At 40.1% G+C, this 119,576-nt stretch overlaps 1 protein-coding gene across 1 annotated transcript; it reads right to left on the bottom strand.

The window, feature by feature from the left end:
* Nucleotides 1-514: 514 nt before the first annotated feature.
* On the bottom strand, nt 515-94,057 carry MED27 (mediator complex subunit 27). Its single transcript, XM_082775647.1, has 8 exons — nt 93,836-94,057; nt 91,102-91,246; nt 59,646-59,776; nt 30,049-30,142; nt 19,238-19,345; nt 12,210-12,251; nt 3,577-3,654; nt 515-1,023 (listed from the first exon to the last, which is right to left on the bottom strand). Exons 1-8 carry the CDS (start codon nt 94,039-94,041, stop codon nt 889-891), a joined length of 939 nt encoding a protein of 312 aa, XP_082631773.1. The 5' UTR covers nt 94,042-94,057; the 3' UTR covers nt 515-888.
* Nucleotides 94,058-119,576: the final 25,519 nt, after the last annotated feature.

Here is a 119,576-nt window from a genome sequence, read left to right as displayed (position 1 = left end):
AGATGAACACTTCCACCCATTCCAAGTGGAACGACGGCTGGGTGGGCTCTTACCCTTCAGTGGCACGTTGCATGCAAGTTTTAAATCATTTAGGAAACATGTCATACATATCTGTGCTGAAGGGCTGAGTTATTTTCCTACTTTCAGTTCTAAAACAGGACAAATGAATTATACACAGTGTCACTGCTCATCACACATTTCTAACCACTTAATACATGCAAATTTTGTTAACATTTTTCCTTACAATTTTAGTAAAGGGAAACATCTGTTCCCCCCCGCCTCAGAAAGTACATTGCATCTTCCAAGCTGCCACATGCCTTTGAAATTCCATGTTTAATCAACACCATCATCTCATCCAGAAAAAGACCAGCACAGATAAGCAGCCTTGCAACAACAACAAAACCCTATCATATCAGCATTCCTGTTTTAATGTTTCCAGTTTGTCTTCAGCTTTAAAAACTTCACACCAGACCCAAGGATTCTGCTAATCAAATAATGAAATAAATAGCACAAGTTCTGGAATACAAAATTTATTTCAAGCTTACAAAAGATTTCAACATCGTAAATTCTGTTTCAAAACACGAACTGTACATGGATATTTTCCTTAACATTTAGGATAAAGATCATTACTATCAGATCTCCACAGATTCATTTCAGCTGAGAAGCATCAAGAAATCACATATAGATCTTTACCATCTTCTCCAAAATACATCAGACTCACATCTGCCTTGCCGTGCAAGGACTTTTAAATAGTAAAATGTATTAGTGCAACCCCAGTATTTAGTACAGGATGAAAGGGCCAGAAATAGAACCAGCAATTAAACCAGCAGCTCTCTTTCCAGCCATGACATAGTTCTCTCCCCACATGCCAACTGCTGGGCTGTGCTACTATTGCCTGCAAGTGTCATGAAAGGCTTCAAGTGTTCGGAAATCCCTCCACGTGGGCGGCAGGCCATCCTGCAGAAACTTCCCGCAGCGCTGGCATGGAGCCTGGAACAGCTTTATGTAACTTCTTAACCAGGTCTAAAAGGAAAAAGGGAGAGAAATTAAGAAAACTGGATGTGGACATTCCCCTATGTCATCATTCTTGTCAAGCAGTGATCCCAAGGACAGAGAAAGTGTTTTGGCAAGGCCCCAGTGAGGTACACAGTGATTTTATAAACAGAAATATGCAGAAGAGTACAAGGTCACCATATAGCTGAATTCTCACTTATTAAATATTTTGCCTTTTTAGTCACTTAAGCAAATTTGCTAACAGCAATTCACACACTCTGAGCAGGAGGTTTTTGCAGCTAGAGTATCTTTGCAGAAGGCAAATGTTCTCCTGCTCCTCATATTTCTACTGGAATTTAATTGTTCTTGATGGGTACCTTCTTCAACTGAATATTGGTTTGTCTCTTCCTATGAGCATCTATCACACCCCCACTGCAAACGTTCTGCAACAGTCTGAACTCTTAATAGCTGAAGATACAAGCACTTTCACAGCAAGCTAACTAACTTCCTCCCTAATGCAATTTTAAGATCAATACTCACTGGTCATAAAAATACTCAATGATTTTAAATCTGATTATGCTGATATATATATATATATATATATTCAGTGATATAAATATATACACAGAAAAAGGCAACTGCTGAACTACAAACAGCAAGTACAGGTGTTCTAGGTAAAGCTCTTGCCTCTCAAGTGTTTTTTCCCATTGTCATACATAACAATAAGCATTACATAACTCAATTCCAAACTCAAGGAGATACGCAACTAAAAAATACCTAGACCAGCAGATTTATACTGTGAAGGATGCACATGAATCTTGTCATTTAAAGTCCTATTGAATTACATCGATAAGAGAAAATTGTTCCCTGAAGAAGAGGTCAGCTGAGTTTATTGAAACAAATCCTTCCATCTTCATCAGAGCCTTCTCTATAGCAACCAAACCTTTGGCCGTCAATAACTCTCCTCCAGAAGAACTGGGTCTTCCATGGGTTTAGCAGTAAATATGGGGACAAGGGCAACAGAACACTACAAGTAAATTGCTGTTATTTACTTCAGCTTGGATGGACTCTGCTTGCACAACAGAGATATTGAATTTTCTGAACTGCGACACAAAAATAGGTAAATGAAGTTGAATTGTGCGCTTAAGACATCTGTTGAAAGAAAAAAAAAAATTCTTCTCCATTGCCATTGGAAAATCAGGGCTTCACTACATCCTGTCATGTGGATTGCTCAACTGACAGCTGAAAGGACTAATTTATTGACACTTTGGTTGTACATCTGGTTTTGCTTTGTTAAAATTTTTAGTACTGTTTTATCAAATCAATAAGGCAGGCTCATGGCTTAAACAAACGTGCTACCCATTCTATTAAACATTAATTTTCAGACACATGTTGGAACATGAATTTGACCAGTAAGAGTTGTTTTCACCTTTCAAAACCCATTTTAAGATGCACTCTAAGAGAAAAGACTTTCGTGATCTCTCATCTTCGTGGCCTTTTTATTAAATAAACAAAGAAACAAGCACAGCAGGTAAGCGAATCTGACCTGAAATCACACATTGGAAATGAAAGACATAAAAGAACCGATGCTATCTTACACACCTACAGATTGTGAATGGCAAAATTAGATGTTTGTTTTTACAAAGTCTCAATTACATTGCTCCAAGTGAAGGGGTAATGCAATAGCTGAACTAAAAAGTCTGAAGAGCAGAAAAAGTCTCTCCTCAAAGCCTCCTTTGCAGTGGAGACTGCAGTGGAGAGAACAGCAACAGCGTTCATTGCCAAAATTCTGAAGGAATTCCAAATCATAAACCCTTGTTCTCACCCTCTAACAGGACTGCTTGTACACAAGTTTATTTCACAAATAAAAACCTAAATACAAGCAGAATTAAAGTGATAAACTTAAAACTGCATGTGAAAGTAGAGTAGTTTTCATTAATTTTATTCAGTAAGGAAAGAGCGGAGTACCTCAGTGAGCATTTCCTCAATTCCAAAAACCACCTGCTGCAGCACCGAGCAAGTCCCTCGCAATTCCTTATGAAACTAGGTTTGGGCTGAAGGTGGATGCAGCAAAATGGTCTCTTCCTGATGACATTCCTGCCCCTGCCTCCCCACAAGCCATACTGGCACACTGACAAGCAGGCTGGCTCAGCTGGAGTACACTAAACGGGAGTTTGCTCTTATTGAGGAGCTTGCATTGAAGCTGACTTCTCACATCCAGAAATCGACTCCTCGCACAGCAAGAGCAGTGTGAAAGAGCTGGTCCATAACAAAGAGTTTGGCTGAGAAGGATTTTTTCTGCTATCTTTAGAGATGACCCAGAGTAGCTTTGTAAATAGGAACCACTTAGCAAATACTGAGAGCTATGATAAGAATATCTGTATAAAGCTCAACCTTCACAATTACCCCATGGTATTGAGATTTTCCATCCTTGTCCAGGTATGAGATAAAGAATTACAGTCAATCTCTACTGTCTAGCTTACTTAAACAGGTGAAATTATAAATGCATCACAACTGCCTCGTGCCATTCACTGCCAGCAAGCTGCAGCCTGTTTGGTAGTATGTTTCTTCAACCACACTTACCATGAAAGACCTGACTACCACGTCGGGCATCTGAGGCAGCTGGTAGTGCAGCAGAGCAGTGGTCGCGTGATCCGTCACCTGTACCAGACAAAAGGAGAAGAGGCCTTATTTATTCTGCATTGCTGACAAATTAAGTGCTAATGTGAAGAAAAAGCAGCATAAATTCCATGGGGAGGCAGCAAACCAGGGACTGACTACGTGACTGTGAAGACATTCTTAGAGTAATTTTGGATAGCTTTCTCCAGCTAGCTTCCATTCCTGCAGCCAACTTCATACAAGAATCAGCTAAAGCAATCTAGATAACTAACTTCATATGCACACAGCAAGATCAGAACACCTGTGGAAATTCAAAAACATGACAAAACCTAATAGTGTCTCTATTGCTGTTAAAAGGACAGACTTGTCAAGAAGAGAACCTGTTCCATGTTAAAAGCATCTATTCATCTAACTTACAAATGCCTATAGCATAAGAGCAGAACCTATACCTTTGTGATTGAAATCCCACGTATTCTGTGAAATCATAAACAAGCAAAGTCACTAAACACACAGTATCAGTGGAAAGCACTTTGCTTTTCTATGTTCTCATTTTTCACTTCAACAATATTGCTTCAACATATGTTGAACTGCTCAACAAAACAACAACAAAAAAATGACAATAATGAAGCTAAATTAGATAGTTCTGGCAGAGGTCAAGACTTCCGAAAAAAAAAAAAAAAGTTTTGGGGTTGGACTTCTTTATTGGAGGGGAAAAAAAAAAGGAAAAGAGAAGAGAAAAAAAGAAAAGGATGAGGAAAACAAAGTAAAATAACCTCACTTGAAACTGCATTTTAATGAAAGAGTGAGGATACTCCTCTTCAATTTCATGAGAACACTTGAAAGATTTAAATCTTGTAGTTCTATTTCAGGTTGCTTACGCTGAACAAATAGGAATCGAGCTCTCATTTCCTCTGAAAACAGGAATCAATTAATATGATTATGGCTCATAACTACTTGCATTAGTAAAAGATTCCTGATAGAAAGCTTTTTAATCTACCAGACAGAGCCGTAACAAGACCTTACATCTGGGAATTACAGCTAGACAGAATACAAATAAAATGTAAATTTGTAACTACAATAATAATTAAAAAAAAATAATCAGTAGAACTAACCAATTGTTCAATAGTTTGGTTTTTCCTTTTTTTTTTTTTTTTTTTTTTTAAATCACTACCATTTACTAATGATTCTGAAGGGGGGCAGTTTCTGAACAGCTCTGATATAAATTCACCAGCAGTGCCCCGCCTGCCAGCTGTACTTTTAGAGCTTCCCAAAATATTATCACACTCAACAGCTTGCTTCTTCACAGAAGTTACCAGCTTCAGGCAGAAATTATTGGCAAAATTCTTTGGGCTGCACCTACAAAGATCTCAGACAACACGACCCCAGTAGCTCTTTCTCATGTCGTAACTTGTAAATCTATTTATGGTCCTCATCAGTAATTAATAAAGAGACGAGGTGTTCTTCTCAGGTGTTGTCGTTCTATTTTCCAGGGCACATCTGCATAGTACAGTAAATTCTGAGTAAGAAAGTGTGAATTGAAATTACATTTGCTGTTCCCAAGTAACTCCACTTGTTCCTAATTTGTATTTAGTCTAATTCAGCAAAGCGAATTGTGCTGAAGCGCTGAAAATTTCATTGTAGAGAGGCTCACGCATGAATCTATTCAGGGAGGTGAATCTGTAAAAGATATATTCCTGAAAATCCCCATACAGACAGCCTCTAACCATACAAACTTCCTCCGCGGAACACGAGATGAACACAGTCTATCCTGCAGTTTTAAGTTACACTGCAATTTTAGAAACAGATTCTGCTCCCCAGCATTCACACACACGCCTCACTCCTAAGGCAGCTCCAGCAAGTGCAAGGACAGCTGATTCTGGCATTTGCAAGGTAAAACTTCTGGGAAAACGTTCACAAAATGGACCTCAACCTGCTGAAGCTCTTTATATGCCAAACACACACACACACACAAACCCAGAAATAACACGATTAACTACATTAATAGTACAGCGTAACACAAACCAGTCATTTCTTTCAAACATCTCAAGTCCTACTAGTTATGTGATTTTTTTTTTCTTTTAAGATGCTGTTTTTATAGGATAACACCAGACATGTCAAAGAATAGAAAGTTCTGAGGATATTTATGAGCAGCCGCTCTCCTTCTGCTCTATTTCTACTTCTAACAAACTGTATTTTTTTTCCCCTGAACAACAAAGTTGTTTTCTCTTGGCATTGAAGATGTGGAAAGTTGCTAAAAAAATACTGTTATTAACAAATTTAAACGGAATGGCCACTTTGGCAATGTTGCACATATGCTGCTCCCATTGTAATGTAAAGCTAATGAGATTCCACAGGGAGATAAAAGCCACACCAGCATTGCTAGAACACTAATCATGTTTTCTGAACAAAAAGGAGGGATTTCTACCATAAGCAACTGCTTATACAGTGCTTCTGAAACGGATCAAAGTGGGTGTCAAATCTGAGGAAGAGGAGTAGGGAAACGAACCCCCCCCAGTGAAAGCAGCACACAACGTGATGGCAAAGAGAAGAGAAAAGACAAAACTGGACAGTGCTTGGCAGGGAAGGAAGAATTAAAACCTCTGTCCCCCAAGATTACAGAGATGATGAGAGAAAGCATAAATCATCCAACATTTTTTTTTTAAATAATAAAATAATTCTTAAAAAAAAAAAAATCGATCCTGAGTTCTAGTAATGACAATATGATTTCACACCAAAGCAAAGCAAAACAAACTGCATACGCGCCAGCTCAGTTAAGGGACACATTTTTTCTTCCAGCCAAGCTGGAATCACAAACGAATTTATTCTGGGTGTAGGATGACATCTTGTGCATTTCAGGACTTTATTTTATTAACCTCACTTTCATTGCTATATCCTACCTACTGCTATCTAAACTATCAGTCACTTTTTAATTCTACCTCTCTCTATAGAGGAGCATATTCAGAAAAGTACAAATTGATTAGGATAGCTGTTGCTCTGGACCTTGAAATAGATTTTCAAGTGATGCTGCAGAAAAACTCAATATCTCACAATTCATATATTGAAAAGCACCTGACATTTTTGCTAAAAGAAAAAAAAAAAGAAAAAAGGCAATATACTGAAGCCACAATTTTGCTAAATAAAATAGCTGTTGCTTAACTAAGCATGCTCCCGCTCTCAGATAGAGGAAAAAACTTCATTTACAAGAAAAAAAAAATTTGGTCTTCACCTCTAAACAAACCTAAGCTGTTTTGGGCTGTATGAAGTGGTTCTGCTTTAGCGAGGCACAGTCTTGCTTTCAGTTGGAACAAGGAATTGTTCTTTCCTAATAGTCAGGAGATATTTTTCTCATTTTTGTTACCAAGCCGATTAGAATCGTGCATTCCTTAAGCCCATCTCTACTCCCTCATCTAGAGGGAATACAAAGCAGGCTGATACCCAATCTTATTGTGACTTTGTTCAAATGCCATCTTCCCTGCTCGCCCCCCCTGCACTTGCTGCGAGATGCTCCCCGTGGAGGTGGCGGTGGTGAAGCCGCGTGCTCCTGCCCTGCTCGTGCAGCCGGCTGCTGGGCTTGCTCGCTCCCCAGGTTATAAATAGCTCGGGAGAGCAGCACACAGCAGTGGGCAGCAAGCGAAATCCCCATTATTTGTCTCAACCGAGCCCACGCCAGACGTTTCTATAGCATTTCCCTGCCCGCTTGCTAGCGGAGCTGTGCTGCAACGAGCTGTCCAAAAATGGCATTATTGGGCCTTGACAAATGCTGTTAGTCATACATCTCCAACGGGGAAAATTCATTCAAGAATATCCTACAATTCACAGGCTGGGAAAGCTGAACAAGTGCTTCCTCTAATTGCCTTAAGAGGCACAAAATCAAGGACCTGGGGTACGGCATTTCTCCTCCGTAGATTAGGCAAGTTCCACAGACGTATGAAGCTAGAGCTGGCCGAAAAACTAAAACAGAAAAGTAAGAATCACATCATCACATGGCTAAACTAAAGAAGCTGTCTCTGTTCTAATACTTTCTCATTGCTATTGGCTCTGCTTTTGCAAGAGGAGGTGCAAAACTTCCTCTAAGAGGCACAACTTTCCTCGCAACTTACTTATTGGTTTATTTCCTCCAGTACCGCATTGAGGACTCAATCTAATATAAAGGGATTCTCTAAATCCCCAGAAAGTTTTTTTTTAATTTTTTTTGTAAACCCTGCAAGGTTCGTGACCTTAACGTCAGCCTATGGCAATGAGTTTTAGGGGATAATCAGAGCACTAAAAGAATAAAAAAACATACTATTTTATTACTGTTTAGACCTTTTATACTGTGGAAAACTGCACAAGTGCCTTTGTTCATTTCCAAGGATTCCCATTATTCAATCTTCTCTCCAGGAACACGTTTTAGTCTCTCTGGAGGGAATCAGGAGAGCACAAAACCCACTCAGTGCCTCGGAGGCACTCTGGAAGGATGATAAATGGTCCCTCCACAAACGAGCACTGACGAACGCCACAAAAATCCTTTACACACCTTTCCCCGCTCCTAATTCAGTAAAACACTACCAGGCTTTTCTGAAGCATTGGATTTCTTAGCTGTTTTCAGAGCTCCCAGTGTTTAAGTTTTTATTTTGCTTGTTCTGCTTATTTGGACTGGAGCAGAGATGATTTTTTTCCACCTAAGCAGGTCTTTGAACAAAGCCAAACTGCTACCATGCGAAGGAGCAGTCCCGCAGGTGACCCTGGACCAGCCCATCTCCTCTCCTTGAGCAGACGTATCAATAGCCCGATAGCTGTCTCATGCATGCATTCATCCCGCATGTGATTTTATTCTGAGATTATTGACAAGAATACATCTTCATACATTACAATACTTATATGCCCTTGCAGTGGTGGAAATTGTGCTCTGAGTTTGGGATTGCACGTCTCACAAAGAGCTGGGGAGGCACAAAACTGCTCAAAGTTTAGGTTAAAACGTGACTCGGGAAGAGGAGTGTCAGTCCAAACAGAGAGCAGTCGGTGGCACGCTAAAAATGAGAAACCACTTAGGTGAAATTAAGAAAGGGACTCGAGATCAGCAAGAAACAGACGTATGTATATGACTCAAGCAGCCCAACTGATCGTACTGCATAGCAAGAAACACTGTGCTGCTCTTCCTGAGCAGCTTGACAAACGGAACAATTCATGTTTGACTCCGTTTCCCCAGTTACACAGCTTTGATCCATTCAGAGCAGTTCCACTATTCTACATTTATTTTTTTTTTGAATGCAAATTCACAAGTAGTGCACCTTTCTCCACAATCTATATATATATATTTAAGCTTTCTGCACAGTGACTGGAATCGTGCAGTCCTCACACACATTTTTCCTCCCACTAAGATTTAAGCCCCCAAATACTTCCCGATTTCCTATTTGTTCCTCCTCTTGTGCCAGTGGACCAAGACACGCAAGGTGCTAAAATAAGGAGGTTTAAGATGAAAACAGTTGCTATTCCTGCAGAGTTTAAATGTCAGACAAACATGGCAGTCTGAAAACCTTTTCATTGCTCCTTGTGCTTTTGCCCTTTCAGCCTCCCCTCTCTTATTTCTCAGCTCCATTCTCTGAATCTAACCCTGCTGGTGGATTCAATAGCTACGAAGCTTACTCACCCCGCGACCAGACTCAAGAAGACTCCAGGGAACGCGGAAAATGACCGTATGCTAACAGTAATGGGCCCTCTGGGAGCTGTCCCCCATCAAATTATACACACCCGGGTATCCTGACTAATAAGGAGCGAGAGAAAAGGCTTGCTGACACAGCCAACGTTTGCAAACAAAAGTCAGGACAAATTTAGCATCGTTTGACAGGGTTGGATTGAAGATCAGAGGTCTCTAGTCCTTAACCTAGAAAGTCATCCTGCAGCCCTGGGAGATTTTGACAGGCTCGCAGCTACCACAGACAGGTATCTTGTGAGCTCCAGATGTTGTTGCATTATCATTGAAGACAGAGTTTGAGAACTTGGTGTGGCTTTTAAAGAGAAACGTCCCTGCCCTTCAGAGTGATGATTGATTTTGCAGCATTTAAAGGCGGCAGAGCTGAAAGGGCTGCCCGGGCTCCTCGGTGGCAAGAGCAACTCATCCATATCCTTCCTTCTGGGCACAGTGCTCACACGTAGTGTTATCCACAAAGCCGTACTGCTGACTGGCACCAGAAAAACAGCTCAGGAATGTTCAGCTATACTCTGATACAGCTACTGATGATTTTTAGTGGCATGAAAACATTTGTTCTGAAGATCCGTCAGTACTACAATGCTAACAGAATGTAAGAGTTTCTCTGTTTTAACCATTTCCTCTATTTTGCTACGGCTAAACTGCTACTCCAGGGCTGTATAAATGGACACAAGTGCCGCTTCAGAGGATAAAGAGAAAATCAAACGAAACCCAACACCACAGAGAGGAACTTACTATGCTGGACCACGGCGTTTTCTGTTTGAAAACTTGTCTTCAGCCCTAGCTTTAACTTATTTAACTATCAGCTCAATAGTGCCGAATCTATTGATTAGAAAGTACCATCACCTTGCATTTTTATCCCATTTTTCATGCGAGGATCTGAGAGCACAGTGCAACTAATTCAGCACTAGCTCCTGTGAAGTCAGCAAGTATTACCCCAACTGAAGGGATGCAGAAATCCGATCCGAAGAGAGGTGAAGTTGCCCAAGGTAACACAATGACAGAGCCGGGAACACAAGCTGTAAAAGCACAGGCAGCTCCTGCACCTGTTAAAGGCAACCTTTTCTCCTGCAGTTTCTTTTCTTTTGTTTTTTTTTTTTTCAGGGGGGTGATGGAAATATTAATGTATTTGGTATTATTTAGCAAGAGAGAATTGGAAAACAGGAACTTGTACTCAGGTCACCTTATTTTAGAGAATTAAGAACAGAACAGCCACTTATTTTATATACTTAGAGATGTGTACACAGACCATAATTAAAATGCATCTTCGCTTGATATATTTTTAAGTTGCCATCCAAAGCATTTTATTGAAATTAGTGTTTTAAATACAACTAGAGAATAAATTCATATGTATCCAAAAAGCAGCCATACAGGCAGCAGTAACAGAAGCATTTCACATTTTCTCATTGACCTCTCTCAGTTTTGATCTGAAGACCCTTGCCTGAAGCCGAAGAAGAAATTACTCTATGTACTTATGCTCCCTGAGTCCTTAACTTGGGCTCATAAGCAAACCTGTACATTTACTCTACACTTATTTTTTGTATGGACAAAGTTATGCAATCAAAACCTTCAAGATTTATTATCACTTATCTCAAATCCAAGTTATTCAAAACTAAAACATCCAGGAAGACAATCTTAAACCCAAATGAAACTATAACCTAAAACACACATGGGGAAATTGAGATGATGCACTTAATTACAGAGTCTTAAATTTATTCTATTGCAAAAATTACTTAAAAGCATACTGATAAACAATTTACTAAGATTTACGCTGTTTTACTTCCCTCTGGATTACCCTACTTGACAAAATATTTTTGAGGAAAAAAAAAAAAAAAAAAAAAGAATATTTAATCCACTAATCTCTGGAGTAAAGAATCAACTACAGCAAAATTCTGCTTTAATGCTAGGCAGAGAGGAAGAGCAACCACCTTCCCCAAAAGCTGTCCTTTGATCTCTAGCACGCTAATACCATAGGTCAAACATCTTCACTTCTGACTGAATCTGAAGTCTTGGGAGAAAGATGCACAAATGCAGTCAATATACCATACTTTTGACCCCTGCTTTTATGCCCTTTAGAGTCCCTGACCCATATTTGTTACATAAACTACAAAAGTAGATGAAAGGAAGCCAGCGTGCTGACTGGAGACTCAGGAGCCTTGAACTGTGGCTTGAAGGTAAGGAAATTGGAATTTAACCCCGGATCAATCTGAACTTACAGCATTCTGACAAGAGGCCTTCAAAGAGAAATCTTCTCCTACCTGCCTGGAAAATAGCAAGATACAGATCTATCCAAAAAACATCTTTGCCTTCTTAGTAGTTTCATATTTATTGCTCCTACTCTCAGTCTTTCCTAACTAAAGAGAATGCCGTTCCATAAAGTAAGTCATTCCTTTTGCTTAAACCATCATGAGAAGAGAAATAGCCAAAACAGCACAGTGTAAACAATTTACAAACTTGTTTTGGAATGTGAATTTACAAATTTATTAAAATCAAGTCCCCGGGAGAGAGGGGTAACTACAGAGAATGAAAGCAAAAAAATAAAATTCAAAACAACCCGATCCTCCCACTCCACAAAAGATTTAAAATGAAAAAGAGTACTTGAAAAATTCACCTGAAATTTTCAAGTTACAGAAGTAAAGTCTCCAACTTCCTATTCCAAGCCACGGGCTGAATTGTGATGGGAAATAAATCCAAAGGAAACAACAGCAGAAGTGGTCTCCTTGTTTCCTGCTTGCCGTTTTCCATGATTACCGATTACAGTCTCTTATTTGCAAGTTATGATAAGAGTTATAGAACAAACGACAACGGAATAAATTCTGAATTCTTTTCCATAAGGCCCTAGATATTTAAAATAAACTCCACCTGCCTTCTATATGCATTATATAGAGAGAGGTGACGAGGGACTTACCTTCTGAAAAACCTGATAGTTGGATTTGGACCATATGTCAAGCTATAATAGGAGAAAAAGAAAAAGAGTTACATATTACCACATGCAATTACTGAGGAAAAAATATTTAAGTAGCTGTTCAAATTCAAAGAGAGGGCAAGGAGAGTTATGGAGCCTTATTTCTCGGTTCACTAGTTTGACCCATCATCTTTACCTGTTGCAATCTGAGAAATAATTACAAGATTTCATTTGTTTTGCAACAAAAAAAATGAACACAGTTCACCACAGTTTCATTAAAAAAAAATCTCTATATACACAAGACCTGATGAATTACTGTGCTCTCTTTAAAAACAGCAAAATCTTCATCTGTCTGGGGCCGTGGCTAATCTATGCAAATAATCATCAGTTTCAGTTTGTTTCTAAAATGAGGGCATTTTTATCAAGTTGATGCTTGTCTTGTGTCTGAATAAGTGATTCAGTTACAAATGACACAAAGAACATTTAGCTGCATTAAACCAAAGCACCGGTCTACTGGGGCTAAATAAAACATCCCTTAGGAAACCGCATTTACATTTGCAGACAAAAATCACACTAACAGAGATTTAAGACTGCAAATAACTGCACACATCCATGGCTTAAATGCGTGCTCAACTGCATATGAACTCAAAGAACAAAATTGTAATAAATGTTATTGACCCCAGAAACCAGAAGGTAAGGCTGCTCTTGTTAAACAACCAAAGGGATCACACTTTACAAAAATTCAGCTGATGTGCTAGTGCTCTTTTAGCCCAGCCTTGTGGAGGATCTTGTACGCTGTCAAAGAAAAGCAGGGGGAGGAAACAAGAATTTCCTTCAATCCCTGACTTGCAAATCACTTTTGTCTGCAGATTCCACTATACTCAACATTTTCGTGTGCACAAAACTTCCCCCAGGAAAGGTGTTTGCTACAGCATTAACCTTAGGAACCTTAACCTAGATGAAAGAAAAATTGAGTTCATTTATGAAGCAGGTACAGCTCCTCTAGTACTGGATTATGCTGTTTGACACATGCTTTCCCACAAGGGGAACATTCGTATCTCCCTCTCATGGTCAGCCACTTGGAAGAATACAAACCAGAAATAATAAATTTGTTTGAAGATGCACAAGAGGTCCAAATATTACGTGCAAAAAGTACAACCACATAAACCTGACAAAGCTGACCAAAAATTAATTTGTTCTTTTACCATTCATGATTGGGAAATAAATCTTTGTAGTGTGGTGATCTAGAACACTCATCTTTAAAAAATAAAAAATAAAGTCCAAGAACAGTACCACTAAGAGAGAGGCATGGAAAATGACAGGCTTCATTCGTTGCTGCTGGGTTACTTCCAAAGCACAGAAAAACCCCTCTGGACCACACGACATGTTCCCAGTTGCAAATTCATCTTTAATCATTGAGAAATACACACATGTAGTGGTTCTAGCTTTCTTGGAGAAACACACTTAAATAGATATGTAAAACCTGCATTTACAATTAATGGAATGACAGAATAACATATTACATTTCCATCTGCTGTATTTAAATTTTTGTATTTAAATTTGTATTAAATATAAATAAGAGAAATCAAGCTAACTGTAAAACTCTGAGAATAAATAGGGTATGGTATGTTCCGCTAAGTTTACACCTTAAAAGAAATTGATTTAAAAGAAGAGACACTTTGTTGGACTCATCTCCTTTACAATAAAGTGCAGCTAATTATTTTAATTCCAATTTTTGACAGTGAGCATAAGTGCTAGCTGAAATTACGACTCTTCTAAAAGGCACAAAGGTTAGAGCCTGAAATGAAGGAAATGAGTGAAATACACTAGAGGGAGAAGGATGGTGAACCCAAGTAATTAATTCACACAGCTAAAAAGGTTGAGAACGCTAGAAGATCCCACTCCTTTAAGAGTACCAGTGTTACGTGGCTCCCTTCTGAATACTGGTACAGAAGTGACTCTTGAGTCCCCAGACCTCAGTCTGGACAGGAGGTAATGTTAAAGACTTTAAACATCACTTCGGTGTAGATGTTTCATGGCTTAGTACCACTGACCTTGCCGTGAGACAAAAGGCAGCTGATGTCTCGATGCCTTTTCCAGGCTAGCTGAAGACAAAAGTACCCTAAGGCATGTACCTTCAGCACTCTGCATTTACTTTACATTTACTGCCTCTTAAGGTGGGTTCAAGAACCTGCCTGAATACCAACACCACTCATACTCTGGGTCCCACAGCCAGGACTTGGACCCGAGCTTGATTTACAGTTGTAATGCACCTGTGCCTATAGGGAAGGCAGCATCTCGTTTCCCTATTACAAAAATCTACATTTGCAAACAAAAAAAAATAACGCAGATATTTTTTAAACTGTTTTCATGTAATTTCAGGCTTGCTTTAACTGCAGACAGAGTTGCTATAATTGGAATGTATATATGGTTTTGCTAATCTCTAGTGATCAAACCAAGTGTGTGATCCTCTCCAGTTAGACTCAAGACCAAAAAAAAAGGAAAAAAAAAGAAAAAGGCCACTTCAGATGCTGCATTAAGATGAGCCCAACAGGTTCTGAATGTTCATTAGTTGACAAGGAGATTGAAAAGCTGAGAAAGTAATGAATAGGCATGAGTAATGAATAGTTCTTATAGGCATGATGTTATCCAAGTTTAAAGAAAGAAAAAAAAGAGCCACAAGCCCTCTCCCCAAACCACATGCAGACATCCTAAATGACTGCCCACCTTTTCCCCTGAAACAGAGGATTAAGGCAGAGGCGGATTAAAGAATGCATCGTTACAGGTCTATTATTCTTCAACTTTTCACTTTCAATCAAGACACACATTTGTAACTAAAAAACTGCTGAAAGCACAATTTCAGGGCATCCTCTGCATGTGAATTAAACTGGGGCTTTCTTTCCCAGCGCCCCACTCTCCCCACCCACCCCCAGCATAAGTAACAAGAGGCCATTTTCTGAAGGTCGTCTGAACGATTTCAAAGGCGATAACAAATCAGAATGTTCCCTGCATCTAATATCAAACAGGTCCGGTGCCAACACTTATTAGAGAAATCGGATTCAGCCCCCCCTTCACCCAAACACACACACATCCAGCTTTGAAGTGGAAAGAATGTGGGGATCAGAAATTACCCGAGAGACAGCTCTGGCTGTCTTTGAAGCTTTCCTTTGATACTACTATTTCTTTTCCTCTCTTACGCTAGGAGGCTAAAAGCTGCCTTTTCTTATTGATATGGGGTAATTAATGAAGCCATAGCATTAACATAACCCAAGTTCCTTAACGTGATAATTCAACAGAGACACTTCTGTTTCTTCAATCTAACGGATGCAAAAATAGGAATTTGGCTAGACAGTGAAGTTAGGTACTCACTCCGAATACACCCCGTCACGGTGGTTCTTGGGATAGGGATCCAAAGAAAAGCAGGGAATTATCATGCCAAAAAAAATCCCAATGCATTTTTCTTTTTATTGGCAGATGAGGGATACTAACAGATCAGCTGACGATCCGCCTGCTGTGCAAGAGTGAGCCGCATAGCTTCATTTATTCAGGAATCAGGACTTCAGTAATTAATTACTATCCACGGTTAAATTCCATGGCACAATGAGTATGTCAAAGTTTGAAATTAAGGGTGGCACAGTGCCACTGCTGAAGCTACAGGGCTAATTAAAATGCATCAGTATGTGGTGGATGCAACGGGTTAGTAGGGTAAGCAAGGAAGCCTGCAGAACAGTCAGCGTGCAGAGCCGACTACATGACAGAGGCTGCCAGATCTCACCTATTGTTTTTGCAAAGTGTCACCAAAATTGTCTAAGTTATGCAGCTGGCAACCTGGCAAAGACATATTCTGCAGGGTTTGTGAATAATTCACGAGAGAAGTATATGAAGCACTTAAGAAACACCCTGATGCTTTGTCTGTATAAGCAGAGCTTGAAAATAAAATACCAGAATACAGTATCTTGTTTTACTCGTTGCAAGCTTAACACTGCCTTTTATTTTTTCACCTTTGTTTTAAAAATTATGTAAATCTGAAAGAGAGAGTAACCAATTTAACTAGACTTCAGTACTGCAGAAACCGTGTGAAGCCTCCACATAAGCACCTGTCAGCACAGACAGCACAACACACGAGTACAGCACAACCTAAAGCACCCTGGATAATGCAACGTCAGCTTCCTGCGCAGCCGCTAGCTGTGCCTCAGGATGCCACCATGAACAGTTCCCCAACTACCAGAAGCTCCCACGTTTTAATTCAATTTGCCTACCTAATGCACCAGAGGCCATCAATATCTCTGCTATTTGGACTCCTCTTTCCCCTTCTCTTCCCAGTAAAGCGAAATTAGCTAAAATGGCTGTAATTTCAGAGATAAATGATGACCTCCCTAGCTCACAAGCACACAGATGGCCTCTTCTGTGCTTCGCAGCGCTTTTCTCACTTCTTGTTTGTGATCATTGCGTCTCCCAGTGATGGCCATTTCTTCTTTGGTTGAATATTGCTGAATATACAGCACTGCCCTAAGCCCTGCTTCACTCTGAGAAATCCTCCCAGTGAATTTCACCCTTCTTACCTAATGGACCTTTGGACTTGTGGACTTAGGCGGATTACTCAAAAGACCATCATTAAGTTGAGTGTAGAGAAGTACAATGATGCTAGGACTTACTCCAGTGTCCCTTCTTCAACGTGGCTTACAGGAAAGACTGGAGATTCAGAATTGCCATATTGTATGATGCCTCCTAGTTAATCTCATTTCTGCTGTTTACAACTATTAAATGCTCCCTAGCAATACATAAGCAAACCCCCAAATCAGCAATTAGTGTATAACTGCTCCCAGGAAAAACAATCCTCTCCTATTGTGATGCTGACAGCTCTCTGTATTTTTATTATTTAAAGCAGATACTTGCTGATCTCCTTTTTCATATCCTTCTGTCTCTCTCTCTCAATGCTACTGCTTCCTCCCCAACATCAGGCTGGGAACAGAGAAGCTAGAGTAGTGTGGTGAAGCCTCACAGGAGTACTTTCCCAGCAGCATCTGTTGTGACAGAGAAGGAATTGGAATGGACTATGTTTGCAATTGACTGTAATCGCTCATTCCCAGCAGGCACAATAAAGTAAAGCGAATCATTGCAAGAGCACAATCTTATTCTTATACTCCAATTACCAGTGTAGTTAATTAGCGGAAAAAAGGGAGCCCACTGTTTGTCAATATGTGTTCCAGTTGGCAAAACTAGCAAGCTACGCATTTATTCACTCTTCCAAGCCAAATTTACTCATGATTTAAGTGGCTGCAGCTCCAGATCTACTTAAGTCAGAAGAAATGTTCCTATTTATACCTAAAATGCAGACCTTCAGGTTTGCTAAAGCCTTGAGACGGCCCAGTGGAATAGCAAACTGCCACTGAACAGACACAGCTTCACTCAGCCTCTGGGGAGCAGTCACGTAGCCTAGCGTTGGACACTGAAAGCTGAATCGGTAGAAAACAGCCTCTCTGCAGCCTGGCTTAAAGCAAGAAAACAAGCCAGATGTTAGCACGGATGCTCAGGAGAAGCTAAGTGCTCCCCGGTGACAACAGACAAAGGTTAGTGCCCTGTGCCCAAAGTTAGCCTTGGTGAGCACTGCTCTCGAATGACGGCAGAGAAAAGGTGTACAGCTCTCCTGAGAGTTAACCTTGAGCTGAACAGAAGCCTAACGCCAGATGCTGAGTTTTGCAAAGGAACTCTTTTACTCAGCTTTTCAGCATATATAGCATTATTATATTTCAAGAGAGCTTCGAAGGAAACTGGATTCATCAGAGAAAAGGAGCACATCCAAATGAAATGTGACACGGGAATCCATCAAGCACTGTCAGTGCTTTTTAGGCAGACTATCATTTCACTTCTGAACAGAACTTTGGGTAGAGGGGCTGGTGCTGTAACTCTGCATTTCTATGCTAATGCACAGGGAGTGTGCTGCAACTGCTGCTGCAAAACGGTATTTAAACCTGTATATTTGAATAATGCAAATCAAAACCAGGCAATTTTTATTTTACTACTTCCTAGGTCAATCCCCTGCCCTTCGAGTGAGGATCTCTCATCTGGGAAACACAGCTGTGCTATATTCTTCAGTAGATCAGCTCCTGGCCTTTTCTGGGGAACAGAGATTCAGACTCAGAGCTGCTGAACTCTGGGTCAGTACATAACGTGCGTCTGTGTGCTAAAACACAGTTATCACTTCTGAAAGGAAAAAAAGTCTCACCTCATTATAACATGGCCTATGGGTGCCAAGTACTCATCTTGATATAATGAACTTTGTATTTTAATAGGCTTCATAATCAGAAAAGAAAGCTCCAGAGAGAAAATGTGCAACATGGAGGCGTTTAGTACTGTTACTGGCAAAGAAGCGTCCTGGCGGATGTCTCCGTAAGAGACTATTCCACCCTGAAAAGAGAAACAAACTGAGCTGAAGGCCGTCAGGTCCCATTAACATCTTCTGATGCGCTAAAGAGAGCCATATGGAGCGTGTGCAGTCGGAAGAAATTTGTGGGTTCAAGCAGGGCGAATTGTTCATGAAACAAAACACTTGTGGAAACAGGCAACGCTTGCTTTTAACAGCTGCTGCTCAAGATGAGCTATTACTGACAAGCAAACTGAGGACTACCTACCAATGATTCTCATAGCTGAGCTTATCAACTTGAACATAAAGCTAGCCCAAGATTTCCCAATGGCTCTCAAAAGAGGATTCTGAACCTTGGGCTATTGATGTGTTGGTACACTGGAAAAATGTTTTCTCAGTAGACACTATTAATGAGGCAACTGGGGTCTAAGGTGATATATTAGAAATTCAAGCAAGGGCATCAGAGCTTAGAAAAAAGTCAGACATTTGGGTATGAAAAAATCCAAGCAGAGCATGATAAATTTAAACCTGAGCACTTTGCAAAACATCCGCAAAGTCTTTTGACAGTTTTATGTTTCTAGCACACTTGTGATGGGTTTCCTTTTCTCTGTCATTTAAATACCAAGTAAAAATAAAATTTAACGTTGCTGGACGTACAATAACCTACCTTGCCATCTTCGGTGTAGACGTTTTCATTGTAGCCTTTTACTATTGTCCGGTCAATGAAGAGGCTCCGCATCACCACTATCACTTTTAGCACTTTTCCTAAGGTAACCTGTCAAGAACAAGAGAAGGACAAAAACAAGCTGAAGGAGAGCTAATGGTGTCTGACTTCACAAGACCATCAAGTTAACAGCTTAAGTTGATGCAATTTCGGTTTTCAATATTTTATAGACAGAACAAAATAAAAGATCTAAAAACACTGTGCACATTATGAGGAAGAGAGACGATAAAGTGCAGAACAAACATTCATTTGCAACCAAAAATGTATGAATTCACAGAATTCCCTTGTGTAGACATGACACTGCCAAGAAACTCTCTCCATTTTATTAACAACACAACTCAATAACTTGTCAAAAACAATGAGAAAATGTGATTAGTTTCAATGTATTTTATATTCTCCAATGTAAGTCCATTTAGAAAAAAACAAGTTTGAAAGAAGAATCAGACTCTCCTAATGCTAGCTTTTAAAGGAATGCCACTAGCTAAATGTAAAACACTTTAGGTCTGATAAAAATGTAAAATTAGTTCCCAGAAAACTGAGTGGGACGGGGGCAATTGCAGCTACAATAGTAAAAATCTTACATTTTCAAAGGTTTAATTTTCTTCTGCAGAAGTGGCAAAATGCAAAGAATAAAGCTAGTATCATGGAAAACATGTGATCTGTCAGTATATAACAGAAATAAGCCTGAATTATAGTATTGACAAAAATACAATAATGAAGGCATTTTAATCTAAAAATCAATTTACAATTCAAAGATGAACCTGTACTTCAATATTGTTAAGATGTGTCTAATAAGAATTTTGTCTTTGTGTTTTGCTACACAGACATTATTACAGAGTTTTCACTTACCCTCAAAAGCACAAAACTAAGATCAGAAAAATATTTAAGCTTATTTTAATGTTTCCCATCTAGCACTGGCCCGTTTTCTACTGTCCATGTTCAATTTTTTCATCCAGTTTACATTAACACATGAGGTAACAATCATCTTTTTCCTGCTAACCTCAGCAGACAAATCCACGCCCCAAGAAATCACTCAATCTGCATCTTTATCGATTTGTCGCGTGTTTTTCCCTTTTAATTTCTGCTAATGACTCCTACCTCCTGCCTTCAACAGGAGTAACCTCAACCCGATGCTGACTACATCTAACGAGCAAATCAGCTCTGACGTGCCGAGGTGCTTTTCCCCAAAGCAAGAGGATGGGAAATTTGGTACAAAGACCCCAGGAGCAAGCGGAGGCAGGGGAAACGGTGCTAGGAAGGGGGTGAGAACACAGGACTTTGCAGAACAGCTACCCAAGCCACTGTAAATATTGCTTTTCCACCTTGATGAACTATATAGCAGGACAGGGTTACAGATCCTGAAAAGAAAAGCTGACATCCCTTTGGTACGGGATGTGGAGAAAGCAGCTCCAGGGCAGAAGACTAAGCAACAGGCAAAAACGAGCTGACAGAAACAGACAGGACATGGAAAGGAGAAAGGGAAAAGAAGTCAGCGTCAGACTTCAAGAAGACAGGCTGCTAGGCATGATTTTGCAAGAACATGAAGAAGAAAAGCAGGTCAGAAGAACTGGTAAATTTTTGAAGAAAGATGTTACAGGCTGAAGTAGGGTAACTGGCACCAAGGCCTGAGCTAAGCCGACAGCATGGAGAGTTTACTCTGATCCCTTTCTTCTTGCAGATTGGGATTTTACGAACACGTAGGAACTACCTGTGGTTCTCAGGAAACCCTATCATGCTATCAAGTGCTGTGAAGTTAGATCTAAATGTAGAATCTTGCTGGGATACTCTGCAATAAGACCTAGCTGGCCTGCAAGTCAAGGAAAGGAGCAGAGTTATTTCGGCACCTACCACTGCATCAACTAAGTTAAAAATACAAAGTCATGACCCAGATGTGCCTGATCTATAATGCTGATCATCTGCCGGAATCAGAAAGACAGTTTTGTTATAACGGCGTGATTAATTAGGTGTAGGATGAGGAAATGGTGACACTTTGAAAAAAAGTTGTCAGCACATTTAGAGTTAACTTTTTTTTTTCCCCTACCTTAGTAAGCCTGGCAGCTCTCTAGGATATATCCCTACTGAGAGAACTGACTCTGGGCAATCATACACAGTAAAATTAAAAGGAGAAAAAAAAAAAAAAGACATTTTAAACAAAAAAAGGAATTTTCTTAATGAGGAGCAAAAAGGCAGTCCTAAAAAATCCAGACCCAGCTTTATATGTAATATTTTCTATTTTCATTGCCTTCACACACTTCAGTGGATGCTCATTTTTTTCCTCTTCCCTTACGTTTTGCATTTATGATATCTCACATTGCTGCCAGGCAGGGAAAAAAAAATATTGGATGAAGTTGCTCTGAAGCCTGTGTGGGATGTTCCTGAAAATCCTCAGCATTAGTAGTCACACGTAACAAACCGAAGAGTCCCATGCTTGGCACTCCAGCTTGCTTGAATATACTTACTGCTGGCCTCAAACCTCCCCAACAAGACTTACCTGCACAAATCCTTTCCAAATGCTCCTGTATTAGCTCATTGCCTTTTTACATGTCATCTGTTTCCACATCTTCCTGTGATTCCCTTTTGGGAAGTGTCACAGGTACCCAGCTCCCAGCTCCCAGCCATCACACAGCAATGAGAGGTCCAATTCTGCAAATGGTCTGCGACAACTGGGGATCCCCCAACTTGTTTGAATGGCAAATAAGCAGGGTTACATTGCCTTCCCCTGTCCCTCACATCTGGAAGGAGCAGTGTGAAACCATTCTTCGATGTCCACTTAAGATGTGGGCTCCCTGAGGAAGGCACCGGATTGGAATCACTACTTACACAATGGTTTGTGCTACGGGGTCCTGCGCTGGGAGTAGGGGCACCCAGACATCGTGGTAATACAAACAACAGAATACTTTGCAACTTCAACCAGGTCAGCACCAGGCTGTGTGAATGAGCTCTGGTATTAGCAGACCTAATTAGCATTGAATTAGCAGTCTGGTATTGAAATAAAAAACCTCTCTGTTTTACGTTGCTGCCATGTCGGCATGGGGGTTGTACAGATTTTATAGTGGCTGGGAGATGAAGACTTTCAGACAAACGTTGCAGGACTGTATCAAAAGGAGTATTAGTACGTGAGTTAAGTCTGCCAGAAAAAGCAATTTTGAAAAAGCAAGCATCACTCAGAGAAATTAGAGTTCATCAATTTAACAGCACTGAAAGAACGAGGCAAGTAGTACAGAGAACGAACACTGGCACTGGCCTGGAGGATGCAGTCAGACATTGAAGCCAAAAGGATGCTCCACAGCTTTCCTCTGGGTAAAGCACGTTCTGTGCCTACAGTAAACGAGGTACCTTTTGTCTTTTCCTCTGATAATCGAGGCTCATAACTGTTTTGAGGACTCAACACTTTTGTTCATCTCGAACCATCTTTTACACATCACGTTTTCCAGCAAACAATTTTCTTTCAGTGCCTGCTGAACACGGCTAACCACAGTCTGTGTTCCAAAGAGATCTACGTATGGAATATAATTTACACCTTCAGTCATACAACTGTGTCCCTATGGATCACCTGAAAGAAGGCAATAAAAAACTAATGGCTCTGATAAAAAAGTAATCGGATAGTTTGACTCTGAGCTCCCGTAGCGCAGGTCTCTGCTTCTGGGGGTCAAGGCTCACCCGACTGATCCCTTCTTAATGGGCACTAAAATGCCCCTGCACTTCCACAGATACCAACTGCAAGGAGCTTCTTTCATTATACAGAAAAGATACCTTTCAATTGTGACAAAAAGGCAACAATTTCCTTTCTAAGCCAACTTTTCCCCATTAAATTTCAACTTCTCCTGTCGATACCCTGTTAAGACAGCACTTGGCTTTTTAATATTTCGCCTGTAGGATATATGCCAACATGTCCTTGATGTAGAAAATTTTAATTCAAATCAATACGTGTACAAGGTCACTTTAAAATTCAATTAATATGAATGAAAAAATATGCCCCACAGTTCTGTGAGCTGAAAACGGAACAGTTGCAAGTTAAATACCTCTGTAGCTTCTGTTTTGGTCTGCGTAATAACAATGCACATCTGACTTGCTTTTAACTCAAGTGTACTAAATTCAGACAGTTAAGTTATTCATAATGCCCCTGCTTCCTAAAACAGCAGGCTCCAGAAGAAGGTAGGACAGGCATCTGATTGAAATCTGCAATATTATGCAGCTTTTCTGACAAAAATATATAAAATAAAAATCCTGAAATATCCCAGTTTTAAAAATATTTTGTCTATCACCAAGATAACTCTCAAAGAGCATATGACAGGCAGTGCATGCCAAGGATGGGGGAGGGAACCAGAATCATCAGGGAAAATGCTTTAGATAATTTCTGGTAAGACTGCTAAAAAAGTTCCCAGTTAACATCACTTACTGACTGGAAAAGCAGCGAGCACCTTTCCAAATAAGTCAGTACCGGGGCCAAAATTAATTTACAAAATGAAAAGCATCAGAATTTATTTACCCTGCCAGAATTCTGCCTGGAGGAAATAGCTTGAAACAGCCCCCCCTTAATTTTGCCCTCTCATTGAAACTGATAGCAAATGAAAAGCGCTTTTATAACCGATTTTAAAAATGCATTAACATTCTTCCTTCCGATTTATTTAAGTTTGCTATTAGGAGAAAGCGTGCTAACACCACCGAGCTCCAACACTTGTGGCAAAAGGTTCCCACAGCTCCAGATTTCCTCTCGGCATCCCAGGGAATTTGCTGCTGATCTGAGCTGCAGATGCTCTGCATTGCAGAGCTAAAAAAGAAAACATGATTTTCAGTTAACATGGGTACCTCCCTGCTAGTAGGAAAAGGAGGATGACTTTGTACGTAGCTTTTTTTTTTTTTTTTTTTTTCACCTTAGCAAACAAGGCAACATCGAACCAGGGATATAACCAAGCTGTACATGTTACTAGCAGAAGGCCAGACACCTGCTCCTTGTGATACCGTCAGCCATAAGCTTTTCCTCCCACTTCTACATTTATCTTACTAATCACTAGAATGGTTGGAGATCCTATTTATATAGACTGAAAAATAAGGTTTTGTATTAAAAGAAAAAAATAATTAAAATCCACCATCCGGGTCTTCAACTAGTTTGTTGGTTTTTTCCCCGTGTCTCATCTGCTGCTGGTGTGAATGCTGCGCCTTCCCTCACATGCTCATTATTCTTTAATGATGCCTATTTGTAAATAGCAAGATAAGATGCAATTAAGCCATTAGAGTCTAAATAAACAAACATACTAATTAGGTTCTTTACAAGGATTTTTTAAATTATTTTTTATTTTTTATGTTAGGGCTGGAATTTACCTTTCATTAATCTAACCTAATTGCAAGAGTGCACGATAAAACGTCAGCATAAATGAAGGACTTGAAATGATTTTGGCATACCAAGGATGAGCTGGTGATCCTCTCCCTCAGTACCATGGCACATTCTGCTGATAAAGCGAACAAACTGCATTGTTCAAAGGTTAAATGCTGGATTTTGCCAATGGCCAGCCACGCTTATGGATCAGTCACACTAATCCAGCACCGCTATGGATGGCAAAACGGATTCTGCCTCTTCTTGTGCTCTGTGTGACAGCACAGCAGGAATTTTACAGGGATTTTACAGAATATAAAACTGTAAGAACACCAACACAGACCCACGAATTGTTGGGGCTGGTCGGCAACCCTGGTGTGCATTAAACCTGTGGGAGAGAGCAAAGCTGAGGACATTGCTGTCTGGTCTTTCTCTACTTTTTCCTACTTTTGTTCACTTTCCCATCCAAAAAAAACCATTCCCCATTTTCCTGGTTCTTGCACTGGACAAGTGGAAAACTATTTATAGCTTGATTCCCACCCCCTGCTCACATTGAAGACTTTCTTCCTCCACATACATGACCTCAAATGCTGTTTTAAAATGCTTGCTAAATGCTGGTCCTCAATCTTAAAGAAACAAACTGTGGAGCTACAGCAGTCCCAACAGTCTCCCTACCGGTTCAGAAGAGATTCCTCAAGACCCAGTTACATAAAGCATCCTTGAACATCCCAGCAGCTTTGTTAAAACCTAGCTAGCGTCTCCAAGAGAGTAAATCCCTAAATGAAGACTCACCACATGTGCCTGAAATGAGGTGCCTAATCCAGCAGAAGTGGCTACATTCCCATCATAAACCTGCCTACCTTTCATCCCCGCTAGCATTAAGCATGCAGGATATCCATGATTTCTGGAGTTACCAATTCCCCAGTGCCAACAGCCTCTGGTGCCCTGCAGGGACGAGACATCTGACTTCCAGAAGTAACACTCTACTGGAAACCCCTGGAGATTTAACCACTAACACGTGAGAAGTTTGCTGTCATCACTAATTGGAATGCAGATGTCACAAAGGTCAGTTTAATTAGAAAACGATACTAACCACAGTCATCTTACAACTTGTAACTTCAGGTCACCAGAGGGATGCACAGGCACCAGCCCACTAGGAGCAGATGCTCCACATGCATCCGAATGCTGCCTCCAAGAAAGAAACGGAGGAGCTCTGCAAGTCCTAAGGCAATACTAGCTTCCTAATGAACCACCGCAACGATAAAGGGAAACGCTTACACTGCTGAGCAGTTTGGTGAAAAGAGCGAGTGTGTGTCTTAGGAACAGCGTTAATTGTTCCTAGTCGAGTATGACATTAATACTAATTTCATATCAATTAGCATTCTTCTTCCCCCTGGTTTTTCAGCTTCTTGACCAAGAATCAGCTTGGTGGCCCTTTTTATTGGGCAAATAGTAAGTTTCAGAATCCATTTTCCCAGAGAAAATCATCCTGACTTTATGTAAAACACTCATAAACAAATTTCAGACAGAAGAAATTATTCAGATTTAGCGAACAGATGTCAAGCCTATTTGCAATTAATACAGCCCACTTCCATACAATCAGACTGTTTAAAATGCTTGCAACAAGGCTTGAAAGTTGAAATGCAAATGTGTCTGGTTTTACCAAGAATTAATAAAATTTGTAGAAGAACGTTTCATATTTTTATAGGAAAGATCTAAAAATCTAGGCATCTGTACAATTGTATGAATAGAATTTATCATCGGAAAGTTTTCAAGATAACATGAAAACAAGAACTCGTGATTTCTGAAATGAGCTTTGGTTTGGCAGAAACAGTTTTTCAAGTTGAGTTAGTTACACATATCATTATGCTTTAGAAACAGCTTAAAATATAGAAAACTATTCATTATTTGTAAAAATATTTACCCAATGTTCCTAACTTGTACAGCACTGCTTTCATATAGCTTTACAAACACTGGGGAGACAGAGGATACTTAAAGACCAAGACAAGAGAATAAGTTTCTGTGTCCGACTTGCTAGCTACGTGACCCTAAAGAAGTCATATCTGTCATTGAAAAAATAGGGCTAATATTTGCTGTTCTGTAAAATATGTAAAATATGTCAAACAAATGAATTGTATTCAGAAATTGGTAGCTTCACACTGAAAAAGTATTCTAAAATTCGGTAGCAGAAACAAGGTATGTGAAACAATCATACATTATCTTACTAGAAAAAATAAGGTATTATCTAAGAATACACCTATACAACTAACCATTTAATACAAGCAAAAATCAAGGTATTTTTAGGTATTTTTCATTAATTAAAATCGATTTATGTTTACTTAACATATGAAATGAGGTTCATCTACTTATATAGATCCTGGCATTTGACCAACAAAATCTCACAAAAACCTTAAGGAGTCCTCAGTTCCCTCTGCTGCTGCTGGAAATTAATTTTGCATAACACTTATTAAAGCTGATATAATTCCATGTTTAGTCTTTTTTATGCATAGTGTGATTAAAAGATAAATTGAAAAATCACTAGTGAAGATTGGGATTAAACAGCACCTTGAAATGATAAACTGCTTTTAAAATCAGTTGAGGATTTCACACAGCTCTGAAAGATTTCAATTATTTATGTGTTTGGTCTGTGTAGCATAAATCCAGACTAATGAGGTACAATTGCTGTGTATAAATCTAAAACATAAAAAACTCCTTATTGTCTGGAGAAAACAGTAATCTCAAAGGACTAGGAGGCAGCAACCTTTCAAGGCACAGCATTTGCGCTGCTGGGAATAGTTTTTTCTTTTTTTTTTTTTTTTCTTTTTTCTTTGCTTAAAGTTCTCAGCTAATGTGAAGCTGCACCCTGTCTAGGGAGAGCCCAGCTTAATACAAAGGTTACTAGCCATAAGACTTAGACCAGCAGCTCACACCACTGATAATTATTCCTCTTGAAACACTGGATGAATCGAAGACTCTTAAAGTCACAGCTCTACAGATAAGGACATAAATTGATTTCCATGTGTACATAAAGTTGTACCTCAATCAGTTTGGGGCTGAAACTTTCCTTATTAGATCTTTTTTTCCTAAAGATAATTTGTTTGGCAATGCCTCCAGTTATTCTTAAGTTGCAAAGAATCTCAAAAGCACACCGTTCTTCCTCCCCACCTCCTTCCAATAATTTGCACATTCTTAAAATATGCACGCTGTTTACCACGCCTTTGACAATGACTACATGTGTTTCTCATAAACTGAATGACTGCATTTAAAGACATCTTGGCATAACAAATAGATAACCTCTACATCCAAGATCTTTACAAGCAATGGCAGGTATGATATGAACAGTCCAAGAATGAAACTGGTTGAGATCACAGAGTTACTTAATTAACTCTGAGCAAACACTACGGTTGTGAAATACTCTTCAACAAAACAAGCATTATCTGAATCCTTTGGTGTTGTGGTAAACCGCTCTGCTGTAAGGGAGTAACTCCAAATCTAACTTGGGATGAGTTCAGAGTGAGAAATCACAAGTACTGAAGAAACCTCCCTTCTTCTGGGGGAGGTACTCTTCACACTGCCCATCCTGCAGCACCTTTCGCTGAATGATTTGTGGCTGAAAACAGCAAAAGCTTTTGTAGCAGTCAGGGCCAGATGGAAAGAGCCATATTGGCAGCATCAACTGAGACAGATGGGAGAGAGGGAAAACCTGCCTAAAAGAAAAAACGATAAACCCATCACACAATCACATGCAAAAATACTTTAAAAACAGTCTTTCTGATCTCTGATCCAAGGAAAATATGCATGCCACTGGTTCAACACAGGGCTGCTGTCTTGTAGCAACAATAGTGTCCTTGATTTAGATACCAACTGTAACATGGAATTCAGCAAGTCATTACTGATTGCAAATGGTGCTTCTTTCACAGCACCCTTCCAACACACCTTGTTCCTAACCAGTTATATCCAAGAAGATTTACATAATTTCCTAATCGTGCCCAAATCTTGAGAAGTATCACATATTTTCTGACCTCAAAAAGCCATCAGAATTGGAAGGCACTCGCTAGGTGCAAAGAGGAACCTGAGAAAATGCAAATGGTTTCCAAGCAAGGAAGTAAAAACCAAGCATCTTTCTACAGTGAAATAGTTAAATATAAAGTCAGCTTAGCAGCAAATGCAAAAGCTTCCACGACTTAGAGCTTCTTAAGACTGCACTGATGAATTCAATTCTTTTATGGAATATGTTGTTCCACTTGGTGAATCCAACAATTGCAGATTAAATGTTTTAATTCCAGTGGAAGCCAGCTGTTTGTTTTAACCTCTGACTCAGTTAATCTCTTGCAAATTTTGGGCTGTTCAAAGAAAGTTAATAATGGAATGTTAGAGAGTTGATTAATAAGAACAACAAAACCACAGTTATACTTACTATAGAAAAGTGAACAAAAACCTTGAAAAATACAGGCAACATCTAAAAATAATAGGGCATTCAAATTAACAAACTCTATAAATAGTATAAAATCTATTGACTCAACAAATCCGTTTTGGCAGAATATCTGAGTTTTAGATTCATGTTACCATTTAATTGGAAACAAGAACTATACTTACATACACATTATACCCAAGCCTTCTGTAATAGCCTGGATGAAAAAAGGAAAATGTAAGAGGAAGTGCCATGAAAAATCTGAGATGGAAAAGACTGATTTGGTCCCAATTCTTAACAGGGATATAGAATATTTTCTATTTTTATTTAAAAGTTTGCAAAAGATGAGACTTCTGCCTGTCATCTTACTAGAGGAGAATCAGCTTCTAACTGCCATGCTATTAAGACCTCAACAGACTCTACTTCTGTGATGATGTCCTAGAGTAAAGAACTTTAAAGACTCCTTTCTAGCTATAAGCACAACAGCTGCCCATGAAAATTGATGTGAACAATAGGCTCTTCTGGAATGAAATCTTGCTTGGTCAGGCAGAAATAAGTCGAATGTATTGGACTTGTTTATCTATAATCCGGCCTTTACTGCTCATTTACTTCAAAGGCAAATTCTTGACTTCATCATAAAACAGAAATTCACTGAACCAAGATCAATTTGAACAAATTTAAATCATATTGGTTTCCTTTTTCTTTCTCTTCCTCCCACTTTTTTTCTTCTTAATTATCATGATTAAGACAGTCATTGTCAAGACTGCTGAAAAACACAGCACATATTTGAGTTTGCGTTCGTATTTCTACAATCATATTTAACAATAAAATGTAATAGATCTGATGTTTAAATGCAAAATTCTTTTTGTCATCTATTTGCCTAAGAGAAAAGAAAAGTCTTATGCTGCTGGCACAAATGAAGAACAGTGTTTTTCTGGGAAAAAAATAATCTTTAATAACCTGCATTTTAGAAACACTAATTAAATCCCTTAAGAAATCCATTTTAAGAGATTAAATGATCCAACTTACCAGAAGCATTGCAGAGGTCCCATTTGGCCGGGATAGCTGGATAGTCATTTCAGGGAACATCCTATCAATGCGATTGATCACATCATCGACGTATCTACCAAACAAAGCAACACAACATAATTAACACGCACAAGCTCCTGGGCACAGACCCACAGATTATTACTCCTTTTTAATAATGTCCACAGGACTTCAAATTATTTCTCTTTGATACATATGTATTTTTTTAAAAAGCAATTAAAAGACTTACTGATAAAAGGAAGCACACCAGAGCCCGATGTTGTTTTGAAAATTAATTACTCTGCCTTTAAAAACATGTGTTTGCTTGATTTTTGTCCAAATCTGTCAGCCTTAAATTCCTGCTATCATATTCCTATACTTTTGCTTCAGGGGGGCGTCAGAGGATACATTATCAATATTAATCTTTCAGCATAGAAATTCATAGGTTATTACCTCCTTACCCCCTCCTTGAGTCTTCTAACTATTCTTAGTGGTTTGTTTCCTGAATCTTTCCAATTACAGTTTATTATTACAATTCATTTTCCAATTCACTTATACAGCACTGGTGACTGAAATTGGCTGGCACGTTCTGGGGGTGACCACATGCAGGGGCACGATGACATCCCTTCTGCAGGGCATAAACCCTCTGCCTCTGTTCGGGCAGGCCCGGCCTAGTGCCCACAAATCTGCCTTGGGTACCCGGTGCTGCGAGCAGACCCCACACCCACTGACGGTGAAAGCTTCCTTGCAGACTCCTCATTTCCCAGGCCACAGCATCTCATCTCATGTGCACGTCTCATGTCCTTTAGCCATTCCTTTGGACATGTTGAAATGCATACTACCTGCCTCAGCAAAGTTTACCACACAGTCAATACCGTGCTGTAAGCTGATCTGTCCTCCTTTACCACTTCCAGTTCCCCTTGCCCTTGCATCGCCTACATGATGTATCAGGGATGTTTCTCTGCTTCCTCTTTGGCCACTAATAGAAACACTCAAGAGTGCAGGGCTGAGTGCTGCTCTCTGCCACCTTCAGAGACTGTCCCACATTTCCAGACAGGTGAGGGAACAACGTGCCATCCTCTGGAAACCAGCATGGGAGTCAGAACTGAGAACCAAAACGTGAAGCAGCAAACGGCAGGGACAGGAGGAGGCACCCACGAGGCCTACCGAGATGTCAGCTCTTTACAAAATGATCTCCGAGAGGCTGCAGACCCTGCAGTGCTCGATCCAGTACTGACCATGAGAGCTGCCCACCACAGACCAGACAAAAACACCTCTACAGAGAAGGGAAACGGCCCTGACAGCTCCACTGTAAAGCAGCTGTAATGTGACATGGGAAGAGCTGGAGCGGGGCTCTGTCAGTACATGGGAGAAGGGAAGATGGCAAAATACATACAAAATGAAATACTGTATGAGGAAAAAACAAGGTATCTTGCCTGACCTTAGATACAGATGAACTACGAGCATAGGTGGATGCTGCACATACATATTCAAACAAAAATACACAGCATTTTAAACAGCGTGAGTCTGGATATTTAAATATGTGTTTTTGTTTAAAAGAAAAGTATTTCTGCAAAACATTCTTAAACTGAGCCAAATATCCTTTACTATGCAACAGGTGAGTCTGCAAATGTTTGGAACAGAACACCTGGCAGTATTTGTCAGGGAAACTCCCTATGGGATTTTTTCCCCATCAAAGTTACAGGACACCAAGATCAAGGGTTTGTAGATGAGCTTACTCACAGGAGTCACTGAAGGATAAAACCCAACAAGAAACTGCCATTCTGAAACCTGAAAAGTTCTTACACCTTTTCAAAACAGGGAGATGCCACACTTCCCAGCTCTGTAAGAGATCGGTCAGGAGGGGCACTACTGACACTAACATCTTGTGTATTTACCAACTCTGCCGCTTGATCACAGAACAGTGAATGCATTTATTTACAAACTACTTTCATGCTAGCTCACATATGTGTTCTGATAAAAGACTTTGGAAAATTAGTTGCCCTAGTTAAATCCACAATAAAACTGAAAAATCTAATTATTTCCCTTTAACCTGCTTAGATGAAGGCAAAAAATCTTGAATTGTTGCTCTTCAAAGTTACTCAGGTCTGATGTTAGTTCCTGGGGAAAAAAAAAAGTCCCCTGTCCCCCCAAGCCCCTCAGTCAGGTGCTACCATCTGTTTATCTGTTTGTTATTTTGCAAGGGATTAAAAATCACCACCAAGAAAATACATATATGTATATATATAAATATACATACACACATGTATAATGTATCAGTCAAGAAAGTCATACATACACAGCTGGTAAAATCAGTCCATTTTTAAAATATAACAAAAGAGTGGAATTAGTTACGCCAATTTTGCATAAAAACCTTAATCCGCCTTTCCAGTTGTGCAGAAAAAAGTTTCCCTGTTCATTTGAATGACTCATTAACAGCTTGCTTGCTAGTAAGCCTTCAAAATATCCATAAGCCAAGAACTGCCATAGCATGGTGAAAGAGGAGGCATGTAAATGCTTCAGAATGAATAATCTACACATCATCAGCACACACCTATTTTTAAACATTACTGAATCCCATACTTTTTTTTTTTTTAATGCACTATGAGAGTTTATGCTACTTTGTAAATGCAATTACTGCAGGCTTAGCAAATAAATTAAGCTAGCACTTGTGTGTGAATAGAGATGAGTGACTGAGAAGCAGGCAAAAAGAAATACTGCATTTCTTAATTAGTATATGGTTAGAAATGTGCCTCATAGCCTGGGACAGTCTAACTCAAATTACTGCATAATTTACATTTTCTAATTTTCTGAGGTTAGGGTGATAATAAGTTAAACACAAAGAAAATACAAAAAGTTGTACATCATAAAACAAGGGCTCTTTGCACGCTGACAAAGACGATACACATTAAGGAAGAAAAATTCAAGTAATTTTAAATTGTATAAACAGTTGGATTTGGGCATTTAATCTGCTTGCGTCTTTTTGAAAAAAAAACAAACAGTGGACATGCACATTTATCCTTTGAAAATGTGATCCAGGCTGGTTGGAGGTAAGCAATTCTTCAACTCTTAGACCTGATTATTTTTAAATGTAAAACTTCTCTTGACTGCGTGCATTAAAACTTGACTCAAACTCAACAATCATCTTGTGCTACCTGAGCAGCAGAAGAAAAAGCCATCATTTTTCTTTCAGAAATGAGTGGTGTAAGGCAGAACAGGGAATTAATTCCATGCTTGTGAAAAGTCCTAACTAAAATCAGGCATAAAGCTAACCACTTGTGGAAAACCTAGAAGATCTAGAAATCTTCTGAAGACTGCTGTTTGTGTTAATTCCATGTTAAGGTTTTCCAAAAGCTGGTTAGTAACATACTTTGCATTTAGAAGCCTGTTAATTTTGTAATACTCTTCATAGGTCAGTTGACACCCTCCCCTAAACCCCAACCCTCCAAAAAAAAAAAAAAAACCACAAGCAAACAACCAAAAAAAAAAAAAGACATCAGGGCTTCCTGAGGACTCATCAGAACAGAAGGATTCTTCAGAGGTTCACATAAAATTACTAAATTAGCCTGACTACATGACGGCCTCAAATATAAAATGACAAACAACCTAATCTAAAGCAAAATTCTTCTAGAGAGATGCCCTTCAGAGAGGACATCTGGTAAAACATCTTGTGAAAGGATGGGTATGATAAGTCAGATGCAGCACAGCAACATAGCAGCATAGCTGGTGACGATCTTAGGGAAAACTGAAGAACATATGACAAAGACAAGATAAAGAGCACTCCTGAGGCTGTCTGGAAAAAGGGTCAGAGAAAAAGCTGCTGTCTGGAACTTATTTTGCAGAGCTGAAATACATTAATTTCGTGCCAAAATAAGCAAGTCGCAATTTACACATCTCAATCCAGTATGTTACAGCTCAAAAATACAATGGCTCCTATTTATGTTATAGGATTTCTTATATAGTATCAGGAAGCATACCACTTAAGGATGGAGAAAAGTGTCGTTTTACTTCTGCAGTAAGCACCTTTAACTTTTAATGTATTTACCGTGTCTCATTTTTCTCCTGCTTCAATAGATGCTGGTTGGAATGAGCATTTCAAGACACAGAAATAGTAACACAAAGCAGGGGAAAGCCAATGGAAATAAATTTGCTGTAATATTAGGCATATATGCATCTGAAGAAAAAAAAAAACACGCGGAACTCTTAGAATTAAAAATGAACTGAAATTATAAGGCAATAATTTCCTCTTCTGCCCTCAAACAAGCATTGTTCCACCTACAAAGGATTGAAAAGAGAGTCTGGAGAGACAATGGAGAGACAAACCCCTTCCCACAGCTTCTCTGTCATGCAAAGGATGCTCCAACAGGTCTGAAGACAGACTGCAAAAGACCATGTGCAGGAGTTCATGCATTCAATTACAGCATAGTATTTTAATTCTTTATAGACCCAATTTCATCTTGCTTATTCCTTGAGGCCTCAAAAAACCTAACTTTAAGACCCTCGGTTAGTCCCATTCTATTCAAAAGAGCTTCAAGCAACTTGAGCAGTAACTGAGCCCTAATCCAGATGGCGACACAGCCCAGTCCGTAAGGAACAGCAGACAAGACCAATGAGACTTCCGATCATTAAATCGTATCAAATACTAAACCAATTTTGTTAATGTAATTTTACAAGTCAGAGGGAGGATTTTTAAAGAAGCTTTAATAGCTGCCTTGTAACAACTTCCCTCTCCCATTTTTTCATCCTTCTCTCCCTCATGCCACAGATTCATGACTTTTAAAGAGGTTTCAAAATTATATTTTTGACAGAAAATCTTTATTTTAAAAATGATAAATAGTAACACTCGGGGGTATGCATCCGAATGTGCAACAGAACCTGTCCAGTAAGATCAGACATAACATCAGATGCTCTCTAAGGCTGTCAAAGCTACAAATCGTTATTTTCATTTTCATGTAGTAGGATACTGTTTGGTACAAACGTGCTACGGTAACACTGCAAAAGTCAAATCTAACAATCTACTTCACAAACACCAGAAAGACTAGAATTAATTCAAAATGCTGTACTCCAAATGCATTTGTTTTTGTTACGAACATGCAGACAAACAACACTATCATAAAGCAACAGAGATACTCTGAAAATTTCTCAGCAGTTTTGCCAATAAGGACGCATATGAACCCTTTAGTCCATATTACAAGAATAATGCCTGGAAAAACTGGAAGAAACTTTGGAAGCCAGCTATAAAATACCGACTAAAATGGAGTAATTAGTTATGCAAAACGCTAAGCAAGATGTTTCATACAGAAACATCAGGCTGACAACACAGAAATAATTCAGGAACCATCTTTGTAGATAAACACTCTTTGATTCCCTCCTAGAACTTCCGTAAGACAATAATACGAAAAACTAATTCATTATAAATACCTTTCAGTTCTATACTGGACAGATGGCTTAGTTCTCTAATGTGACCTCCTTCTCTCTTCTTTTTATTTTTTTCTTTATTTTCATTTTTACTGGATTAGATCCAGTGATCCAACGTTAGCGTGACGTTTAGCAGCTTCGGCAAGATTTAAATAGCATTTATCCCACACAGTGTTTCACTTGCATGCTGTTCATTTTTTTTTCCACTCAACAGTACAGTTAAAAAATTAGAAATATAGGTATTAATAATTTTTGGAGGAGGTCTTCCAGAAAAAAGAAAATTTTGTTAAATTATTTTAGATAGAGATAGAAACAGACAGATGTTTGTAATACTTTGGAGCTTAATCTTTCCTTATACAGTCAGTGAAAACCCACACATGAAATGAAGAGATGCTCCAATTCTGTTGAATCTGTGATTCATGGTATTCTGGACAGCAAAAGGGGAAACTCTCCACACATTCTCTCTCTTACTAGCACAGTATTTACTTGCTCCCAGATTCTGGGGAGGGCTTTTAGTTACTATTTTCATCACAGCTAATAGCTTCTTTTTATATAACTGATTTTTCAGAAATATGGGCTGGTGCTGCAAGCTTTTGCTAGTGTATGTAGTGTTCACTAATAAAGACTTTGGTGCAAAGAGCCTGCTTCCACTCCGCTACGACCAATGGCACAACTATTTTTTTCAGAACTAGGCTGAATAATCAACTGAAAGCTTTTAACAGTGGCAGGATTTTAAATATCCGAGGTTTTATAGAGAGAATAAATAGCTTTCAGAAAATCTGATTAGAGAAATATTATATTTTAAAACATACTGTCACAGTTCTAGCGTGATTTATTAACCACAGAATTAAAGTTTTAATTTGATTCAGCTACCTGCTGAGCCAATCTCTGCAGGTAGCAAATTCAAGTTGATGGAAGGCTTTTGAGCAGCATCAATTAACAATAGTTATTAAAACAGTGACCTCTGCCAGCTTTTGTGAAATGACACTTCCTGCTTGGATAGGCAATGAAGAGCATGAAAAGAAATTCAACAACTCTCACGCTGAGAAAGCACCTTCAAGTCTCAAGACATTAGATTAGACAGCTGTCACAAGCTGTAATATCTGTACATCAAACTTGGAAGTCTCTGCTTCTTTCCCCAAATTCCACAGTTTTGTCGATTTGTTGTTATTTCGGGCCATTGCTCTTCTGTATAGAACCTCTTTAAAAATGCTCGTGTTTCCTGACCTCAGTACTAAAGTCATTTGCCTGTTTTGACCAACTTCTCCCCCAGCTATAAACTTCCTTGCCAGGCTGTCTTGTCTTACAGCCGTACCACTGCCCTCCTGACCTTTCTGAACAAACTGCTGCAGTGGTTTCCTCTTTCTTCTCTCATCCAAATTCAAAGTTTCTGTTGGTGGAAGACTTCAGCCAGGCTCCTCACAACAGCTCATGGTGCTTCCTTCTGTTCCTTTGTCATCTGCGCACTAACTCATTCTTCCGCTTCTCCTTTAATGCCTCCGTTCCTGCTGTGAAATCTTTATTCATGATACGCCGTAAAGCAAAAATATTACCTTATTCAACTAACAAACTTCGAAGTACCACGAGGTAGACTGAGGGCAGAAGAGGCAAACTTGGAACTCAAGTTGCATACAGCTCCTCAGGCTGGGGGCTACAACATACAGCAAGCACGAGGGAGTTCTGGCACCGGAACGTCTTGGTAGTGTGACTCCACGGGTGTGGGAAGAAGCAAGCCAGAATGTGCGGATTGGAAGGAGCAAATTTGCTAAGATATCCTGGACCACAATTCATCCCCAGCCCAGCATGGAGAAGTGAGACAACATGCATCTGAAATCTGAAAGATTCAGCTCCAAACCCCAGAGAAGGCAGCTTTCCACTTATTCCAGCAAGATAGTTTGTTTTCCACTTTGCTAGCAGTCTTATTTTGGTCATAAAGGAATTACGTTTCATTATTGAGTGGATGCAAAAGATTAACTTCTGTGCCTAAATAGTCTAAAAGTGTTTACATATAAACACAGGGTGGTCTGCTTCAAAAGCATATGCACGTATAGCTGTACCAAACACTTAGCCATCTGCACTTCTCACTCACAAAAGGCCAAACTGGTACAGCACTTAAGAACGCATGCTGAGTAGTTTGGACAGTTCTCTAGAAGCCAAGACAGAGTGTTTAAGGGTTGGACTCACAAAGGCATTCAGAAACCTGAGGCTGTGATTCAACAACCTTCAGTCTTCAGCACCAATAGTGACATAAGGCACTGACACATCCCAGCCCCCTCAGTTGTGCTGGGAGAGCTGGATCAGAGAGCTGATCTGGCTTAAAAAATAGATAAAATAAAATAAATGTATTAAACGTAAACCAGTTTCATGATTCAACTCACTATGTGGCTGTGCACACCGTGTGCCAGCACAATCCCTGCAAGGACCAAACCTCATGGGACAGGAATGCTGTGCATTGGTGTCATTCTATTACAGCAATGAAATATTGTTTTACGGTAAAATGCGTTATTTATACTACATTGTTTATTCAACAAACACAGTTCTGCATTCTTCAGTACCACTGTGAATCCACTGATAGGTGACATGGTGCAAACACGTAAGGAACTTCCTCAAAGGTATGAGTTGACAGTGATACTACAAATGCACACGAGTTCTCATGCTGAATGCTTATGAAATGCAAACCTGCCCTTACATCAGTCTCCAGACATCTACATGCTTAATAAGAAAAAGTGTGTTTTCAGATTGCGGTAATCAGTGCATAGTTTGTTTTTTTTGTTTGTTTTTTTTTTTTTTTTAAGACAGAGCAAAAAGACTTCTCTTCGCAACATCAAATTCCAGTATACCATCTTAAATAGCATAACTTTAATTTGGAAAGCTTCAAGTTACAAATCGAGACCTTGCAGTCAAATTCCCATAGACATTTCTCTACGCAGTTAAAATAGCTTTCTTGGTGCTTATATGGAACATTCTTCAAAATGCCTTAAATTCACAGTAGTAATCATGAGATGAATATGGATATTACAATGTGTGAATGCTGGTTAACAAAATAAGCATGCATCTACTTTACAGTCATCATCAGAATCTTGTCTGAGCTTGTTACTAGACCGTATGCTTTATGAAAAACATCATTAACTCCTTTATATGTACCTCTAGAGGAAAAACAGCCCTCCCTAACTATGCAACATCAGTAATAATAGAATTGCAGAAGCAATACTTCACAGCATACATATATTGTTTTTATTTCCACTTGTTTGAGAAACTAGATGTTGCTCAACAACCAACACTAAATGCCAACAACAGTAATTTTCAGAGGCCTGGATTAGAATCAGGATCGCTATATAAGCATTTATCTACAAAAATGGTTCTTATGTTATTTCTAACTTGTTAAGCAATTTGTGCCCCACCTAATAAGCTAAATTTGAGCATGCACACGCAAGTTTCCATACAGTAAAGCCATGCCAAATGTCCTCAGGAGAAATTCAGAGAAACGACCCTTCCTGCACTGGCATGTCAATCAGACAGTGAGGGAGAGAGAAACACGAGTAGGTTGAGACATGCTGATGTAAAACCAGTAAACACCAGGCAGTGCTTTGACAAAATCTTCAAAGTAATGCATCATGTTCAGTCCTGTTCAGGACTGCTCAGGATCCTAAACAAAGTAAATGGGGCTCCCTGCAGATGGCAAAGGTCCAGTTGTTTGGGCTGTGTGATGGGATCCTGATATTCTATGCTGTCATTCCTCTTCCAAAGCTGGAATTCAGAGTTTTATAACACATTATTTTCAGCTCTGCTATTGAAGAATTATTTCAACAGCAATTTCTTCGCACTTTTCGTGCTTTATTTCTCCCTCAACAGAGTAGAAATCACAGTACTTACCTCCTTTTATTTAAGGCAACAGATAATGCATGATACCTATTATGTATTCTATACATATCAAAACTAGTGAGATTTTACTTTTGGGTTGAGAGATTGGTGAATAAGAAACATGATATGTTTTACAAAATTAGACCTTTTTTTTTGCCCTGTATTTGACCATACACGAGCACTACTGGAAGAAGGAGATCTTACTGATCATTTGTTAGGTGCACCCAGTCCCAGAACTTACCGAAGGCAACAAAGATTGCACAGGGTAAGAGGAAGGGAAGATCAAGGATATAAACCTCCGGGAAATGTCTAACAGTATCAAAACATGATCAAAAGCACTCTCCTTTCCTAAGACAGGTTTTGTTTATATCACTTTAGTTACCAAAGCCCTGACATTTTCTGCTTTAAACGAAGTATCCCCTACTTAAATCCCATTCTGACCTTATGCAGGCAGTACCACGTGGTTTTAAAACAGGCTTTACATTCAGAATGGCTCAGTGCTCTGAAAATCTGTCTCGGTAGAATTTCTCTTCCTTACCATATGTTTTTCTTTTAGTTTTGGCTAAAAACAGAGCCATTTATTGTCTCTGCCTTGTCAGCATCTAATGCAGGCAGCAGCACGTGTATCAGAGCTTCAGCCTTCATTTATGAATGCATGTAGGGTGGGCTGTGTGGTTATCCACCCCACCATACCTAACGTATGTTTCATGACTTGATAGAAGCTATCAGAACAAAGATATTCAGCTTTTTCATAGAAAAGTTTTATTCTAGTGCTATTACCTTAAAAACTGTACTGGACTCTAGCTGTATCGTGGAAGCAGATTTCTAAAGCTTGTAAACGTGCTAACATCTACGGATACGAAGATGAACAGAAGTGCCTGAAGGAGCATATTCGTCAAGAGGAAAAGCACAACACCCCCCCCCCCCCAAAAAAAAAAAAAAAAAAACACCAAAAACGTTACAGACATGAAGGCATTAAAAATATGGCTTCTGCAATCTCACTGAAGTCGTGACACACTGCATTGCTAGTTCCTGTAGGATTATATAATTCCTACAGAACAGGGTTTGGGAATACATAATGGGAGCACCAGGAAGCAAAGACTCAAATTTGAGGGCTCACCAACAGACTCCAGACACAGCAGACTGTCCACTTCAAGATCTTTGCGCTTTATTAAAATGATACACTATGGCAAAAAAAAAAAAAAAAAAAAAGCCAAATCCTAATAGCACTATTTCTAAGAGTACTTAGGATACTTGATATCAGCCTTTGAGGACACTTGAGATTCTTCTCTAATTACACAGGCAATTGAAGGTGAAAAATAAACAATAAGAAATCACACTACACATCAGAATAATGAATCACAAATGGCACTGCAACATGCAGTGTGATGTTACTTAGATTATCAGTAACTCAGATTCCATTTTCATGATGACTTCTCAAAAACTAGTAAACAATTTTGAAGAATGCATTATCGATAGGCAGCCACAAACCATTCAGTCATATTAACTGTACCCAACAACTTTGTCTGAGCCTGTGAGGCCATGAAGTCTCCCATTTTTTAAAAGGTCACACACAGACATATTTGTGTCTCACATACACAACACCTCACATACTTAACTGTTTATACTTATTCAAACAAACAAAAATTTTAAAAAAAGTCAAAAAAGCAACAACAGGAAAAAGCCTTGGGAGGTGAAAGGTACAAACAGAAAACCTGTTGCTTCTTCAAATGCCAAGCTAAATATGAGAAGTCCTTGAATACAGAGGCATTAAAAGCTTTAAAAAAAATACCCATGTTTGGTGGCTCATAAACAGTTCTCCATCAGCTGTGTTGATCAGCATTACAAATGCTTGCACACAAATCCAAGGACGCTAACCCCTTGTCTTATTTCCTGCAAATAAACTTGATGAGCGAGCCCTTCCCCAAGCACTTCGGAGTGCAGGATTTTTCAAATTTCAATCTCATGTCAGCACGCTCAGTCTGAGACAGCAAGAATAATTACAGACAGCACAGAGGCACTTCCATTATTGTAAGACGCTGAGTTTTTCTGAAGGCAGGGAACTGAGCATGTTAAAAACGAGCTGGGATGCTCGGCGCACCTGAACTAACACAGCCTCCGAAGCCAAGCAGAGCAGCTGAGTCCCCATCTTCAGCTTGTTTGTTAACATTACCCTCACCCAAACTTTGGACAGCCCAAATCATTTAAGGGGCAGAATGTTACCTGTTACAGCCATAAAACAGCATCTCCAGCAGTGCTCGCCATGAAGCCACAGTCAACCAGACTCACAGCCACCTTTGGAAACCAAGGACCAAATGGATGCACAACTGCAACCCTCTCATTCCTGCCTGTTGGGAACTGACCGCTCATCTGTTTCCCAAATATCATCACCTTCCACCTTTTACAAACACAACAGACAGCCAAACTCCAACTGATTTTCTATAGAGGGGTTAAAAAAAAAAAAAAAGATTAAATACTATAACAAACGATGACTTGTGCAACACAGTGCAATCAATTTATCAAAAACCTTTACCAAAAACCTCTTTTAAGTTTTATGATCATATACTTTTTAAGTTTTCTTAAGGCATTTTCATAATTAATCCTGATTTTTCACTTCAGGATTATGCTTTGACCAAGTATTTCAATCTTCCTCCAGTACTACAGAGATGAAAAATCTCTTAAAACTCAGAGGTTTATCCAAAGTCTCCTTCAAGGTCATCTCTGCACCCCTCTAGCACAAAAGCTGCATATAACAAGTACAATTAGGTATTTATTAATTCAAGACTCTCTTGTACAAACATTTGGAGGAGAGAAGCCCTTCAAAACATTGTTTTCCAGAAGACATGCCTCTCATCACCTTTTCCTCTGTGACTTTTTAAACAAGCTGTTCTCATTCCACAGCAAGTTTCCTTCAGTTGGGATTTTTACAGGGGACATGGAAATGAATTGCATCGCTTCCACTGAAAGTCAGCGGGGTGGAGGATTAATTCCCTTAAGTACTCTGGAAAACGAAATTCTCTTTCAACTCCACCACCACCAGCACAAGTAAACAATGGAGTCTGCTAAAGGAAAGTGCTTATCGTGCCAGTAACCCTTGGGCTTGCCAAACGCAGTCCAGACACCTCAGCGAAGCGACTCTCCAGAATTTCACTGCACCTTCTTGGCTACCTTCCCACTCTTGTAATCAGGTTCTCTCTCATCTGATGTTATTTCCCCTCACACACAAGGATCAGTGTGCAACCACAGCGGAGATCAGAAAGGATTTATGTTCGCTGTGGCTTTTTAAATGCTGGAGTCTGTGCTCTGCCTGTGCTGCTCCACTGTGCTCACCAGGCAGGGCAGAGCTTGAAGTACTTCGTGGGGCTGAAGTCCAGATGGAAGCCAAAAATTACTATGGGAAGCAAACACTGCTCTATTCACAAGTATGTTCTTTTACCTGCACCTCTTTACCTCACCTGCACAGCTTAAAGAGGAAAACACAACCCAGCTTTCCCGCCCAAAACTTCTGAGGTAAAAGAACTCCTTTAGGACGGTTCTCTCCAGTGCTAGCAGGGAGACATTTTCAGCCCATTAAAAAAAATAAATATACCTATTTATGTAAGTATACTAAGAGAGAAAACTGCCTAAGTAAAAAAATAAGGAATGACAATCTCCTTAAGAAAATAAAAACACGAGTATTAAAATTGCTTAGCTTCAAGAACATGGAGCTTGAAAGAGTGTAATATGTAAGGAACATCAAGGTGCTTACCACAGCAAAGAAATTCTGAGATGCTACATAGTTTTTTTTACAGTAAATAGGTAGTGATTACAAAAAAAAAGAGCAGTCTCTGTGCATTGAGGGTCCCTATTAAACAGGCTGCCCACCGTGATGTGAGTGACTGGCCCAACGCGAGCCGGTGCTGGCCAGGATCCCGGCCGGCCCCACGCCAGGCCGCAGGCTGCCAAGTGGCATTTCTGAAGTTGTGCCGCAGAAGGGCCAATAAAGGATTTTGGGCAGGCTCGGAAGACAATACGAGCCTGATCAACCTTTTCTAATCAGCAGCCAAAGCGTCTCGCTTGCCTGTCAATGACAGTGTCTCTCAGCAGGGAGTGGTTTATTATTCTAATACGATGCTCCAGTAAAGAGGGGGTCAGCCATGAATCGCTACCATGAGAAGATTTAATTAGATTTTTACACTGACTAACGACACTTCCTGCACACAGACAAAATTTTAAATATGGAGATAAATGATAATGTATTTTAAGGCAAGGTTACGTTTTGTTTTCTTGTGTTTTAAACATAGTGTTTCTGTTTTGCCTTTTCTGGAGATGGCTGTTCAAATGATACAGTTGTGCTGTCAAGTTTGCATGTTTATTGTGAAAAAAAGTTCAATAATTTAATTATAAACTCCCTAGGCAAATCTTCTAGAGTAGTCCACCTAACAGAGAGCTCTATATTTTCCTACGAAAAGTCTTAAGATGCCACAAACAAAAAGAACACCCAATTAAAAACAAACTGCTTCATCACACAGCAAAAGCTACATAGTAGTTTAATATTAAAGACAGGCATAACATATATCAATATATTACTTTACTGTGGTGTTTTATATATTATTTATATTATTTAATATATATACACTGCATAAAGAAGCCAGTGCAGCTCAGTTATATTAATAAATACAGCTGAAAACTATCTGTATTAGCAGGCAGAACTTCCAGTAAGAGCAACCTGCTATTTTCTGAAAACTGGAGGAAAGCTGAAGACAACCATGTGGGCCAGGGTTGTTATTGCTATTTCAATCATTAGGAAACCATTATCTCAAATTCATGCTGCTACCAGAACACAAGTTCACCTAGTAACATGGCAGCAAATTACAAGATTAATTAGCTAACATGTAGCTACTGAGAGTCAACCAGTTGAAGCTGATGCCCTGCAGAAGCAGATGAAATATTACCAAATGGCATCTATCACCTCAAAGATCGTCCTGCAGTTAGGTTTCTGAACATCAGTAAATTTGCAGATGTTTCATATAGCTCTCCATTCATATCCAATTGGCAAATCACTACTCACTGAACTGATATGTTTCTGTATTTGGCATTTGTTTAAACATTTAATTATTCTTCATTTTTTGCCTACTTACAATCACGTTTTCTGTAAATTCCAAATACAAAAAAAAACTACTGATCTAATAAATCAATCACGTTCTTAATAGCACTTCATAGTTGTTTTGTTGTTGTTGTTGTTTTTGTTTTTTTTTTTTTAAGAAAAAAATATACAATGTAATGCAATCAATGGCTTACATAACTACTTGGCAAAAGACACAATGAGACAAACATTGCACAACATCTCTGAAAAGGAAGCATGAAGATGGGAAAGCTGAAAAAGAAAGCTTGACTGAAAACAAGTCAAATGTAGTTATAGTTACATCCTCAGCTGCGCTACTCAAAGGTTTGCTGCTTTGACTGTCTGTCTGCAACCCATCCCATTATACAGAAAATAGGCTTCTTTGTAAACTGCTGCTAGTAAGAAGCACATAATAGCAAAAGACGGAAAATAAGGGCAAACAAAACAGAGTGCTCATTTTACTCTTTCCAAGGGCTTAAAAAAATCCGTAAAACATTAACTGTACTTTCAATGCGTGTGTATATTGCACAGTATCACAAGGCAGCAAAGGAGCACGTTCCATCCTCGCATGCCACACTGCATCAGTGCTAACTGACAGCTCTCGAGAGGCTCTATACTCAAATCAGAGCTAAAGTTTTCCCAATATATCCTGTCCTTCACATTCAGGAGATGGAAATGAAATACTTACTTAGGATTTGAAAGCGAAGGAAGTCAACTGTTTGGACAGGCTGTGTGAGAGAGAGAACCTCTTTATTGAAATGCTTTGAACCAACCAACCAGAACAAGTTAAGATATGAGCAAACATTTCAAACAACCTGAAAACTAAAAACCATCCTACAACCAGCTTCTCTTAAAGTAGCTTATTTACATCAGCATTTTAAGACGTGGAAACGAACTTCAGCAGAAGTGTCTGAGAGATCTGCAAAATGTAGATCTTTAAGATACAGCATACACTGACACTTCAGCAAAACAATTAACAGCAAAAGCAAACAGTAGCTCAGTTGTGTTAGAGCTTACTGGTGGAGAATGATGCCTAAAGCATGATAAAAATTAAGTGGGTATATAAACAGATGATTCAAACATGGTACTGTACCAGCAGAAAGATGCAGAAACACAGGTATTCCTGTGAAATGAGATGAGAAAAACAGGTATTACACCACAGAGGCTTCACTATTGGAATTTCTATCTCCATCGATGCGTTAAAATAACAATAATAAAAAAAAAAAAAACAAAAAACAAAAAACAACAACACACACAGGGAAGACAGCAGTTGTAGAACAACAAAAAGAAATTAGTAGCAGCAGGTAGTATTTTAGCTGTACTAGCAAAAATTATAATTGATTTTCTGTCTGCACTGTTGAAGCTGCTATCTGTGCACTGAAAATAAATTTTCATTTTCAAAGCATAATCACATGTTAAAATAGTCCTACCTGGCATTTTCTGTCAACAAGCTCATTTTACAGGTGCCATACAAAACCCACCATTGTTGTGACACATCAAGAAATTAGTTTCACTTTCTCAGAAATACCTAAGACTAGATAGCATTAGATTTGCTAACCAACTATTATGCTGTAAAAAATAAAAAAATAAAAAAATGTGTTGAAGTAGCCTTTTGTCTAAATGAAGAAAAATTTTTGAAGTAGAGAGGATCATGCAAGCGTGCAACCTGGTGGCTGATCTGGTCCAGCCACTCCAGACCAATCTCTACCTGGAAATCAAGCTGCAACCAAGAGCTGGGAACATGGAGCACCCACTGCCACAGCCAACATTTTCACTGCCATCAACTGGACTAGAAAATGCAATAGGTAGAGGGTTAACAGATGTGGTACCTGAATAATCACTGCACATGAGAACAGAGGAAATGCAAGCTGGGATTCTGCTCAGCGCAGGCAGTGGAAGGATCACACTTCAGGAAATGAAACACCAGACCAATGATTACCAAACAGGCATTATTTCCTAAACTTTCAAATATGCTGGTTATTTGCTAACGACACAGCTCACTGACATTTGTCTAACCAGCCTAATGCCCTCTTTTCTTTTTTAAACTAAAAAGCAGAGAATGTTCAAACTACCTTTATTATAAACTGCAACAAGAAGTACTAATAGCTGTAACTGTGATTCTTCAAACTCTGAGACTGCCATGTAGCTGATGAGCCCCAAATTCAGATCCACATTTGATTTGTACTTCAGTCCTTCACAAAGGGCTCTTTTCATAAGACCTGTCTACAAGGCACATACAGATTTGTCATGAGCAAAAGCATCATCTGTCAAAATACAAAAGCCAAAATGAAATAGAAGGATCTGCATGTAAAAGACAAGTAGAAAAGCCGGGTTTTGGCTTGAGGGGAGCTCAGTTTTATAGTTCTATTTTGGACAGAACTGTTAAACTTTGACTTAAAATACATCAAAACAGTAAGGTATTTTTTTTGCAACTTCTGGAGCGTATTTGATTTTAACACCAAACATTAAATGTAACAATCAGCAAAAGAGCACAACAATTTTGAGATTCAAGACGTCTAGGGAGCTTGACACAGACTGACAGGCTCCAGCCAGGCTTGCTGTGTAATTATTTCATGTGTCTGCACTTTGTCTTCCATCACTGAAATGAACACCTAAAGGCAAGAACACAAAAGATACAGAATAATACATCACCATCCATTTATCAAAATGAATACTGACAGTGGATAGTGAGAGCTTCCTATTGGGTCTCACAGGTAGGAATGATACAGCCATTCATTCTTCTCATGTCACTCCTGGACTTTTTTTGTTTAAAAAAAATTAACTGGGCTTGAACAACTGATAATAAGACAAAATTCCAGACTCCTGACCTATGTGAAAGTATCTGCCTTACAGTTAATGCTTTCTCTTATCCCAGCTTTGTACAAGTATTACTCGAGTAGCTCTCAGCCCTCGCACACAATTCCCAGCTGATGCAATTCATACAGCTCAAGTGGGGAAACCGAGGCACACAGCAACTCAACAAAATAGCAATTTGCTCTGCAATAACTTAGTCAGGGAACTCTGAATCTTTAAGTGCTTTTAAACATAGGTTGGTGAAAATGAAAAGGCCGATCTCTATTCCACAATTATATTTTGTGAGGGATGGAAACAAAGTACCATGGGCAGTAATGGAGCATGATGATCATACATAGAATGTAAACTTTATTTTGTTTCATTTGAGGTATGCAGACAAACACTGCAAAAGTTAAATGACTGATTCACTATTTTATCATGATCTCTGCACCAATGTATTACCTTCCTTCCCAAAATAAGATTTGTATAATCTTATCATACAAATAAATGAAGCCACAGAAAAAAAAAAAAAGAAGTCAGAACAGTCTGTTAATGTTAATAAGGTCTCCCTCATCCAGCATTTTACTCCCCATGCAAAAATCAGAATCAGGGAAATCAGCTAGAATACTGAGGCAAATGTATTTATGTCCACTTAGAAATGTACGTTACACTATCACAATTGTTTTCAAAATGACATACACATACTAGTGAATAATATTAATGAAGTTATTACAAAAACAGTGCTAAGATTTTATTAGGTGAAAATCTATAGAGCAAAGACAAAGAGCTCTGCAAAAATAAACTGTTAGGAATGCAAGCAACAGTAGAGCAACTTCTAAATGAAACCAAATAACTTCACCTAGTGAAATTTCAAATAGTTGCATTTTATTTTTTCATACTGGCAATTGGGACGAGCAAATACTTGTACCAAAATTCTTAAAATCATTAGAAATGAAGATAATGTTTAGAGGAAAACTCTGAAGTGATCAGCTAGAACCTGCTCCCCAAGCCTTTTTCATTTAACCCATCCATAGGGTTCCTTGTAAACACATGAATACCCAGCCAATGCCCTGAAGTGAAATAAAAAAGTAATAACAGTTATTTTTAACATCAAGTAAAGAAAGCACAGCAAAGCAGTTCTCCTACTGTGTATCCTTTCCAGTTAGGGCATTTCCCTGTCTTGCTCCAACTCCGACCGGGTCAGTTGGCCAGCACGAACACAGCCGCCCCGAGGCAGCGCTGCCGTGCCCATGACGCACGCAGTGGTCCACAGGGATGGGAACAGCCACTTCAGTCCCCACATAATTCCCACTTTAGCCCCCCAGTAAATCCCCTTCTGCAGTTTATTGCTTATGAAACCTCTCCCTTTTTATTGAGTTATTATCAAAGATACAGATGACTCTCTAATTGTCTTTATTTTTAGGTAAGATTTGTCAAAGTTTTCTTACTGTGAGCCATCCAGAGCTTCCTTCTTAACATCACTTTTCACATTTGAAAGTACTTTTATTCCTGTCACAGTACGGCTGTTTAGCTTTTCCCTTAAATAGCTAAAGGTTACTTGGAATCGCATGGAAGTGCAGAAATGACATCATTAATAAATACATTCACAACGCATCGTATTACACAACGTTATGCAATAACGCTGGTTTTGCTAAAGCATCAAAATACAGAGACCTTCTCCCCCACCTTATTAGGGCTCTGCTCTTTTTGCTTGTCATCTCTGACAATGGAGTACACAAGCAGTGAATATGGAAACACTTGCTGTAATGCATTTCTGACTTTGGCAGGCAGCAGGTTTAATTTATTCTTTTCAGATTGATCGCCTGCCGCAGCAAAGCAGCCGCTAGTCCCCCTCCACACTGAACAGTCGAGCTAAAAAAGAGGGGGTTAAAGCAATCATATGATAAAAGTCACAGCTTTAGCAACAGCTTTGATATCATTATTAAGTTCATAAAATTTCCTCTTATCTAGCTTGTTCTTCACTAATTAGCCCAACCACTAGTAGCCTGTTCCTTTTTTTTTTTTTTTTTTTGTTTTTTGACATAGAAACAAGCACTTAAACTAGTATTTGTAGCCTTTAATTACACATTAAAATCTTCATCCTTAACTTTCCTTTTTCTGAAGGTACAGGGATTCCCTACAGTGCAATACTGGTGTTCTGCTCTAAAAGCTGCAAGGGCACCTTCTAACGGCTGGGGCTGCGGAACAACTTTTAATTAATTGCCACCGTTTAATGGCACAATTCTCACCCAAACATTACCTCTAAGGCAAGCATACATCAAAGAGTCAGAACTTTGCTGTTTTACAACAGAACTGCAATTCTCAGTAACTCTAATGTTCACTAAGGGCTACGCACTGCTTTGGATCCGTGAACATCCTGGAAAATGAACGCGCAGAGCTAAGATGGTGCACGGCCCCCAGATTCCAGTGAGATATGGCTTTTTCATCTCCCAGCTGTGAAGTGCTCCAGCTAATCTTTGGCAAAGTAGATGGGAATTATTTCAAATCGCTGGGCTCAGTCACACAAGGCTGTGCATCACACCCAGAGCAATCCTATTTGCGGGATTAGTTTGTGGAGTATGACACCAAAACATGAACAACAATCAGCTCAAGGCCTCTTTTAGCTAATGCCTCCAAGAAAGACGTGTTCATGGAGCTATTCGCTACAAGGACACACAAGCCAAGGCTATCAGGCCAGAACAGCTCACAGCAAACTGGTAAGAGAAGCTCTTTATGCTGTAAAGAAATGATGAAATCTTAATTACCTGCACTCTTTCCACAGTGGTTGATTAGAATCCTTGCTGAAAAGCAAATGGATAGTACAGATTTTCCTTGTGTTAAAACACACTGCAAAATTTTACACCGCTAATGAAAACCTCGGTAATTTACTGGGGCTGAAGCAACATCCACGACCTCTGTCTCTTGTACTGGCACGAATAGAAATTATTATCCTGTTAATGAATATCGCAAGGAACATTTGGTTTTAGTCAAATTCTTTTATTTGGACAATCTGTGTTGATCAATGCCTGCTGGTTTTTCGTAATTACTTTGTAAGAAAATACGCAGCTGTATAGCACTAATCAGAATGAAATGAATTTCTGCATATGACTACAGCCAAAAAAAAAAAAAAAAAAAAAAAGAAAAAAGGCTGTTGATCAGGTATAACAAAATAAAAAGGATTATTACAAACCCCCCTGCTGTCGGATATATCTACATATTAGGAGATTAGATCAAGATTAAAGTTTTTTGAAGGGATCATATTTCTGAAGTTGCATAGAACACCGAGCTATTGACTCAGTAGGTACCAAGAAGACACAAGAATGACCGCTGATAAAAAACAAAAACCTCTGCATGAAGTCCTGTCGTACCTGAGCACCAGCCTGGGGAGCCTACTCAGCTGTTTGCTGGACCTCTGGCAGCACTGGGGAGCTTCCCCAGCAGTCACTCCATGGCCCATCTGCTGCACAAGTGGCCAAGCTGGGCAGCGCCTCCTTCATGGAGCACGTCCTGGGACCCAACTTGGGGCCCAAATAAACCTAAACGCCAATCCCCTATATATTCCACTGTCAGAGGGTTTTTCCCATGGACTGAATGTTGGTTTAGTAACGTTGGATCGCATTTATAGAGCAAGAGAACATCAGATTTAGATTGCATTACAATACGCCGTACAAACACTTAGAAGTCTGAGATGCACGAGTGTGCTCTGAGTCCCAGCAGATACCTGCTGTAGGATCGAGCACTACAGTACACTTACCTCCTTTTTTTCCCCTCAGATTTCAGATGCTAATTAAATCTGTGCTGGTCCACTACTGAAAACTGCTCCTTACTGGAAAAGCCACATACATCCTTAACGAAGCACAAAAAAGGACAAACAACTGACCTTAAGACCCCACAGAGCAAACAGGGAAGGAATGAAAAATAAAGCTGTATCATCTTCCTTCCTTCCTTCCGTGTCTCTGCTACCTTAACACATGGCAAAGCACATTCATGGTTTCAAAGCTAAACACGACAGATAACCCTAGTGACAGCAGGGATTACAAAGAAGAGAAAGCAAATTAACAACTCTATTTACCTCTTACACCAAAATCGAAAGTTCACTTGGACTACCCTTTTCTTCCTTTTTTGGAGTGCAGCTCAGTAAAGTATCTTTGGCTACAAGCAATAAGATGACTGATCAATGTAAAAGCCCCAGTAAGCTATCAGATTTGACCTTACTGGAGTTGTCCAACACAATCCTTCATAACCTAAGCAATACTTTTGTGTTTTTTTCTTCCCAGTTAAATTATACTGAGTGCTGAGCAGTAAATACCACATAACTGAAAGTGACAGAGTGCTATTACATTTAATAGCAGAGTGCTTTTTTCTCCAGTATTTAAATAAAATGCACAAAACGAAAGACAACACGGCTTTGGCAGGCTCATCACCCCTCTCTGTCTGGGAACAGCAGGCTGCTGAGCTCTGCGAACCAGTCCTCACTGCTGTTGACACGGATATTTAGGAAAAAAACTTCTGAAAAGCTTCGACTCATCTTTGAGCTAACCAGTCCTTATCACTTGGATGTCTTATACCACATCTGAAAACCAGAATTATCAGCTTGACACCTATACACACAGCTGTTCTCTAGGTAAAACTCAGTTCAATACAATTTAATGATGTGTTATGACCTAGGAATTTTCACTCATAATCTGTTATACAATACAGGCTCAATCATGGCAGTTGCTTCCCCAGCTCTGGGATCTGAACGTCCCACCTACTGAATCTGAGAAGAACCTGATCAGAACCTGTTAAAAATTGCCATTTAGTTTAAGGGTAACTTAAATCACAATTTCTAATACTGTGGTGGCAACATACATTACAATAATCCTGACAATAATTCTGAATACAAATTTAATACTTACTGAATTTGACAAAACCAGAATTACCCAAAGGTTTTGCTCTAACTAAAATGAAGGTGTACTAGTTCCTTAGAAGATCCTGTCCCATTTCCCTAAAACAATCTGTCTCAAATCAATTGTTGTCATCTCTGTTTGGTACGCAGAGGAGAAATGTGAAAAAAAAATCAAAACAAAACATGGCTGTATTTTAAAATAACTTGAAACTATCGTATTTTCAATAGCTGCTGAAATTCATTATGATCTGAATTTCTCAGCACTTATCTTCCTGTAACAAAGCTGTCAAAATAGTGCTTTCCTGTTTGCTTGTTACGCCTTATAATATTCTACATGGTTTGAAAACAATCACTTAGGGACTTTGCTGTTCTCTGAAGCAGTGTTGTAGGTGGCAGTTTGAGCAAGTTCATGCTATTCGGTAGTTCTCCGTTGAAGAAACTTAATGCTATATAAGCACTATCTGCACTTTGAATGACTGGACATGAACGCATAACCTGCAAGAGCATCATCACATCCTGTCTCTCCAGCACTATATTTAAAAAAGAATGGACACTAGGTCCCCCCCGCCTGCAAGCAATGGCATGGCTTTGAGAATTTGTAATGGATTTTCATCTAGCTAATATAGCTCACAAAAACACCCACAGAATGAGCACAATCCTTTACAGCAGAGGTCACCAAGGACTAACACTTCACCTAGCTAGATTAGTTGTGGTAGTGAAATATCAATATCTAGGGGGGACAAAAGCACCAGTATTTTGCATTTTCTGTCCAAAATTAAGGAAATCATTAAAAAATACTTAACAAACACTGTCAAGGTACAACAGAAACTTACATGCATGCAGAGGAAAAAAAGACAAAGAACTGATTGGTTAGAAGTCTTTAAGAGGCAGTAAGATTTATTTAACAAGTTGATGAAGTACGATACAGAAAGTTTTAGAGAGACTTTGTATTTATTCTGACCAAGTGAAATATTGGAGGCTCTGTTAACAAGAAGTCCTGCAAGATGTGCAAGTGAACTCTGAACACACTAAATCAGTATAAGATTAAATGCAATCTCACTGCATGACAGTATGCTGCAACTCACACTAAAACAGCCTCACAAAACCTGTACAGAACAGGCATTCATCAAATTACCAAAAAGAAAACAATACAAATGTGATCTAAATTGTTCACAAGATACCGAATGCTAAAATTCATGTTTGATCTACATAGTACATGGCTACAAAGTAATTAAACCTATTCATGTAAATACTATTGTCTACATGATAAGGAACTAATTTTTAATCTTTTTCCCTCATATAAAAAGGGAGTAATTTGCAGAGCAAAAGGGTCACACATTGTAGCAACATGTTCTTTTACAGTTCCTGTTGCACTGTCTTGCTAAAAGTCAAGCTAACGGAATAGCAGGAGAAACTTAAACATGAACAGGGATATTAAGTGAGCTCCAAGTATTCGAAGTTATTGGAAACTGATCTCCTCCTTATTAATACAATTCCCCATCATGTACAAAAAGATATCTCCATGTTCCAGAATGCAAACAGAGTTTTAATCTTTAATTATATTCTCAACCTCAACTCTTCTGGAGAGAAGTAGGGATGTGGGCCCGAGGATTATTTCTTTATTACATTATCATCTCGGTGGTATTTAATGAATATTGATACTTAATACGGCTTTGCCAGTAGGGGGAAAGAAGAATTTTAGAACTGCACAAAGAACTTCTGATGACTTTTCTCAAAAAAGGAAAAAAGGCAGCCACACATTTTGCTCTTTCACTCTCGAATACTTTTAAGAACAGGCCCACATGTTAAGATTCCAGCTCCCACTGCCCAATGAGATTGCTGTACCAACATTTGCATGTTAAACAACCCCATTTCCCACAGCTTACATACTGGTGTCATGCTTAACTGGTGCTTCAGACTCCTGGTTTCAGAGTATGAATTCCAGGCTGGGATTTCAGACCTCTAACACAGCAAGGTCAGACAAGATAAATGTAATTTAAACATGCGGTCTTAAAAACAGACTTTAAACATATGGTCTTAAGAACAACAATGACGACAAGCATCTCTTGGCTTAAGCAAGCTCTGCCATTATCCGTAGTGTGATCTGCCTCTTTCATAATGAAATTCCTGAACCTAGGAAGTAATTAGATGCTGTTTATAAAACAAAGTACTGCAAAAAACCTTTTCCTTCAAAAATTCTTGGCAAAGGGCTCATCTGGATTTTTCTTAATGTAGAAATGATAATTTACACAAGTTGAGTTCCAAATAATTTATTTTGGCACATCTAATGACTGAGTATATAGTTCATATACATATACACAAATACCTTGCAGTTAACCGTTTAAGTCAGGCATTTCTTTGACTACTACATTACTATTTTTAGTTACATATCTTCCTCAAGACTCACCTGATGTGTCTTGAAGAAGGCTCTTAACAAATAAAACAGATTCTTGTAATGACACTTGTATGGCAGAATTATTGAATCTGATAGGGCATTGATAGTATGAAAAATCAACGCTTCTGACAATGCTAGTATTGAACCAAGCTACAATAAACAGAGCTTGGTGTATTTGCAAGTTTATTTTCTACATCCAGATGAACACGTATCTGCTGAGCCTGTAAATAAGCTCCTAAAGGAGACTGCTCACTGAAGAGCATCTTCTGGTAAAGTAGCTCCAAAGCAAGTATGAACTTCTTTTGAATATACCCATCTTCTCTAGAAAAAGAAAGGGAATGGAAGCCATCAAAAGATGATGGCATGGGTACAATAAATTGTGGAAGCAATCTTGACAGAAGATTTCTTATTAATCCAGCCACTTACACAACCAGAAAGATGGAAGAAGTCAGTGCTTAAGACTCTGCATTCTGTGGATACATGATGTGGGAACAGAATTTTGTTATATGGCACCTCGAGACTATACAAAACTGGTATTACACCACTAAAAAACCAGCCCTCCTGAGTCCCTACCCAGCACTCTATCCTCAAGTCCTTATTCCCTTCTAAAAGAAAAATTATCTTCATGGCTTTTTGTTGCTCATTTATCTACAACAGCATTATGGGCAGCATGTCTTTTTTTTTTTTTAAAAAAAAAAAGGAAAAGTAATTTTGTTGGTCTGCTTCTAGCAATACAGTTTAAATTCACAAAGATTTTTACTCAATCTATTAAAATGTTTTCACTGTCAAGTTAGGAAATCCATCAGAGCACACGAGATTTACAAGACAAGTTGAAATGTCCTAAAACAAAAAATTGGACTCATTTTTACTCAAGCCTCTCTATCCACTGAGCTTGAAGTTGTCAAACAAGCAGCAGACTTGCAATTGTTTATTGTTTATAGTGTCCTTATTTCTGCAAAACTACAAATGTCACAACAAATGACCCTAGAAGGCACCATAAAGGGCAAGAGTCTCAGTACTTATAGTGGTGAGCAAGTTCTTCTTCTGGCAATTTCCTTCCAGGCAGGGAAGGCAGATGATTAATTTGGGAACACCGAGAATACCCCATGCCACAGAGCTATCAGAGTGCCAGGGTTTTCAGCTGAGACCCCTAAAAATTCCCATTAATACTAACTGACTCTCCTGTGTGTGTGTGCCAACAAATACAACTGCAAGAGCACAAAGCCAACGTCCTGCGCTTCCTCTTTTCTCTCCTCCTCCTCACCTCGCAGTGGTTTGCTGCTGTCATTTCTCAGCAGCACGGTGCCACAGCCGAGCCTGCCAGGCTCTCAGCAGGGTGGCAGCTGGCAGGGACACGTGCTGGCAGGGACCTGTGTGGGCTCGCTGCTCCTGGCCCTCCTGGAATGCTTAGGGCACAGTGCTCAGCTCCTGCAGGGCTCGGGGAGCCGACATCACCAGCAGGAATTTGCTTTTCAGACACTTGCTGTAGAATAATACAAGATTAATTACCCGCATCAATGAATATATTTCAAGGGGGATAAAAACAAACAAACAAATAAAATAAACCTAAGAATCTTTTTTTTTTTTTAATAAATAAAATAAAGCAAACCCATTCCACCCCCAGCTCAGACCCCCCAAAAATAAGCCATGCTGGCTTCCCGAAGTGTTGCATGTATACGCTTCCCTAGTCACTTGGAAGGAGCTGACAGCTTTCAGCACTTCAGCACACGCTGCTCCGCGATTCTGTACCAGAAGGAAGGAAGCAGCAGCCAGATGAGAAGCATGTGAGGGAACGCATCTATTAGCAAGTACAGGGAGATGTCTTGTTAATAGAAGACAGAAGGAGGGACAAAGCAAGAAGAGAAAGCAGCCAGCAGTTAGTCACTTTCTCATACAGATACACTTGGCTAGAAACGCGATACACAGCAAGCCAGTATTCTGCACTTTCAGAGCCAGTGGAAACCAATACTGAAAAGCAAACAGGAGCACCAAAAGGCCTCTTTTCAAAACTGAGATGCAGCAAAATCAGGTGAGAGATGCCACCTGATGTGCTAAGCTGCCTGTTTCAATCCAGCACCCTCAGAAGCCCTCAGATTACAAAAACAGTGAGAAAATGGAAATTTTACTGAGAGCAGTCACATAGGACAGAGACCTTCCATTTTAAAAAGTATCTTATTCAAAATTGCTGCTGCTGTTACAGATATCTACTAGTGATAACGTAGAGCTTCTCACTCCCAAACCAGAGTATATCAAAAGATAGCCTAAGACTGACATGGGACAAACGAGCAGGACTACTGAGCATCAGTTTGGCCACTAGCAAAACCCCTTCTCTAGCTCCTTCTGCAAGCAGAAGGTAGGAAGAAATTGCTTAGCATGTAAGACAGGCTGAAGTTTTTTTATTTTATACACATTTTCTTAATAGGTATTTTGCAGAGGAAAGGAGAAAAAAAAAAAAAGATCAAGGAGAAAAACCAAGGCCTCAAGTGAATAATGAGTTGAAACAAGACAAAAATCAAGTTTTGCATCCCGACTCTTCCAAGACATACCACTTGGCAATAGTCAGCATGGGGGATAAAACTCAAGTCTCACCATAACAACGGAGACCAAAGATAGGGTTAGCAAGATAACTGCTCAGATTGCACCACCATTTAGGATACAGCAGGTATGAATACCAATAGCAAAAGTTACCTACACAGTTTCTTCAAGAAACAGGAAAATAAATAAAAACTTCAGTAGCGTGCTCTCTGATGTGACTAAAATAAAGCCATTAGATATCAAAGCATACGTATCCAGAATCAGCATCGAAATAAAGAGGTTTTTGAAGATACTTTGTCCAAATCATTGTTACCTCCTGAGCAAGAGTGTTTCCTGCATTTCTTTACTGACTGAAAAGGATTACTGCAGTGCTGCTATTTCCTCCAATCCTAAAATGACGTCTTGGTACATAGCCAGTTTTCTCTACTTATGTTTAAGAAAAGCTCTAGGTAATATAGTTGTTCTGAACAACATTTAATATATGCTTGACTCATAGCACATTGTTACTCAGCCTGAAGACTTGTCACTGAACTTTATTTTATTAGCATAAATCAAAGCAAAAAGTGACAAAAAATAGTTACCCCTTTCCTGCCTAATCAATAAAGCTTTAAAAAATAAAATAAAATTCCTGAATTGCCATGGGAAAATTTGCATTGAAGTCAGAAAAGTCCACCTTTTTCCCTAAGATGCCCTTTCAAGGAGATACGTAGTTCTGTACCTGAATGTTTTCTTCCTTTGCATTTTAAAGAGAATGAATAAAAGAATATCAGAGAATTATTCATCATTATTTGCATGAAACTATAGCAAAATCAAGATGTTAAAATCCCATTTGCCATACCTTTTTTTTTTTCCAGAACACTTTTTCATAAGTCTATTTTCATAAGTCTTTTCATAATCTGCCTCTGCCTTGTGTTAGAGACATGGTATTGAGCTCAACAGCTATATGATTTGACTTAATATAACTATTTTTCTCTTTTAGGACACACAGTGATAGCAAATAAGAACAAAAACAGAAAGGTCAAAGAAGTCAGAGAACAAGAAACCAGGGATAGATAAAGGGCTCAGCTCAGTACAAACATATTTTCACTGTGAATAATGCTGGAAATGGTGATAATATACTAAAATATAATTCAAAGACTAGCCAAATTTTAGTTACTGTGTTCAAATTTAATTCTATCTCCAAATTGCAGATAAAGGCAGCATTGAATGAAAAGCAAAAATCACCTGCAGATAAAAAGACGTACAATACTTTTAAATTTGTATACCGCACACCCCACCTTAAGATTTATGCAGCTGAAACTCTTCAGTGTTTTTTTGTTGTTGTTTGTTCATGACATAGAATATACAGGTACAGACTTTTATGTGCAAAAGTGTAAGCCAGCTCTTTCTCACTCATTATTAGTACCGCTACTAATTGGGGAAGCCATGATAAATATGGTTTTATTTTAAGGCCTCTGAATAAAGCCCGTGACAACTGGTATCACAGTGCTCTAGTTTGCAGACTTCAATCAGAGAAATTTTAACCTCAAAACTCGACACCCCAATAAAGAAAACAATTATTGAACCAAAGTTTGTCACAATCCCCCACTGTTCTTTCACAAACGTAACAGAAAAAGCATCTGTTTTGCAAACCTGTGGTTCTGCTACAGCTGCCCTTCTAACCTTTCCTGTTCCATTGATGTACCAGTAAAGCGACAGAACATTTTATGGATTCCTGAATTAGCAACCCTTTAAAGTTAATATACAAGGGGAGAGTTCTGTTTACTGGGATCTGTTATCATTTCATATAAAGAAAAGAAAATCTACCCTCCTTTTGATTCCTTCATCAACTTCGCCCTGTGGACTCCAGTGACAACAAGGACTTTCATCATTATGACCAAGTTTTTAGTAGCACAGTGTTTAGACATCAGTGACTCCTGTTCTGTGAAAAAACACGCAGCTTCCACACACTACAAATATGCTCAGTACGATGAATAATTGCTTAGCACTTCATTTTCTACATAATAATAATTTTCTTATATGCAACTAAATATTTCAAGCAGTTTATTAATTTTTTAAGTTTAGTTGTGGACAGCTCTGTGTTTTTGGCATCAGTACACAGACCGCCTAAAGTGTTGATACTCTATGTCCTCAAACAGTTTCTAAGTGTCCTCATAATTGCTTGTCACCTGTAAAAGAGGTTTAGATCCAATGCAAAATTAACATATGGTGAACAGATGGACTCAGAACAGACATTTGTCAAGAAAGTACTCACACCAAAGACTTTTTGGCTTCAGCCTTTTAGGACCTTCAGAAAAGTGCTACTTGAAGCTCCAAGTCATACTAATCAAGGGAACATCATTCCTCAATGACAATCTCGTGTTGTAAAAACTTATATGCCCTGTTATGAAGAAGAATCCTTGCAACTTTTCTGTTATCAAAGTGCCTCCGAAAGTAGAAGAAACAAAATATTGCTTCCATAGGGTACCCCACCCACCCAACAGGAAACAAAAATGCAAGCACAATGTTTTCATTATTATGGATTTTTTAATAAAAATGATTACAGTAAAAAGTCAAAAATAACCCCACCCCACCATGCAAGCTCTTCAAAATAGTCCATTACTTACTGAGGGGGTAAGACGAGAGTCGTTGGCTGGGCTTTGGGTCTGCGTTTTGCAGATACTCCCATCTGGTTGGCTGACCGCTTCAAAGACTGCTGATTCAAAAGGCCAGATGCTAGCCCTGCATGGTACTGCAACTGGATAATAATAAAAAAAAAAAAAAAAAAAAAAAAAGAAAAATATTAAAATATACACCAATGCAGCACTCTGTGTCAGACCTCTACAACCTGCACCACTTTATTAAAATTACAGCCGGCAAGCTTATGTATGCTATTTCATGTATTGCTTGGATAGAAGATGACATGAAGAAAAGCATATAAAAACAGCCTGTTGTAAAATAGATATTACAAGGAAATTATGCCACAGGGAAAATAAGGCGATGAATCAAAGACTTTATCAAGTCCTAACTCTCCTGAAGCTTGGACTTGCTTTTAAACGTTAAGACAGCTCCTCCTCTCAAGGGATCAAGCATCCAAACTATCTAAAGGAAGGTAAGAGGAAGAAAGGTTTGACCCTTTCACTGTATAAACATTTTTTAAAAATAACATTCTTTTTTTTTTTCTTCAACAAAAATACGCAACATTCACAAAGAAGTTTCTGCCCTCTAAAGCAAAACCTGGCCTTTGAAATACCTACTCACACATTTCACTAGCATCGCAGAAGAAAGATTCACATTCAGTAGCTTTCTCCTCTAACCTTTTATTTTAATTGCCAATAAAAAAAACAAATTTATGAAGGACATACGTGAATTTACAAGTTTTGGAGCACATTCTCACTGCTTAGATCTAAAAACAGCCAAAACGCTGCGTCTGTCCTGCAACCAGCTTCAAGTGCAACAAGTTTCAAGTTCACCTCTGCACGCTTTCAGCTCCCCGTTTGGAGCAGGAAGGTGGGCGCAGAAGCTCACGATGCAGTGTCAGACAAATGCAGTCCCTTCTATCACCCCACAGATTTGTTCTGAAGAAGGTGACCTGTTTAACAGTACTAACACCGATCCCATGATCCTCGTTAGATAGGAAACTGGGACTTACAAACGTTCAGAAAACGAAGTGGTCTTGGGCAAAGCTGTTCTGGGGGGTACTGACCGAAAATGAAGGAAACAGCTTGGTAAAGCCATCTACCTGAAAACAGGGATTAAAATGAGCGAAGCTATCCAGTGAGTCAATCTGTCCTAAAAAACAATGTTTAGGGCAACCCAAAGGCTTCCTTTCTACCAGTCCCCTGGCTTAGATGGCTGCTTTGCTATGTGATCTCAGCCGTGGCAGGGCACGAGGATGCACAGCGTGGCTAACGGGAAGAGAACGGCACTCAGCCGCCGAGGGGAGGGCTGGTTTATTGCCCCAACAGCTCATCTTACGCCAATGAATTTTGCTTGAATTTGTTTTTCTCCTACAGATTTCTGGAACGCAGAAAATCAATGAGAGCAATGGACAGCACACGTTTGAAAGGCGATGTTTCAAAGTGTCAAGGGCTTAGTTTTCAATCTTCACCACCGGAATGTGCAGCGAGAGCAATACGCGGGGAGATAAAGGGAAAGACAGCTCTGGCAGAAGGCCCCTCTGACTCCAGCATTGTGCCCTTCCCTTTATTTCTTGCATCTCGTTACAGCAGTGCTCCTTCAGCCATCTCGTGCTGGTGACACCACCCCGTTACGTCCTCTGCTCAGAACGACATTGACAGGTACTCCAAGCAAATAACATCGTGTGGTCACTCGCTCAAAGACAGACGTAATCACAGGTGCTAATCATAGATGAATTTTAAATGTAACCTTTGGAAAACATTTCCTAACCTCCTGGCTAGCCTGACATTTCGCGGTCAGGCACGAGAAAAATAGGAATTAAAAATAAATATATTCTAAAAAACAATCCTGTCCTTGAAGGCTGACTCCTAGTGATTAAGCCATTTTTATTAATTATAAGTATCTATACATAATCTACCTCTGCTTCCAAGAATGCAGATCCGACTGTCAAAATCTATAAGGGCCCATTAAATATTTACCGAACCAGCCTTATAATGGGAGAAAAGGTCAAAGTTAATAAAACTGACAGGCAGCTTCTGTCCAGCTTGATTTATACATTATTAAAGCATCACAAGCTGTACTGCACTGAACACACTCCTTTTTGGGGGCAGAAGGGTGTTAACTGAAAAGACTGGGAAATTCTTTATTAATCGTTTGTTCTGATGAGCAGAAACAAGGCTGAAAGTAGTGCCAAAGCAGCACTGGTAGCATCAAAAACCTCACCAGGAGACTCAATGGTACATGAAATGAAAGTCCCATTCTGTGCATTTTTCCTCCTGCAAAATAAACACCCTTTTCTGCCAGCATTGCCCACGACAGTAAATCTTAGCTAAAATCATAACGGTCCCCTCAAAATATTTGCTTACAGACAAGAGAATGCTATTTCCAAACAAACTATCTTTGCTCAGGGAACCCACACAAAACGTACTGTCAGAAGATATTATGGGTACCAAAAAGCTCATGTGGATACAAGGGAAGCCAAGATGAGCTCAAACCCTTTGAGGTTACCCAACACCTGCTTTTGACTTTTCCAACCTCAATGATTCTATGACTACTTTGCCCATTTAAACCATCAGACTGGTAAACAGCAATAGCTTTATCCATAAAATAGCTAAATATACACTGAACTCCGGTACTGGTGCAGCACTAGGTGTAGGTGTATTGTCAATTGTTTCTTTATCAGCCACTGAAGAAGCCCCAGCATTCAGAGGCAGGCATCCACATCCTTCAGCCCGGGGGAATTCCAAGTGGTTTACACAACGCTGAACTCTTTACTTCCTTATGAAATACTCCTCTAAAATTTCACCAAGATTGATCCTTTTTTTCCCCCCAATACATGCAGATGAAGCATAAAATCTATTTCAGAAGACTAAGAAATAAAACAACAACAAAAAAATCAATTTATATCTGTTAGCAGCTAAGATATACACCAGTGCCAACTTGTACAGTTTCATGATAGCTGATATTTTTCTTTCAACCGTGGTTTCAGGGATGTGTGAATTCCACATTTTAAAAATCAAAAGAGACTCTCATTCTTAACAACATCAAAAAACTACTGAAAATAATACTTTAATATATACAAAAGCTTTACCTGAAGGTAAATAAAACAGAACTTGGATTATTTTTCATTATTTTTGAGATTCACACTTTTTTTCTTAAATGGCAACATGGCCTATATTTTCAGAAAGAAAACATTGCCACTAATGTTTTACAGGTGCCATAAGTCACATTTTCACAGTGTCTGAGTATATGAAAACTCCATTCGTATATTAATGGTGCTCGATCTTCCTCACAAAGTCAAATATATCATAACAAAGCACTCAGGAGACACTTTTCTCGCAGTTGAAATGCTAGGAGGGCAATTTCTTCGTTCACGTAACATGTCTTTGGCTTTAACATGAACTACTTTAAAAAAAAAAAAAAAAAAGCTTATTAGAGAATTACAGACTGGGTTTACTTCCAAAAGTGTATTTTTCAAAAGTTAATCGCATAGGATCTTCTACCTATTCTATCCTGGTGATTTTTTCCTTACCAGAATCAAGGCCATTCACCCCCTAAAACCACCAAAACAAAGAAGAACGTCCTCCTTCCCCCAGAAGATCCCACTACCTTGCACAGATCATCTTTACAGTCTGGAGTAGACGGAATTCTGCTAAGCCTACCTGCCAAGGGGCTGAAACCACAACACATTTGGGTCCCTTCATTCAACGTATACGTTCATCATCTGGACAGATTATTACCCTACAGTGTATGTCATGAAGCTACATACATGTACACAGTGCTAACTCAAAGCTTTTTAAATTAAAGCTTCATTATTAGAATTATGCTTGGTCTAAAGGTCTTTTGCTTACATAATTTATGGGTTGGAGATTTTGCCTGCACTGACTGCTGACCAAACAAGTCATTACACTCCACTTACTTACAAGGCCACGTAAAGCTGCAGAAATTAGGGCGTGGGTTGGGGAAATAATCACTTGGAGCATTTACAATTGATCATCTCAATTCTCAGTTGCACATTAAATTTACATATTACCATTATTCAAAGCTTTTTAAGCACCAGTTGGTTTGCTTAAAAAAAGTGAAATCAGAAGGATGACTTTTGTTTGTGATCACAGCACCCCGCAGTGACATGTTTTCCAAAGATCCTTATCTAAATATGTACAGACCACACATGTAAACAGAAAGGCATTTTCTCAAATATAAGTAATATTAAAAAGAAATTATTTGCACTTGGAGAAATGGAATTTTACAGAAGTGGCCGACATACTGATTCATCATGGAATTTTCTGAGCTCACTGCAATACTGCCAAATGCATGCACATTTGCTTCCTTTTAAGTTGCACAGTTCTTTGCCCCCCATCATTATATTATTTCTCCCTCGTGGCTAACGAGGGATTTGTCTATCACGATAAAACTCTGGTGGTTCTTTTGAAAAGAGCAATAAGCAAGCAAGCAGGACACTCCCACAGTTTCATCTCTGCAAACTAAAGTAGGCAAGTGAGAAATTACACTACCCTAATTGATATTTTTTAAGCTTGTCTCAGATAATGAGGCTGGTTTGGAAATTCTTTTTTTTCCAAACAATGTTTGATCATTTTTGGATGGCTGAATTCTTAACTTGGCCAGAACAGCATCAATAAACCAAAAGAACAGAGTCTCCAATTTATTTACGCGTTGCTTTTCCTCTTGTTGAACTGGGCTGCAGGCTTTTCAATTAATAGGAAAGCTAGACATTGTGCTTTTGCTGTAGTTTACAACTTAATTAGGATACTTTGTTCTATTTCATTATTTTTTAAAACATTTATTCCCCCAAACGCTTTCTAGTTTACACGATTATTTTAACAAATACCGATCATCCATGATGGGAACAAAGGCTACCCCCATTTTGTGCTTTCTTATATCCCTATACAGAAGTTATTCCCTCTTTTCCTGAATTCCCTGATCCAACTAAACTGTGAAACTAATGAGCTCGCACTTCTGTTAAAAGCCTCTTGCATGCAACTGCTCTTATTTGCATTGCAGGGAGATGCACGGTGCCAATGCCTCCTCTGGCCGGTAACGCAGCAGACGTGGAGCATTCTGTGGACATCTACCTACCTACACGTGCCCCTGCACGAGCAAGCTTGCTTCCCCCTTAGGTCTCTCCACCTGAGGCTCCGGAATTGAAAAAGAAGTTGTGACATGCATATACATGATGCAATAGTAGGAAAAGCATCAATACGTTTCCTCATTTTAATGCCTTGTCTTCCCTGTAACTTTTATTTCATTGTCTTTGGATTCATACTTTTGCTAACAGCACTGTTTTAATTAGTGTCAGATTTCAGCCTTAAACTGTGTTCATCCCATACTGTTCTTCCAAAAACATTGAAGTTCTGCTGATGAATGACTGCATCAATGTTCCCTCATTCCAATACTGCTTGCAAGTCTTTGGCTTTTTACCATGCCGAGAGCGCAAATTTGGCACTTCCTTCAAGAAATTGGTCAAAACTTCAGCATCTGCATCCTTGCTGCCAATAAAATCAGCTGCACTGTTCCAAGTCTCTGCAAAAGCCACTCCTCCTCCTCAGGTTTGATTTTTTTAAGAAGTGTTTTGGAATACATTTAATACCTACACCAGTGACATATTCGTGCTTTTTGAATAACGTCAACACAAAAGGACACTGCACAGCCAAAGGCTCTGAGGTTCAAAGGGATTTTGTATTTAAAATGGATACTGTCAGAGTAATCATAATTTAGGGCTACATACAACATTTACCTCTTCAGAAGAATTATTTTAAGCTTAAGATGCTTATAAACAAGTACAGGTGTTCTGAAGGCTTTGAAAATAACTATTTCCTGAAATGTAACTACATGGAAATAAACTGGCATTTCACTGGATATGTAACTACAACCCAGACATGTAAGAGCATCACAGAAAGCAGAATAAAATTATTCTACTGCATTCTGCCTGTAAATGACGATAAAAACTCATGCATCATCAAACAGTACTTGCAGGTAGCCCCGAGTTCAAGGACAGTACCTGGTACAGTGGTGGTCAAAGCCACTAGTAAGGACATGGTGTCACTCTGTATGGCACACACCTACTCACACCTGTGTGTTCACTTCATGGATTTCACTGAAGTCTAAAGACCCAAGAAGTGCACTTGACCAATATTCAACAGAAAACCTAAATTCTTCTTTGACAACATGACTATCTTTGCATAAGGCAAATAATCTGCAGCAGGCAAAAGCCAACATTAAAACTCGGGACTGAACAAGGACACGATTTGTATCTTTCCCAGTGCTGCTGTGATCCCTTACAAAACCACCAGAACTCTGGACTGAAGACACTGCTCTGATGCTAAACTTATTATCTTCTAAAGCCCCAGACTAAATCTTTGGTGTCAGGGGCTCAGGTGGCAGCTATGTCAGTATACAGCTTATGCAAATCCAACCAGCCCAAAGTGCGCAACGAGGCAAAGGGAAGGAAGACAGTCCAAGAACACAAGAGGGACATCTGTTAGTAGATGGAGCAAGGCAGCAGAAATGACCCTACACTAGCACCACTCATGTGTTCTCACCTAATACATTGAATTTAATTATTTTAACTTCTGCTAAGTGCCTTTCCTTAGCTTTGGTCACTCGCACAATAATTAAGATGCACAATTTATTTAAGTCTTGCAAACCCCCATACTGAGTATCCTACAGCTGTCAGCCTAGCCACTGTTTGTTCTTCCAGCAGGCTGAAACCTGGCTTCATGCAGTCTCTCGTGGCCTTCCTGAGGAAGTTGTGCTCGAAGAGCTGAACTCCAGCTTATAGTTCATCCTGACACAGGTATGCCACAGGCAGATGGATGCGCTCTGCAAAGCTGCACCAGATGTTACCGCTCACTTCTACAGCGGATTATCACACTTCCACAGCAGCAGAAGGGGTTGTGTGAATACTCTTTAAGCTGTTCTGGCTGAACTTGCCAAAGCAGGAGGTAATTCTTGCTTAAATGGTTACTTTTGCTAATACATAAAAGTAGAAAAGGAGAGAAGAAAAAAGCTGCCTCTCCTCTTGATTTTTTTTACTCAGTTTTCTCATTCATACTTAGCACGCCAAACACGAACCTGTCTTTCTTTACATCTTGTAGGCATCACGACGCAACGTTGCTGGGAAAGCCAATTTCCTGCCAGCTAGCAAGGACAACTAATAAAAGTTTTAAGCAACAGTTAAGATTTAGAACAGCGCATGCAGCCTATTTCCCTATATGAACACTTCAGCAATAGCTTCAGAGTATTTGTGACCAGTTTAACTTATACTCCTTTCAAGGCAGCATAAGCTAACCCACAGAAAGCATTCAGACAAAAGAACAACCAGTCCAGGTCAGTTATATGCAATTAAAGATAACTGAGATTCCCACCCCATCCTACTAACACCACGGATTTTCACACAGGCAAACCTCACAATCACCATAGGCAGGTGCAAGCCTTGGGTCTGCTGCATTCCAGAAGATCAATGTTGAAAAGAAATGGCACATTTTGCCCCTTTATAGCATCACACACAACCCAGAATGGACACATCTAGAATCTTCCTGGAGATGACCACAACTAAGGCACTCACAAGCAGACTGTTGAAATGTAATGGCCAACAATCTGAAACTGTTTTGGTTTTGCCGTGGAGTAATTAAAATGAGTTTTTCTGTCCTTACTCCATTTTTGAACACAGAAAACTGAACAACACAGATTTGAATCCTGGTTTTCAACCTTACATTGACTTCTGTCTGGGTGATGCAGCAATTCCAGTGATCACCAGCAGCAGAGTGCTCCTCCTCCTGGAGAGTCTGACTGAAAGTCTTCTCCAGCTAAAACAGTATCACCATCAGCTAGTACTTGTAACCTTCCTTTAATTCTTCACAGTAGCCATTTGTGGCTTACAATATGGACTTTCAGGAATTTTATCTGAAATAAAACACCAGACTTGAGCAAAATTAACATTCTGCATTTAATTAAACACTGACACAAGAAGCTGGATAACCATAAACCTGCAGTCCTCATCATTTGTACACATGGTAAGGAAATCTTACTCCTTAGCACTAGGCATCAAAATAGATTTTACTACATCAATTTGTGCAATGTGCTATTAAAAATATTGAAATATGACCAAACTTTTTTTTTTAAAAAAAAATCAAACTCCCCATCTTCAGTGATTTTTGAATGTCTCTACTTTTAGATGATCAGACTGTACTACATGTAAAATTCCACTTTTGAAAAATCAGTTTAAAAGAAATTCCAAGCTGAGCATTGAAAAACTAGGTGCTTAGAAAAATCTCAGTCAAATTACTTCTTTAGACTTCAAAGAGTTAAGTTATGGTTTTAGGACTGAAAACAGAAACTATCAGGTTTGATTGATAAAAGTGTAGCTTTTAACTAAGACTGAAAAAACTGAAGACTGGCAACATTTTCTCCAGAATAATATGCTTCCTCTGCTTTTTTTTTTGCACAGTGCACATAAATCAAAGAAATGTTAAAGAGGCTCATACATCACTGGCTGGCATTTCTAAACTATTTACAAAATCTGTAATAGTCAAGAGGATGGAATATATAGAAGTGTGACCAGAAAAGTTACTGAAAGAAAAAAGGCGGTTCTTCTACCCTAGCAGGGTTAATTAAGGTTGGAAATGACTCCTGATGGCAGAATTCAAAATACAAAACCAAACCAATCCTGATAACGCAGGGTTACACGAAGCAAACAAGACCATAGGTTAGCCAAAACGGGGAGAAAGTGGATTTGAATAACGTGCTTGTTCCACAATTAAGCACAGGGTTCTGAAAATAGATAAAGCAAATGATCCATAATGCTTGAAGTACATGCAAAGGCAGGGCTGACTTTGCAGCAGCAGAAAGAGCCCCAAAAATATCAATAACTCTAGTGCTTAGCTGCGGATCCATCCAATTTTCACACCCTGACATCTGAGCATACAACAGACTTATACAGATGAGGTTTTCCTCAACAACTTTTACAAATGAGAATCTCATCTCCTCTTCTGAAAGGAAAGGCATGGATTATGGAAAGTTTATCTGTCCATCTGTTGAAGATGTCACACTCTGACTAGAGAGTGCAAAAAGCAGAGAGTTGTTTTACAACCAAATCCAAAACTTACTGCAGTCTGAACTAGTGTAAAAGCCATATGCTTTGCAAAAACACCTCTTTTGCTACACTTTTTTTTTTTTTTTCCCCAAACCGCAGCACAAAGAGTAACAGTTCAAAAGCTGCTGTAATCTTTATTTCTGAAAATAGATCACACTCTCATCTTCCACACTCGGGTAAGCTAAGGGACCAGAAATCAGAAAAACAAGGAAATACTACAGTGTGCAATGCAAACTAAAGGAGACAAGCTCCAGTGCAGAAGTTACCCACAGTTTGCAGGTACAGCAGCAGCTTGGAAAGCCCCGGAATGGGAACAGGATGGATGATGCACTGAGCAGAAACATTTGGTGGAATGCAACAGAAAGTGGTTTTACAGTTTTCTCTGTCAGCGTAGAAGATTTCAGTAGGAGTATTTCAGATGAAGCTCGTGGAACCTCACAAAGATCTTTAGGATTAAAACAAATGGAATACACTTTGTATTATTTTCATGGGAGCTTATAATGATATTGTAATTAACTCAATCATACCACAAGATTAATAGCCTTTAAAATGCTCCTAGTCATTCATTACAGGCCTAATTAAAACTCTCTTGGTGCTGAGCCAGCAAGAAATATAAAACCACTTGCTAACTACCCCTACATAAGTATACATGGTATTATCTATTATCTCTAGCATGCTATTTGTTTCCATGTTTATTGTTCAGTGAGCGGTTTTTCTTTTTAAAAAGAAGTAAAATATATCAAAGACAGCAATAAAAACGGTCAGGACACCACTTCAGTGGAGGCTTCAACACCTGCAACAGCATACCAGCTCACTACAGCTAACCAGTTTATTTCTAGTTTCACTGCAATAGTTCAGGGCTTCTACAATAGCAGATGCCTTTCCTCCCACACATCAATTAATTTGCAAATGCACTCAGGTTGTAGAAATAATGAAGTGCCGAATGCTTTTCTATTGGCAAGTGTTGCTGTCAGGAGGTGGATGCTGTAGGCGAGGTGCTAAAATGCGCTGCTGCTATATGCATGCCAAAGGAAAGACATGCCACACGAAACTTGGTTGACAGCTAACAGGGCATGTCAATTATTTTATTTACCCCTCTCTCTCGCTGGCACCAAAAGGAAGAAACCCCCTCCAGAAAGGTTTTTATTGTATTTATCTAGGCATTTACAGCACACCCTTTATAGTGGGATCTGAGCTTTTGTGCTGACCCAAGAAACGTTTCATATTTAAAGGCTAACATACAGGAAGAGAGAAGTGATTTTTCATGCATTGTTATATATGCTAAGAACGTTACATTCAAAATCATTAAGGTTACAAATGAAGCATTCAATAACTAGGAAATGCTTAACTTGATATCGCCCATACAATCCAAATCAGTCTGCTTCTGGTGAGGATTCAGACTGATGACACATTTTTTTCCAAAGGACCTCAAGTTACCACTGCCTGCAGGATTGCATGGGTGAAACAGGCAGTTATTCAGCACCCGTTTTCATGCACAAAATGTTATTTACAGTATTCCTCACAGTGCCCACACTTATCTTCTCAGATGTCTTCTGTATGTTTTCCTGCTTTATCTTATTTTATAAATATTGTTAAATTTGCCTTCAGAATTCTTACTCCACTCACACTGGGAGTAAAGTGGTGTAGGGTTCCTACAGACAACAGCAGCGGGCAGGTGCTCAGCAATTCTTTCTTCAAAGCAGCCCAAAGAGTCTTTATGTTGGGTCGTGAGCAAGACTGGAATCTTTACATCCCTTCTGCCACTTGAAATAAAGGAGTGATCAGGAGCATTTCACCATTACTTTATGTCTCAGCTAGCCATTAATCAGCATTGAAGCAGATCTTGCTACCTATACACTGAAAATATGTTAAAAATTTGTAAAGTCCAGAATCTCAGTTAAGTTCTATGCTTTGGAGGACAGCATGTTCTCATGGATACTGACCCTTCACGTTTTAAGTCCTCAAATCAGAAGGCATATAGTTAGTGAGCCCAGCAGGGACAAGAATGAACTGCACTACGGGTCAGATCCTGGACAGTTGGAGTCGACTCTGGCACAAGTTTCCGAGGAAATATTAAGTCAATCCAAAAGAACCTTTGTGAACATTTAGTCTTGCTTCTTACCTAACTTAAGCTACTTCTGTCTTTAGAATTTAGCTAACATAGCTAGAAAAAAAGATGTGCTCACCACTGAAGTCCTCCAAGGAAGGCAAAACTCGTACTATCTCTCTCCAGTGCTTCATTACCATGAGCGTTTACACCAAGCACCTCATCACTGCAGTCTGAATAAACTTCCATTTTCAAATATGAAACAAATATATATCAAATATATACATTCAAATATATATCACATTTCCTTGCTAAAATGAAGAAGCCTGTTACCTCCATCCCGATCCTGTAAAGATGCTGGTACAAAACAAGCGACTCATCCGTTACCTTTTCTTTTGTGAGAGGTATAAATTGAACTTGTTTGATCATACAGAGAGAGCACATGAACCCAAATGCTTTTAATCAGTTCTCATGTCTCTCAACCAGAGAGCACAGATTTAACAGGCACCTGAACAAATGGTAACCAAATAGTTGTACAATTAAAATAAGGCTTAAAACCATTTTCAAGGTTTAAAAACTGAAAGTGTTATTAGAAAAGGTACTAACAGGTAAGAAAATTTATTGTTAAAAATAGATGATTTTCTGCTTTTAAAATATGCAATTTTCAGGCTGACCTTGTCGCCTTTAAATTTTTATAGCATCTTCAGTTCCAATTTAAGATTTTCATACTCTGTAGGCAAGGCTTCTTATGTTGTATATTAAATTCAAGACACCTCCTTGGCATGATCTGCAATATTAATAATATAACAGTACCAATTTCAGGAACAGCAATGTAGCATCAACACATGCATACCTACATGAATGGAAATTTAACCGTGTGCATCATGGAAATCTTTCATACATCACAGAAAAAAAGCAGGCCTGAGATAGCTCAAAGATAATTTGAGATTTCCGCTTTTGCCATACAAACGCCTGACCTTGTCATGCTTCACAAGGTAACACCAATGTATCTGATGCAAGAAAGCATATGCTTCTCTTTACTGGATGCAAAATAGGAAAAGAGGAGGGAGAGACGATGATACTCGGGGCCAACCCCAAGTTTCTGAAGAGCAGACTCGCAGCTGCTACTATTCAGCACAAGCGCCCCCCCTCCAAGCCCTAGGATATGCACAGAACTAATTGCCACGGGAGAATTGAAACGTTGCACTTTGGAAACAATAAACACTACAAATTCCTTGTTTAGCTAGGAATTTGCACTGGTGTTATCAAAAGAGCTTTAACTTGGAGACTGAGCCGTTTTGAAGTTGCTGTGGGACTGAGTTAAAACCACAGGAAAAGCTAAATGATTAATTTTTATGGATTTCAAAAGAGTTTGGCATACATTTGACTCTTCACGCCTCAGCTGTCCTGCAGGCACTCTTCAATAACACCATTACCCCTTACCTGTCAACCACCTAACCCGCAGACATTTCAGCTCCATCTATATCTGGACATACCTTCTTTCTGTATCCTCCTGCTAATCACTAAGCAAATCTCCAAGGGTCACAAAACAACAGCTCCTCCGCACCCCTGTTTAAGGCAGCAAGCAAACAGCCCTCTCGCTGCTCTGTGGGCTTCATTATTAATGAAATAAAAATTGCAAACATTAATGTATTGCTTCAGGCGACCATCGTAAAAAAAAGGAATAGAAATTTAGCATGGCTGGCCACGGTGGCTTACTTGGAGTATTTACTGGAAGGTAAATTAGGGGTGCTAATGACCGCAGTACTATACACTAAATAATAAGATGGGATTGGAATAGGTAATCTTCTATACACCTTCACCTGTCTGAGCCTTGCGTTTCCTCCATCAAACCGTACGACCAACTTCTGTGATCATTTCAACTACTGCTCCCTTTTCTACTGAAGGCACAACTGCCTACAAGCTGTGATGGTATCTTGCTCAGAACAAGCAGACATCGCTGGTCTTTTTCTCATTTTTATGATTTTTTTTCCCCCATTACCGGTGTGGAGGGGAGGGGGTGAAATCGAGATTAAAAAAATTATTTGAATTACTTGGTCTCTTGACAAAAGCCTGACCCCTGCAGAAGGGCAGCAGCCCTGTGCCCCACTCCCATACCTCGTGCACTGACTCAAACAGCAGCAGCAGCTCAGGAGGTGTCGGATGCTCCAGGGACCCAAAGGTCTCGCAGCTGTCAGGCACTGGATCCGAAACACAAAGAGGGAAGAAATGTCCTCCTTGCTGTTCAATTCATTGTGTGGTTTATTATCAGAACTGGCCCTCTATCCTGGGATGGAAAGCTCTGAAGCATCCCGCTGGTTTAGGAGACTTGGCAGAAGCAAAAATCCCACTTTCTGATTTTTGTTAAACAAAAAAAAACAAACAAAACAACAAAAAGTCCACAGGATGTTTTAACATGTTTCTATTAGTCTCGCTACAAAGACTTTTGTAAATGAGGACACTACCTACATACCTCCCAAAGTTTATTTTATCACGGCCAATGATTTAGGGATACAAACAATGAACAATTCATTCAACTGCAGGTTTATGCCTGAGGCACTAAAAAAAAATAAATAAAAGAGCAAGTAAAACTTATAAATGATGCTGAAAGAGCCAAAGACTCGCTCCTGGCACACTAAGCAAGCGGGAACAATCAAAAGGCATGGAGCAGTTAGTAATTTATACTACTGAGCCTAATGCTTGGACAGTAAGGGAAACAGATGGCTCTGCAATATGGAGATGGCTCAGGGAAAGCAATCGGCACCAGGACACTGCAAGAACGTAGCAGCAATGGTTTGTCTGGTTGTGGCAACAGCCACAGCAAACGGAACCGCATCATTTCTGGGCATAAAAAAAAAAAAAGAAAAAAAAAAAAGCAAGTAAAACAGAACAGAACTTCTCACTTCAGCAAGCTTGTATTCCTTGGTTTAATTCATGTTTTTTTTTTTTTGACTAAGTTGCACAGCTCTGGGCAAGTAAAGGAGCACAAACTGCCCGGCACTAGCAGCCTGCCTCTTCCTGTCCCGTCCTTCCCAGTAATCCTGCATCACACAGCACGGCCGGGAACGTCAGCTATTCAGTTCTACTTTTAGCTCTGCTTTAAATAAAAGTGTGCTGAGTGAGAGCTGCATAATGAAGGCTCAAAACCATGGAGATGGTACAGACTGCGATGGGGCAGCATTACCAGCGGGTGGGGGCTGTATCTTTTGGCTTTCCTTCTGGAAAACTTATTAAATTGGGCAGAACAAGACCAACATTTGGCAAGGGACGTTTGCAACTGCAGGCTGGAGCAGATGAGCAGCCAGCTGATTTCACGAAAAGTCCCACTTCAGACCTGGGGACATGCAGCACACGTATACACCAAGATCAGGAAAGGATTTGGTGAGTTAACTCAGTTCAGTTTTCTTAAAGTATTACATTTCAAAGCCATCGTGCCTAAGAGATGCACTGGTCGTGGAAGGACTTCTATGAAGCTAAAAGTTTAGCCTGTGACTTTTCAGAAAGACCAAAGCACTTTGTGCTCTGACCACAGGAATCTCTTACAACCTGCCTGCAGTGAAGTCAGAGGATAAAAGTGTAACAATGGGGGGCCCTGAGCAGCCATAAAGCCAGCGGGGTTAATTTCTATCAGAGGAGAAAGGTAAGTCGTCAATAAGAGAAGTACTTTCCTCACTAAACTTCCCATGGCTCAGGAATGGGATCACAGGTACCGTTTCCGCAGTACCGTTACCTCTCCGTGTTCTCCAAAATCTGAACTTTTCCTGTGCGGCTGCGACAACTTTTAGAAGACAACTTCCAAGATAAATCCTGTTGCAGATGAGAAAAGCCAGCAAGTGAATACACCGATGTGACACAGAGAGTAACAGACAGACAACTGGGGACAAGCGGAGTTTAAAAAAACGCAGAATAAATGGGCTGCAGCATTTCCAAAGCCCAGTGACAGGGCAGAGCTCTGCAACAAGTCAGCGCTCGAACACAGCTGACAGCCCCTCTCTTTAGTTCGTACAGGCATGAAGGCACAACTTTGTTATTGCACTCAGTAAACAACCAAGCACTACCGCTCCCTAAAGCGGTAATCAAGACAGGCATTACAATAAACTCATTTTAGGGAATATGCTTTCAGAATGCATTTCTTTACTTCTGGATTTAAGCCTGATTGTACGTCGTGGAACAAGAATTGGAACAAAACCTGCAAAATAATTACCAGCGAGTATATTCACGGTGTTTGCCTTCCATGACAGCTGCCACCAGTATTGCTCCTCTCAAGAAAACAAATGATTAAGATTGATTAAATACCTACTTTCCCTAAATACTCTTGACAATACAGAGATTTTTCTTTCCTTTTTCCAATAGGCATTTTATGTCAGCAACTTATGGATCCTGTATTAAAATGTTTTCATTCACAACAGCAATCTGCTGTTAGGACAACCGAACTCAAGACAGAGCCCTGTGATTTGAAGGGAAAGCAATAGGAGGAAAAAAACAAAGCCAGCACTGCAGTGTAACATCCCTGCTGGGGCAGGGAGGGGGCTTTTTTTTTTAAAAAAGAAAAAAAAAAACAAAACTTGGAAACTTCTTTTCACACAGAAACAATTGCTTATAACCTGACGCTTCCCTGAAATCTGGAAGCTTCGTGACCATACGATATATTCCTGGTTTTAAGCTCTTTGAAGAGCCCTCATGTGTTGTTCTCATCTATTGATCAGGAGGACATGCAACTGCAGGCGCGAAAACAACAATCACAGCTCCAGCAGTCTACGCACACCTCTTCTGTGCTTTAAAAAATTCATTGCCTAGGTATCCTCTTATTGAGGACAGACACCACCAAGGGTTAAGAAATAAACAGATTTAAGCAACTCACGAGAAAACAAAACCCAAGCCAGTCAGTCAAGGCACTGCTTGACTTCATCAGCTACTGGGAGAGTCACAGAGGATTTGCTGCTACTCTGATTTGATCATGCAAGCCTCCGAAAATTTTGCCTGGTCCATTACTTATTTAGAAAATATTCTTTCCGTATTTACCACAAGCGTAGCGAACATGAGACATTAGCTTCCCTGATCTCACGTTGTGGCTGACAAAGCAAAACGTACACCCAAGTTAGAAGGCCATCAGAGCACTGCAAGCCTCAGAAAGAGGCCACCCTCAACAAATGCACAATAAATGTCTTCTCAGTCCACTCAAGCACATTCCTCAACTAGCGCTGTCTGTCAGTGTCTTTTAAAAGCAGGATGCTTACAGAAAAGCTCCAAACCCTCAATTTCTATGCATTTGGGAATTAGCGCATTTTGCAAGTTAGCACATAGGAAAATGCACTAAGGACAGTGCTTTGGGAGGTAATTTGGACTCCTGGAGTCTTGCTACCAATAACATCTGTATAATGTAACTTACACATTCCCTACAGCAGGCATGTTTGGGAAGTAACTCTAAGGGTCATCCTTCTGTGTACTGTTAACCCTACAAAGCCCTTGCTATGGCGTGACCACTGGCACACTATGATCAAATACACGCAAACCACACCAGAGCAGCACAAAGTTACTTGGCAGTTTGCTTGAAGGTTAGCTAAAGCATTTGCAACGCAGCAGCCTCCAGTGCAGGAGCAGTTCCCTGCCATTTAAGTCAATTCCATGTTAAACACTTTTTCTCTTCTGTTGCTGTGAAAGACCCAGACAGAAGAACAGTAAAGTTATCCGTATGAAACCGGAACATAACAAAATTGTCACGAAGGAAAAGTCTCTAAGAATCATAAACATGTTCTGGTTTATCAGCTTAAACTAAAACTCCTTTTTTCTCCACCAATCCCTTTGCCATTCCAGGATTCCTTTTGCTTTGTTATAGGAAAAATGAACTACACCCAAGCCCCTGGATGCCCTGTGTCCCTGCCTCTAGATCACGCAGTGTGCTGTGGCAAGCAGCTGGCTCATTCAGGTTGTTGCAAAAATTATCAAGGAATTTATTCACATCTGCACGCAGATACGGTTGTCTACTACATGGAAATGTGATTTTGAAACACCACGTTTACAAAACTGCTTTGTCTCTATGAACTACAGAACACCAAGCTGTCACATAAAACACTAGTGATGAGATTTTCTTTTGATTCCCCACTATCAAAGGTGTCCACCCCGTCAGAGGGCTGTGCAGCGTCTCCCTTCCATCTGTGCCACGCTCTGAAGGGACAATGCCTTCTCTTGGATGCGTTAACTCTGGCAACTGAGCAACATCTGACACGCCAGCTCTGCTGCAGATCTCCCCACAGAAAAAGAGATTCGTCTCCTCCATCTCTGTAGGCTGTAGGGGTGTCCTTCCACCCGCCTCGCATCCCCCAGAGGGAAGGTGTTGGCTTGGAGGACGTCCATCTGCCCAGCTCCCTCCTCGACAGGAACAAGCAGGCACATTGACTCGCGCCCTTTATGTATCGATGCTCCAGCTGAGTAAATTAAGATGTACAGGGGAAAAGCAAAGAGCATCAGATGAGGGTATACAACCCAGAAAAGCGTAGTAGCAATTTTATATCTTCTTCAATCTTGCCAAAATGTGATTACAGTTGACCTTTAAATCTAGGGGATCAACCAATCAATTCTGCTGGAACAACCCTGTACGTGTGATCTAAGAGCATATCCATACTTAAAAAAAGAAACTTTCAATGGCTGCCTGGCACAGTCGTTTTATTTTGCTGTAAAAGTTACTAAGATTTGTCTCAATTGATTTTACTTGCAAGAAAAACACAACATCAGAACTGCAGCATCAGCAGACACTAAAGGTCTCAGCTTCTCGCAGGATGAATGCGATATCAATAGTTATTAGGATGTATTCATACAAGGTACTCAAGAGGGATGGAGAGAAGATGCTAGTAATCTCACTTAATCCTAACACAACCCCAAGTCAGGTTCCTTGGACTGTGGGAAAAAAAAGATTCAGGGAAAATGATAAACGCTCCGCAGTATTTGCCAGGCAAAACATTGAATTTGGAAGCGAACACATATTTAACAGCTCTTTAAGTAGTAAAGCTTTTGTGTCATGTTCGATGTCAGGTTTTATTTCAGCTGATAAAATGTGCCTTAACAAATAACCCTGGAGAGGTTTCAGGATGGTATTAGCCCATAGCGGGCTCAGAAGCAGGATCAGCACTGCCAGCAATCCCGCTCGTCGCACGCCGCCTCGCTCAGGTTTCTCCAAGTACTCCTGCAGCACGGTCACTGTATAGGTGGGAAGACAAAGACATGCAGAACGGAATGAGTTGTGAAATTCAACCAGCAAGCTAAGGAGAGAGGAAAGAGGACGTTCAACTCCCAAGTCCTTCCCGTGCCATTAGGAACCTGGCAACCCTGCTACTCTTGAAGCCTTCCCCTTCCCTTCAGAAATGTTTTGAGATGTCCATGCACAGCACCATCACACGCTTGTGTTCACACAGTCAACCAGACAGCAAACTCTTTTCTGCAGCAAGTTACTATCTTCACACCACACTACACGCTAGGGTTTCCAAAAGACCCAGGAAATTGGAAAGGAATTTTACCTTTTGCTTCTCAGGCACAAGAGAGCTTAGAGATGGGATCAGCTCTGTGATCTGTGAAATTCCCACAAACAGCTCGGGAAGATGCACCCAGCAATGCAGCTGACGACCCCCCACCAAAAAAAAATGATGGCACTGAGCAAACTGAAAATGCTACATTGAAAATTCTGAAAATACGAGATCTGACTCCGGAGTAAAACTGAACCATGCGGCAAGCCAGAAAACTCGCTAAGTCTGAGTGCAGAGACAACTGCAGAGAAAACTCTAAATAGAACCCAACCGAAAGCATATGGGCAAGGCAGGGAACATGGGAATAAAAATCGCACTAATGGGAAAACACACAGGGATGTTTTCTTCTTAAAAGTCACGTAGGAAGAGAAACGTACATCCAGCCTCAATGAGAAAGGACTTCAGGGGGAGGGAAAAGCTATTATTCTTTGAATGCAGCTTATTTGATGTAAAAGTGGCTTTTTCTCTGAATGGAGAATTCTTTTAACATAACGAAAAGCCAACTTTGCAAGGAGAGAGAGCCCGGTAACGCTGCTGTAGTTGAGAATGTCATGATTTCCATCAAAAAACTGTTTTGCAGAGATTAGGAACAGCTGTTTCAAACCGAATTAGACTAAAACTGGAAACAAGCTGTCAAGACCCAAAAAATATATTTTATACATAAAAGAATGTATTTGATTCAGCTGTTTTATCATGGTGGTCAGCCAAAAGAGGGAAATAAAGTAACACTGTGAGATTCCAGACGCTGTCGCAAAGCCTCTTCTCATTTTTAAAAGTGAGTTGCTCTTTATGTAGATTTATTTCTTTGAGCGTTTGGAAGAGGAAAAATGTCAAACAGCTCATATCACAGATTCTTGAATATTTTCAAGCCATGGGCAGCTTAAAACAGTTTAAAAGACACCTGAGCACTTTTTCTGCTCTAGTCCCCATTCTCTTCGTTTTCTGTAGCAGTGACAGGATGTTTGCAACAAGGAAAATATACTCAATTGCTGTTGACGTGAAAAGATGAAAATAAGTCACTTTAACCCAACGCTTGCGAGTAACAGCACATGTATATGGCTCCTTTCTGTGCATGCCTGCAGATCCTAGGAGGCTTTTAGTATTTTCAATATCGATTTCCACAGGAATTGCAATTTCATGTAATGAGAAATAAACACATTTATTTTAGAACCGTAGAATGTCACATCTAGATATAATTCATTTGTGTCTAATATCCCACAGAATATATAGAGTACCTATAACACTACGTTGCTGCCAGTTATAAAAACTTACTTAGCAAATCCAAGCACAACAGGCAAATTAATCAGGCCTGGCAGTGGTTTTGAATACAGCTTTCTTCTGAAGGCTAAGTCTGAACATCAAAGACCACTGTGATTTTATTACGTATTTTAAGATGTAGCCGTTGTACTCCGCTCTCCAACCCAATCTAAAGTAATCTTGAAAATATTCTTAGCATTTCAACACGTTCATTACTTTTCATAACATAATGATATACACTAATTCTACCCAATAAGTATATTAGTTATTACTATCAGCTTGTCAGTGTGTGTGCCTTTGAAGAAATGTTATCTGGGAACAAGCCAATTCATGAGCATTAAAAAAAAAAAAAAAAGTAAGCTAAAAATGCATTCCCTGGAGTTTGCAAAGACACCAGGCAAGCATGCAACTACAGTCATGAGCCATTTCAGCTCTCAGATTACTCACACAGTCTAGCTTTAGGCGTTTAAGTCGAGCACTTCAGTTCTCAGCAAATTCAGCGAGCACCAGAGCGTGACTGCACGCTCCGCACTAAGCCAAGAACCTTGCAACAGAGCACAACAAGGTAACTGCTGCTCAAGGTACAAAACCTTTTGATCTTGCTGTGAAAAGATCAAAAATGTAAAAGACCAGCACCTAGTAGGATCAATCAGCTTTCACTACATCTTCTTCTATTAATCCAGAGGACATCTTTTCCTGCATGTACTGTAACTGAACAAATGTCTGTGGCTAAAATACTTCATTCAGTTTTGTTTCTTGTGCAAGTAGAAGCTTTATATTCATGACATTTAAAACCAGATTAAATAAACTGCTCAGACTTGGGCTAACCTTAGATTGGCAGAGAAGCTGACAACACATACTGATAAGTCATCTTCAGCTGTAGCCTCCAGGACTGCCCAACTCTGCTTTAAATGCAAGCTGAAACCAACAAGAGGTACCAACCACAAGAGGAGTTAGCAGCGAAGGAGCTTCGAGTGCAACACCCATATTCTCATCTGTTCTCCATCTCCCAGTCCCCCGACTGCCCCGTTGTAGCACTACTCAGACTTCTACGGGGCTCTCAAGCAGCAGCTCTTTACAACAGAAGCGAAGTCAGCTCTGGGTTTTCTGCAGAAGAGTCATTCATTCATCAGGGTTCTTTCACAAAGCAGAACAGAAGCCTACTGCACAAAACTGAAGTATCCCTAACAGCTGGGTCAGATATCTGGCCAGATCCGAAGTAAAGTTCACCTGCAAAAATAAACAACTGCTCCCCACATGCACCCAGGAGAATGTGAAATGACTGCATCTACTGCAGAGTGTGAACGTCCTAAGTGGCTTATCCAATGTCACGAGTGAAATCTCACACCTTTGAGAACAGACAACTTTCTTCAAATCATCACCCATTTCATTTTATTAATAGAAATATTTTGGAAGCATCAAATTCTCTCAAAGGCCATCTAAGATCAACTGCACATCCTCTGCACTACACCTTTGTATCACAACTAAAAAGCAGGCATCTGTGGGAACAGCACGGGTACCACTGTTGTGCTCTGGAATTTCTTCCTCCCATTCTGCAATTGTCACAGCATCAGAGCCACAAAATGACAATGCTACTGCAGGGTAGGGGATTTTTTTTTTTAATCTGAGGAAAATCAGAAGCAGTACGTACTCAGGCACATGTATTGAGGTTAGAGATTTCAAGAATTGCCATGGACTTTCTGGGTTACACATCTCCAATAGTCAAAGCTCAGAATTAACCGCTCCTGAACATAAAATCCTTGTCACATTTTTACCAAATGTAAATTTCCATGACACGATATCCAAACTAGTTGTCTGAACTGCACTTTGATTACACACAGCTCCTTACCCAGACCATCTTCACATTTATTAGCTTTTAGGCAACTTCCATGTTTTGTAGCCCAGTTATTAGCAGGGTCTGATCAAGATACAATGGGGAGGAGCTGAGTATTGCTCATATGCAATTCAAACCATCAAGTCCCTCCACAAACTGAGGGGATCAGCTTTAGTAACTCCAAAAAAAGAAACACAAACGAGATTAGAGATGAGTGCACTTCTGCATAAAACCCAAATAACAGACACAGCGCAAGATCAGACAACAACAATAGCGGAGAGCATCAGGGTGACATCATTAAAATTTCCATTTTGTTTGATTTCCTTTAGAAGCTACAAAAAAAACCTTTTCCACAGAAAGAATACCAATAGGATGTTTATCGGCTTTATCAGTTATTTTATATTAGTGTTCATATTCCTTGAATACCCTTCATATGAAGGTCCCCAAACACTTTACAAGCATCTTTAATTCGCTTCAAAGAAAGCGAGACGCAGCTTCCTTTGAGAGATGAGGACCCCAAAGCGGTTATCACTCCTACCCGCAGGCTGCAATGGGGATTGTCAGAAGCATCTTTGGTTTTCCCATACAATTAAAACCCTACAACCTAGTCTAGAAGAACTACAAATAACGGGCCAGACCTCAGGAAATTCTCTCAAGTGAAACCACAGGTACATCTTACTATTTTGGGTAAGATTCTGGTTTATGCCTTATGAGACAATTTAAGCCAGTAAAATAAAATAAAGTGTTTGGGCAACTATGTAAAGAGATGGGGGGAAAAAAGACAGAAATCCCCAAAATCACAGAACATTAGGAATTGGAAGGGACCTGGAAAAATCATCTAGTCCAATCCCCCATCTCACACATGATAAAATCATCTGCTTGTTGGGATTTTTTGTGCAACCTTCCACACAGAAAGGAAACTAACATAAAGGTGGACCTTCTTTTCCTCTGGAAATGTTGCCATGTACATAAAAAATAATTTGAAAATAATACAGAAGGGCCCAGTCTTTATGTATCATAGACAATTTTACAGACAGCCACAGAATTCAGGAAGTTGTATTGATTTACCAGAGAGAATAAGGTTTTTATTCTGTCCAACGAAACAGAAGAAAGCTGTTTTCCACAGTTAACAATCCCTGCCTGGTTCTTATATGAGGATGAATAAACAACTCAAGTTTTTTAAGCACATACAGGCTTTACAATACCAAGCTCTTTGGATGACAATGAAGGTTTGGTGATGCTCTCTTTCTACTGCACTCTTTGCTGGGGCAATTAGAGGGACTGGAGTCTCTGACAAAATCCTCTGTGCTTTCATGGTGGCCACCACGCACTGGAAGACCAGCAGGCTTTCATCACCAGCAGCAAGTCAGGCTGAGCCCCTGGGAGGGCACATAAACCAAAACTTCAGAGGAGAGCTGGCTCTGAGGGTTAGTGACAACGCTCCTGTAGTTCTGCAGTCCCATTCTTCTATTCCATATTCTTCAACTAATCTCTAGACAGCACGTTGTATCGTTGCTGTATTGCTCAGCTTCTAAAAGTAAAGCATTTTATTCCAACCTAATGTCGGTACCATGACTTATTCATCTGCATACTGCAATTCTGTGTGTGTGCATGACTTAGCTTGATCCCAAGTCTGATATTAATATTATCAATGCAGTTTTAACCAATTTGGCCTGATGACAGCATGACACAGGTTAGAAGGGGACGTGATCACTGACTTACACATCACACAACTCGCCATCCGGCACCAACTGTTTGAAGAGTTCCTGCAGAGGAGAAAAGGCGTTAGGGGAGGAAGAACTGGGAGTGGGCAGAAGTGTTTTGGTTAAAATAGACCGACATCAATCAATTCCATCCTGAAATAGGCTAACAGCTAGAGCATTAATACTTAGCAAAGAAACAGGAGAAAAATACTCATTAGCCCATAGAGGTGTTGCACAGCATTAAACAATTCCCACCAGCTGACAAGGGGGCTGTGATTTATGACAGTGTGTATTGATGTATCACTTCCCATAATTAGGAAAAGTGAGACCAGTACTGCTTACAGCATTATTTGGATTGGAGCTTTACAAAATACTGTTGAAAAACAACAAACACCAGGCACCACAATAGCAAAACACCTTACCATCCTCTCAGGCTGTTTCAGATTTGAAATGAAGTACTCTAACACAACCCAGCAAGAAAGGCAAACTCCATTCGGACCCGTATAACCTCATCTCGCAATAACATCCTAGTGTGAATTATTACAATTATAACTCTGGGAAGATCACAGATATAAAACATCAAAACCACATAACAAGCCAGAATCAAAGGCTAATTATGTCTCTCTTTTTTTTTTTTTAGTGACAAAGTACTGACTGTCACTCTCCTCTTCTTGAAGGAACAAACTAACCTCAGTCTACTAAAATGTCAATGAACCTCAACTGACCTGCCAAAGAATTAAGTGTAGCAAAATCTCACCTGCCGCAGCATCTTAGCAGTAATGCAAAGAAAAAAGAGGCTGGTAATTTTCATTTCCTTTTGTTCCGATTATTAGCTGTCAAAAACGTTTTCACAGTTACAATAAACGAGGCAGGATAGCCCTGGGTTGGAGCTTTTTGTTCAGGAATGGCATAGTAATACAAGGCAATGAAACTCGGGGCCCAAGAGCTGTAAATCTCAGGGACACCCAGCTGAGGAGGGAAGATGCACCCTCCCAAGAAGAAGATGGACACAGCTGCTGTTACCCACCTCTAATGCCCCAAGTGCTGCTTTGGGCAGGACTTCTAGGGAGAGTCAAAGCTACAAGCAGTTTTTTCCTTCCTCATAGCTTTTCCAGTGATTCTTCCACCACCACTGTAATATTAAGGATAATTTGCACACTACCTGCATTTTCCAACCCCATCTTTGCTGGTCACTAAAATCAACCCTGCAATAACAAAATTGAATACTCTCCATGCAGACAACTGACCAATAATTAATATCCATGGCAGCTGCAGGCAAAGAAGTAAGCACCTGTTGTCATTTAAAAAAAATAATGAAAGGAATATTAATGTAATTCTGAATAACAAGGGCATTTCACCAAAACATTTGCCTAAAATCACACAAAATTAAAAGCCCATTAAAGGGCGTTCTTCCAGACTGCCAGGCAAACAACATTAGTCACTAACTATACAATACTTGGCATCTACAATGCATTTCCATCCAAAGAACCCAATGCACTTGGGACACATTTAGACCAGAAACTCTCCCGAGAAGTAGGTTAAGTATTATCCCACTTTATCCATAATAAAAATGAGGCACGGCGAAATCATGCATACTGCTCAAGGTTACAACAAAAATTAATAAGAAAGGCAAGAATAGAAACCAAGTGGCCCAGCTCCTATTTTGTGCTCTGTGTACAAGAAAACACAAGGACGTGTATCATTCATTTCTCCAGCAGCAGAAATATCAACTCCAATGGCTTATCTACTTAGGAAAGGAGTCCACCCCTGGTAATCCAGAAGAGATTTTGCAGCCCAGTCCCTCTTTGAGCACTGCTTCTGCTCCTACAAAGTAATTTGTGCTCTTCAGAGCGCTACAGAAATATTCTTGGGGCAGAAACTCTGCTTGCAGCCATTTAGCTTCAATTCAATTCTTATTTTTTCCATTTGATCCCTTCTGTAATCAAACCAAAGGACTTAGCAACTTCAACTCTTTTCCCTAAGTAACTTCTTTAGAGCTCCTACTCACCACAAACCTTCCTCCTCCTACCCCAGCAAGCACAGGTGATCTTCCAAAGCAGCCTCCAGAAGCACTGGGCAAGAAGCTGATCCAGGTATGGGGACAGTCTGTCCTGATACTACACGTGTGTCACTGATGTGAGAGAACACAAACCCTTCCCCAGCTAGGGTGGAAGAAATCTCAGCAGAAAACAGCTGGGTCTCCACACAGCATTGTGCCAGGCTATCACAACGCTGCATTCTTACAGAATAAAGTCCTGAAAGGACAAAATCTTGGCCAGCTGCCTGCACTTCCAGACAACTGCCAGCACAATAATTCAGTTACACTGTCCATGCTACTGTAAAACTACATTAAATTCAAAATGTTTGAGCGCATCCAAAAATGAAAATTAATGTTGCTTGGAACGAGCACTTCATTTTACAATCAGGAAGAACAAGAAAAGATTGCTTTGACGGTCTTCCTCTACCATTATGGTTAACATTTAATGGCATTTATTGTCATTAAACTCAATATTTGTGTCTAATCAATATTAAGCTACCAAGGGCAGCCTAACAAGTCTGGACTTTCTCTACAGGCTCTATTGATTTTTTTTATTAGTATTTTTTTTTGAGACCTACAACAAACAATTTACACAATTTATCAGGGAACACATCAAGATAATTTAATATACAAAAACTATGTATTCCTTTTTTAATTTTGTCATGTGACCGAAAATCATTTTAATTCATTAACGGTGATTATCTTAACAGTTCGATTTTAAATTCATGTGAAAAACAAGAGGAAGCTATGAGGTAATAAATTTAAATTGAAATATTTTTAATGTATTTCACTCTGCATCTCAACAGGAATCTCTCTTTTAGGTTTGTATTTGCCAGTTAAACGAACTCATGACAGCAACTATCCACCTCTGTTCACTTGGTATGAGTACCACTCATACTGTAAAGCCTATGGAAGTTGCCATAGTCTTGTCACAGATGAGTAAATTAAATAATTTCACCTAAATCCTATTCACCCGGAGAGTCACAAAGTCTGAGAAGTTGATTTTTTTGCTTTCTGCTTGAAGTGGTAGCTAACAGCCTTCCCAAACACACCACTGCCATGACTGTTAAATGCCATCTCATGACAACAAAAAACAATACCACCACCACCACCGACAAACCTACACACGTTGGTTCAAACTACAGACGGGCTGGAATCTGAGAAAAGCAAACAGACAAACTCAGCACACACTTATCCAGCTCACTGGAACATACAGCACTGTGCTTCCATGAAGTTGAAGTCCAGGAAAAAAAATTAAGATAACATCGCCTTTTCAGTACCAAAATTATTCTAAATTTCCCCCACCTGTGCTGCTGTTAATCGTATTCTTTGAAAGTCTGAAAATAAACTCTACCAAGAAAAAAAAAAAGGGGGTAGGGAGAGAAGGCTTGTAGGAAACACACTTGGGCAAGGAAATTGCTAATGCTGCAGTCACCCGGCAGCTCAGTAAAGACTTGGTTGCTGCTGTCCAACAAAGACAATGTTTTTTAAGCCTGGCAGAAAGAGTGATCCTATGGAATTTGCTAGTTGATTCACTGGGTGCATGCTCTTCAAATAAAATTAGAACACAAAAAAACAAAGACACAAAACCCACCACAAAACAAATCAAAAAACCCAACACTCAAATAAGTAAAAAACCTCTACCAGAATCTATAGCGGTGATTAAAGCTCAAATGCTGGGCATGAAGTACTTGACAGCACCCCCTAAGAGAGGGGGAACCTGCCCTCCGAAAGCATTTGCCTAGCTCAGTGAACACACAATATGCTGCGTATTTTCTGTTCCGCTGGAGTCAAAGGGAACACCTTAACAGACACTGCCTCGGGCATGCACGGGGCGAGGGTATACAAATGCTCTGCCAAGGGCAAAGAGGATGAACAAATATACACTACAGGCAATAAATAACCTCACTAAAGCAGCAGACAAAAAAAAAAAATTCCCTACTCAAAGAATGAGTTCAAATTTCTGGACTCCAAAAACCTGCATCTACCCTGGCTGCTACAGCTGGCTCAGGCAACCATACCAGCATAAGCTTATTAAATGCTTTATATATGAGATATCCATGTTATATTGCTTTAATCGCATCATCAATAATTACACTCCTGCCCACAAAACCCTTTGTTTCCCTTGTAGTTTTCCTCGCCTCCTAATACCACCAAGAAGTAGGCAGCAGGTGACAAGAAGCAAGGCAGCATCACCCTGCAGGTCGAGTGCTGAGGAACAGTCCCAGAACAGCACAGAAACTCTTCAGACATAAATCAACTACAGCTATTACACAGGGATGGTCTGCATCAAAAGGACTACGTCTGATTTCTGCGAGCGCCCTAACTTGCAGGGAATACCTCGGCTGCATCGCATCACCCGCACGAATGATTGCTCATTTTTGTCTTATCTAATATCGTATCCTCAGTATTACATTAGAGGGCAGATAAGGATCCTTCTGGGAAACTGCACGTCAATCGTAACAAAGGAAACCTCTTTTCTTAAATAAAATTGAATAGGGGAAAATAAAATAACTATGAAGCCAGCCTAAATGCTGATCCAAAGCTACTGCATGCTTCTATGCACCCACAGTCAAACTGTTGTACCTGTATGATTTTACTGATTTATAAAAGAAGCCAGTTAGCAAAAGCAAAGACAAAACCACTTAGCTTTTGCTTGCAATAAGATCGATTTAAACTTCTCATGTTTATGTCAGCTCTAGCTTTTAAGCTCTGTTAAACACCTGGAAAAGTAAAGTTCCTTTACAGCTGCATGTGTGTGTAATTAATGCCTTTGACAAGCTGTTGAGTTCCCAAACAGCTGCTTCTATTATATGGACAACTTCAACCATCTGCAGAACTATTGGGTAAACTGCAGTAAGTAAATATCAGGATAGCAGATGCTAATAAATAACAAGAGCTGCCAAGATAACACAATCCTGTAAGGAAAAAGTCTGTGAGTATGAGTTTCACTACACTTCCCAGCACTTAACTCAAAAAACTTGTTTGGGCATCCATCACCAAACCAAGACTGGGTATTTGCTTGACCCAGCATCAAAGATAAAGCTGTTAATCTGAAGGAATAACTACTCTAACAAGTTGATAGTACTACTGTGGTTTAAAGAGCGTCATGTGGCTTATGGTATTTGGTAGACTACTATCACTGCAGTCTCCAAAAACTGCCAGAGATTGATTCCAAAGCAGATATACTGATATAAATGGACCAAAAAATATATCTCAGCTTTTAACCGGACTATTATATAGGACGATTTTTGAAATTCTGATTTCTTTTTTAAAAGCATACCATTTCAGGCCTTTAATTGTTCTTTCAGCTTTAGATAAAAATAAATAATAATTAAGAAATGTATCAAAGCCATTTTTAAAAAACATACAGTACTTGGATATACCAAAAACCAATTTGCTTCTCATGAAATAGCCCAGCTATTATTACCGACCTGACTTATAACTGCCTCACAAGCTACTTTATTATCATGCTCCCCATGTTTTAGAAATAAACAGCATGCCTTGAAACATGCAACTGAAATTGTGTGTGCGTTCATTTCCCCTGTATTTTATGAATGTCCTTTCGGAATTGCACCATAAGCTCTGAAACTACTCCATCTATCCTCCCCTGGCAGCAGCGTGGCTATTCAGGCCATCAGTAATGCATGAACAATCAGAGAGAGGAAAATGCCCTTATCTCAGCTCATCAAAAATACAAGCAAGCAAGCCACAAAGGGGTCACAAATTAAAAATTAAATGTGAACAGGCATAAAGCGTATTGACAAATCACCACATCCAAATCCTCCCTTCCAAGCAACAGCAAACACCAGGCACACATAACGAAAACAAAAGGTGGCCAAAAGATGTAATGAAATAATACTTATCCCAGAAATGTATTTAGTAATGAAGAATTAAGCAGCAACCTACACAGGCACCACCAGGGTCTTTGGTGCTAATAGTATTATCTATGCTCAGCACAGGTAACATCTGTTATTATAAAGAGGGGCAACCTATTCATGCCTGCTGGTCATTACAAACCCTAGAAAAGACTGCAGTAAAATTCTGAAGAACCACTAGGTAGAAAGCAATTTTTGAAATACAAATGAAATTGTATGTTTGACTTGTTTTACAGCTAAAAAAAAATGATAACAAAGCTAGAAGAAAAAAAAAAAAAAAACTTCCTCCCCCCCTCTCTAGGAAAATTGAAATGTGAGTGCACAGGTAAACCTTTCTGCTTTCTGAAATCAGAAGCTAGTATTAAAAAACTGTTTTTCAAACCTCCGTTAGACTCTAAGTTAATAAAAAGCTTCATTATAATAACTCTTCCAGAACTATTTCATTATCATCAGAGTTTACTTTGATAATATCCTAAAGAAAGAATTAAATCACTGAAGACTTAAACTTCTAAACTTGTCATGCAGTTAAGTATAAATGGTAAGTGGCTTTGTCTGAAAGTAGCAAATTATTTCCTCTTCAGTGCCGATAATCACTTTGAATAACAGCAAGAAACACAAACAAACAAGAAAAATTTTCTCAGCTGTCAAATTTCTACTTTAACATCTCTCCTGTCCCCCATTTTCCAACCATACCAAAATTTCTACTGATGCTAAATTCTATGGATTTTAGAAGACATAACACACATTTGCATTCTGAAAAGTGGCTGTATAAATATTATGGTGCTATTCATACAAAAATCATTGTAGTAGTCCATCTTAATTCCAAATAATGTTAAATCGGTTGGCTCAGTTTATAACAAGAATTTGCCTACCAAGTACTCGTGTAGCCAGAAAGTCTTCCTTGCTCATGTACTGCAATAAATAATTTAGAGTGGAATTGTCTTGCAATGCCCCAGCTATTTTCAGATTTATTATTCTTGCTTACTCCTGCTGTCTTGTACACAGTTGTTAAGAGCCACAACTCCAGAATCTCTCACTAACAGCAGTTCCAAAACAGAAATGAATCCATCCTCTACATTTTGCAACAGCTCACTAAACACTTCAAAAATAATCTTAAGAAAACTTTTAAATACTGATTCATTTCAGTATTTCTATAAAAAGTAATGTACATGTTCTAAAAATTCAGGATGGGAACAGGCAAACCGAAGCATAACAGTGCTCACACAGGGATTAATATTAATTGCAATAATGTAATGTTTACTTATTAAATAAAATCAGATGGGAAGAAAGGGGTATTTTTGATGTACCCACCATAAGTAGACTATGTCCAGGGCAAAGATACCTACCCAACTTCCGTCCCTAAACATATTCAGCACACAAGATTATTGAGTTGATTTTCATCAGAAGTTTCTTACAACAAAAACAATTCATTCTTAAAAATACAAAAAAAAAAGCAATAGTATTATCTGCATTTTCTTTTTGCATTACTTAAAATTCCATAACATATACAATGCAAAAAACATTAGCTATGTCAAAGATGTTTGATACAGAGTTAGCTCTGAAATCAGGCAGAAATGGTTTTAACAGGAGCAAATGATACAGAAAGCCATCAGCATTCCTGATGATGACAACTTCCCTCCGAGTTTTTCTACAAATAGTTTTAGAGGCAACATAACATAAGCTCATGATTCTCTGCTCTAATATCCCACCGATTTCTGCTACAGTGATTACTGACAGGTGTGAGGACAGAACATACTTTTATTTAATATCTACATAAGACAAGATGCTAAACAGCTATCACAAAGAGAATTATTCCGTCTTGGAGTCAACACTACCTTAGAAAAACATGGACACACTTAAATTGCAGAAAAGTCTCCTTTCAGTTGAAATACCATTTTTCATCTCACTTGAAAGTAATTCCAGGTATGTATTATGCTCCCCACTTCATAAAAAAAATCAGCAATTTTGACAGCCTTTAATATTCAGAGGTTTGCTGTACCACAAATCAGTCCTTCTGGAGGAACACACAACTCTATTCCATCAATGTATTCTGTTACCTTATTTGACCATTTGTAGGCTTGCAGAAGTTGGCTGTAAAGAGGTGTTTTGTCCTGAACAGGATCTAGGCTCAACAGTCCGCTGTTGTGCAAGGGATGGTTCTCAGAGGGTTTACCAACCAGATTGCTCAGACGCTCCAGCTCACTGAAAGAAAATACAACAGCATTTTCTGAAGGCAGATCTGGAGATACGTGTACCTAAGATGTGCGGTCCTCCTACAGAAACAGCAATCATGTTTACACTCTATTTTAGTATCTGTATGCTTAACATATCTGCCCAATTTGATTAAAAAACAAACAGCTTAATCACTGCCATTATCCAAAAAGTTTTAAGTGGCCTGTTAGTCATTAAGCTCATTGCTTCTAAGTAGAGAAAGTACAAGTCAAGAGTCTTTGTAAGACAGAAAGGAAAGAGTCAAATTATGGTGTGTCCTGTTTGCAAACATTTCCAGAACCCAACTCATCTTCTGAGCAAAGCACACCCTCAGAAGTCACAAAATTCTGACTTGAAGCATTGGCTGCGATACTATGGACAACAGGAGAATTATGAAGCAGGCAGATGTCTTGTAATTTCCATAACGCACTAGAAATTAACACCGTCCTCATGTAAATATACATATGAACTGGCATTAGTCCTAATCCTGGAGGTGGTCCTCCGAAGACTGTGATTGTTCTAATGCATTCCAAGTTGTCAGGGCAAGGAAGCATCTTCTGTTTTCCATGAGCAACCTGTACATCTGTAGACGTGTACAAAATACCCAACTAAAGCTTAATAAGCACCATTTTTCCATGAAGAAACGATCAGTGTGAAAATGATCTATTATTACTTCATATCTCATTTGTCAAACGCTACATTTAATAATAACAAGAGTTAGGCAATGTTAAAAACTCGCATTAATCAGCTGGAAAAGAAAGACTGGCTACTTTGCACAGATATAAAATGCAGTTTTCCAAATGACATGACTAATCAGGTGCCTCTCCTCGTGACTCATGAACATCAAATCCTACTCTAATTGAACTTCAAACCTTGCACTAAATTAAGAGCAGGATTCAGCCCCTTTAAAGCGTGACTTATGGAAATCTCTGTGAAGAAAAATCCCAAATATCTGTTTGCATTTAATGAAAGTTATGAAAATAAACATTAATGACCAAGGAACTAACCACTAAGTAACTTCTATGCTTTCCTACCACAAAACTCTTTTCTATTAATCATTATTCCCGCAAGCTTCCATGGCCTACACTAAGTCTCTTGTGCTTTGACCACTCATGAGCATACTTAGCATTTGTTGACAGAACTATACAATAAACGTGAATAGACAAGATAATTAAGAATTTGCTGAACAAGGATTCCAGTAAATACTTTCATGACTCACGCCAAAGTCCACGGGTAGCATTAACTTCAATACACATTGGAGTGTTCACTTACTACTCAAAACCAATGCTTCCCAAAACCAAAACAGAATTATCTAATATTAAGATGTTATATAAATTACATTATTTTTGAGCAGTTACATTTTCAGAAAGACAAATTAAATTTATATCAAATTATCAAAAACATGATCTAGAGGTATCAAGAAAGAAATGGCATCAAGTACTGACCAACATATCCGTTAATGTTCTGGAAAACAGGGTGAAAAAGGAACTGGTAAAGCTTTATGATGAAGCTATTCTCATGTAGGGTGCTAGGGACAAGACTAACTGCAAAGAGTTGCTGAAGAACTTGACAGCACCAAAACAACGGATGATGAACTGCAACCTAAAGAAGCGTATCATAGCGCACATGAGAAAAGAGGTCAGAGGCTGTTGCTATCTGTTATCATTTGGAAACAAGACTTGTGGGTTATTCTACACTATAGAGTCCTTTAAAAAGCCATTGAGAAAACAAGGATGACCAAAGCGATGGCACAGCTTCCACATTGGGAACAACAAAGCCTCATCGGCTTGGAAACCATAAAAACCAACGGGACACAACAGAGGTCTATAAAGCTGCGTACAGCATCATTCCCAAAAGTGATTATTTACCTTCTGTCCTAATAGAAAGCAACAAACAGGTAAGATATTCTATACATCATCAACTATTACAAACTACAAATCAGCAAAACCTATTAGCCAAAAAACACAGGGCTTCTCCTCCTGAAGACCCTGGTCTGGACACCTCTGGAGGCCTGAGGATACCCTGGAAGGGGTCACCCTGTGCTGGGACACGTCCCTGACAGCACCGCGGGCTCCACTGGGATGCACCGGCCCCAGCACACCCGGGAGGACCAAGCAGGGCCGCAATTAGCAGCAGCCTCAAGAGTTGTTTTGACCTCTGTGAAGTGCACCAGCCTGTACTAAATAATTACATTTACACAAAGCAACTTTCCAGCCTGTCAAGTTTTGGTAACACCCTTCAACCACTTGGATGCTGCTGATGATTCAGAGTCTAAAAAGCGATTATTATTATTATTTTCGAACAAAAAAACTTCAGAAAAACAGAGAACAATCCCCCTGCCACCAAAACCACCCAGCCAGCCACGACAGTGCCCCAGCCACCTATCCACAAGCCAAACATCTGAGCGAGGCTCATCCCTCTGGAGCCTCTAGGAGGGCATGTCACGGGGAGGCAGCACCCAGGGAGGCACGGAGCGGGGCACTTTCACCTTTAGCCGCCCCAAATCTCCTCCAGAAGCCGAGGGGACCCGGGGACCCCTCTCCCCGCCCGGGTGCTGGGAGCGGAGGGCCGGCTGCTCACCCCAGGTCGCGGCTGACGGAGTGCAGGCTCTCCTGGAAGGCGGCCACGAAGCCCTTCTCGCGGCCTTCCAGCGTCTCCTTGTTCCGCATGCCATCCTTCAGGCAGTCGAAGACTCTCGTCACGCTGGAGCGCAGCGCCTGGATGGCGGCGATCGCCTGGGAGAAAGCCTCCAGGTTCACCCCGGGGCTCAGCACCCCGTCCGCCATCTTAGCCCGGGCCCGGCCTCCCTCCGCTCCGCAGCGTGCCGAGGCCGCGGCGGCACGGAGCAGCCTGGGAAATGTAGTCCGAGGGCCGTGCTGCCCTCAGGCGCCTCCCTCAGCATTTTTTTTATTTATTTAATTTATTTATTTTCGTCTCTTCGTAACGTCAGGGGTTTCTTCTGGAAGGGCGGGTTTGCTTCTCGCAAACCGCGCCCGCCCTGTGTGAAAGAAGAAACTGAGGAAATGTCTGCCCTGCCCTAGGGCAAAAAAAGTGAGCGCTGGTGTGTGTAGCTCCGACACACCTGTCTCCTTCCTCAAAATGTTATTTTTTTTTCCAGTCAGGTGTCCTCTCTCCTTCTATTTTCCCATGCTTTGCATCATTCGCTGCTAGTAGTATCCTAGCTACCTCAGGAGCTGGGGTGTATTCCCCTCCTTTTGATGTACCGTATGGATTTTAGCAGGCGTTCTGACAGAAATAAAATCATTTAAAATAGAAAGGAAGCCCCCCCGTCCTTCTGCAACAACTGCACTTAGTTTTAGGCTGGCAAGAATGTTTCTGTAAGCCTCACGCTCATGGGCACAATGAAGTTTTTAAGGTTAGGGCCTGAGTTACTGTAACAGGGTGAGACCCAGCCTCAATTATCAAATGTTTGCCAAGCACTGTGGAGTTTGAAAGTGCTGTCATAATGCCAAGCATTACTGGTTTGATTTTGTAGGAGCTGATTATGTTTCTGATCCTACCACCAGCTCTTTTTCACCCTTCAAGTGCAGCTAAAATAAATAAAGCTAAAATAAGTGAAGCGCTGCACAGGCCAGTAGTCACTCCACACAGAGTAAACTGCAGCACCGGGATGGTTGGTTTTTGTTGTTGTTGTTGTTGTTGTTTTTCAGTTTCTAAAATAAATAACCACCTCTTTCATACAGGTATTAATTAAATTCAGTAAGCACAATTCACACACATCCTTTACTCGGGGATGCTTTTTTTTAATATGTAAAATGGAAATGAGTATGACAAGGAACGGCAGATGTGTCACTGGCCAAGTGAAGCGAGGCTTTGCTCTCCACTCAGTGACACTTTTCTGTCTATCATGCAGCAGATTCTGAAAATTGCATCTGATCAAATAAATGTTCTCAGACAACATACAAGGTATTGATTACTGAAACCCTATTACTTAGCATAAAGATTGGGAAAATGAAAAGGCTGCATTTCTACTACTCGGATCTTGATAATGTTCTTCTATCTAGGCATAGAGGTAAAGCAGCACTGGAAGCAATATGGTCTGAAGCAGTATAGTTCAGCCTACATAAACAGTGAAATGTAAAGTGTTGTACTGCAGAGAATCAGCAGTGGACTGAACACACTTAGAAAGGCAAATGCAAACAAGATAGGAATAGTTTGTTCTTTATGCAAAAAAGTACTGCATCAAGGAACAGAAGCCAGAGGCAGAAAGGACAGGACTATCTCAGCCAGAGCAGTACTGAGGAGCCAAGTTCTCCTGAACTCCCCTGGCTCTGCAAGGAGTTAAGGAAGACTCCACTTCCACACCAAAAGGTAATGGCTAAAGTTGAGAGCAGTTCTTCTTATTACGCCACCCCCTGCTTGCTACATATAGGAGGAAAAGACTGCATAGTTTCATGTGCTCATTTGTAGGGATTGCCCTGCCTAAGTTTCTCACTTCTTTCGTGTGAGAAATATTCCTTAAGTATCATCTTGTCCAAACCATGGCAGTATGTTAGTTTTGTCTTCACTACAGGTATATCCTAAGTTGTCATTATGGATATAAGGTACAGGAAACCACAGTATCTCCAAGGTAAAAAAAAAAAAAAAAACTCCTGATAAAAATAAATAAATAAAACTTTTAGCCTTATAATCACTGGTAAAACATTAAAAAAAAAAATCCAACTTATGTTCAAAACATGCAAAATTCTTTACTATCTGACAGCTGTTGAGTGGGCTTTGCAAAATGATTTGGGTGGCCCAACATGGACATATATCCACATCTAAGAAAGCATCAGAACTGACATCTTTTGAACATCTCTGCCAGAAGCTCAAGAACCCAGTGATCTCCCTCAAAAAAAAAAAAAAATCCCATTTAAAGCATATGGGTTATATCCACATTGCACAACGCAGTGTCATGTAGAGATGCAAACAGCAGCTGCAGTCCTGGAAGCAGTCAGCTCTGTTAGTTCAGCGTTCTGACCAGACTAATTCACCCTGCCTCTCAGCATTGCTAATTAGCTTTGGCAGACCACTATGCTAACACGGTTACACTTCAGCTAGCCCAGTTATCTGCACACACTGCTGCATTGTGCCATGTAGATAGAGTAAGAGATGGAATAGAGAAGACTGCACTGAACTGCCAATTCTGGCTCTGTTTTGTGGCTAAAGACAGAATTTCATTTTGGGTGCTGTCAGTCTCATAACATTCATAAGCTCTGAACTCATTTGGAGTGAAAGGGTGAGGAGGCGGGAGGGAAGAAGTAACAATCCAAAGTGGCATCACATGCAGCTTGACAAAAGTACAGTTCTCTCCCAAAGCAGAAACTTGACTGGGGAGCATGTAATTAAGATGAACCTTTCACAGCAAAGTACGTTATGGTACTCCAGTTGCAGCTACTAAGATCCAAGCGGGCTGTAATTAATCAGTAACACCAAAGAAAAGGGATGCTTTCAGAATCCTTGCAGAGATACTGTAAACAATTTGTTAGGGAAGAAAGTACCCAATTAGGAATGCATTCTCATTTAAAAGAAATTAATTTTGTTGTCAGGAGACAAAACTAATGGTGACTATCGGGTTTCCTAGCAAGTGCAGATAATCTCTCATGAAATGCTTGGATAGGACTCAGCATTTGCAATAAATGACGTCATAAGAAACAATCTTCATCTTCCTCTGAAGTAGATAAATGCTGATATTTATTCTGTGGCAAGCTGGACTGATAATCATCAGCAGGGCCTCTTCATTTCTTCATGCTTCATTGCTATGATCTTGACAAGAGTTCAGATAAATCTAATAAACTGATGTGGGTTTTTTGTTCAAATAACGGTGAGGCTCAACAATGCAATTAGTAAAATATTCTTGTTATTTTTACATTAATTTCTTTCAGGTATTCAGTCTTCAGTTTGCCACAGAGTTTACTACGCAATGCATCATTGGAACAGAGAAGAAGCTGTGGGTTTATCAATTCGTGTGTGAGGCTTCTGCCAAGAGAGGGGAATGCATCCTGCCTCCTTTTAGACAGTGTTGAAATGGCAAGGCATTTTCAGATGTGGGGGAGCCTTGATCTTCAGTGTTATTTCTTTCCTATTGTTCCCTGAATCAGAATCTCCCACTATATCCAACAATAGTGAGTGAAAACCTTATCTGAACATTTCTGCCAGAAGAAACAGTGAAATAATGAACTGAGCTGACAATGATGTAGTTATCATCAGATTTTCTGTAGGATGAATGGAGTTAGCTTAGTATTGTTTCAGGCTCTCAGGAGACTTGGCTCCTATTAGAAATGATCTTTCCTTACAACATGGTATGTGGAAAACAGACCTGGAGGCCTTCCAGTCCCCTTAAGGGTCACTATAATTGTAAGAACTACAATTTTTGGAGGGCTATTCAGTTTCTTATCCAGCGTTTTGTTTCAGTTTGTGGTTATAAAGTGTCCACATCACACACAAAAAAAATTCAGCATGGAACAGATTTGTCTGCAGAGCCACTGAGGACTGGATGGATTATGACTCTCAGATTCCCTTGTGTCTGATGAAACTGGCACCCTTGATATCAGCTTTAAGATAATTCAAAGAGATTTGCTGTTATGCTGAGCTGCTTCTGGAGTTTCAGTCTCTGGGGAAGTCAACCTAACACCTTATCCCAGCACTGAATTTGCATGAGAAGTGTAAAGCAAAATACAAAAAGTAAACCATACCCAGCAAAACTCATGGTGCATTTTATGCGTGTGGAAATTCTGTCCCAAAATATGTCAAATTTTACTTGCAAAAATAAAAGGCTGCTGTTTTATTCTGTATGTGTGCAATCTGCAGAGAATTATACTCAGCCACTTCTTTTCTTTAGACATTCAGCGATCAAGTATGGAGTCTGATGTAAAGCCGAATGGGAAGAAACCATCATTATTTAAAGGCTACATAACTGCTTAAAATTAGAGCTGTGAAGGCATCAAAAATACCAGAAATCACAGATGGTTTGCAGATAAATTCACATTGCATTTAGTCCACTCAACATCTAAAAAAAACCTATGCTTTTGCCTTGCTTTTCAGTCTAACTGTTGATGCTTGCTCAAAACATACTTCTTTCTTTAAATCGGGCTTTGAGTCATGTTCTGTTGCCCTATACATTCAGATCCTAGTCACTTCAAAAAATCTGCACAAGTACATGTATTTATAAGTTATGTAGTTAAAATGTAATGTATTTTGCACATTTTCAAAATGACAACTATCCTGAGCAGGTTAAATAAGACATTAGCAGGGAACGAAATAGTAGCAGGAACAGACAAGTAGTTCTGCAATATGCAAGTGGCTGAGACAGAATGACCCAGTTACTGCTTCTTGTTTGTATTGATGATTCTGCAGTATTAGAATCAGTTAAACATGTTTCCCCTATTCAAGGACTGCAAGATCAGGCTTTTACATCATTCTGGGATGGTCCTTTATTGTATAAATTAACTAGTTAAAACCTATTTGCCTTTTTTTTATTATTATTATTCCTGCGCTGTATTTTTGAATGCTCTGTCTTGTGCCTTGGGTTTTCTCTCTGACACTGGTTTGCTCTGGGGAAAATTCCACTTCCCTTGTCACGAAGGGCCAGGATTTGGCACAATCATTCCAGCGTCACTGCCTAGCAGCAGTCAGCAGATTTGGATGCTTCAATTCTACTCCTTACCAGTTTCTTGCAGAGTTAGGGTTTTGCAACAGGCAAGGAGAAGCTTGAAACATGCTGTTTATTCAGTGCATGATTGGGCACATCCACGAGCTATTGCTCTTTATTGAACAAGCAAATGAAAGTTTTAAATGGCTGTGTATCTACTTTTGTGATAGTAAATATAATGGAATTCGTTGTACAATATATGGTAGTGCTTCTTGGCAGGGGCAAACATGCAGCTTAAGAAAGTAGAGGTTGGTTTTCCCCCGTCTCTTTAAAAAACCTGATGTGGTAACAACCACTGAGACAAGTTCAAAGCATTCTAAAGGTTCTGATTAGTAAATATTACTTGAGAAAAGCCTACAAGGACAATAAAACTTGATATGAACCAGATTCAGGCACAAGTTTTGCAATCTTCAGCTTTGTTCCTCCTAAATATGATCAGAGTGTGCCAAGGAACCATGCTGCCTAACTCCAGAGCTTAGCTTTCTCCATTCCACCAGCCACTTGCCAAGACCCATTTGTTCCAGTACTTCTCACAAAAGCCAAGCTACTTCTCCTGACTCTTCACCCTAATTAAACTACTTGATGGCTTTTATAATCACCTCTCCATAAACCAATCAATCTCAGCAGGATTGTTAACAGATGAAACTGGGCTGATCTCCCTTTAAAGCATCAGCCATCCTGCAGCAGCAAGGTCTTATTCTTTACTCTTTAGCTTTTCTGGTATGCCTTCATTTTCCAGTTATAACAGAGAGACCAACAACAAAGATAACTGTAGTCAGATATGCTCAAGGCTGAATGAGAGCATGGAAACATGCAGTTTCCAGACAAGTCAAGCAGTTCTAGCTACTTCATAGATCAGATTTGCTTTCAAGCTGTTCCACACTGTATTGTTCATCAACCCATTATGAAGAACAGACAACCATGCTTTTTTTTTTTTTTTTTTTTTAAACAGAAATCCAGACAAAACAGGCAGAATAAATCAAAGCTGTGGGATATTCAGAACTTCAGTATTTCAGGAATTCAGTGCTTCATCTTGACCTTTATTAAACAAAGTATCAGAGCCAAACTTTAAGTAGATACAACGGGACTTTTAAATCAATAAGCCTTTCTACAGCCCTGCTGCATGCCTGAAGATTCTGCTTCTGGAATCTGTAGGGCAGCTAAATTGAACTCCATTTACAGAGTCTGCAGCCAAAAGGCCCTTTCCTCTGCAGTGGGCTCCATGTGGGAAGCACAGCTCTGAAAACTGTGTAGAGCATCCAAAAGTCACTGCTGCACTCGCTGTGTTAGCAGGACACAATTGGCATTGCTCAAATCGCCACTGGACTGGATTTATCCAGCAGCTGCTACCTCCCACCGACATTGCTATGAAAAACGTCCTGTAGGAGAAAAAAAATTGGTGGTGTTCAAGGCATTCTGCAGTGTTTCTTGCCATCTCAGAACGTGGGATAAAAGGAACACCAAAACTTGGTAAAAATTTGGTAACAGTGGAGGCACCATATGATGTGGAAATAAACAGGCTTCAAATAAAACACTACCTTTGTTTTCTCAGGATGGAAACACAAACACACTCACTCACGGAGGTCACATTGCTGCCAGCAGCCCCAGCACACATCTGCCCTGTGCGGGTGTTGCTCCATTAAGAGCAGCAGACCCAAAAGCAACCTGAAGGGGTGTGCACTGTAGGTGCTGGCCTGCTGTCGCACCAATATGGCAGGTAACGTCATCCACAGGCATGTGAAGGACCAGGGCCGTGTGTGGCACCGTCACCAGACACAGAGCAAGCTGGATTTTTTCCCAAGGCTGTTATCTGAAAAAGACTTTGCTTTATACTTGGGCCAATATGGTAAACTGTCCAGTTAGCTCAGCAAAAGGTCAGAGGCATTTTAAAGTGAAGAAAGGCCATCTCTGGCAGCTGTATCCAATTCAGAGAGATATATTATCCCCAAAGGAACATGAGAAGTAAAATCCTTATGTACTTTATTCCTGCATATTCCACTTACAGCTACCTTGGTGCATTCATTATGTGGAATTGAGCTATGTTTTCAAGCAGAATAAAGCCAGTCCTTCCTAAAATGAGACAGACATTGTCTAAACAGACAATCACTTCTGGAATTTGCAGATTTGCAGGTCTAATTCCATACTTTACTATTTAAGATCTCCAGAAAAGTCACATCCATCTTCCATCTTAAAAAAAAAAAAAAAAAAAAAAAAGGAAAGAAACAAAGAAAGAAAAAAAAAGACAGAAAAAAGATTTTCCTTCTATCTAGAGATTATTTAGTGCTCTGTTATTGACACTGCTTCTATTGAAAGATTTAAAGATAAAAATGCAGTGTATTCAAGTAGTGATCATTTTTCATCGTCACTTAGTGACAGTACAGCCTGTAGTCAATTGCAGCTGATTTATCTTTTCTGATATCGATCGCGTGTGGGGCTAAGCTCTTTGCTGTACCTTGCTGTATCTATTCTGAACTGCATCGAGAAATGCAAAACGAGTGGACAAGAGCAGTGTCAAGAAAACCTGTTTTCATTCTAAAGCTGTTTAATTATTTCCTTTTAAGTGGTGAGATAAACTGCTAGAAGATAATTTGCTTATGGACACCAGGCATTTCCTGCCAGAAGAAGGGAACAGCATACAAAAGCAATTTCCTTGTGCTCGGCCTATGAAGTGTTACGGGAACTGGGTTCAAGACACCAGATGTAAAGGAAAACTTCAAATGTTGAAGGAACAGATCTTTCGTGAAAAGTGCCACTCTGGTCCCAAGCCTCCTATAACCTTCTGTGGTGAAGATGCTCTCTTGTATACTCATGAAGATTCTCATCACATCATGGAAATATTCCCTTCACTTTTTGGAGTGGAGAAGAATGAAAAGTATTATCCCAAGGGTCTGGAACTCTCCAGTTCCAAAACTCCATGTACAATTTTTATACACAAGAAGAATTAATTCCAGTCACCTTCTGAGGTTAGAGTGAAGCTGAAGATTGAAATACAAACAAACAAAACATTTGGATGCGAGGTAGAACCTGCTTGTTCTCAAACAGCACAATATTGGATCCCAGACTCCTGTCTCAAACACATCTACTATTTTAAACAGAGCCAGACTTCTATATATGCTCGTCTTCACTTAAGCCAAATACATCGGTAAGTGCTGATACAGAGGCTGTGAATCTGATGGCTGAATAATGCTTGCGGGAATCCTTAAGAGACCAAGAAAGCTTTCTCTAGAAGCTGTCATGCACCTCCCTGATGGATCACAGCTCACAAACCATAAATGTGCTTAATGTGGGGAGCAGTCAGGACTGGGTCTCCAGCTTCCTATAGCACTTGTTCTGTTATGGAGTTAAAACGTGCATTTGTGCTTGTTCCTCTTACCAGAAAGAAGCTGAAATGTGACCCAGACACCTTTAAAGCTTCTATATATCATGCGTAAGTTTTAAATATAAAGGCTGGGAAAGAAACATGCAAAGAACCTCAGTGAATGAACAGACCATGGCACCTCAGGGCTATTTACAGCTTTCTCATCCAAATGATGCCAATGATCTAGTGCTTTGTTGGAATACTGCTCGCTGGTAACAAAACCTCAGAAATGCTGGTTCTTTGATTCCGTCCTCATATGATGTTTCTTCTTGAGCCCTTTGTTAACTACCACGTTACACGTAGCAAAAGCTGAAGCAAGGAAGGGCTTAAGCAAATTTCAAGACCAAAGGACCTTTCTAGAGTTTCATCAGAGACTGCACCTTCATGGCAAGGTGTTAACAACTGCATATCCGATAAAAGAAGCACAACCTATCAGAGAAACAGCACACGTTGTCATTCAGCTCAAAGCTGCTCATTCCAGAATTGCAGCAGACCTTCATGTCACTGTCATTTATCCACACTCCCCACTGTGGCTTTCTGTTTTGATTCCCTTCTTGAGTATTGCCTATAAAGCCTAAGGATTAGGACAGGGAAAGGCAAGTACTAGCCATTTCCTGGACAAGAAAACCTATTTTATTCCTTGTGCCTCCTGCTTATTCCTTCCACTCCTGCTGGGCAGACCTGGCAGATTAATTCATCCAACAGCAAACACTTTAACTTGTCTGCAGGAACTACCTCAAGATGAAAACTCCCATACTTTATTCTAGAGGCAGTGACAAAACCAAGCGAGCTAAACAGCTAAAACACATATGCAGATGTCCACTCCAAGCATGAACTTCACTTGTTCTCACCTTTTTCTCCTTCCCTGGTAATCATGTGCTACTGAGGTTTCTTTTCTAATCACTCCGTGACTTTCTTCTCGTACAGAGGCTTTATCTTTTCACATTCCTCTGCAGCAAGCTCTGACTTCCTTGTCATTTCCTGATCCAAAGCCGTTTGATTAATCATCTCTTACCAGGTTTATCAATCTGTTCTCAAGCCCGTACAAGGGAACATACACGTTCAACAGAGATTTCCTCTATAACTTTATCTGCTACACTATTTTGGAGAACTGTTTCAAACTGTGCCAGCTAACTCTTGCTATTTGCAGATATGGGAGATGGGATTCTAAACCGTGAAGAATTGCCAAGGTAGCTATATGAGTATAGTAGCAAAAGGATATTTCTTCTACTGTAACTTATTCTGGTTCAAATAAACTTTACTAGCAGAAGGACTTCCACTGCCTCAGCAGAAGGGTTTTGTTGATAGGACATTAGTTTTACCCCTGGCATCACAAACCAATACAGCAATGATAACGCAACTTTCGACCAGGAGGAGTTGTTTTCTCCTCAGTATTCGCAGCTGCCAAAGCAGGAATATGATCACTGTCTTCAAGAATAAAAAGTAGTTTAATTCTGTCTCCAAAAATAACCTGCACTTTTGATCCATTCCCAATTCTTTTTCTTGCAGGGCTCTCCTGCACAGATAACAACATTAAACAAATTAGCAAATTACTCCCTCTGCAAGAGCCAGGTCATATTTCACCATTAGAGAGGGAGTCTGATTTTTGCTTGGGTGAAAATAAATCCACAATAATAGTATTTGCTATCATTCATGTCTCAACATTTCCCCTCAAAATAATGTTTCATTTTGTTACATTTAATGTTTCAGCATTCCATCTTAAAATAATGTCAATAATTACAAACCTCACTGTTTTATTTTAGGCGCTGTTCTCCAGGAGTGACAGAAGCACACAGATTGAAAATGTTGCTGAAAGCACTGCTAGAGGATTAAATCAAAAAAAAAAAAAAAAAAAAGGAAAGGAAAGGAAAAAAAAAAAGAAATGAAAAACACAATCAAAGCTTTGTCTAAGTGACAAAAAGGAAAATGATGCTGTGTGGACACAGTAACAAGGGTATACAAAAGTTTCTTATTTTTATCATTTGCTTAAAATCCAAACTGGATTCTCTTGTAGTAGTCTAAACACTAAGTTTTGTAAGTTAATGGTGTAGTATTTTGGCCCTTGTGGGATGTTACAGTGTAATATTGAAATGAAGGATCATTCTCTGATGTCTACAACCTGGTGCGCCTCTCTGGTTGTCATACCTGATTCTAGACAGAAGAAACCCAATAAAGCATATTGATCCAGTCCTGTCTGATATGTCACTTAAAAAATAGTCCTTCATATGTAAACACAAACCTATGCAGACAAAAAAAAGTTCAAAAACTTCCTCTACTTCAAGTTTAAAGCTTTTGCTATTGCTATATAATGAGAATATTTTTATAAGTTTTATGAGCTCTTATCACTGACCTATTCATTTTCCAATGCCTGAAAAATTACAGATATTCTCTTGGCCATTGAATAAGAAAGCAAAGCCCTTTACAAGCCTATTAGGAAAACAATATTTACAACAAAGCACCAAGGAAAATCCTCCCATTAAATTTTACAGCAATTTCCGTGGAAGAGTCCTTTCTACTGAGAACAGCTGGACTTAATTGCAAATGAGCCGACTGAAGGAAGTACAACTGATTGCAGATGTAATAAAATTCATGCTTGACACCTTAATTTTTTTAATATATATTGGCCACCATCAAATCCCTGCACTTGCTGGTTTGCAGGCTAAAGCTATCAAAGTTCTGGCAGGAGAATAGACAGGGAACGGAAAAGCTTGTGGAGTCCTTCAAAGCTTGGTGCTTAAGACACAGCTTTTTAATGCTATTGATTCCTAACAATCAATATTTTTTTCAATAAGAAAGTCTCATATTACCCCTTTTCCCAACCACCCTTCACAATGAACTTAGTTAGGATGAAAAAGCACTTAATGGCTTGCTTTTGTGGTCTTTTTTTTTTTTTTTTTTTTTCATGTTCATTGCAGTCTTTTTTTTTCTTACAAAATTCACTTCCTCCAGCCCTGCTGGCTGATACTACGTTGTTCTGAAGTGTTAGGCCAGATTTTCTCCAGTGTAACAACCTCCTATTGGGTTATAATTTGACCGACAAAAGCCAATTTCTTTGAAATTAATGAAATTGCAACCACATCAACCCATTGGTTATTTGCCTTAATAGGTTATTTGCTTAAAATCTACCATAAAAAGCAAAGCCTCCTGTTTCTTCCTCATTCCTGTTGCATTTCTGTTAATAAATTAGTTAATGAGCATAATGAACAAGGTTTTTAGGTACATTTTTGCTATTAAATATGAATAAAAGTAATCATTTCTGTTGGGAGTCTTGTATGACTTTTCAAAAAGCACAGCTGGTTGTCTGCTCTTGGAAAATGCAGTCCTCTTGCATCACAAGGATATGAAACTTTGCTTAGAGACAGACCAGAGGGACTAAGAATTGTGATTGCTACCACCTAAGGTTGCCTAAGTACCGAGTTTCACCGCTGACTAATTGCAGGAAAATTGTTTCTGCTGGAATCTATATGGAGTGAACAGCAGCAACAGTGTTTTCCTGTAGAGCAATGAGTTTAACGAGGATGGAATAAGCACTAAAACCCACCTGATTCCTCCTGCAGTATGAGTATGTAATCCCCTTGCCTCTTCAGTCTGGGATTTGAGACAGTGGGATTTTCATCCAGGTCTCAACCTCACCTAAAGCTCTGCTGAAGAAAACATCCGGATAGTTTTCTGATATTCTCCTGCCTCTTAACCTAACAGGATTATGCTTGGACAGAAACATTTCTGTGTAGTTCTCTTTCATCGATGTATTGTGAGCTGAAACTCACAATCGAGGCTCATTACAAATCAAAGTGTTTTTTTTTTTTTTTTTTCTTTCAGAGTAACACTGTGCATGATATCCCAACACTTTAAAAATACCCTGCTGCTCACTGATATCTAATCTAGCACGATGTTAATAAGAGCTCTGTATAGAGAATATTGCAGAATCTATAACAAGCTTCATTTTTTTTTTGAAAAGAGAAGGATTCCCTGCTTGCTTATTTAAGTGGCTGTTTAACTAGGCCTACCAAACATTGCAGATATACACACAAATGCATTTTAATCAACCACAAAAACACTCTGTAGCATAAGTAGCTATGCAGTTATGCCCACAAGAGTACAGGTAAGTAGTGTAGTAAATATTTGATAAACTATTGTTACATGGGATGGTAAACATAAATATTTAGTGTAATATTTATTTACATTTATATCCTATGTTTAGAGTAATATTGTGTCTAAAGATAAGTATACATTCAAATGTTTGGTCTAGCAATAATACTTACAGACATGCTTAGGTAAGATATTTAATACAGTGTCATGATGCAGGCAAGGAAAAAGATTAGCTTATAAAATATAAGACACGTGCAGATATATACAAATTTAGTTTTCTTTGTAGAGTACTTGCACCATGAGAAATAAATACAATAGAAATATCTGCATCTCTTTGCAGGAAGGTGTATGTTGGGCTTTTAACATATGACTTTTCAGTTTGTAAGGAATGACCTTGGGGGTTGCATTACAAAATGCTGGACTGGCGTTGGGGCAGCTTTGCAAGGAATACAGCATGGAGTGCAAATATCACTCCCCCCATGGTGTTGCCCCAAGCGCAGGCAGATTTCCTGCCTTTCTTGTAGACTGAAGTGGAATTTTTGGCAATTCTTTAGAGAAATTCAGGATGGGATCACTGCAAAGAGAGATTTCTTAACAAAAGCACTAGGAATGCATTAGGTCCCTAGCAGGACTGCGACTCATCTTCTGTAAGGCTGTCTTTTGCCTCCATCCTGAAATAGAGGTGGCGTGCAGTTTGACACATTAATATTTATTACAGCTTGCAGTGCAGCAATAGTCCTATATCAGAGCTGACTCTATTATAGAAAAGACCTGCATTATAGCAAGAGGTGGCCCTTTACAGGGATTTGCTTTTTCTGCTTGATAACACATTTTGGACTACAGAGTCTCTATATACATTGAAAACTCCTTTTACAGCTACAGTGCATTTATGATGACAGATAGCCTGTACTTCCTGCAGAGGGTCCATCCAAATAATTCCTGGAGCTTTAATCTTATTTATTTTTTAATTAATTAAATGAGATTTCTTGCAGAAGATCTATCTCTGTATGTATGCGCAGGCATGGGTAGTGTTTAGCCCTCTTTATTTTGGACCCCTGACCAAAGCCACAACGCCAGCTTGACAGGAGCATTTTGTGCCAGAGTAGAGAAGTCATCTTTGGAAGACCAGTAAAGCAATCAAAAGCATTTAATCTCTAATTCATGGGCTTAAATATGGCCCATATTACCCAGGTCTGCTTTCACAACCACTCCACAACGACCTTAGTGAGATGTGGCATGGCAGTGGTTCCGGTCTTAATGGATACTAACAGTCTGTTTTACAAAAAATAAACAGTCTCTGTTAATATCTCTGCCAGAAAGACCTATGCACTGTGTTGGGTTTTGTTGCTTTTTTTTTTTTTTCCTTAGCACGCAGTGTCTTTTTAGCAATATGCCTGCTGAATATTAACCACCCTAATGATCCCAGTGCAGCTCCCTAGTATTGCTGCTTCCTTTAGTGCTAGCTGGAGTGATTTTCTGCCTTTGTAGCAATTTCAGCAGAGGCCAAGGACTGGCAGAACTACAGCAGCTGAGCAACCTTCCTCTTCTTTGCTGTCAGCTCAAAGCCATGCAACACCTCTGATGCGCAGGGTGGGAAACTTTGTTTGCTATTTTACTTTATTGATCCTAATTCCACAGCGCTTAAGCCTTTGTAGCTGGGCTCTGCTCAGCCATGCACTACACAAATGCAGGGCAAAGAGCTGCTCAGTTCTCCCAGAATTTCTGAGAATTAAGGACTTGCTTAGATGCCCTCTTCTGAATGCAGTTGAACTGGCTGCCGTGTTTGGATGCCCATGCATCACATGCAAAACTGCTACCTTGGTGCCAAATCTAAAATCTTACTTGTGGAGATGAGCAATGAGAAGGAACCACTTTAATCTGCCAGCTTCCTGGGTGAATTAGTTATTGCCAGGGAGGGAATGAAACCACAATACCTTCTGTCCTGAAAAGTGAGCAAATTTAGCAGCAGAAGAGGAAGGCTGAGCACAGACACCTTGATGTGGGCTCAGTAATCCTCCTGCTCACACCCTAACTGCACTTGGAAAAGTTTAGGAAAAGGAGAGAGAGGCAGGAAGAACGAGTGGGGAGACCAACCTGATCTCTGCCGTGTGCTGTCAGCATTTTACCCCTTGAAGCACTGCTGTTCCTTCCACCTCACCCAGCTGCAGCCAGGACATGCTGTAACACCCAAGGGCACCAATCCATCCTGGTCTCACAAAAAGGGCCCAGGTCTCTCTTCCCCATCTTGCCACCAACCTCCCCCCAGGCACACTTCAGTTTTCATTGACTGACTGGTAATCCTGTGCCTGACTTCATTGAGATGCTTTTAAAATCTTCGTCTTTGCTATTAGTATTGATTAGCTTTGTCCCATTAATGGGCTATTTTTTGTCTCCCAGCCTGTTGCATCATCAGGCTATATATTACTCTTTACGGTTCTTTGTATGGGTTCATAAATGTGAATACAGTTGGGGACCAGCTCTGAGAAGAGATCCTAATCTTCTGAACAAAACCCAAAGGAAACCATTCACTGTGAGAAAAACAGATAAACAATCTGATCATTGTGTTTTTCTGCAAAAATAAAAAAGTAGAAATAAAAAGGAAAGAAAAAGAGTAAAGAAGGAGACCAAATTGTTCTTTGACAGGGTGAGTAAGAGATTTTAATAAGTTAGAGAGCCAACGTACCAACTTTTTCCCTGCAGCCACGGCTTCCCAACTTAAAAATACAAAAGCAGTAATTAATAGTTTGCACTTATATAGTATTTTTGTAGATTAACCTCTCCACAGCAAGTTCACCTAAACCTAAATGCAGCCACTTCTGGAGTAGAAAATAGTGGGAGTTTAATAATGCATAGCAATGCCATGCAAGAACTCAAGTCAGGAATATTATACAGAAATAAAAATATGGGGGCAAGGTTCAGAGTGAGAGAACTCAGTTGCTCTGGCTAGAATTGCTTTATGCAGCCCAGCTAATAACCTGCCGTACAAAGCTGCGGCTGAATTGTTAAAATATTACAAGTAGGCATTACAAGTACACTTCAGTTCCATATCTCATCTTACAGCTAGCATCTCCCAGAGCTTGGTGCCTCCAATATAGCACTGCTGCATTAATCCCATATTGATTCTAAGGAAACAGAGCTTCTGAGCCACCCAAACAACATTTTGCAGCACAGAAGGTTTCCATTGAGATCTGTCCTCAAGACACTGACCCAGCAGCCCTGTTAGTTTGTGAGAGCAGCAAATATCACATTGCAAGGTGATGTGAGTGCAGTCCATTGATTTGATAGTCTCATCCTCATCCTCTGGGAATGCATCCATTGCACAACTTAGGTTGGATGTCAGAGAATTACTGTAGGCAAGAGAACTATCTCAGAAACTGATGGTAATTTTCCTGTTTTTTTCTGTCCCTATGAAATGCTGTTTGCTATTTCTATGCCTCATTCAAAGTCCCCCACCCCTAGCATTGTTTGGCATCCGTTGGTTGCCACGGAATAGGGATCAGCTGTCACTTTTAGCCCTCTTTGTTGGGTGCTCGTGCCTGGGGTTTGACATTCAGTTGCCTCATTCACATCAGCTCACTGATACCCCCTGCGGGGTTTGTTTAGCAGTGCCTATTATTGCAGGATGTGAGCTCTCCGGCAGCACACGCTTTGGTCCTCCTATTGCAATGAAGATGTCTTGTGACAGGTGAGGCAATAGCTGGAGATGCTGCTTGTGTACACTGAGTTCAGCTCATGAAATAGGGAGTGTAATGTACTGGGGGGAGCTCACTCATGAGCTGACCCCAAATTCTTCTTGATTGGACTTCTCTCTTGGAGGTTGCGCTCTAATCAAATTAATTTGCCTGTTGGCCAGTGAGGAGTAGCAGTAAATCTGAAGTCCTGAAGGCTTATGGAAACTTGCCCCCATGCAGTATATAATTTTTAAACATAAAGGAGAAATCAGATTTGCAAAAAATTTTCTCAGCTGGCAAGATAAGCTATAGCAGAGCACAGCAAAAGGGAGAAAATAGTCAAGCAAATGCTGCAACACAGCCTGAACACAAGGGTTTTGTCTGAGAAAAGCAGTTTCTTGTAATTTTACTGCAAAGGCATTTCACTCTGAAAATGAAATCTAGACAGGATGTTACTGATGGTCCACATCTTATTTTCAATAAATGATGAACCTTCATGTCCCATGAAATATGAAAGTAGAAAGCTGCATTCTATTATATTCAGCAAAGGTTTTTTTTCCCCCTTTTGTTTAAATACATTCATTATCAAAGGTATAGTGCCCTTGAGAAGCTGAGGCAGTTGCTTGTATTGCTGTGCAAGGAATTTAAGATACTTACTAAAGTTTTTACAAACGATGATGCAGAGATGTGTAGCGTGTCTTTCAGGAACCCCAATCCATCTATTCAGAGCTGACACTTAAGCTGTAAAGAGACATCCTTGTCAAACTACTTACATATTGCATATACAATGAGATAGCTCTTCATTTCCAGCACACTAGTTGCAGGAGTTAGCATTTAAAGTAGAAGGGCTCTAGACCTCTTATTTCAGACTCTCGTGGCTCCATGTGCAGAAATCACATCGGCAATAATGAAAGTTCAGTATTTACATTGAATGCATAGTACATGAGGGCAAGAAAATATTCTGATGAAGAAGCAGCTGGCTGGATACAATGATGTTTCCATCCTGAGCTCCAGAAGTTGTTATCCTGCTAAGAGTTACAGGGGAAGGGGGGAGGACTGAGGGGACGGTACTTTTCTGGGATGCAGGTTATTCTCCTAAATCCTTTACTCTTTGCCCTGCTGCTCCGCAATGACACTTAGGAAAAGAAATACCTTTGTATGTACCATGCAGCCCCACAATATGACTGACAGACAAAAAACTGTCTCAGAGGGCAGGTTTCTGAAAGCCAGTAAGAATAATAAGATTCAATTCAGCCCTCAGATACATACCAGTGGCCTCATCTTAAGATTTCTTTTTACCTGCTACACTTTATACTTCTAATAGTCTTTTGTTTTACTAACAGTTTTTCTAACCTGCCTCTGTCCTTGTGACACTGCTTCCTATTCCATGTAATATTTTATATTTTAAGTGTGTTGTTCCCTCACACCTGGTTTAAAAGCAGGAAGAATTATCTTCTTAGAAATTAACAAGAGTTGCTCTTAGCCTGGTTTTGCTCTCTGCTGTGCCATCAAGAAAGAGTAGCTTAAGCATCTTCTAGAGCTTACAGCCCAGGAACTGGAGTAACTAGAAGTAGGTGCCGAAGCTGGCAGGAAGCTTTCTCCTGAGATTACATATTTCAAAGGAAAAAACACCATTGACATGTGAAGTGCATGTCAGTCATGGTGCATACTAGAAAAGCTCCATCTTTTTGCCTGTTTTTTTGTTTGTTTTGTTTTTCATAACAATTTCTCACTGGCAGCTGTATAAAATGATGGGAAAAATCTGAAAATGGATGCTAAGCAATGCATTTTCTAAATCTGCTTAGTTAATGTAACTTAACTTCCATGTATTCACAGCCTGATTGTGCCTGCTACAGTTCACCAGTTCTCCCCACAAGAAAACTCTCTGTGGGCAACACGGACATCACCTGAATTGACTATTTCACTGCCAAAAACCAGCAACAATTCTGAGAATAACAACAATCCAGGCTGCTTTCTTACAAACCATTGTGACTATTAGTTCCAACTCCTGTACAAAGGGTTGTCTGGTAAAGAACACCCTGGTACAGCACAGCTCTGTTTGGGAGGCAAACAGGAGTTTAAGATTTCCTTATGCCTCCACGAGATCAGTGCTTTTCCTGCAGAGCTGTTTAGAGCAGCAATGGCACGGCACAACCTTGTCTCTGTCTCAGACGGGCAGCCTCCAAAGGCTATTTCAGCAGCTGGAAATCTTTAGAGGTGCTTTATAAATAAGCCTGCTCTTGCAGCAGGTGCCATGTCCTATTCCCACAAGGATTTTTCCTGCATCTGCTCCACTGAGAAATCCAAGCAAGGCTGAAGGTCACAGCTCTGAGAAGTCCTTGCATTAAGTGACCTCAGCTGGCTAGGATGTGGTCCCTGGTAATGTCTAATGGGTTTCGTATGACTCAGGTTTTTCTACTTTGTCCTTCCTTCTCCTTCTCCAGCATGTATTTTGCTGGTTAGTGGTTATGCAGCAACAGCTGTAGGGGACCAAGTCCATTTTAAGACAAGTTATTATTAATATCTCTTTGACAAATTGCCACAAACTAATGAATATGATTCTTCCAAGCACCCAGGTCACTGCAACAACCCCCTAAGCAGAGCTTCACATGCACTTTTATCATAAAACAGTGGGATCGGTGCATCAGGACAAAAGCCAAGGAATCCTTTCTGCCTGCCTGGAGAGACAGCAGTGCTCCTGGCACCTCTCCGGTGCTCACGGCCAGGTGCGGTTACGCTGCAAAAGCACCGATGGAAAATATGCTGTAGTGAGCAACGATGCAGAGAAGTGGCAGTTCAGGAGGTGGCACGGGAAAGCTAATGCTCCAGCGCGATACTAGAGGGCACTGTAAACCTGGCAGTTTTGGCTTCTGAGTGGGACGAAGCAAAAATGCAAGTGTTTGCTATTTGCGGTCATTAAAGCTCTCCTGGTACTTAGTGCAAAATTAGTGCTAACCCCTGGGTCTTGAACAAATTAATTTGTGGAATTGCATTCTGCTGTCGTAGATTCCCCCCCTTGCACTTAACAGTGCAGGATCCTTACCCGCTGCCAGGCCCTGCACGAGGGCATCGAGCTGCTGGAGGGGCTCTGCTTCCCGTCAGTGCGCCGCCGATATAATGCACGGAGGGAGGGAAGGGGAGCGAGAACCATTAGGGGAACTCAGGAACTTTTTTTCAAAGCTATCACTTAACAGTAATGTGTTCATTAATTGGCAGCCAGACCACTGCCTGACTTCATTTAGAAAACCAGTGGTTTCCTTTTTACTATGGCAGCGCACGATTCCAGCCTGGGCCTTTTGCATGTGCCAACATCAGGTTTTTCTGTGTGCCTGCTTAAGGATACGCACCGAGCAGAGAGCAGGAGAACTCCTGCACTGCAAGAAAGCAAAGGTGTTTGAAGAGTCTTTTCAAACATATTTAAAAATAGGTATATGCTACTCTAAATGAAACACACGATCAATCTGATCAATAGATTAATGGATTTCAGTATCTATCTCCTCAGATATTCCTCATACTCCCACTGTAATTTATGCTGTTGTATTCCACTGAAATTAGTGAGATTTAAGTTGGAAAAACACCAGACTGACAAGTAAACAAAACTTCCCCATTTCACTGTAAAATGTTTACCTGATCGGCAGAATCAAGCTCTCTGCTCCCACACCACCACTGCCATACAAAGCACGCCCAGGACCGCAGAGAATAAGAGTGAAAGGGATCTGGAGAAGTCACCTAGTCCATCTCCTTCCCCCAGGGTAGGATCAACCCTGCCCAAATCGTTCTTGACAGGTGTGTGTCTAACCTGCTCATCACTGGAGGTTTTTAAGGACTTTCCACAGGCTCCCCAGACGATCCGTCCTGGTTGTCAGCTATTCTTATAGACGGAAGGTTTTCCCCAACCTCTAAGCCAACTTCCATTTGCTGCTAAGCCCACTGCTTCTGTCCTGCCCTGGTGGATGTGGACAACACTTCATTACTTTCACAGCATCTTTTACACCTTGAAAGATCATTACTGTACCTCCACTCAGCCCTGAGTAATTGACTGCGGCTCTTTCTGTCTGTCTCAGTAGTTTCATTCTCCTGAACTCTGACCGTTCTTGTCTTTTTCCAGATTTTCCTAGAAGTCCAATAACCAAAACTGCTCCTCCCAAACACTCGGTACAGACAGGAGCAGCGTGGAGCAGTGTACACCACACTGTTTACACACCCTGGTGTCAGCATTGCTTTTCTCACTCTGGGGTACCACAGTTGGCTCAGGGCTCGTTTGTTGCCCACAATATTACCCCAACTCTGTAGAGACGCTGCCCACGCAGCCATTTCCCGACATACGTTACAGTAGTTCCAGTACATTCTGTTTTGCTCTTGTCCTTTTCGAATGTCAATCTATTCTTTCCAGACTGTTTCTTCAGTTTGTCAAGATTTTGAATCTTTCTCCTGTTCTCTGAGAGCACTTGCCGCCCCTCTCAGCTTGGCGTTGTCAGCAGATCCAATGAGTCGACTCCATTTTCCATTTCCCGAGTCACTAACGAAACTATTGAGTGATACCAGAGCCTGCACAGACCACTGCAGCACCCCACTCAAGCCATCCTTCCACCTCGACAATAGCCAGCTGATAGCTTTTCTCTGTGGTTTCATATACCTTAAAGCATTTCTCTCTAGATCACATTTCCCTACCTTGCTCACGAAATGCCACGCAAAACAGTGCCAAAAGCCTTACTGCAGTCAAGATGCATCACATCTCCAGCTTCTCCCCTCTCTGAGATTTGCTGCCCTGCTGCAGGAAAATGAGATTGGCTTGACATGATTTATTCTCGACAAAACCTGGGCTTGTGGAGCTACTGTATACCTTAAAGCCAAAGCCTTGCCTTTGCATCTAGCAAGCAAAATCCTGCCCCCGTTGAAGTACGGGACAGAACTCCCAGCATCCAAGAACGACTTCACCATGTCCAGAACCGACCCAGCATGCAGAAGCAGTGGAGATGCTTACATACAGTCTCCCTGCCTTCCCCCCACAATGAAAAAAAACTGCATTATCTGGTGCTACATGATTTCATTAGTATCCTTGGTGCAATGGGTTGGATTCAATATAGGTGGAAGCAGGTATAATTTACACGCTGAAGGGAGCTGGAAGAAAGTGTAAATTACTCAAGCACAGACTACCTAAGATGCGCTTAAAATTCACTCTGAATTTGGCACCAGATATATGGGAGATAATAAAGTTTTCCTTTTCAAGAGCTCGTGTATTTAAAACCTGCTGTGTTTAATTTTTGCAGTCACAACAATGCTCATTCATAAATATTTCCAAATGTTTGATCCTATTAGTATGTGCAGCATTGTGTTTGATTAATGGTCTGGAACAATAGGATCAAATATATTTTGGGCTCCAGAATACCACTTTGTAATGCCTAATATTTGATAAGATATTACACACAGTCTTGTCTTCTGACTAGATTTGATTGCAGTTGAATTTTGAGAAACTCAGATACTGATCTTGGATAAGATCTGAATTTCAAGTGAGTCCTAATTACACAGCATGCTGGACCAAACCTTGAGGTCTGCACATTTCCAGCGCTGGATTCTTCACAGATCAGATGCAAATGCTGTTTCTTAGCTCTCTCCCTCGGGAATTTATAACATATTCATCAACTTGTAGTACCTAAGAGCCCTGTCCAATTGTATTTGGAAGACCTTAATTTGACTCCAGTAGAAGTTTAACAATATTAATAACCAATATTAAACTGGATTCCTAACGGGGATGCTAGGACAATACCCTTTGATCACTGCATTAATCTGGCGCAATTGTGTTTATATCAGTCTCGTTCATCCCGTGTGTGCTTAGTGCCATCTTGGCATGAATATGAAATATGCAAATCTGGGGGATACACGTTAATAGTGGGTCCATCTGCTAGAATCTTTTATTAAAGAGAAGTGTGAATGCAGTTGCCATGCAATACACTCTTACACACAAAGACCATGAGTTACGAAAACAAGAGAAAACATCTCATGCTCTTGCCTTATTGGTATTTCACATTCATCATTTCTGCAGCTGATTTTTAGCTTTAATTTAGAAATTTTCACAAATGCGAAATTTGAGTGAAAAAGCTCAACAGTTAGCAATGTCTGTGCGTATATATGCACGCACATCCCTTCCTCCCTGGTGACAGACAGGATATTACTTTTCCACTGCATATGAAATTAATACCAGAAAGCATACTAAAGCAAGTAAATTCCAAACCTTAAAGCCTGATCTGGATCTCACTTCTACTGCTTAAGACAGCGATAACCTAGAGGAAAAGTAGCTGTTCAAATTAAAAAGAAGATAATCCAGAGCTGCTGAAAGGCGAGCCAAGCCAGAACTTGAGCCCAGCCTTGAATATGGAGTCATAGCCCAGTGCCTCCATAGGATATGGATGAACTGCCGTGTGCTGCTAGTTCACTTTTTCTGTAATAAACAATTCTTTCAACTCTATCCAAAAGGAAAGTCTCCTACGGCTCATTGTTCTTGTGAACTGCTGTGTCCTTAGCTTGTCTCTCCTGGGGCTGTGTGCTGCTCCATGCTAATAGTTTGGGTGGAGCATGCTGTAATTTATTTAACAGTTGGCAGGTCAAACCTACGTGCCCCAGATATGCAAGTGCTGATTCGGATGTGGAGTGGAGAAGGTGTCCTGATGACATAAAGTCAAGGTATCCATGATGATGAGCAGGAACTGCCTTTTGTCCACCAGCCTGCAGATACCGAGAGGTGTTTTTTTTTACTGTCGCTAACTCTCACACTGATCCCAAAAGGCTGCACAGAGCAGCCTTTATTCAAGGGCACTGAGATCTGAAGTACGAAGCAGCCCCATATTCTCCTCCTTGTGTCACAGATATTTGAGTAGGCAGGAAAGTAAGCAAGAAGGCTGTTTTTTTCCATATCTTCAATATGCAAATAGATTAGTGAGCTCAGCTCTCTATTCACTGCTTCCAACATACATGACACAGATGATGCTGTTCCCATTGTCAGGCTGAAACCGGGGGCTAGATGACAAGAAGCTCACCGAGTTTCCATCTGCATAAAGCTGGGATGATGGCTGCGGAGGGAAAGTCACTGCACTTGAATGCATCAGCTCCGCTGACGGCGTCCACAATTTATTGGCTGTGTTTGGGATCTGAAAAGCCAGTTGTGCTCCCAGTTATTCCTGCACAATCAGCTCTTTGTGCTACCTGGTGTGACCTCATTTGTATCTACCCAAGGGACTGCCAACTTTTCTCGCTAGGACAGGTACAGCTACTGTAATTTAGGCTAGAGCCAGTGAAACTACTGAAGTACTAGCTCATTCAGCCAGCATACGGCTCCAGAAAAAGGGCTGGATTGATTATATGTGTATTTATTAAGTTCCAGTGATGCAAACAGGATATTAGCATAACTGGGTCAATTATTTGGCAATCAGCACATGTGTGCCTGGGAGGAAAGCATGTGCATATATCTGCTGTTTTTGTGCTGCTGAACACATCACCTGCTTGGAAGAGAATAAATGTGTTTATCCCAGTGCTAAAGAAAGAGAAAAAAGAACAAGTCAACCTTCCAGAGCTAGCTGATTATGCATTTTCCACATCAAATTGTCAGCATTTATTCAATTACTTCACTCATTACAAGTGTGTTCTTCAACCACTAACCTAAAAACCCTCCCTGCTGCTGTCAGCTCCATTAGAAGTGACACGTTCCTTCCTCGGGTTAAAAAGAACTGGTGGAAAGCATCTCCTCCTCCCCGCGTAGGGCTCAGGGCTGCGAGGAAGCAGAGCTGGGTGGGAAGGGGTGGGAAGCTCCTTTCCCCATCGCCCGGGGCTCTGTGGGAGGCTGGGGGGAAGCTCTGGGGCTTTTTGTGGGAATCCTCCCCAGTTTTTAGCCAAATGGAGGGTCGAGGTGAGCCCTCCGTGGGGTTGTTTTTAAAGCACACACACGCTCTGAGGCAGGGATTAGAGGAATTCGCAGGGCTCTGTCAAGGATACGTACGAGATCCCCAGAGCCAAAAATGTATAGTCTCAACCACTTCCATTTTAATAGTAAGTTAAAAGGAAAGTTTCCCTTCTGAGGGGTTGTTAATTATAGATCCCTCCTTCAAAAGCTCCTCCTGTTTTTATCTATACTTACTCCCCCACAGCTGGTGAAGATGAGGAAAGCTGTACCTTCCCCAAAATCAAATAAATCTTAAATGCTTCCTGAGCTGATTCACTTGGCTAAGCTCTGATTTGATATATGAAACAAAAGACAAGGCAAAAGACAAGGCACAGAAAACAACATATTTTCCCCGTGTCAAGGTGAAGTGCTTCCCATCACCCAGCCAATCTCTCCTGGAGTTAATGTGCATCAATAACATTTAAATGATCAAAGTTTTTCAGCAAAGACAGTGATGGTGTTTTTTTTCTGACTTGTCATGCTTGTTTTCCTTAAAGAGGCAATGACCTGCCGTGGTTAAGGCTTGCAGTTTGGCACGCAGGAGCATTTTGAGAAGCGTTATCTCCCTAGCAGAACAGCAGCCTCATGTTTCCCTGCACAACAACCTTTCTTAGCCTAAAATGCTTTGCATCCCATTTCCTTGATCTGGCTAAGTGCTTGCATGCTGAAAATCCCACCCTCCCTCCAGCTGTCCTTCTGGCAGGAACGAGACAGCATCTTCTCTCTAGAGAGTACAGTCACTGCTCCTTTGGTTATCTAATCAGGGAGGGCAAAATTCACCGAGGGCCCTGTAAAACCTTCTGAGCTGCAGAAATTGCATCTGAGGTCTTGTGCGTGAGGGTGCGAGCCAGGAGAGGCAGAGGGAAGCCTTCCCTCCCAGAGCAGATGCTCTCTGCCATCTCCCCAGGAGCTTGCACAAAGGAAGAAAAATTTAGAGTGCTCCAGGGACCGAGGCATTAGGCTCTTCCCTCTCCTGATCACTGGGTTTGTGCGTGCCAAAGAGCAGGGGGCTGGTGGTGCCTGCTGCTCCAGCCCGGTGGCTAGAGCGGAGGTGCGCAGGAAGGGCAAGAAAATAAATATCCCCCACCCACCCTCCTGGACTGCATGTACCAAAGCTGTCTGTTGCTCAGTTTCTCAGGCTTTGTGTGGGTTTTCCAGCATCTCTCATGTCTATGAAATATTATGCCTCTATATTCCCTCTAAAACATGGCGATTTTCTCTTTGCACCAAGCACGAGGCGAGGGAAAGCACAAACCTTCCCGTGCTGACCAAGCTGGGGGCTTTCTGCACACCCACCTTACTGAGAACAAAAGGACAGCACCGGGTGGCGAGATGAGCCAAATCTGCGCCAAATCTGCCCCAAATCTGCACAAGGTGCAACCCAGCCGTGTGACAGCCTTCCCTCCATCATCCCTAATGTTCCCCAAAAAAGCAGCTCTGGTCCTTGCCTCCCTTTTCCCTGCAAGCCCCTCTCCAGAGGTGCTGGCAGGCAGCACAGCCTGCCCGCAGGGAGAAAGCCACCCCGAAACACCGGGGTCAGGCTGAGCTCTGCTTCTCTGATATTGCCTGAGACCCTGCCTTGCAGAGGGGTCTCTCTCCTGCTGCTGGGCTGGAGCACA

The sequence above is a fragment of the Aythya marila genome (genome assembly GCF_965140915.1).
Source record: "Aythya marila genome assembly, chromosome: 19".
Classification (NCBI taxonomy): domain Eukaryota; kingdom Metazoa; phylum Chordata; class Aves; order Anseriformes; family Anatidae; genus Aythya; species Aythya marila.
The sequence above is the reverse complement of the archived record's forward strand: the minus strand, read 5'-3'. Positions and strand labels throughout refer to the sequence as shown.

Bases quoted from the DNA above. Each gene is read 5' to 3' on its own strand.
- MED27 (XM_082775647.1), bottom strand. From the start codon at position 94,041: ATGGCGGACGGGGTGCTGAGCCCCGGGGTGAACCTGGAGGCTTTCTCC. The intron at 59,777-91,101 runs GTAACAGAATAC...ATTATTATCCAG, and splicing joins CCTACAAATGGTCAAATAAG to TTGCAGTACCATGCAGGGCT. The intron at 12,252-19,237 runs GTAGGTTATTGT...CTCCTATTATAG, and splicing joins TCTACACCGAAGATGGCAAG to CTTGACATATGGTCCAAATC.